Source organism: Pongo abelii, chromosome 3 (genome assembly GCF_028885655.2).
Source record: "Pongo abelii isolate AG06213 chromosome 3, NHGRI_mPonAbe1-v2.0_pri, whole genome shotgun sequence".
Lineage (NCBI taxonomy): Eukaryota > Metazoa > Chordata > Mammalia > Primates > Hominidae > Pongo > Pongo abelii.
This window is the reverse complement of record NC_071988.2, coordinates 62,627,768-62,771,946: the sequence shown is the minus strand read 5'-3', so window position 1 is coordinate 62,771,946 and position 144,179 is coordinate 62,627,768. Positions and strand designations below refer to the sequence as shown.

At 35.8% G+C, this 144,179-nt stretch overlaps 3 long non-coding RNA genes across 3 annotated transcripts; 2 read left to right on the top strand and 1 right to left on the bottom strand.

Moving 5' to 3' along the window:
* The first annotated feature begins 9,754 nt into the window (after positions 1-9,754).
* On the top strand, positions 9,755-45,432 carry LOC134761336 (uncharacterized). Its single transcript, XR_010139865.1, has 2 exons — positions 9,755-21,081; positions 21,444-45,432. It is a non-coding gene; the product is annotated as an uncharacterized LOC134761336 (long non-coding RNA).
* Positions 45,433-72,733: 27,301 nt separating this feature from the next.
* On the top strand, positions 72,734-129,735 carry LOC129058786 (uncharacterized). The gene is made up of 2 exons (XR_008524188.2): positions 72,734-74,044; positions 123,936-129,735. It is a non-coding gene; the product is annotated as an uncharacterized LOC129058786 (long non-coding RNA).
* LOC134761335 (uncharacterized) lies at positions 85,134-88,021 on the bottom strand. Its single transcript, XR_010139864.1, has 2 exons — positions 87,608-88,021; positions 85,134-87,099 (listed from the first exon to the last, which is right to left on the bottom strand). It is a non-coding gene; the product is annotated as an uncharacterized LOC134761335 (long non-coding RNA).
* Positions 129,736-144,179: the final 14,444 nt, after the last annotated feature.

Genomic DNA, 144,179 nt, shown 5'->3' with positions numbered 1-144,179 from the left:
TATTATTGAAAAACTCTTATGACAATTGTCTTTTTTGAAACATTTAGGCACATTCTAAAATAGGTTTTAAAAGTTATCCAAGTTTGATGCTCTTGATTATTAAAAGCTAAACATTTCAAGTCAGTCTATCAATTAGTATTTTTGACTGAATAATTGAAATCTTTTTCAGTAATGTTTAAATTGTACTATGGCTTTTCCAGATTTTATATGTATCTAAATCTATATCTATCTGTATGTCTTCAATTAAAATCCCCACTTTATTATGTCACAAAAATGAATTAATGTTGGAAATATTTGTGAATACATAAAAATTTTATGTGAGATAGATACAGCATAAAACAAAAGTTAGCAGGTTATAATATACAAAAATAAAATATTTTCTTTTTGGACCTAGCAGCATCATTTGTGTAATGCATAATGATAAAAGATGCATTAGGTCATGATAGTTCCCAACATGTATTTTAGTTGTATATCAACCCTTCTTTTCCTTGCAGTATCATAGTAATCACTTGTGTGTATTTGCATGTTCAGTTTTACAAAATCAAAACAATATGTACCTAATACCTAATATTTAAAATAATTATAAATTATAGGTTTATTTTGTTACTTTGTTGCAGCAACTTAGCAACTTCCTTGGCTCACATTCCCCCACACCTGTTTTTTTGGTGGTGGTGTTCTTGCTTTTGTTTTGAGATGGAGTTTCACTCTTGTTGCCCAGGCTGGAGTGCAGTGGGATGGTCTTGGCTCACTGCAACCTCTGCCTCCTGTGTTCAGGTGATTCTCCTGCCTCAGTCTCCCAAGTAGCTGGGATTACAGGCACCCACCACCATGCCTGGCTACTTTTGTATTTTTAGTAGAGATGGGGTTTCACCATTTTGGTCAGGCTGGTCTCGAACTCCTGACCTCAGGTGACCTGCCCATCTTGGCATCCCAAAGTGCTGGGATTACAGGCGTGAGCCACCACGCCTGGCCATATTTCCCCCATTTTTAATCAATCCACTGCTAAGCATCCAATGGACTGTACTCCAAAAAGCTAATTTGTTTTGAAATTGGAATTTGTTTTCTATAGACTCAGCAGTCATAACATTGGGTAAGGTTTCATACTAACTTCATGAACTTACTTAAATCATAATGCAAATGAAATACACTTAAACATTTTTTAATGTAGCAATATACACGGTTGCATACTAGTTATTAATCACTATTCACTAGAAAATAAACTTGGAAATTAATGAACATTTAAGCTATTTTTAAAAAACTTACTATGAATACTTATATCCAGCCAAAACCCCTTGGATTGTTAACTCTGTATACCTTAAAGAAGATCAGAATCAAGTTAGAAGTGGTCAGACACGATGGAGCAAATCTTTCTGTAGAAGAAGAAACAGAAGGTTTGGAAGACAGCGGGATTTAATGCTTGAGCACCTAAGGGCTCTGAAGGCATAAGCCAGGTAGTGAAAGCTCAAATCTGGTCCAAGAGCTGTGTAATGGTACGAAATTAAAAAAGAAGTCCGAAACCACATGTGAGTAACGTGGAAGACATGGAATGAAGCAGGCTTCCCACCTGACGTGCAGGGGGAAGGAATCAGGCACTTTGGAGAATTTCTTCCCAGACGTGAAGCTGGGGAATTTTAATTGATAGTGACAACTGGCTAAACTCAATCAAAGAGAAAGAACTTTGTAGAAGTCTTACTACCAACCAGCGAGTACTTTTTCTCTTCACTTTCTTCAACAGACCCTGCAACCAAACCACAAATCCATAAATCATACAGGTGAATTCCCATAGCTCTAGTATGAATTACTTATACATTAAACATTTTACAGATAAATGACACTAATTGTTGGTCATATAAATATTATAGTGGACCCACGTTAAGCTATTGTGGAAACACAGAAGAAGAGACTCAAATCAAATTGGAGAGAATACGAAAGCCTTTCAGATGACCACAATACTTCAGCTGAAAGTTGAAGAAAATAATTTTGTTAATGGCATTGCAGCTGTTGTGTGCTGAGGTATTAATGAGCCCCTACATTGGCTCAGGTGAGAAATATTATAGGATTGATATATAGCAGAAAGGATGAAGAGGACATAAACTCAAAAGTTATTTAAGAATCTGAAAATGTGTGGTTCAGATAAAAAGGAGTTTAGAATGGTGCTTTGATCTTTTTCTAGTACAACTATATCTTTGTTGTTCCTTTTCAAAGATACAAGGAATACTTGAGGAGGTGTATGTTTGAGGAGAAAGATACTGAATTTTTGTCTGGACACAGCAAATTTGAGTCGGTCATTGCATTAGGGTTCTCCAGACGAACAGAACTAATAGTATAGATGTATATATGAAGGAGAGTCTATTGAATGTTGACTCACAGGATCACAAGGTGAAGTCTCACAATAGGCCTTCTGTAAGCTGAGAGGCAAGAAAGCAATTACAAGTCCCAAAACCTCAAAAGTAGGGAGGCCAACAGTGCGGCCTTCAGTCTGTGGCTGAAGGCCTGAGATTCCCCTGGCAAACCACTGGTGTTTCAGTCCAAGAGTTGAAAAACTTGAGGGGAGACTGATGTTTGAGGGCAGGAAGAATGCAGTATGGGAAGAAAAATAAAGGCTGGAAGAGTCAGCAAGTCAGCTCCTTCCACCTTCTTCTGTCTGCTTTATTTTGGCTATGCTGGTAGCTAATTAGATGGTGCCCACCCGGATGGAGGGTGGGTCTGCCTATTCCAGTCCGCTGACTTAAATCTTAATCTCCTTTGGCAACAGACACACCCAGGAACAACACTTTGCCTTCTTCAATCCAATCATGTTGACACTCAATATTAACCATCACAGTCATGTATTATACATGAAGGAAAATTTAATATAATATTGGAAATGTGTGCTCATACATTCCCTACTCTATAGATAATGTAAGGACTCATTATTAACCATCACAGTCATGTATTATACATGAAGGAAAATTTTATATAATATTGGAAATGTACACTCATACATTCCCTATCCTACAGATAATGTAAGGACAGAGACTCCCGTTATTTTTTCTATATGTTGAAAGAGATCTTCCCAGCCCTGCCCCTGTATGTACCATCCTTAGATTTCTCTACCACAGATTGTAGCCATTCTATTTTTCTCCAGTTGTTCAGTCCAAGAACATGAGGTCTTATTTGACTCTTCTCTCCTGCTCACGTTTACTTGAAAGTCCTGTTAATGCTCCCTAAAATTACATCTAGAGTTCAAACACTTCTCTGTGCATCCACTTTCTCACTCCTCTCAGTTCATTATCATTTCAAACCTGAATTATTGCAATGACCTACCCAATGGTTTACCAGCTTCTAGCTTTTACCCAAGAACTATTTTCAGTGCAGCAGCCAGAATGACCCCTTAAGTAAAAGTCAAATTATATTACTCCTCTGCTCAAAACCCTGAAATGGCTGTCCATTTCACTCAGGATACAAACCAGAGCCTTTAAAATGACTTACACAAAATGCCTACATTACCTCTTCCCTCATAACCTACTATTCTCCCTCCTGCTCACTCAGCTCTAGCCACAGTGGCCTTTTTCCAGGCTTTTGTACATACTGCCATATTTGAACCTCAGGAACTTTGCACTGGCTGTTTTATCTTCCAAATATCCTCCTTAGCAGCACCTTTGCTACTTTCTGCTATCAGTTCAACTATCACTTTCTACTCTCTGTTCAACTCTGTTATGTAAAAATGCAATCCAACTAAGCACTTTTCTCTTCTCCACATTTTCTTTTCCAGATATAATTCTAACTTACCCAATTTATTTGTACATTTTTCCTACTATCTCTGCTATTAGAATGTAAGCCACATATTAGGGATATTTATCTCTTTTTTCCACTGAGATATGTCAAGAATCTAAAGTAGTACCTGACATATAGTAAGAGCTTAATAAATATTTTTACGACTTTAGCAGATAAAATTGAGAAATAAAAAATGTATATATATTGAAGGCATAATGTGATGATTTGATGCAAATATACATTGTGAAATTATTACCACAATCAAGCTAACATATTGGTTATCTCACAGTTACCTTATTTTTTGTGATGAGAACACTTAAGATCTATTCTCTTAGGGAATTTCAAGTATACAGTATAGTACAATTAACGATAGTCACCATGTTGTACATTTGATTCTCAGAAGTTACTCATCTTAAAACATTTCTCCATTTCCCATACCTCTGATCCCCTGACAGCTACCCTTCTTCTGTTGCTGTGATGTGATTTTTTTTTTTAGATTTCACGTATCAGTGAAATCACATAGTATTTGTCTTTCCATGTCTGGTTTATTTTATTTAACATAGTGTCTTCCAGGTTCATCCATGTTGTTGCAAATGGCAAGATTTCCTTATCTTTTATGGTTGAATAATATTTTATTATATATATATCATTGTTTCTTTATCCATTTATTCATGGATAGGTACCTAGTTTGTTTCCATATCTTAGCTACTGTGAATAATGCTGCAATGAATATAGCAATGCAAGTATCACTTTAAGATAAGATATTGATTTCATTTCCTTTGGATATATACCCAAAAGTGTGATTGCTGGATCTAGACTTCCTTTCTTTTTTTTTTTTTTTTTTTTTTTGGAGTCGGGGGGTCTCACTCTGTTACCCAGGCTGAGGCTGGAGTGCAGTGGTGCCATCTCGGCTCACTGCAACCTCTGCCTCCCGGGTTCAAGCAATTCTCATGCCACAGCCTTCCAAGTAGCTGGGATGACAGGTGTGCACCGCCACACCCAGCTAATTTTTGTATTTTTGGTAGAATGGGGTTTCACCATGTTGGCTAGGCTGGTCTCAAACTCCTGACCTCAGGTGATCTGGTTTCCTTGGCCTCCCAAAGTGCTAGGATTACAGGCATTAGCGACCGTGCCAGGCCCAATAGTTCTAGATTTCTGATGAACCTTTGCGGTGTTTTCCATAATGGCTGTACCAACTTACATTCCAACCGAAGGGCACAAGGGTTCCCTTTTCTTCACGTGCTTGCCAACACTTGTTTTTACTCATCTTTTTGATAGTTGATAAATACTTGTTGTATTAAAAATTAAATGTTGAATATCACTAATTTTTTTTACAGGTGCAAGCCACTGCACCTCACCACTAATATTTTTAAATATGGTTTTTGTGGTCATATCTTAACATAGAAAATATGAGAATATTAAGAAAACTAATTTTTAAAAAATTGAAGAAGAATATGATTAGGTTGAGTTAAATATGAATGGCTTTTAGAGCTATGCAAACAATTAAAACTAACTGACAAGAGAGAATTTGTAAAGAGATTAAGAGTGATTCATAAGTGCTGGATATGGTGGCTCACACCTGTAATCCCGGCACTTTGGGAGGCCGAGGCATGCGGATCACGAGGTCAGGAGTTCTGGACCAGCCTGGCCAACATAGTGAAACCCTGTTTCTACTAAAACTACAAAAAATTAGCCAGACATGGTGTTGGCTGCGTGTAATCCCAGCTACTCAGGAGGCTCAGGGAGGAGAATCTCATGAACCTGGGGGGCGGAGGTTGCAATGAGCCAAGATTGCACCATTGCACACCAGCCTAGGCAACAGAGCGAGACTCTGTCTAAAAATAAATAAATAAATAAATAAATAAGAGTTATTCATATGTGTGGATATTCACTTAGCAAAGGAACAGCTTTCTGGATTTTTTGTGTGTTTGTTTTTTCATTATATTCTGCTATACTGAGTAGAGTTTTCCATTAAAATTTTTCCTGATTATTATCAATGGACAAACACCAATCCTTCTTAGCTTTAAATAACCTCTCTAGGCAAACAAGAACTAAGTAGAAAAAAATATATTTGAGACAAAAGAATATTTTATAGTATAGTTAGGTAATTATTGCGTTTGGTAGTTTTTGCAAATTTAATTGTATCTCTTTGAGCCTATTTCTTTGATATTAGTTATTTAGAGGTGCTGACAGAGGGAAGCACCAAAATGAATCACATATGCCAAGTATACATACAAGCAGGTTAAAAAAAACAGCAAAATATTTTAAATAGCTAAACAATTTTCTATTTGTCATATTTTAAATCTAACTTAATTATAATCACTATAGGTTCAAGGTTTGTTTTAATCAACTCAAGTAATATTTTCTGGAAAGCTATGAGCAAGTGTTTTATGAATTCTCACTCTTTGGTATAAAAAACACAAATTGGCCTGTTGCGTTTTTCATCACGCATCAACACCAGTTTGGGAATTTTCTTTGGCCAAAATTTCTATTAACATGTAAAAGAAAAGATGTGTTTTCTTAAATGCTCTGGAAATAGTATTATAAAACATATATAATGTGTAAATTTAATAAACTTTTAAAAATGTTGAAATAAACATCATATATTTTTAAATGATGTATTGATATCTTAAATAGTGCTATAGAGGTAACAAAATTTAAATTAATTAAAATTATATTCACCTTGAATACGGAATCTATTTCATGTCATTAATTCAGCTAAAAATTAGAAACTAAATAAATCATATTATTGAAATTTAAAACATTGTAAAAATTTCAAAAAATGACAAATTTGCTTTGTCCCTTTATTTCTTCTACAAATTCTTAAAAAATGCTCTTAGTATTTTTTTTTTTTTTTGCTTATGATTTAAAATATGATATTTACTTTGGAAGTTTCTTCTTTTTTTGTTACCAGCTCATGTTATTTCTTGGGTTTTCTTTTTCACCTACCATCCTTGTATTTCTTACAATTTGCTTCTGAAAATATCTATTTCTTCTTTTTAACTAAATAGCTCAAGGCTGGGGTAGTTTGCTTCCCAGGAAACATCTGGCAATATTTGGAGAAATGTTTTGTTGTGACAGCTCCGGGGAGAGAGAGGCTGCTGGCATCTAGTGGGTGGAGGCCAGGGATACTGCTAAATATCCTGCTGTGTACATGACCGCCCCCACAGCACAGAATTTTCCAGCCCAGTGTATCGATCGTACCAAGGTTGAGAAATTCTTATTGAAACATACACTGCACAGCCACCTTAGTGGTCCAGATTTCTCTACGTTCCAAAAATTTTATTGAATTTATTCTCCTTTTTGACCACAAAATTTCTGATTTTTCTCTCCTCTTTCTTGTTTTCATATTTCTCAGATAAACGATTCTGACTACAATTTGATTGAGGGGCATTGCCTTTGGAACCATTCAGTTACCATCACACTAGATCTTCAATAATTAATTAAGTTCTGATCATTATGTCTTTTCATTTCTGTATGGATAACTGGAGGAATCTTGTAATTAATCAGCAATCCTGTGCAGTACAGTGTTAACACTTGCTAGAAATGAGTGGGCTCTTTCAGAATTCTCAATTTAAGAACTCTTCCTTAGTGTTTTCCAATGCATTTTCTTTGGAGTACAGACATGCAAGATATTCTGCAGGGGAAGATCATGGTCTGATAGATCTGGAAAATGCTGACTCTTTGGTCCAAAGAAGCTCTATGGTATCAGGACCAATGAACCTGAGAGGTCCCGAAGTACTACAGCCTGCTTAGTCTGGTTTTCTCCAGCTGTGTGTTTTTTTCTAATAAAATTGTTTTGTTTCATTTTAATCCCTTAAAATTCCTATTAATATCAGGAAATATTGATATAATCCTATCTGCTTTCACAAGATTCTAAATGTTCCAGTCTCCTCACCAGAGCAAGTAGAAGTACATTTGCTCAAAGGATTTAAAAAAAACTGGCATTTTTAGTGAATTAAGTGCAGATAACTTTGTATTTAGTTTTAATTTTGTTCAGTTACCTTAAACCTTTTTTATCTTATTATACATTTTTAGAGTAAATTTATGTTTTTATCTAATCTCATATTAAGGATTGAATAATACACTTTTTGAAGTTTATAATAGTGTACATATTATATGTATCTTGTTTTAATTTTCTCCAGGTGTTTTTAATAATTGAATTTTCCAATTTGTTTGCTATAAACATTGACCATTTAGAAAATAAACTGATGTAACACTATCTGCTTCCTCAAATAATCCCCCCCCCCACCACACACACACTCTCTCTTATATCTTGGTTGTATAGTTTATAGCACAATAAATATACATGCATATTTTAGGGTATAAGGTTAATTTCAAATCTGTGATGCTATATGCCATATGTTTTCTGACCTCTTTGACAAATTTAATTGCCCTTTAAAGTTTCTATCACTTCTGCAATTTTATAACTTATTTTTTGTAATAGTTGGTATATTTATCTTCTTTACAGAACAATAATTTCCATGAGAACTGGGACTCTAAAAATTGCTCAGTACTGCATGGTATATCATATAGAGATCCTGACAGAATGCTGTACACACAAATATACTCAGCATGTGTTAGCTGAAAACAGATGATGAGATTCCTAACTTGTAGTAGCATGTAATCTATATGTGGATAAAAGCATGCTCAAGCAGTAGCTATTACCAATGCACAGCTCTGAATGACTAAATATCTCAATCAAGAATATCCACAATAAATCCAGGAGCTGTGGCTCAAGCTGAAATCTCAATGCTTGGGGAAGCTGAGGTGGGAGGATCATTTGAAGCTAGGAGTTCAAGACCAGCCTGGGCAACAGTGATACCCTATCTCTACAAAAAATAAAAATAATAACCAGAGATGGTTGTGCACATCTGTAGTCCCAGCTATTCAGGAAGCTGAAGCAGGAGGATTGTGTTGATCCCAGGGGAGGAGGCAGTGAGCTGTAATCCTGCCATTGCACTCTAGCCTGGGTGACAGACTAAGATGCTGTCTCAAAAACAAAAACAAAACAAAACAAAACAAAAACAAAAACAAAAACCACAACAACAGAATACCCAGAATAAGAAATGTAAAATTCTCCATGAACTCCACTTTTTTGGGCTTAGTAACTTCACTCTTACCACCTAAATTCAATTCATTTAAAACTAAAGGCCAGGAGCAGTGGCCATGCCCGGCTAATTTTTGTAGTTTTAGTAGAAACAGGGTTTCGCCATATTGGCCAGAGTGGTCTTGAACTCCTGATCTCAAGTGATCCGCCCACCTCGGCCTCCCAAAATGTTGGGATTACCAGCGTGAGGCAACGCACACAGCCTATAGTTTGAAATGAATTTTGCTGATTCTACTATAGGCTGGGCGCAGTGGCTCACGCCTGTAATCCCAGCACTTTGGGAGGCTGAGGCTAGCGGATCACCTGAGGTCAGGAGTTCAAGACCAGCCTGGCCAATATGGCGAAACCCCGTCTCTACTAAAAGTACAAAAATTAGCTGGGCATGGTGGTGGGCAGCTGAAATCCCAGCTACTCGGGAGGCTGAGGCAGGGAGAATCTCCTTAACCGGGGAGGCGGAGGTTGCAGTGAGCCGAGATCACCCACTGCACTCCAGCCCAGGCGACAGAGCGAGACTTGTCTCAAACAAACAAAAACTATAAAGCATCCAGAGGAGGAAATAATCAATAAATTACATATTTTCTGGACAAATAATACAATACTTCATAGATGCCCCCAATTTTCCCATTCATTACTAAAATTTCATCATAAGGTTGTAAATCTAGGATTACATGGAGCACAAGTTTCACAGATGTTGTTTGACTCATTCATTCATTCCTTACTCATTTAACATGAATTTATTGTATTTTAGGCACCAAGCTATGAGGTGAAACCAGCTGTTATAGGAAGGAAAGTAACCAGATTGTTAAGGAAGAAATGGGTTAGTTATGAAACCAGCTGTTAGAGGAAGGAAAGTAACCAGATTGTTAAGGAAGAAATGGGTTAGTAAAACATATGTAACTAACCCATTTCTTCCTTAACAATCTGGTTACTTTCCTTCCTCTAACAGTTGGTTTCACCTCATAGCTTGGTGCCTAAAATACAATAAATTCATGTTGAATGAGTAAGGAATGAATGAATGAGTCAAACAACATCTGTGAAACTTGTGCTCCATGTAATCCTGGATTTACAACCTTATGATGAAATTTTAGTAATGAATGGGGAAAAAAAAAAAAAAGGAAATGGGTAGGTGATCTGGTCAGTAGCAATAATGGTAATGGGTCCCCAGAGGCAGAGTCACCTTGGGGAATATAAGATGCATTTTTATTTGAATCGATAAGGAGGCTGATATTGTGAATCATTAAAAAATAAATTTGAAAAATGTAAAGTAGTGACAGAAGCACATGGTCACCAGGCAAGAAGGCTAAGAGGCAGTTTTGAAGCCACTGCAAGGTATTCTTTGAGGAAGTGAAGGATGAAAGCTCCGTGTTTAGGTTTCTGGTTCTAATACATCCTTTAACAAGGCCATATTGTAAGAGAATGGTTAAGGTGGGGCTGTTCAGTTGGAGTGAAATTGACCGTTAATGATCCATCTCAGTATGATGGGCAAAGATGTATTACATGAACCTGGTATCAGAAGAGTGTAATCTTTGTAGCTCTCACCTATGATTACATGGTTGCCATTAATTTTAGATTCTACATAGAATCTTAATGATTGTGAATGACTGAAAACCATTAAGAAAACTTTAGAGACTTTCTGGATAAAACGCAATGACTGAGTGAGTTATTATTTGATTTATATAAATAAATATATTCTTAGTCTTTATGTGCTTTTTGTTTTTCATATGCACACCCTTTAGTTCTAAGTTTGGATTTTCCTCTGTAATATTACAATTGCTATTTCTTTGTCTGTCTCTCTCTTCCCTCCTCACTCCATTCTTTCCAATATCCCTGTCTGTTTTTCTTTCTTCCTCTCTTCTTTTTCTATTGTTGCATCACTGGCCATAACCCTATTGCAGTTGTGAAATATTTAGTGGCCTTGGCTTATGTCCCTAGTGGGAGCTATGGAAAGTACAGAAAAATGAAAAGAGACTCACATTATTCTAGTGCTATCTCTTACTTTCCACGTCTACAGTTATTGCTACCCTTGGGGAAATTTACATGCACTGTAAATGGAAATATATACTTTAGAAAGACATTTAAACTTCTTCTTTTACATGTCAGAATAAACAAAAGTACTAGTAAAGAAATTATTTCTGCACTAAATAATGAATTGAGCCTCATAATGCCCTGTAGGTATGGCATATTGAGGGACAAAAATTATAAGTCTGATTTCAAACTTCTAAGTGTTGAAGACTCATGTTTGATAATTTGATAATTGGGGGAAAAACAGAGCAAATAATTCCCTTTTTGTCTATGGATCATATTGCCTCTCAGTTCCTCTAGAAAAATACAAGTTAATTAAACTTAGGGACTGGAGGCATAACGGATGGTAAAAGGAAGAAAAATAATTTAGCTTTCAGAAGATCAAGAGTACTAAGGGAAGTGATTTTGGCTCTCATTTTTTATTGAAATAAAAATTGACAGAGAATTTGGACATCCTTTGGAAAGCCAGGCAAAGGAAATTCAGTTTATCCTAAACAGGATAAAAATCATAATATCCAATTGCCTGAGAATCAGAAATTCTCCACGAAGCTGAATTCTGCTTCAGTTCATCTCTGACTCATTTTGTCATTCAAATATGTGGGATACCTACTATGCACCAAGCATTGTTTTAGCTGCCGGAGATTCAATAGAAATGATACAGATAAGTTCCTGGCCTCCGTGAAACTGACATTCTGATGTGACTGCTTTATTATTAGATAATGTGTAAGCAAATTTGCCATTGTGTGTTCTAAATTAAGTAAATTGGATTTTAAAAATTTAGAAAGACTATCTTTTGGTATTCTTATAACTTACTATTTAAAATAATACACCAATTGAAAGAAGGTTTTGTGCCTCTAGCTATAGCCACAAGTGACTTCATGCCTTCAGAAGGGGTCAGGGAAGACAAGCAGCCAGGAGGCAGTAGGGACAGAATAGTTGCTTTGAATAGAGACAGGTTTAGTCCAGTTTTGCCTGAGAGGGTTAGAGATCCATTCTGCGCTCTGTCCTTGCCATGGATTCTGTTGTCTTTCACTCCAGCCCCTTCTGCTCAACATGCATCGTTCTTTGTTTCCACTCTGCAGTCCTTTCATGCTGCTTACTCAGGGGTTGTAAATTTTGAATGACTCTAATGTCTACAGCATTTCCTGAATTGTACATCTGGACAGTATTGAAGGGCAGCGGGGCCTCCCTAAGAGCCTGTTTTGCTTGACTAAGTTCTTCTGCTGTATTGATTTAGTATAAGAAATTCTGGGATAATGTTTAATTTCTTCATGGTTCTTAAAAATTTCAGGCATCAACAAAGGCTCTGTATTCCAGGCAAGAGATACAATACGAAGAAAAAAAAAAAAACAGACTATTGTCAGCTTGTTCAAACACACACATCTCTACAGGTTGACATTTTCTTAGGATTGGTTCCCATAATGTGATGTATTTTCTTCTTTGGGTGTTCGACTCATTTGCTCTTACAACTGAAAAAACAACAGTAAAAGCCAAATTGAACCAGTCCAGCTGTCATACTATTACTTTTAAAGAATGCCTCAAATTCTTAGTGTTTACTTCTAGTTTAGTTGGTACTGGATTTCTCTTCACATGTCAAGCTATGAAAAAACAAGCTGACAAATCAAAAGGTTGACTTCCCAATGTCTTCTGATAAAAATAATGTTTGAACTATTCTATCTGTAACACAAGAATATGTATTTATATGTAAGAAATCCTTTGGCTCTTCCCTCTTTTGTTATTTGCAATATTGGGTGCATTCTCATGATTTTTCTTTGCTATTCATTTTATTTATTTTTACTTTCCTATATAGAGAGTTCTTATTGTTTCTGTTGTTTCATAAATTTTAGAAGCCTCCAATTTTAGAACTAAAAGAACCATATTGTAAAGATTTCACGATCACCAAGTTTAATCCTTCCTCTTACCTATGAGAATGCCTTTAGGTTGCTTGTATTTTATTTTATTTCATAAACTACTGGAACGTATTCTTTTTTTTATTTTTATTTTTTATTTTTTTGAGACGGAGTCTCATTCTGTCACCCAGGCTAGAGTGCAGTGGCGCGATCTCGGCTCACTGCAAGCTCCACCTCCTGGGTTCTCACCATTCTCCTGCCTCAGCCTCCTGAGTAGCTGGGACTACAGGCACCTGCCACCATGCCCGGCTAATTTTTGGTATTTTTAGTAGAGATGGAGTTTCACCGTGTTAGCCAGGATGCTTTTGATCTCCTGACCTCGTGATCCGCCTGCCTTGGCCTCCCAAAGTGCTGGGATTACAGGCGTGAGCTACTGCGCACGGCCTGGAACATATTCTTTATGTGCTTGTATTTCTTTTCTGTTAGTATTTAGATCTATACTTTATTTGCAGCTAATGTAAATTTTGATACATCAAATTTATCGAACATGCTACAAAGAGTAAATTATGTCGTAGTTTGCTATTTTCTCATTTAGGTATTACTCCATACAATACAGAAAATAAGCTTTGGGCATGTTTGATTAGTAATTTAAGAATCCTTTCTATCTATACAAGTAGTGACCTACGCATCCTCCATTTGGCCTCCAGTGTGCAATTCTGTGTGATTAACATTTTAAAATTTCCTATATTTTTAATGCTAACTTTTGTAATCTTCAGGTGTCAGACGTTTAGATGAAAACAGTACATCTGCTAAATTATTGCTCAAAATATTACATATATTATGCAAAATTGAATGGTTCACCTACAGATAGAATGAAGAGAAACAAAGATGCAAAATTATTCTTTCAGTTCTGTTCTTATAATCATACAGTTGGGTCTGCTTGTTACTAAGGTTAGATCAAAGGCCTGAGATAATTTAGCTAGTTTCCTATCTAGATAAACCTAGGCTTGGTCTAAAGCCACCTAGCAGCTCTGTCACTTCCTATGATTTAGGGCTGCTGTTATCTCCCAAATACTGGTTGTAAATTAATGAATGAATCCAGAAGTTAAAGATAACTGAGACTTTTACAACATGCAGATTTTCCTGACTGAAATAAACCAGGTCATGTGTCGCTCATTTAAATTTTAAATTGGTTTAATTAATCTGCTCCTCTGTGATCACCTAGTGAACGTAAGCTCTTTTGGGGAAACAGAAGTTTTGAGAGAGAAAGAGATGAGGGGTTAGTAAGAAAGGGATGGTTTTGGAGGGGACAATGAAAGCTATGATCAGATGAAAGTGTTGCAGATGGGATCATGGCCGTTCTGGACAGGGTATCGCCGTGGAAGACTTAGTAACTTGGGACATAGGGTAAATAAAAATAGAACCGTAAGGAATACTTGGGGAGGGGGCGTAATTGACCCTAAAATAATTGTGGAAAGCCAAGACTATCTGATATTTTTTGATATCAAAGAAATATAACCTAGAAAGTCAGAAAAAAACTTCAGCATTTAGTTCACTAAAAGAAATAATGATCCGAACTAATTGATGTGCCTGCCTTAAACACAGTTTTCTATGAATTTTAGGCTCATGTACCCTTATAGGAAAAACATGATCACACACACACAAATAGCATGTTTTTCGAGAATTATTAAATATTGGGAACCTGAAGGTATCCTAGAGATCCTAAGATCCAAACTCTTCATTTAGTAAGTGAGGTAAACAAGTCCCAGAAGATTAAGTGAATTGGCCAGGTCATAGAGCCCATCTTCATGCAGGATTTTATAGTCTGAAGTGATATTTCAAAATTGAGGGATAAATGCTTCAGACCTTTAAAAATTTAATTATCATAGAATATAGATTAATGACTAAAATGAAAAGAAAAAGTTTCAAGAAGATAATCTCTATTATTTTGGTATAAATGTTGATGAAGAAGAGATGAAAAATGTTTTTATGGCAACAGCTTGTTGGATACATTGCCCAATTTTCTTTAAAACAATATGAAATGATTTTTAGTAGGAAAGTGTCAGTGCTGTATGTGTGTGTATATGTTACACTTTCTCCGCCACTTCCAAGCCATTCACAGATAAACAGGATTTCACTCAAACATTGTAACAGCAGTTGCCAAAGCACTAAACTCTGTATGTTTTTGGATGTCTTGGCACAAAGAATAAGTAACAGGAGAAACACCCTCAGGGAAAGTTTAGAGACTCTGTGTAGCTTTTTCACTTCAATAATTACAACAGTGTTAATTCACAGCCTCTTTGACTAGACACTTAGGATTTAAGTAGCCTAGCAATTCTGCCTTCAGCTACTAGTGAGTTCTTTTGCATATTTATCAGATGTTCCTGCCTTTCTTTTTATTTCATTTTTTTCTTTCCTTTTCCTTTCTTTTTCCTTCTTCCTTTCTTTATCCTTCATTTTTCTTTCTTTTCCATGGCTGCATAGTATTCCATGGTGTATATGTGCCACATTTTCTTAATCCAGTCTATCATTGTTGGACATTTGGGTTGCTTCCAAGTCTTTGCCATTGTGAATAGTGCTGCAATAAACATACATGTGCCTGTGTCTTTATAGCAGCATGATTTATAGTCCTTTGGGTATATACCCAGTAATGGGATGGCTGGGTCAAATGGAATTTCTAGTTCTAGATCCCTGAGGAATCGCCACACTGACTTCCACAATGGTTGAACTAGTTTACAGTCCCACCAACAGTGTAAAAGTGTTCCTATTTCTCCACATCCTCTCCAGCACCTGTTGTTTCCTGACTTTTTAATGATTGCCATTCTAACTGGTGTGAGATGGTATCTCATTGTGGTTTTGATTTGCATTTCCTTCCTTTTAATTTATTTTTTAAAGTTGTTAAACTTTAAGATAAAATCAATGGGGCATATATCCATTCTCTATCAAAATAGATCTGCCTTATAAATATGTTTCATTTAAAAGTCAATAAATTTTTAAATTCCCAGTATTAATGTGTGATTATTTTATTTGCATTATCTCTTTTTTTAACCTAGTATATTGAAATGTATGTATTCAACACACAGCTGCTGAGGAGCTCTCTCCCACCTTCATTCTTCCTCAATCAACAGCCCTCTCTATACTAGGCACTGTTGTAGGAAGTAATGATTGTTGTAGCCTCCATTTATTCTTCACACCAAATACTAAATTATTTAGGTTCGATTTGCCGTAATGTAATATTCACCACAGGTCTTTGAAGTTGTATATCATTGTCCTCACTTTATGTTTAAACAAAATTTTAAAAAATGTTCAAAGAAGTTAATATCACCAAGGTCACTAACCACTAAGTAAGTTTGCTGTGGTTCAAAACCAGTTCATGTGAAGTTCAGAGTCAGGTGTATGTGCTGTGCCTTGTAGACTGTTTGAACACAAAAGCAGGAGGAGGGATATCATATGCTACTGGTTTTCTTCCTTCTACTCTGCCTACTATCTTATTTCTTGGCTCCACTTTTCCCAGGGCATAGTCTGTAAATTTCTGAGAACCATTTTGCCCTTCTGTTATGAGTAGAAACTCTTTCATGACTTTAACGTTGCATTTGAATGCATATGCTTCTGCAAAATATACCATCATCAAGTTACTTTAAGCACTTTGGGGGAACAACATGATGACTATACCCAACTTTGCCAACACACCCATGATATGCATGATTCACTTTCATTATTTTAGCATAAATGATGCCAAAATAAATAGAATAAGGAGGTTAGGATTTAGGAGAGTTGGGTGTTTCAGCTCTGCCACTAAACATCTCTGATATTTGGGACTAATATCTTAATATTTATTGGCTTTAGCTTTCTTATCAGTAACAGAAAAAAAGTTCTAGATGCGTTTAGGGTAACATGCCATGATAAATTCTTATTATTATTTCTAATAAGAGTAGCACAAGGCTTAGCATATGGTAACATTTGCAAATCTTAAGTGTCTAAATCAATGCGGTTTTATATATCCTTCCATAACCGTGCCACTTGATAATACATTTTTTTCTCATGCCATCCAAGAACTTTTTTTTTCTAAAAATAGGACTAGGATAGTAACTGCAGAATAACTAAAGACTTCACTTTTTTACTGCTCAGATGAACATTCAAAATAAATATTATATTGAATTTTGTTGTAGTTTTATGCTTACTTGGCAACACAAGCCTGGCCTTGTTTCTGGAACTCAAGGTTTTTGACCGTGAATAGAAGTTAAATTTTATAATCAGAGCATTTTCTAAGTCTTGTCCCACAAAAAAATAAAATATAATAAAATGGAAACTGTTCAAGCCCTAGAGAGAATTTGCTGGTCAAGCACATGCTTACACAAGTAGAGTGCATGGCACTCTTGATATTGTTTATTTTTCAGGAGCTGATTTAATATCCTGCCTTATGTTGATGTGCAGGCTCATTGGTCCTGTAGGTTAGCTTAGAGCTTATACTCCCATTCTTATTATTTCTGGAATATATTTTAATGTCCAGAATAATAATGTTGAAAATTATTCCAATAATCAAAACAGCTGCAATACAGAGTCTCCAGTGCTCAGAGAAATAATGTAGAAACAATACTTTATTTAATAAAAAAGAAAAAGAAAATTTTAAATCTGAAATATTTAGTATCTTCTTCCCTGAAAGCAAACTGGAGAGGAAATATGAATGAGAATAACTGTGTACTTGTGTGAGAAAAAGATTCTAGAGACAAGAGAATCTTTTTGTTTGTTTGATTTTGCCTAGATAGGATACCTCATTAGTCCAATAATCTTTCCTCTAATGTTTAACAACATTCCCACAGTAACCCTCCTGAAAAAGGCTATGCAATTGGGAGGCTCAAAAATTTGCAGGAGACATGTACATATTATCTGTGCATATTTTCATTCTTAGGAAAATAGCAGGTCTACATATAGGCAAGCAGAGAACCATTTCCTTCCTTTCTGGTTCATCACACTTCCCCAAGAATACACAGAATATGTTCTTCCAAAGCAGCAAAAGGGAACCTCTCATGAGTTGTTTTTTTCACAGCTTGTTACAACTGCGTGTCTATGCATCTTTTCTTATCCATTTCCATCGCTCGAGTTTGGATCTCTGCACAGGATTCTGACAAGCTTTTTCTCCTTCTGGCACAGCAGATTAATCCTTTACTAACACAACTTTTATCCTTTAAATTATTGATTTGAAAATATCCTTCCCAAGTCTAACTTCATTCTCTTTGACTTCATAGGCACTCACGTCTGATCCAGTCTCACACATCGAACTTCCTCACTGTTCCCTTGCTAACTCATGTCTCACTTACTCTGGTACCTCTCTTGTAAGATCACATTTAACCACTTCCTAATATGCTGTATCTGTACTCCAATTTTCTATCTAGGTCCTGCTCATCTTTCTGTGTCCTATTAAATACCACCTTTTAATGAGAGCTTCTCTTGTCATTGTTCTTATTTCTTGTTCCTTTATTTTATACATTACCATTTAATTCTATTAAAAATTCCTTTTAGCTAACAACTACAGTCACAGTTATCCTATAAATGTTCTCTTCTTGGAATGGTATTTTTGGACGTTCCATGTTTTGCAAAAGGCTTCTGTTTTCAAGATTTAAACTTGATTCTGCTTTATTTTATAAATGTATGCCATGTCCAGTGCCTCCGTTATTACCTCCCACCAGAGGATGCCCGGCCTTTCAGAACCCTGCTTGCATCTCACAATACAAGAAGGAGAAACCAGAACAATTGGTGTCTGGGATTCTAGCAGGACACATCTCCCATTTGGTCCCATCAGCCATGGGATCCATTAGCTGCAGTTAACCCTTCATTGGCCCCAAACTCTCTTCTCTGAATACTGATGAGAAGATACCTGGAACTTTCATGGCCTTCCAACATTTTCCCCCTGGTTTTACTCAAGCCTTTGGTAATGAGTTTGTGGCTTGCTCTCTTAATGAACCCTATGGTATATAGAAAACTGGTACCCTCAGTAAAAGGCCATCCAACTGTGACTAAAGGGCTCAGAAACAAGAGGCTGAGTCAGCCAGCGCTGCTGCAGATCTGCTGTCAGCACCATCGGGAGAATTTATCACCACACTAATAATAATAATAATAATAATAATAATAATAATAATAAATGTGTCACTGCAATTCCTACTAGAAACTCAACTGCCATCAGAGTGCACAAAGTCCCAAATTTATATAAGGAACAGCTGGGTCACTTCCATGACACTCAAGCTTGGGCTGGAGTCGTGACATTTTGTCTAAGCCAACTCAGAACCCTTTATAATACTCCTCCCACCTATAATTTTCTGTTTTAGGCTCTCTGAAATATCCTCCCTTTCTGTTACCTTTACCTGACCATTACCTCGAGGAATCTCTTGAGGCTCACACTTGGAATATTTTTTACTGCAGCTTGTAGTCCACAGTAGCTGGCTCTTTACTTTGGGCACAGCTATTGATCTCTGCCCAGAAGTATGGACTTGATCTTGGGACTTCCCCCTGGGTCTCTTGTGAAGACCACCTATTTTGTTTTCCCTTTCTTCCATATGCCCATGCTCAACTCCCAAGATCCCAGATGCAGAAAAGCTCCAGCTTTGCCCTGAACCAACTACTCAATATGCTCAAAGGCAAAAATCATGGACTATAAGTTTGAGGAACTTAGGTGCTGTACTGAACTTTGCAACTCATTTAGTATCTAACAGAATGAGGTTACTTGTTAAGTATTATTTTATTAATCAATTGATAAAATGTCTTGAAGATAAACCAACAATAATCCAAATAGGACTACAAAAATGAAACATGAGACTTTCAGAATAACTGAAATGGCAGACAGTCTATGAGATAATGTGGAATATAATTGACACTAAATAGACTCCAAACAACAAAAGATTGTGTAATCCTAAACACTGAAGCCTACTGTAAGAAATTATAATACTGTATGATGCTAATATGGAGAATTACAGTAGGGATTAATTAAATGATAAGAGCTAAGAGAAGAAACATTAGTTAATAGAATATATTTTAATTTTTGTTTTTGTGTTCTGCTCTATTCTCTTGGTCTCAGGCTCAGCTAAATACCATACGTAGAAGGATTACCAACCTCTTCCTGAAAGCTTGAATTACAGTTCCCCAGGTGGATATTGGTACTTCATGAAGGATGATTGGAGTTGCTGAATATTTTACAAAGGAAATGTGTGTAGCTCAAAGGATAATCTAGTTATCTTGATGAATTTATCCTTTGTAGTTGAAAGAAGTTTTGAAACATTAGACTTCAAAGAAAAGCAGGAAAGTGATTGAGCATTTATGTAAATACTCCCTAATTGCAAAAAAAGTGGTTCTTAGAAATTTCTAAATTGAGTGAGATAAACATCAAAAGTACTACATTATTTTCTATTTTGCAAATGTCACTATTTCTCTTTCCCTCCATATTCAGAGATGGTTTTTCTGTATCATTTCTGCTAAAAGTTAAAGAAATAAAAACTAACATCCCATATTCCAAAAATCATGCTCAAACATGGGAGATATTTTGAATTCAGAACACAGGTTGTCCAAAAATGAATATTATGTCCAGTGGTCAGTTTCCCAGGCCAATCCATAAACATTCTATAAACCCTAGACTATAGCTTAAATCTAGTCTAAATATAACACATTTGTATTAAAATATGTAGAGTAAGCTATCCTGTAAAGATTGTAAAAAAGAAGATTAAAAAACATAATTGAAAAAAATATTACTTTTTAGTGTGATGGCTGGGAGGAAAGTATGTTTAATTAAAGCAAGGAACAGCAAACCGAACTGCAGACTAAATCAGGCCACCCACCTATTGGTTTATATTTTTTCCATGGCTCTTTCATCCTACCATGGCAAAGTTGAGTAACTTCGATAGAGACCATGTAACTCTCAAAGCCAAAAGTATTTACGGGTTGGAACTTCCCAGGAAAAAAAGAAACACACAAATGCTGGCTCTGAATTGGAAGAGGAACAGGAGCTAGATGGAACTCTTTGTAAATTTTAATGTTGACTTCCGTACTGTGAGCTCCTCCAAGGGAGCAGTGCTATGGCTCGGGCATCCTCTCTCCAGAGATGAGACTCGTGCCTGGCATGTAGTAAGTGCTTTGATACAGTTCTAGTAAATTTCAAGGGCTTGATAAAGCAATTCCTCTAGTTTTTTCTCATTTCATTTCAGTTCAAAAATTACACATATAATTAAATATTATTTTCAGGGAGTGAACTTTTTATTATTATTATTATTATTATTATTATTTTTGTAGAACACACTGAGCTTCTTTCTGTGGGCTAATGTAGGCTTCAGTTTTCTAAACCGTGCATGGGTATTTGGTGTAAGTACTTGGAATTAAAATAAATATTCTGTCTGGAGTATGTACTCAGATATAAATTTTTAAGATAAAACTCAGTAATTATCTTATTCAGCAATCTTTCCATCAGGCATTTTTATTTATATAATGTATCAGACCAAGAGAGATGTGTTAAAATTGTTTCTCTCAACTTGTGTGGCAATTGCTGACAATTATTGCATAATAGATGTGTCAGCGCATATAGCCAGATTTTTGTTAAGGATTGTAATCACTATCAGTAAAACACACCCTCTCAATCCCATATAATAAAATGTGCGCTGAATTCTACTCTGCATATTATTGATATTGCATTCATATTTGCCTATTTCCATTTTCTTTTTATGCAGTGGTGTTTACTGAATGCCCCCAGTAAAGAAGAGGGAATTGTGGCTCATTTTTATCTTACCTTTACCTTCATTCCCCCAAACAGCAGCAACAAAACCAACAGAAGGAAAAATGATTTTGTTTTTCTGTCTTCGTTCATACTGTACATATCTTTCTTTCTGTACACTTTCCCTGAAGAATTATATGCTTTAAATTTGATTTGATGTATGCTTATTAAATTATGCATGTTACTTGATAAATAACTTTTATCATAGTTATTGAAGTCTACATTCAATAGGTATGAATCATAAACTATTCAATTGAATCTGTGCTTTCTTCCAGTTTCATATCATAGTTAAAAAGAACTTAATCTCTTTTATAGTGTCTTGCAGATGTGCATTTCCTTGGTGTGTTATGTATTTCAAATGGACTTTCTGTTGCCTTTATATATGAATGACAATTTGGGTATGAAATCCTTGGTCACATTCTTTTTTCTGCCCAAATGCTGTAATCTTCTGGTATCTAATATTACAAAAGACAAATCTGAAATAACTTGATTTATTTTTGTATTGTGGATGGCATGTCCCTTCTACCTGGAAGTTTATGGCATCCCTTATTTTTGGAACCAATAATCCCTTCACAGAATGTTTTCATGTGGTTCATTTTCATTAATTTTATGCTATTTACAGTTTAAGAATGCATAATGCATTCAAACAACTTACCTCTATTCCAGAACCTAGTTAATATTAAAGCTAGGGCCTGAAATCAGTCTCTTATATCTCGTTTCTATCCTTTTTCTTCCTAGTTACTCCACTAGCCCTGCATCTTAAAACACTCATTGCAGTGTAATTGTATTTATTCTTGCAGAAAAAGTCTTAGTTTAGTCTCAAACTTAGAAATAATTTTTTTAAGTCTAGTCAGGTCACTAGTATTGTTGAAGGAAGCCCATGAATGGCTTTTTCCTAAGGGAAGAGTGATTCTGAGAGCAGGTAATTGTCACTCAGAATATCATCCCACCCAACTCTAGTAAATGTGAGTAGAGCATGAAAGAACCCTCAAGCGTTAGCACCCTTGCTTCAGACATCTTCTGCTCTAACAGGAGTTGGGTCACAGCAGAGATGTTACATGTGGGAGGTAGACCACACTGTTGGCAGGCCTGGTGGCTGCTTTTGGCAATGGCAGAAGCAAAGGAAGCTCACCCACTGAGAGCCGAAGAAGAGGAAATGGCATGGGCCACAAAGTAGCCAAGGATATTCTACTCCATAGCACATACTATGTGGAAAAATTCTGCAGAATCCACAAAACTATACGTTATCACAAAATCAAATCCCATAAATATTGTCTTGTGATTCTTTGTGACCCTGTGACTTTTCTCTTTCCAAATTTGATATGACCTGGCTTAAGTAAAATATATTCTTTTCTTTTTACCCTCTCCCTTTTTCTTACCTTCTCCCATTCATATACTCTCTCTCCTCCCCCTCCTTCCCTCCCTTTCTTCCTCTCCTATTCTTTTCTCTGAAAACTTATGAAGGGCCATCTTTGTGATAAGAACTTCAACCAACAACACGGAACTCTCTCTTATTCAGATTCAGGTTTACTATGGCCACATTTTCTGCCTTCCTATGACAAATCATGGATTATTATGAAGCATGAAACCCTTCAGTCTGAAAAGTATAATAACAAATGTGAGGTAGTTTTTCCACAACCCATTAATATGTTTCTATTGCTAACCCGCCTGTTCCAATGCTCTTGTGCATTTCTTATTGCTACTGTGAGCAGAACAGTTCCTCTGAGATTTGGATAGTTTTAAAACTCACAATTCTATGCCTTTCTCTATAATCGTAATATTTTAGAGTATGTATTAGGCTATGGATAAATTAAAACATATCACAATAGAATATGTAATGAAGACCTTAGGTGAGTTTATCACAAATGACAAAAGTATCCCTGAAGAAAAAAAAATCCATATCGAAACAGGATAAGAACAACAACAAAAAATTCCATAAGGAATCTGATGAACATTTGAGTGACTGATACTGAATTCAGCCCATTCTTCTTGATATGAGTGAGATTTGAAACAGTACAGTGAGCTTTCCCAGTATAGCATTTTTGGAATTTGAATTACCATACATACCACTAACATAGAACTCAAAGTATATTAAGGCTGCAAGAGAGCTTAGCAGTCATTTAATACCTTACTTTTCAGATGGAGAAACTGATGCAGATAAAAGGCAGTTGCACGCCCTAAGCATTTAGCTAGTTAGAGGCAGAACCTGAACTAAAGCCAAATGTAAAGTCTCTTAATGTCAAGTTTTCTTCACTTTATCGAGTTTCCTTCTGTGTCCTGCAACACATGGCTTAGACAGGTTAATGTGTTCTAGAAAATGTTAGATATACCTTGGACTCATCTGATTCTAGGATATTATGTCAAAGTAATATGTCATTTCGGGTGATTCTCTTAATATGAGACATAAAATTATTCTCAGCATGAAAGTTGAAATGGTTTAAAAATTTTGCAATCAGCATACCCACCACCAACCAAATAATAAAGTTCATTTATTTTGCATCTTATATAATGAATAGACCAGAGCACACCAAACCACTGAGTTATTGAACTTGCATCTGGCAGAAATCAATTTGACATCCCAATTTGGCTATTTCTAGGCCATATGAGTAATGTCATAACTGTGTTACATCAGTGGTTTTTCAAATGTTGCTGTACATTATAACCACCCAGGTGAAATTAAATCAGAATCTTTGGAGGGAGGGCCTGAGCTTCTGTTTGTGATAAACTAATTAGAGAGTTTTACTAGTAATGATGTGTTATAGTAATTATGAATTTTATTACACAAAAGCTACTTTTAATCACAATACTCAGAAACACAAATTGATAATAAATCTATTTGTAATCATAAAGTAAAAATCAAAGAACGAGAAATGCTTCAATTTTAGACATTTTCTAATTCTCTCAGGTAATGAAATTCGGACTTTGTTCTTTGATCCATAGTCTCTCAATCTGTAAAATAGAGTAACATTTCTTGTCTCACAAAACAATTATGAAAATTATGTTGGCCACATGATAATATGCCTTACATTGTGTACATAGTTAATGCTCAATTAATATTATCCTTGATGACAATGGTGATGATGATGTTGATTAATAATACTTAATAATACTTCAGCTTCAAGAAATTAAATAGGTTTTCGGTCCTATACCCGTTCAAGGTTGCATGAGGATTCCAGCTTGCAACATAGACATCTTAGTTTAAATTGTTACTACCACTTATAGATTATTTAGTGGAAAGCTAAAAGTATTAATAGTTTAAGACTAATGAGGCATCTTAGAGAAACATAGAAGGTGAAACAAAGTCCATACATATGCACAAAGCAGTTTAAAATTAAACAGATTTAAGAATTTAGACATTGTCAAAGAGAAAGTTAAAGAGTAGATTTTCTGGTTTGACCTTTTAGCAAGAAAGTAAATGAGAAGAGAAGAGATAGGACCATGGAGGTGACATTTTGCAGGTGAGACTGAGTGAGGGCCCTTGAAATTCAACATAAATCATTTGAATTTCAACATTCAGATGTGATTCTTGAACACTTGTGCTCATTTAATGTAATCATTTGAAGCCTTATCACACTTCAATTGAAAGTAATTTACAGCTGTTTATATTGACAGTTTATCATGTAGAACACTCTTTTAACAATATGAAATACTGTCCGATCACTCTGGTTGCCATATCTAATGTTTCTTTTGCACATGATCCCATAAATTACTTTAATGGAGCAGTAATTTTCTCACATAAGTTTGTGATTTTGTGGCTAATCTTCTGAGAACATATGTTCACAGACACTAAAGACAGCACTCTGACTTATAGTGTCAGGTAATAATAGAGATATACTTCAAAGAAGTGATTTCCTTACTGACCCTTGGTAAGAATCCAGGAAAATGATGCAAACCTCATGCGTTCATTTGTTAATTAGGAGACTGAACATTCATTTCTGCTGCCTTTTATATGTGCAGGAAGGCTGCTGGTTCTGGTCATTCTGCAAACCAAGGAGATAAGCAGTGACCTGCAGCGGTGCTCTTTCCCTGTTCTGGGCTTTATTCTTCTATGCAGGAACCAATATCAGCACTGTCATTGAGTTGTACTTCATCAATTTAGAAAGACTGTTGAAGTACGATAAAGGATGCACAAAGCTGTTTTATTTCAGTAGACCCTTTTTATCAGTGTCTGTGATAATTGTAGCAATAGCATGGCTCTACCACATCAACAAACCATCTGTGGGCCCTTTATCACCATTGCTCCGGCCCTTTCCAGAAAAATGTGCCACATCCCAGTGGTACCAAAACCCTTCGGCAGGAGATATCATGGCTTCAAAATAAGAGTGTCCACCTTCGCCTTACAAACAGGATTGATGTATTCAGATTTGGTAAAGAAACACATAAGAGGCATTCTCAAAACTTTTATAAATGATAATGGAAAGTAAAGCAGAATTGTTACATTCCTCATGAAGTTCAAGAGGTATACATGAATACCAAAGTGACAAAATCCTCTTGCTCACAGCACCAATAGTGAAAGTGACCATTTAATACATGTTTTTTTTAATGAAAAGAAGAAGACAGATCCCTTCTCTCTCTTTCTAAACAGACATCTAGTCATTAAGAACATGAAAAATGTCATTTATGTTTTCCTTAAAAAGCATTTTCTAAAATTTAGTGGTCCAAGAAGTAAATGTCCAGTGTAGCAACAAATTACAACACAGCAAAATTTGACTTTAATCACATGAATCTATCACTCACAGTTGCAGAAGTTTGGCTAAGTTCATTTTGTAGGTATTATGTGTATATAGTATTCTTTCTGGTCACCAATTATCGGGGGAACCACCCCCAATAATTCAATGTAGGTTATTTTCAGATATCGGGGGAACCACCCCTGATAATTCAACGTAGGTTCTTTTCTATTTTCCCTGAGTGTTGGCCGGTCTGAGTAATAAAGGGAAAGAGTACAAAACAGATAAATTTTAAAGCTGGGTGTCCAGGGGGGACATCACATGTCCGCAGGTTCTGTGATGCCCCCTGAGCCGCAAAACCAGCAAGATTTTATTAGTGATTTTTAAAGGGGAGGCAGTGTACGAATAGGGTGTGGGTCACAGAGATCACATGCTTCACAAGGCAATAAAATATCACAAGGCAAATGGGGGCAGAGTGAGATCAGAGGACCGCGGTGAAATTAAAATTGCTAATGAAGTTTTGGGCACATATTGTCATTGATAACACCTTATCAGGAGATAGGGTTTGAGAGCAGACAACTGGTCTGACTAAAATTTGCTAGGCAGGAATGTCCTCATCCTAATAGGCCTGAGAGTGCTACGGGAGACCAGGGCTTATTTCATCCCTTATTTTCAACCATATAAGACAGACACTCCCAGAGCGGCCATTTTAGAGACCAACCCCTGGGAATGCGTTCTCTTTCTCAGGGCTGTTCCTTGCTGAGAAAAAGAATTCAGCGATATTTCTCCTATTCACTTTTGTAAGAAGAGAAGTATGGCTCTGTTCTGCCTGGCTCTCAGGCAGTCAGACCTAATGGTTATCTCCCTTTTTCCCTGAACATCGCTGTTATCCTGTTCTTTTTTCAAGGTGCCCAGATTTCATATTGTTTAAACACACATGCTTTATGACAATTTGTGCAGTTAACGCAATCATCACAGGGTCTTGAGGCGACATACAACCTCAGCTTATGAAGATGACAGGATTAAGAGATTAAAGTAAAGACAGGTATAGGAAATCACAAGAGTATTGATTGGGGAAGTGATAAATGTCCATGAAATCTTCACGGTTTATGTTCAGAGACTGCAGTAAGACAGGTGTAAGAAATTAATTTGGGGAACTAATAAATGTCCATGAAATCTTCACAATTTATGTTCTTCTGCCATGGCTTCAGCGGGTGCCTCCATTCGTGGCCCCTGTCTTCCCACAACAACCAATAACTTTATTTAGTACATTTAAAATATAGATTTTTCTCTTGACTTTAGTGTTCAAAGCAGCCTGTAAATACTTGTAACATGGAATTTTTAGCCTGCCCCCCAAAAAGCATTCTAGTTTCTTTTCACAACATACTGCTAAATCAGAAACCCTAAGGTATTAGTCTGTTCTCATGCTGCTAATAAAGATGTACCCGAGATTGGGTAATTTATAAAGTAAAGAAGTTTAATGAACTCACAGTTCAGCATGGATAGGGAGGCCTCATAATCCTGGTGGAAGGCAAAGGAGAAGCAAAGTCACATCTTACATGGTGGCAGGCAAGAGAGCATGTGCAGAGGAATCCTCTAACACCATCATATCTCATGCGACATATTCACTATCATGAGAACATCATGGGAGAGACCCACCCCCATGATTCAGTTACCTCACACTGGATCCCTCCCATGACATGGGAATTATGGGAGCTACAATTCAAGGTGGGTGGGAACACAGCCAAACCATATCATTCTGCCCTCTGAAATCTCATGTCCTCACATTTCAAAACCAATCATGCCTTCCCAACAGTCTTGCAAAGCCTTAACATATTTCAGCATTAACTCAGAAATCCATAGTCCAAAGTCTCAACTGAGAAAGGGCAAGTCCCTTCTGCCTATGAACCTGTAAAAGTGAAAACAAATTAGTTACTTCCTAGATACAATGGAGGCACAGGCATAGGGTAAATACACCTGTTCCAAATGGGAGAAATTGGCCAAAATGAAAGGGCTACATGCCCCAGGTGAAGCAAATCCAAAATCCAGAGAGGCAGTCAAATCTTAAAGCTCCAAAATGATCTCCTTTGACTCCATGTCTCACATCCAGGACATGCTGATGCAAGAGATGGATTCCCATGGTCTTGGTCAGCTCCACCCCTGTGGCTTTGCAAGGGTACAGCCTCTCTCCCAGCTGCTTTCATGGGCTGGCACTGAGTGTCTGCAGCTTTTCCAGGCACATGGTGTAAGCTGTCAGTGGTTCTAACATTCTGGGTTCTGGAGGATGGTGGCTCTCTTCTCATAGTTCCACTAGGCAGTGCCCCATGGGACTCTGTGTGGGGGCTCCAACCCCCCACATTTCTCTTCTGCACTGCCCTAGCAGAGGTTTCCCATGAGGGCCCCTCCCCTGCAGCAAACTTCCACCTGGACATGCAGGAGTTTCCATATGGCCTCTGAAATCCAGGTGGAGGTCCCAAACCTCAATTCTTGACTTCTGTGCATTCACACGTTCGATGCCACGTGGAGGCTGCCAAGACTTGGGGCTTGCACCCTCTGCAGCCACAGCCCAAGTGATACCTTAGCCTTTTTCTGCCATGGCTGGAGCAGCTGGGGCACAGGGCACCAAGTCCCTAGGCTACAGAGCAGAAGGGCCCTGGGCCCTGCCCACAAAACCATTTTTACTTCCTAGGCCGCTGTGCCTGTGATGGGAGGGGCTGCCATGAAGGTCTCCGAGATTCCCTAAAGACATTTTCCTTATTGTCTTGCTGATTAACTTTTGGCTCCTTGTTACTTATGCAAATTTCGGCAGGCAACTTATATTTCTCCTCAGAAAATGGGTTTTCCTTTTCTATTGCCATGTCAGCCTGCAAATTTTCCAAACGTTCATGTTCTGCTTCCTCTTAATCACTTTGCCACCTTAGAAATTTCTTCCAACGGATACCCTACATCATCTCTCTCAAGTTTGAAGTTTCACAAATCTCTAGGGCAGGGGCAAAATGCTGCCAGTCTATTTGCTAAAACATAACAAGAGTCACCTTTATGCCAGTTCCCAAGAAGTTCCTCATCTCCATCTGAGACCACCTCAACCTGGAATTCATTGTCCATATCACTATCCGCATTTTGGTCACAGCCATTCAACGAGTCTCTAGGAAGTTCCACACTTTCTCACATTTTTCCTGTCTGCTTCTGAGCCCTCCAAACTGTTCCAAGCTCTGCCTGTTACTGAATTCCAAAGTCACTTCCACATTTTCGGGTATCATTACAGCAGCACTCCTCTCTACTGTTACCAATTTACTGTATTAGTCTGTTCTCACATTGCTAATAAAGACATACCTGAGACTAGGTAATTTATAAAGGAAAGATGTTTAATGGACTCACAGTTCAGCACGGCTGGGGAAGCCTCACAATCATGGTGGAAGGCAAAGGAGAAGCAAAGTCATGTCTTACATGGTTGCAGGCAAGAGAGCGTTTGCAGGGAAATTTCCCTTTATAAAGCCATCGTATCTTGTGAGACTTAGTCACTATCATGAAAATAGCATGGGAAAGACCCGTCCCCATGAGTCAATTACCTCCCACCAGGTCCCTGTCAGGACACTTGGGAATTATGGGAGCTACAATTCAAGATGATATTTGGGTGGGAACACAGCCAAACCATATCACCAACTCTATCTAATCTTAAACAAGAAAATTGTAAAATATAGGCTAATCTTTGCTTTTTATCCATACACTAATGAGCTTTATTTATGTGGAAATAATAACAAAGTTACTTTATGCTGCTAAAACTAATTTATTTGAAGTTCATGGTATTTTATCCTTTAATGATTCTAAAATATGCTTGCAACCACAATATGCTGTCTTTTCTGAGACAATGTTTTCTATATATAAGAAGTAGCAAAATGTAGTAAGAAAATGACAGAACTGGGTCTGGAGACCTGAATTCTAGTCCTAAATATACTGCTGGTCACTTCTCCAATCTGGGGTTTCCATTTGTAAAATTATATTCCACATACATTGAAAAATTTAAGTATTAATCTGTGAATGTTTGTTTCTGAGCCTCACTTTGTCACTTTAAAACAAAATTATGTAATTATTTTACAATAAAGAATATGGGAGAATTAATTCTCCAGCTTTCTCATTTTATTCTTTCTTGTCTAAAACAAATGCTGCAAGTATTTCCAAGTGTCTTCAGCCTTGGAAAGATAAAACTTCCTTTGCTTGCTGCAGTATTTATGTATACAATTGATTCATGAAACAAGAGATGCATTTTTAAGAATGGCTTGATTTTCTTTGGAAAAAACGGTTTGCACTAAAAACATTAAATCAGGTGCAGTTTATGTGCCAACGAACCAAGGAACAGCAGACAGTAAATAAAGTTGAGAATACTGCACATTCAAACAGAAAGAAAATGAGAAGAGGAAACTGCACCAGTATTGAACTAACATGGAGGGCATAAACTAAACAGTGACTGACACAGTTTAAAATTGCTTTCATTCTTTCTCAACACTTTTCACTCAGTGGCTTCTTTACAGCTTTCAATGAGCCTGCTCCCTCTGCTTCCAATTGCTCTTTCTTACTGCCAATGATATTTAAAAGATACACTAAATTGTAGATTCAGAAATGTTTGGAAAAGACTCTGTTAATAGTTTTGCTATTCAGATGACTTTAAAATTTTGAAAGGTGCAAACTGCTAAACTAAGAACAACATTGGTGTCAGGATTCTTGGAGACCATGACAGTCAATCCCAGGGTGACCAGCCAGCCCAGCAGATACTGAGGTACTGACTGCACTCCTGCCAGTGGAAGACCATCCAGGCACAACCTCCTGGAGCCTTGGCCCTTTGCCTACAACACAGGCCTCATAATGATGTCAGCATTTGAAAAAGATTTGTATTTACCACATCATTTATCATTATATTTGAACTTTTTAACATGTACTCTGGAAACATGTAAGTCAAACTCCCTTCATGACCATTTCCATCATGGTGGTGTGAATCTCATGCCTATTATAAAGAGATCCCTCATCCATGGCAGTCCACTGCTCCTGCACCTCTAGACTGGAATTGACTTGCCATGTGAGTTGTCTTGGTCTCTTTGTTTTTACAAAGTTTGACTTCTGCTTCCCCAACCTTTAGAATGCTGTAATAACAAGAAGTTTGCATATGAATATGGAATGCTTACACACCATTACATTTGAGTTTACAGTGAGTAATGTGGTATATTAACCAACAGTGCTTAACCTTAAAAGACATTTGACAGAGAATCACCCACACTTTTCAATCAAATTAAAATGAACAGTTAGAAATAACACTTCCATGGAATTACCTTACTTATTTTAGGAGCAAAATGGAATGAAATGAATTAGAGACTCTTACACAGGTATTAGTTTATGTTTATCATAACAGCAAATGGAGCCATTGGCATATGTATACCGATAACTACAATGAGAGGTAGAAAGAAATGAGCACCAGCCAAGCACATGGGAGCTGTGAGTGGAGGATTAGTTGCAGTTCAGAAGATCCCAAAATGTTCTTTTGATGGTCATCATTTAAGGTAAGCCCAAGACTATAGGGAAAAATTATATACAGAGAGTCAGAGGGAAAGGAGGGAGGGAGGGAGAGAGAGAGAGAGAGAGAGAAAGGGAGGGGGAGAGAGAGAGAGAGAGAGAAAGAGAGAGAGAGAGAAAGAGAGAGAGAGAAAGAGAAAGAGAGAATTGTGGAACCTAGAGATAATTACAGGATAGCTGCTTCTAGAGAAACCAGAAGAGAAGACATGGCATGTATAGAAAACTATAAATAGTTCAGCAGTCTAGATAATACTAATATATTTTATGTACTGTCACATATAAGTATATATTCACATAGAAACATATGCATAGAAAGACATACACCAAGAGTTAACAGGAGGCTTTTGTATTGTCACACTACTATTGGAAATTTCCCAGTTTCTTTACTTTGTGCCCTCCTAGTACTCTAGGAGGCTTCATTTTATTTCCACTAATGACAGTTTATCTTCAAGTTAGTGTGAAAGCTGCAGGCTATTATCATTGAAACACTGGGTAATATTTTTGTACAAATTTTTTTCCCCAGTGAATTTCATTTATTTCCTCATAACCTCTCTCTTTTGAGATGGTCTCTATTCAGTGTAGGAAAATTTCTCCACTGGAAAAAAAAAATGGAAAGATCTGCAATATTATACAGGTTGAAAAGTTTTTCCACTTTCATTTTTCCTAGTGTATGATAGCATAAACTAGCATTTTTTTACATTGTAAAGGCAAGACTGACGTAAAAACCAGAAAAGAATTAGTGTACATAAGCTCATTGTTATTATTCCTCATAGCAAATAATATCACAAAAGACAAAACAAAGGAATTATTTGTAGGAACTTACTAAAGATTGTCTGTTTGCACAAGTTTAAAATTTGCTAAGTGTTCTCATCAAATAAATTTATACAGCTTACTATGAAGATTGATAGGTATTTAAACTGACCTTAGAAATCAGGTATATAATTTCTGACTTTTTGGTTTTGTAATTAAGACGTGACAGTGTGACTGAAATTTAAATTCAAGAAATTAGACCAGCAGCTATACCTTTAAAAGTACCTCTAGATTTTTGTTCCATGATACTATTTTAAAATGTACTCAAAGCTTGCAGGTTTAGTTACAGGATCACTAATTTGTTTCCAGATACAAGAGACTTAAAATTTAAGTATAACTTTAAGCCAATATTTAATCATTCAATTGTTCTTCAAAATATGAATCTTCTTTATATTTTTAAGGAAAAATGACTTATCTAGTCTAACAGTATGCTGACTTCATTTCTTTTTTCCAGCATTAAATTACATATAAACCAGTTTTTCAAGCTTTAAAAATATGGCTCAAATTAAAAGCTGGTTTCTTGAGGTTTTCAGGTGTATTAGCCCATTTTCACACTGCTATAAAAATACTATCTGAGACTGGGTAATTTATAAATTAAGAGGTTTAATTGACTCACAGTTCTGCATGGCTGGGTAGGTCGCAAGAAACTTACGATCATGATGGAAGGGGAGGGGGAGAAAGGCATGTCTTACATGGCAGCAGGAGGGAGAGAAGAGGCGGAGCTCCAGGCACTTATCAAACAACCAGATCTCATGAGAACTCACTCACTATCATGAGAACAGCATGGGGGAAATCACCCCCGTGATCCAATCACCTCCCACCAAGTCCCTCCCTACACATGTGGGGATGACAATTGGATTATAACTTGAGATGAGATTTGGGTGGGCACACAGCCAAATCATATCATCAACTATCACTAATATTCCTGCTTACAATTCAGAAATATACCCCACTTTGGTACAATTTGGAAATATAAGGAAAGTGATATATTCTCTGAGTACTTTTCCCTAAAATGTCAATTATAAAGTGAAGATTCAGAAAATGTGTTGATTTTTCCAAAGTTGTGTCAAATAGATATATGACTGGAACGATTAACTCAAAAGTGAATGACTTATTCATTATATTGAAAACAGAAAGCCCAAGTCCCAAAATAATACATAGATTCTAATTTCTATGTATCCCCTAGGATTTGTGCCTCCCATTTGTTTAATTGGGTGTTGCTAGTGAAATGGCAGTCTTATTAGCTTTAACATATTTAAATTTATGTTCCTGACTCATGTACCTTGTTTTCAAACCAGTTCAACCATCTACGTTATGATATCATCTTACATCTTCTATCTTAAATGTTATACAAAGTGTCTAAGATCTCAACTTGTCTTCATCCTAAGAAAAATTCCTGCAATGTTGTCAAATTTCAAATCCTTTTTCTTATATTCTAGGTTTCAGTTTTTACAGTGCCAATAAGAAGAAAAATGACCCTGGCATAGAACATTTTTTTTTTGTTTGTTTTATCATTGGTGCTATACGTGAATTCCAAGGTAGTATTTTGATGAGGAACATGTTTAGTGATAATAATTTCATTGATTTCTTGGCATTTTTATTAGTATATATTGAAGTTCCAGAACCATCTATTCTTTCAAGAATTATCTTAATATATCAACATATACTACCATTCCCTAATCTCTTCTCTGTATTCATTTAGTCAACACAACCAAATACATAATCTTCTTTGTATCTATGTTTGTCGATTTTTTCTAAGACCCCTTTGTTTTCCACTGTCTCCTTCTCCAAATAATGATGGTTGTAACTGTAAGTTCTTATTCATATCCACCTAATCATCAAGTATTTCTGTTAATTCTCCCTTTAAAACATGCCTAAAAAGTATTCCATCTCTGTTACTTGTTGGGGACACAATAACCTCTCAGAGATAGAATCCAGCAAATGGAGCAGATGTCATTTTTGTCTTGAAATATCAATCTAAATTTTAGTGGAGAAATAGCAGATAGAATTGTTTACTTGAAATCAATATAATGCACTAATCCAAGATGCCAGGGACTAAGAACTTGAGACAGATCAACAGGCTGAATCATAGGAATGGGCCTGTAGGGATGGGTAGAACAGAAGATTGCACAGGGCAGGACAGAGGAACAAATGAGATAGGAGGGAATAAGAAGGAAAGATAGAGATCAAGGTGGAAGTACCTACTATAACATACAGAGAATGAAAAATAAGATCAGTTACCACAGGAGTTAAATAATTAAGGTTGTAATTTTATCACTGCACTTGACTGGAAGGAAAATATCCTGTTTTGTCCCTTCTTACTTGTGTACAAGTGTTTCAGCTGTAATAATTTACTGTGGCCATAAAAATAAATGTTCTATTTGAAAACACTTTACCCCCACCTTTTAAAGGGTGTCGACTTCACTCAGTGCTATAGGTCAATAGAGAAATTAGAGAGGGTAGAAGGAAAAAATTGAAGATGTGAAAGGTGATGTAGAATCAATGTGACAATGTAATTCATTTACATTTTAATAAAAATTCACACAACTTCTCATTGCTTTTCTTTTCTTAAAGATCGTGAGCTGAAATTTTAGTATTTCTGTTTCTATGCTTGAAAAAACAGTCTTTCTCCCTTGCCCTTACCATAAGCAGTGGCTAGCTAAAATAAACTAATCCAAACAGTTTCAGTTCTTTGCTCAAAAAATCCCATTCAATGAAGTCTGAAAATTAGTTCTAAGGATATCTCAATTTATGAGTGACAACTTCTGGTAGTGTGAAGAAATAGAATCTGTCTAAAATATTCACATGATAACTGTTTTCTTTTTCCAAGACTAGAGCCATTATAAGCTGAAATATAGGTAGAGCCAGGTGCTTCACAACAATGTTTCAGTGATGGACCACTTCCACATACACAAGGATGGTCTCATAAAATTATAATACTGGCCTGGTGTGGTGGCTCGTGCCTGTAATCCCAGCACTTTTAGAGGCTGAGGTGGGCGGATCACGATGTCAAGAGATCGAAACCATCCTGGCCCACATGGTGAAACCCCATCTCTACTAAAAATACAAAAATTAGCTGGGCATGGTGGTGTGTGCCTGTAGTCCCAGCTGCTCGGGAGGCTGAGGCAGGAGAATCACTTGAACCCGGAAGGCAGAGGTTGCAGTGAGCTGAGATTGTGCCACTGCACTCCAGCCTGGTGACAGAGCAAGACTCTGTCTAAAAAATATGTGTATATATATATATACACTGTATATATATATATATATATACACACACACTGTGTTTTTACTATGCTTTTGTTTCTATGTTTTTAGATACACTAATGCTTACTATTGTGTTACAATTGTCTACAGTATCCAGGAGAGTAACATGTACCAGTGTATAGCCTAGGAGAAATAGGACATGCCATATAGCCTAGGTGTCTAGTAGATTATGCCATCTAGGATTGCGTAAATGCACTCTGTGATATTTATATCATGAAATCCCCTGGAGGACACATTTCTTAAAATGCAGCCCATCTTTAAGTAACACATGACTCTGTGTTCCATCTTCTAACCCTTCTGCTTCTGGAAAAGCACAGACTTCGTTCCTCTACTAAATAATACTGAGTATGGCCTCTGAATAGAACCAAAAGAGATGTTGCATGGTAAAAAGGAATTAATGAAAAGTTTTTTGTTTGTTTGTTTGTTTGTTTGTAGCCTGGATAATTTGGGTTAAGATAATGTTTCAACAGGAACAGACCCTGAATTACTGAATCCAAAAGGGATGTCTTGGGTTGTTTCTCACGAGTGGTCATCAGATTTGTATTTCTGCAAAATGAGATTTTCCATATTTTTGTTAGACTTCAGCCAAAACTTTTGCTGTGTAGAAAGGGGAATGCAATTTTTCTCATGGTATCAATGAGTGAGAACATACAAATATATAAAACATTAGTGTTAATGAAAAGAAAAAAAAAGCTAAAAAGTGTAAAAGTGAAGCACCCTGTTAACATTTATCTGAACTTTCTCGGGGAGAAGCCTGATGTCATAGACCACAATCAGCAAGGACTGTGCTTAATGGGAACTTTGAGTAATTATATGAAACAGGACAAAATATCTTAAAATACTTTTAAGTATCCTAAAAAAGAAGAAATATCACATTAAAATAACTCATCCCTTCAGAGATGGTTATTGGCAGCTCCTAATTGCCAATCCCTCTGCTGGATGTTCAAGATACACTAATGCAATATAGACAATAGCCTGAGCCTTACCTTCCACAAGTTTACTGTTTGTTGGATTTTCCAGCATATTTAAATGTGGAAAATGATAATGCAAAAGAAGAGGATCAATATATCCTGAAAGAAGAAAAAATTCCAAATGAAACAGAACTTTTTTAAAATGTCACACGAGTGTGTGTGTGTGTGTGAGAATCAGAAAAATATTTATTAAGGAAGGACTGAAAACTGACATATTACTTCAATTAAATTGTGTTTAGAATCATACATAATATTTCTTTAGTTAATACTTTGTAAAATATACTTAAATATACTCTTGAATTTAACTGGTCACAAATCACTTTGTCAACTTCATAATATGCCAAGTTAGAGAAACACACAATAAAATAACATCTTTGGACAGTCAATCTTCTTTAGAGCAATTGTAGTAAGGTTAGTGATACAGCAACAACACAAAACAACAAAAAAACAAATCAAATAGACAAAAAAAAGTCACTTTTGCTTTCACATTTTCCACATAGTAGGGCCTTAGGGATGACAATCCTGATGGTGGTGAGTGACATTCTCATTTGTATATAAAACATATTGTCTTCATTTAGACTGCATCCTTATCTGTGCTTGTCTGGAGAAGCTGCTAATGGAGATTATTAGGGGCTCACATCACATCATGCCACCTTTTGAATTGCCACAGTTGAGCTGCCATAGGCAAATTGGTATATTTTCATGCCACATAGTTACATGAAAATACACCAGTAACAGTGTAGAAGAGTTTTTTACTGGTCACTATTCATAACCTACATTATCTGATTTCAGCCAAGATATTTTTTTAACTGATGGCTAAATGTTATTGAAAATTAAATCTCCTCTCAAGGATAAAACTAGATCAGTCGTCTCTTGAGTGAATTTCTCAGATTTAGTTGTAGAAAATATCATATGTATCTAATTTGAATGTTAGAAAACTTAATGCCTGTGTATAAAGAGCCATTAAAAAGAAAATCTCACTTTGACTCAGCCATTCCACTTCTGGCAATCCAAACTATATAGAAACGTATGGCCCCAAAATTTATTGTTGTATGTTTAAGACAATTTAAATAGCCAAAATATTTAATAATGGTGAACAACTGCAGATTATAAAATGTCTACTAGATGAAATGCTACTAGATATACTGTTATGTAACTATTAAAATTGCATTCATAAAATATTTATAATAATATACAAATGAAATCTGTCATGGTTAATACTATTATCATATAAAACTGCATAAAAATAATGAGTTCAACTATGATTACAGAAAATGTACATTATAGGGGCAGAAATAATTACATCAAAATATTGACAACAGTTGTCTTTGGTAGTGGGAATTTGAATCCATTATCTTTTCCTATTTTTTTGTATTTCATACAATAAGCATATTTTGATGTGTAAATACATAAACATCTTAGCTATTTTGTAAATTCTGTTCTCTGATACACTTTAGAGCTATAAGCCTTTGGTTAGTTTCTGCAAAAGTTTTTTGTTCTATGTTGCTTTGTTTTCATCTCTGTAAAAGAACAAACTTTTCTCTATGCTCTTACATCACAACAATCAACACAGAAGGTTTTTGTAACCAAGTGAGCTTGGGTTTTCCCACACACATCAAGCAAGCAATCAATTCTGCAGCAGACACAGGTTGAGTGTCCTCTAATTCAGTTCAATTCTAACACTATCCATCTGGAGTTAGCATCAGATCCCAGGGTAAGGACTCAGTTTGCAAGAATGCCCCCTCCCACCACTTCAGAAGTCAACTGCAAGCCCTGGGTTGGTCTGCCTGTGTTTCTGATGGACGAGCTACAAATCATTCCTACAAACCCTTCCTTTGGGTTCAGTTAATTTATTAGAGCTGCTCACAGAACTCAGGGAAACACTTATGCTTACTTGTTTATCACAAAGGAAGTTACAATGGATATTGGTGAACACCAGATGAAGAGATTGGCAGGGAAGGGGACAAGTGTGGCAGTGTACAGCTTCCATGACCTCTCCAGGACCCTCCAGAAGCCCTCAAGTGTTCGAATATCTGGAAGCTCTTTGAACACTTCTTTTTTGGGTTCTTACAGAGTTTTCATTACAAAGGCATGATTGACTAAATCATTGGCCATTGCTGATCACCTTAACCTTCATCCTCTTTCTCCTCCCCTGGGGGTGGGTTGGGGCAGAAAGTCCCAACCCTCTAATCCTGCCTTGGTTTTTCTGGTTAATAGCCCCATCCTGAAGCTACCTAGGGACTGCCAGCCCTCAGTCTACTAGTCAACTCATTAGCATACAGAATTTATTACTTTGAAGATTCCAAGGATTTTAGGAATCATATGCCAAAAACTGGGGATGAAGAACAAATATATATGTGTGTGTATATATATGTATATATATATAATATCACACACCAAATTCTGAAATTGAAAATAACCAACACTGCTTATGAAAGCATAATTGTGATTTTTTGGGGGAATCCTTTAATTCATAAATTATACACTGTACTTTTACTATGTATATGACTTTTCAATTATTTAATAAATTATTGATGGCATTATAGCATTAGTTTTAATATATTCATGTTGACTTGCTATCAACTCAAGGACTTCCTTTCAGCTAAATAAAATATATCCATGGGGAAAATTCTTGTAAAACTTTGTTTTATGCACTATTTTATTTACATCTCAGAGATCTAAATTATCTATTCTAAGATTAGTTGGGCCAACAATATCTTAAGAAAAGAAATGACAGACTCTAAATTGGAAATTAAATTTCAGTCCACTAATTAGTGAATAGATCTTTTAATACTGTCTCTAAGTGATCAAAATGTTCTGTGCTTCTGCTGACTTCTAGCACTGAAACTTGTTCTTAAAACCTGTAATCAGAGGAAAGCGTATAATGGGAATTGTAATAGGTATACCTTTTTTTTTTTTAGCTATTCTCTGATATGCACTGATATGGATGCTTTGCATATGTCACAGTTATGAGTAAATATACATTATATCTCTTCCAAAGTAGATATTTACATGCCTAGTTTACAAACAGAAACAACAGTAGAAAGGTTATAAAATTGCCCAAATTCCAAAACCCAGAAAATTGACAGATTATCTTTGTATGAAGTCTCTCTCATGCCAGTCCTTTGTTGTTGGTGGTTTAATATGGTCGTGGATCATATAGTAAAAACTTTTCAAATGTTTCAACCATAGAGTTAAAACATCTTAGATATTTAAACTACATTTATAATTTATATTAAGAATATCAGCTCATAATTGTGTCATCCCCCAGTGTTTTTACAACTGATTATTGTATATAACTAATGGCCCCACCCTTCAGCAAAATGTCTTTAATATTTTAATATTCCTATTTTTACCATGTAATGGGACAGGCAATATAAGGAGTGCCATATTTTCAAATCGAAGCCAGGCATGGGAACATTACATAAAATGCATAAAATCTACTTTCCTAAAAGAAAACGAACTCTGCAAGAGATAAAATAAAGAAATATACTGAGGCATTGACAGTAATTTGCCTTCACAGTGTCCTCCATAACTGGAGACTTAAGAAATATGATTGAAGATATATGTCAATAAGTTGTAGGCAAGTAAGCAAGTGTTTTAATTAACTTCCTGTGATTTTCTGTCTAAATATGAAGACATCTAGAATCCCTTTCTCTATTCCAAGAACATATTTAGTATTGTTCACTGACAGCATAAGTTTCTCCCTACCATCACATTTATTATTGTTTAATTAAACAGAGACAAGTCAAGTGGCTGAGAAAGAAACCAAGTAAATGAATCCCCATCAGTCTTTACATAATTAATGATATTCTCTGTAGACTGCACAATTTATTAAATTGCTGAGCAGAACCACTTCAGATAAACATATTTATGTATTCTGAGTCAAAGACTATTCTAGAAACTGTAGAACACTGGAAACTAAAATAAGTCAGTGGATTTTTTAAAAAATGTATAAGTATGACAAAATTTAGGTGAATAAAAACTATTAATAGTGCCACATTACTTCTTTTTTCATTTTCAGAACCCTTAATATAGAGCTATAGCAATTTTGAAAGTAAAATCACTTAAGAAAAATAATATGAAAAATTAAGGTATTGGAAATAAAGTATATAATAAAAAAGTACTGATTTCTAGGGAAAAATAAATAATTCCCCACACTCAGACCATATACTTTTCTCCCTATGGAGTAAATTACAAGTGAAATTTTACATTTGAATGAATCCAGCCATAGGATATATATTGTAATTATTAAAAGTCTAACATAACAACTTGAATGTTTCAAGAGACTTTATATTTTATATTTAAGATGAGTGAAAATATGTTTCAGGAATATGTTTTTTGTTCCTTAGGATTAAGTTTTGTATACAGAGTGATAGACAGAAGTTTTATTCTTTCTGTCTCTGGGAGAGCACAGCAGTAATGATTCTCTATGAGGCTACCAACATAGCAAAATTAACCAGGAAAAAGTAGGCTCCTATGCAGAGCCTATTAATGAAGAAGGTAATGACCCCTAAGCATTTTATTTGTGCTTGGTTTAGGCAGAATTCTGTTTTATCATATTTTACACATTATTAACAATACTGTTTTTCAAGGACATATCACAGATTAAAATCACTGACCCAGATGACAAAAATTATAACATAAGTTTGTATTGTGAATGTCAATCATAGCTGTTAAAACTAATGTATGCTGTTAGAGTGTGTTGAACCATTCCAGCAAAATTTTTAGTGGGAAAATCCATTAAATAATTGAGGAGAAATTGTAATAATTAATCATTGGCCTTGAATAAATTGCTAGAAGAAAACAACATACTATGTTGTGCTTAATGAAACCTATATGTGAGATTATTTTCAATTTCTGAAATGTATCATTTCAAATATAATGAGAATTCTTTCATTCCTGATTCACAGATAATATCAAAGCTGTCTTGGATGCTGTTAGGACAGAGTATTTCTGGGATACTATTAATCAAACTGAAGAAAGTAAAAATAGGTTTATAAAGTAGTCTAGACCCAAAAGGGAGGATAGACATTAATTTCTTGTCTGATATATTGGATACATTAATATACAATGCATCGTTAGTACTTGACCTTAAGTGTCAAGAATATAATGCACCATTTCTCTTTTTATAAGCAGTACTTTAAAGAGGTGTTTCTGGTCAACATTATTTTGTAATGCAAGGTTAAAATGATGAAATGCATAAAAACATGAAATACACAACTTATTAAAATGCAACTCACCAGTCCATGTTCAGGTGTTTCTTTAATGCCAGACCTCAACAACACTTTCAGATAAAAATTAATCATCAACATGATGCTGTATGGTAACGGCATGAATTTTATTTCCATTTAAATGGTTACATTTCTCTCAAATCACTAAATTAATGGTACCTTTAAGTCTACAATCAAAATACATATTTAGATTTTTGTTTATTTTATGCTGTTTTTGCAGCAATTTTTATTCATAGAGTATGTGGGTCCTTAACTAACACCAAGTATTCACTGGTAATGATCTCAAGGTAAGAGCTCTCAAAAAACAACATTGGCCTCAAATATTCACCCAAAACCTAGCTGTATGATTGCTGCTTGACCAAGTGCCTTTGACAAAATCTATCTAAAAAAAATCAGACCTTACCTCCCTTTTCCAGTGGAGGCTTTTAAGGTATTCATAGCTTTCATTCTAATTTATTGTGACCCCATATATCTACAAGTGTAATTGGACTTTTAAGGTTTTTAGACCAATCCACCACTAGTAGCATAGTAGAATGTATCACGCGGTACCGTGAAAAATAATGGGAACTGAAATAAGAAAGACATTAATTTAAATCCTATATAAATCAATTACTCTCTTGGAGACTTGGTTTTCTTAAATGGGGATTAAAATGCTTTCCATTCAAAAGGTACTGAGTTTAAAATAAGCATCATACAAATAATATCTTGGTGTATGGTAGGTTTCCATAAATTTTATCTAGCTTCCTTCAAATAACATTATACAAATAACATACTACACTCCTACTAGATTTCCATCAGTTTTAGTTGAATCCTTTCAATCTCCTTCTTTTCATTTATCAATCATAACAACGTGTCAGACAACAGAAATTTTTTTTAGTTACAAAATGCTTTCTTCAAACAGAACAGGACCGTGGTTTTTTTTTTTTTAACTCATTCATGGAACAAACATTTTTTGAGGCATGGTTATTAGCAAAAACATTCTAAATAAAGAAAGAGTAGAGGATGGATAAATGAACCTGCTGTTGGTTTCTCCCTTTGTTCTAAATAATAGATGTAGAGATATTTTAATAATAGCGATTAGATGAAAGTCTGCATCATATAGTTTAAATTACTTTAAAATCTCTGATGGAACTTAAAACAAGAGAACAAGTGACAGGAACTTGAGAGTTAGAAAAATATTTTTTAAACTTCAGGCAGAAATAAAGCCCAGAATTTTAGTATATTTCCTGCCAGATTATTTTATATCCTAGAGATACCATTAAGAAATGAAATAGAAACAAAAAGCTGTTGTAATGTAGAAACAGTTACCACAATTCAGTAAATACATAAGTAGGACTTAATTTTTTTAGTTCCTAAAGTATGTTCTTATTCATACTATATATGACTTTAGCAGACTTATTTACTTATTTATTTACTTCGAAGGAGGGAGTGGTGGTGTTTGGGTATATAAATAAATGTTAGCTGATGACAAAGCAACTCTTTTAATTTATGAATAAAAACTGCTAGGCATTAAAAGTTATTTCCTGAATTATCTGTTTCCCAAGGTTTAAATCTTTAACTTAATATCAATATGTAAGTTTTCATCCTGTGGAAAAAAAATTACTAAGTGTAACAGAATTTCTATATTTCACTCTCTTCTGCCAAGAAAAATTTCTTTTAAAAGACTAATTATTTATAGTTGAAGTAAGACTGATTAGTGTTGCTTGTTCCAATGACTAATTAATGAGGAAATGGCATGTCCTTACCCTTTGATTTCTTGCTGATTAATAAATCAATAAAGTATTGCTGGAAGGAAAAAAAAAGCACAGAAACACACTCATATAATGAGATAATGATTGCCCTTTTTCACTTTCTGAAAACTCGTAGTCTGAAAAAAAAAAAGTCCACATCATAAATGAAATTAGCTGGGCCCATTGCCAGACTTTTGAAGGAGGACTAGAATTCATGGCTCTTGAAGATGAAATTATTTATTCACTCCTGGAACATGAAACACCGGGACAGAGTTGGGACACAGCCATTATGGTCGCAGCTTGTCATTGCCCTTGCTGCTGTGGGTTTCATTTCTCAATATACAGGAATTTCAAACTTCAGGTTTGTTATTATAGGTCAGTTCTTGAGATGGGCCTCAATCTAGTCCACATCTTCATGACACATCCAAGATAAAAATAACTGCTAAGATTTTTGGTGTTTCCCAGTCTGAGTTTCTAAAGACATCACAGAGTAATAAAAAAAAAGTAACCTATATAATGTAGGCAGGCATTAGCCACCTTTGAGCCTTTTATGCTGTGTAGATATAACAGCTCCAAAGTGAGGAATTAGGGGCTTCATTGTGAACCCCTAAAACTTGAGCTCCTTTGATGCCTCTTTCTGTAGGTGATGGCTATCACCATGTAAATACCTGGAAATGAGCCATATGAGGTGCAGAGCTAATCTTAAAATCCAAGTAGAAAAGACTTCAGCCTTCCCTTGGCCCTTGAGAAGTCAGTCAGAACCGGTTTGAGAGATAGGTAGGCTACCTCACTTACGACCCTACGAGTAGGCTGTCTCCCTAGCCACAGGATTCTCTGGGTCTCTTATGGGCACTGCATGCAAAACTTCCTTCACCTTGGATCTCTTCTTAACTTCAGCCTCCTGAATCATCCTGTTCTTATGCAACATCAGCTATCACTTTGAACTCAACTAGTCAATTGCCTGAAGCATAAGAGTCCTAAGGTGTCAAGGCCGGTTGAGGCCTCGCCCAGCTTTGTGATTTTAAGGCTGCACTTTTATAGATGCCGCTGAAATATTCTTTAGATTTCATGAAATTTTGAGTTCACAAGACTAATATTTATACGTTAAAGAAGAATGCTTATGGATGATCTGGCTTTATTGCTGCAGACAGAATAAATTAGAAATTTTTTACAAAAGTCAAATGTGAAAGTATAGTATCTACGATTTTTGTGCTAGTACTTAAAATAAAGGAAACGTTTGAAATAAAGGGAAATTTATCCAAAATATAATTATATAATCAATTGATTAATTCAAACTGATTTTAGTAAAACTTCCATCTATAGAACAGCTTTCTTTTAATGAATAAAATCATTAGTGAAGGCATATTGTAAACATAAATATATGGACAGAATAATCCAGAAAATACAGAATTCGGATGCGTTGCGTGAGTTGTCGAGGTGAAGAATAAACCATCTTGGACAACAGGTTGAGCATTTCAACAAGAAGAGAACTTACTGTACAGGGCCTGGCTGGTGTGTGCTCCTCTAGATGCCTGAAGGTTCTGTGTCAAATATATCATTCCCACCTCCTCCTTTCTCCCCCAGATTAAATCTGTTAGTGTTTTGAAATACCCAAACTTTTCATCTTTTTAATAGACATTTTGTGTAAGTCTGGACAAAAAGGCATTGCTAGATTATGATGAATACATGTACTCTGGAGTTACAATATCTGAATTCAAAAGCTGCCCTGAAATTTGCTCATTCTGCAGCCTTTGATTGGTTACCTAAATTCTTTAAACCTCAGTGCTACCATATGTGAAGTGAAGATGATTGTCTTCCTATTAAGACTATGTGGGACTTGAGTGATGTAGTACACAAAAGCATGTAATACATAGGATGATTTGGAAGAGAAGAGATACTAAAATGGCGTATTTTAATTTTTCTCTGAGATATCTTCCCCGCCAAGAGTGAACCCTTAAAATAGAGGATATTTTCTCTTGTTTTCTATTTAGGTTTCAGGAAGAGAATAACCTCATATACTGTCCCCCAGACCTACTGGCTACAGTAGCTGCAAAACAATAAAACACAATAAATGTGAATGTGGTTAGCAGGGAAGAGTTCCTGAGAAGGTATCAGAGAATGGCCCATGACACTTATGTAAGGTGAAGGAGCTGAGAATCCCTGTATGTCCTTGGAAATGCAGTGGCAGAGGGGAGGGGCGTGCTCATATGTTGAATGCAGATCTGACAGGGAACCTGCACAAAGGATTTCCAAGGAAGTGGGAGACTAACTCTGAAAGCCATTCAGTCTCAAACCGAATGAAGCCATGACTAAACCAACAGGGTTGTGTGATTAGCCGAAACCCCAGGTGAGGTCAAGGTTTCAAAGGGAAATACCCTCACTTACAAGCTAATGCTTCTTGGAAGCACTGTTGAGGACTAGAAAATGAACCAGAGTTTCCACTGTCATATTTCCACAGCAAACACTAGCAGAAAAAACAGGGAACAGCCTGAATCGACCATACCTCCATTGACAGCTGCCAGCACCCATTGGTGGATGAGATCAGCTGTTCTCTCATCTGGTTCAGCCTGAGGTCACAGGCCCCTCTCTCTGATTCTCTCTGTGACTAGATCACAGGTGCCCTTTGAAGTTCTTATTAAAGAGGGAGAAGGGGTAAATCTGAGAATATTAAACGAAAAGAGACTTTACCTAGTGCTTATTACCTGATTTGATTTAAGCGTCTCCACTTGCTATCTATAGGAGTGGAGGAGGAGATTGCAGGTGAGATTAAATCATTTAAGGAAAATCTGAGTATACTTTTTTTGTTGTTCTTGTTTGTTTGTTTAAGATGGAGTCTTTCTCTGTTGCCCAGGCTGGAGTGCAGTGGTGCAATCTTGGCTCACTGTAACCTCTGCCTCCTGGGTTCAAGTGATTCTCCTGCCTCAGACTCCTGAGCAGCTGGGACTACAGGCATGCACCACCATGCCCAGCTAATTTTTATATTTTTAGTAGAGACGGTGTTTCACAATGTTGACCAGGCTGGTTTCGAACTCCTGGCCTCAAGGGATCTGCCTGCCTTAGCCTCCCAAGGTGCTGGAATTACAGGTGTGAGCCATTGTGCCTGGCCTGAGTATACTGTTAATATAGTTTTCCACAACTGTTACCAGGCTATACCTATATAATAAATCAAATAATCCTATAAATATCTTATCATAAAAATATAGCTATTATCCCCACTAACCATTGCAAGACTGACGGAATTCTAATGTTTGCCAGAGTACTTTGGTCTAATGGCAAGGGGGCCAAGTTCTCTGTTGCACTGTGAATGGGTTGTGGGGTAAGACAGACAAGACTGCTTCATTTTTTTTTTTTTTTCATGGTCACATGTGTCTAACCCTGGATGGTCATCTCATTTCCACACACTTTTGTTTTAAGGTAAGAAGCCTAAATAATTGAGAACCAATCAACTACCCTGAGATAAGATTTTGCCTCAGTGGTGGAACACAACACCTGAAAGGAAAGTGGAATTGAATGTTGATTTTGGAGAAAAGAAAGAAGAATGCAAGCAAATTTTTATGTGTTGACTTAGATAGAGGCCTTGCAAACATAAACATATTTAACCAGTAAACAACTCTAGGGCCCTTTGCACCAAACAATGCAAAATAAAAATGCATTAATTTCATTCCAAAAGCTGCATCCATGCACTTCATGTAAGTTGCTTAAAGATTAGCAAATCAGTTACTGTGCATAAAGTTGACCTTCATTTCAGACTGAAAAAAATATAGTTTTAAGTTAGGATGATGATAATTTTCCTCCGGCAATTTTGAAAGAGGTGTAATTTTGTAGCTAAAGTCGAAATCTTGAAAGAAAAGTCTACCTTTCAAATATGAATTCTTAATCATTACCTTGATGTAAAATCAATTACCATTACCAAGCAAAAATTAGTAAGTGCTCACTTTTTTGTGAAGGTGACATTAGTCTTTTAATGCTGTATTTTTAATGTTTTCCTTTTTGCTTTATAATGGGCCCATTTAGATGTCTTTTTGTTTTCCTTAGTCCACATTTTATTAACAGTTTTGTGATTTGGATCCTGTCCTGATGGGTTTGTAATAATTTTTACAGAATTTTTAAGGAGATATTACCCTAAAACATTAGAGTGCCATAAAGGTTCTTGACCACAAACTAGCAGAAATGTGAATAGCTATATTGGAATAGCTTGGCCACTTCAGAATTAGTGAGTCAAACATGAATAAATACTATAAATTAGAGACAACAAACCTAGAATTTATATATTATTTATTCAACATTAACAGTATTATTAGTAAATATTCTAAAATTACAGTAATGCTATTAAGGAAAGAATTTTCAAGAAGATTATATATACATATATAGTAGAAAATTATATGTATATAACTGTTAAACTGTAGAGTATATAAAGACAAATTCTATATTTTTAAGTTTATTAATTAAGTATATTAAAATTACTCATCACAGAATGACTAGGAATAATAATAATTCATCAATAGATAGATACGGCTTTTCTGGTCTGTAGAAAATGCTATCTGAAATGCTAAAATCTTATACTGAAATTTTATATTTTGTCATGCTATAATGCTCATTCAAGGATATTAAGATTCTGATAAGAAGTATTTTCTAAAAGCAAAATAATATTTTTAAAAATCCAAGATATATAGTTTAATATACAGAACTTCTTAAAAATACATCCAGATTGCAGAGTATATTCAACTAATAGTGTGTGAAACACACAATCACTGGGGGTCAGTTTTCGAATTTAAAGTGAGGTGGTTTGACCTGAAGTACATTATTTTGAAGCCCCTACTATGATTCTGTGAACTATTTGACTTACTAAATAGATGTGGATGGAAGACGTAGCATTCACCAATGGTCCAGGGGGTGCTAAAAACAACAGAACCCTTGCTAGATTGACCTAATTGGGAGTCTGGTGTGTCCCTGTTTTAAGATGGTGAGTTATCTAACAGGCACAGAACATTCAGCCCAGGTATGTACCCTACCTTTAATCATCTGGACATATAATGATTTTGAGCATTAGATTCCCAAAGTCATGAATCCTGTTGAAAGAGCACCAGTGAAATTCCAAATTGACCAGAGTATTTTGTCATAATATTATCAGGTTATTTTATGAGTAATTACATTTTATTATAGCAATTAAGACATCTAATTTTGCCATGTATGGAACAACTAAATTTGAGTTTGAATGATGAAAAGGTTTCAACTTCATCAGGGTGATGAAAAGGTAAATAGAATGGTCATGAAGTAGAATGAATTACAGTTAGAAAATACTGATCACTCCAGCATGTCTAGGGCGTGGGGCCCTTATAGACACAAACAAAATGCTCTTCATAGGTGATCCTTGGTTTCTGTTCAGTACATTGTGTTCTTCCAGGTGACTAAAATGGATTATTTGATGATGCCTGCTAATATCTCCCCCTTACTGGAGTTAACCTGAGCATGAGATGCTGTGATTGCCAGGGCTGTCTTGTGCTTAACAATGTTCTTCATTGATTCAGTCTGAAAATCTAAAGTGCTCTCAACAGTGTAGCCCCTTATGCCATTGGACGGCTACTGTAGAAGTGCCCTTGGAAAACACTGAATTTTTTCAACGACTGAGGAGTAGTTGATTAATTTTTAACGTACTTGCTTCTATAAATCTAAGTTGCCATTTCCAGATTAATTTAATTTCAGCAGAGTTGTTTATGTGCATATAAAGGTATAATTTTTAAAAAGTGAAATTTCAATATATGTCCAATTCTGTTGGCAAACCTCAAAATTTAAAAGAAGCTTTCTTTATATTTTTAAATTATGCTTCTATGGTAGCCATAAATCTCAGTGCACTTTTCTGAGTCGAAGCCTTGGCTATTGATCAACCTTTGGTCTTCCGCAGCTGAGTTAAATATCATGGAAACATTAGTGTTGAAAACTAAATAGATGAAATTGTAAAACCTATTTCACTTAACTCAGTGACAATAGTATTTGTCATTTATTTACATGACGACAGTGAAAATCAATCAAATGTCAGATTCCTTTTAACTACTTTAACAGAATATGTGACATTGTTGTATGTTGGGCAACTCAAGAAGTAATTTATTCAAATCCTAATGCTGGAAATTAAATAATATGACTAGAATGACTATTCTGATTAGTGGAAGACTTTTCATCAGAAAGTTGTGAGTTAAAAGATTTTAAGTAACCCAATGGGAACTAGATTCAAATATCTCAGTCCCCAAGGCATGTTCTCTAATTCAGATATAAATATTAGCAATAAGGATGAGTACCTCATAATCTTTGTGTTTCCGTCTGTAGAAATAGCTTAATGCCACCTGTCAACCCATGTCTGAATAAACTAAATTTTTTAAATAAGATGCCATCATTGTTTTTCCATGGAATTCAGAGGATTCGGTTACTGAGGTCCATGGCATTAAGTTTTCTACCTAACAGCCTAAACTCTATATTGATTTTTCATATAGATTACATTTCCTTTTTAAATTTGCATTGACTCTTTAGGCTTCGGTTTCCTCATCTGAAAAGTTGGTAAAATAATAGTGCTAGGAAGAGGCTTCACTGTGAAGTCAACAAAGATTACACCTCAAGGATACATTTGCAAGTGCCTACACAATATATGTGCATTGCTATATGTTGTAAAATTTTTGAATAAAATATTAATGCATTTATTTTCTTAAAGAAGGATTGTCATATTCTTTAAAACTCAGGCCCCACAATACCCAGATCTACTTTTATACAAAATCCCTAAGGATGTGATAAGGACTAAATAAGATCATGTAAATGCTCTTTTTTTGCAAAGTATGTGCTTAAATATAAACTGTTGTCATTATGAAAGTCATTCAGTGTAGGGTTCTATACAGTTCAGGAGTCAAAATACTCACTTGATACAGTGACTGTCATTGTGTTTACCATTCAACATTGTTTACATTTACATACCTGACTTTGTTATTTCCAGAAGGGAAAATCCACATTCACCTTGTTTGCCTTTCAACCCCAGACACTAGGATGGTGCATGGCACACTGAAGATACTCAATAAATATTTATTTTATTAATGAATATGAAATATGGCTTAGCAGTACAGTATAATATTCAAATTGTGAAATAAAGTACACTGAGCATCAACACTGTTATTTAAAAGATTCTGTTGATCCTAAATTTTACAATGAGTCATTAAATGTATTGCTCAGCTTTCATAATCTTCAATCTATAATGGTTTATTTTTTAAAAAGGCTTTAATTTCCTTGGATTGTTGTAAAGTTCAGAGTTATTCCTTTAAGAAACAGGCTATATTGCATTGCAACAATAACCCCAGACAAATAACATTATTAGAAATAATATAATTAAATATTCATATAAGATAATTGACTTATCTGCTTTACTCAAATGGATTTTAATGATAATACTGGACTAACCCTATGTGACAGCATCTGCTGCTTTTATGCACTGTCCCCTTACCTCCCTTGGCCCCCTGCTTTGCCAGTCCTTCCGAACATACCCTGGAACATTTGGCTTAAAGTTTCAGAAAATCTGGCAGTTTGATAGTGTCAACTCATCACATTTCAGTTAAGCAGACATCAAATCAAATGATGCATGTTACAGATACATAAATATTACATACGTGGAAAGCAAATTTTTAGCTATAAATGCATAGAATCTTCTGGTTTGTAAACCTGAACTACATTTTAAAATTTTGACAGTAAGAGGAAACTGATGTGAAACTAATACATAACTCTCAAATAATCCAATGGCCAACTTACCTGGAAGCTACTCATACAAAATAATATTTGCATTAGAAATGTTCTTTCCTTAAAGTTACTATCTTAACAAATGTACAATCATAATCATAAATCTACTAAAGGTAAACATCATTTCTTATAAGAAGGATACATTGAGCTGCATACACATCTTACTGTCTTCAAATTCCTTCAAAAATATAATTAACCCATGCACCTTATCAGAGTTAGCTCAAGGTAATTCGAAACCATCATAAGCTAAAAATCGTTACACAATTGAACCTCATCACTAGATAAGTGATTCTGACAAAACTGCCACTTTATGGAATTGATCAGAAATGCCATTCCAAGAAAGGGAATTCACCTTATGAAAAATATATATATTTTTATATCTATATTATCTTATATGAATTATATATATATATATATTTTTTACTTGCCTTTGGAAAGAACTTTGTAAAATTTGTTAAACTTCCTGTATGGAATGAAGTACCATATTATACATTTCTACTCTTGTTAAATAACTGGGGGAAATGTGTTATATCTAGGCTTCACTTTGTAAATATTTGTTGAACTTATTGAATTCACACAAGGAAGGCCAGAGGGGTTTGTGCGAGCTGTTCTCTGCCGTCAGCTGATATCGCATTTGCTTTGATAAAGAATATTTTGCCTTACCATTTGGGTAATGCCTGCCTTAGGTTGAATTCTTCTTAAAGCAGATTCTTAGATGAAGATTCATACAAGTGGTTTATTTGTGAATTGAAAGAAATACCATGGGGTTATGAGGAAATGAGACAGGGAAGGGAGACCAGTTGCTAAAGTCAAAACAGGTGCCTCTAAGCTAGCTGCCATGGGAAGGGAATGTAGGTGAGCATCCATATGTCAATGCCATTAGTCATTGGATATTTTTGATGAGGACTGCTCCATGATAGTTAATTTCGTGGCTTTTGCAGACTGTCATGAAGGTGGCAAACGAGTCTTCAGGAATAGGAGAGCACCCTCAGGAAAAGAAGCCAAGAAGCCAGGGGTTGACTTTCTCTTGGAAGTTAGGCAGTGGTTGATGAGGTGATCAAGGTGGGAGATATGAGTGCAGAACAATCAGCATCTGCCAGAATGACAACCATTTTTCACATCTTCCTTAATATTTTAAAAAACAGATATATTCTAAGACTTTTCTTATAATGACTAGAGAGGGTTTTAAAAAATGGTTTTATATTTGATGGAATCCTTGTTGGTGCTGCAGTTAGAGTTACTTCAAAACCCTGCCTCAGCACACCCCGTTCCTTTTTCTTTGCAGTCCCTGATGCCAATGTTTCAGAAGCAACTGCCGATCAGCAGAATTCATCTGTTTCTCCTATAGGGCTAATCCCTGACCAACCTGGAAGCCAAGCCAGGCTCTAACCTGGCAGACTCACTCTTCTCCTGCTCCTCTTTTACATAATCCCATGCTTATTGATTCTCTAGAAAATCTGTTTTCCTTTTGCTCAAAGCAGAGTACAAAGCAAGAAACTGCCTCCCACTCTGGAGAAAACACATGAAATCACAAGCTATCCAGTGACTGTCATTCCATAAAATAGCAGTTCTATTAAAGTGCATTATGTAAAAATGGGATTTGTACTAGAGTTGTTTTATAGGAGGTTGGTTTATATCATCACCTGTTTCACTGAAAATCTGGTCGGTGATGAGTCATCCATAAAACTGGCAGAATAAAACTTCAGGGGTGGCTGTTGTAAAGTTCTTCTAAGGCTCATAAAATGGGGTTATGTGCTGCCACAGTTTTGATATTGCTCAAACATTTTATCAAAAGGACGTGAATATCATCAGTGCTACATTTTAATTTGATTTTTAGGAACTATCATTTTTAACTTTCCTTCCATGATCCCTGATCTTTTATTTGAAAGTATGGGAACACTTGACCCATTGTTTCTCTTCACATTGGATCAGAGAATACAAAAGTTAAACTCTCACACACTACTATAGATAAGAGAGAGTTTAAATGTTAGTATAGAATAAGAACCTTAACACTTCCATGATTATATAAAAATAAAAGCTAGCGTTTGCTGAACATATGTACTGTTTCAAACATTACATTGACTTATGACTCCACTGTTTACGTTCATTGCATCACATACTCTTTACGACAATCCTGTGAAATAGTTGCTCTTTTCTTAACTTTTATTTCAGGATCAGGGTACACATGCAGGTTTGTTATATAGGTAAGTTGCATGTCACAGGGGTTTGGTATACAGATCATTTCGTCACCTAGGTAATAAACATAGTACCCAATGGGTCGCTTATTATTATCCACACTTATTATTACTTAGAAGAAACCTAAGGCTCAGGGAAATTAAATAACTATTTAAGGTAAGAGTCAGGAATCAAACCCTAGTTTCACTATACAAAAGTATGCTTTAAAAAACTCTACTGTGTTATGAAATAATATATGCCCATGTGAAAGAAATATATAGACAAAATTAATCTAGGATGGAAAATATCACAGTGGTGGTTGCCTGTGGGTGGGGGGATTGAGATTGACTTGGAGGGAGCATGAGAGAACTTTCCAGGGTAATTGAAGCCTTCTGTCTTAACCAGCACATAGTTATATATAGATTGTAAGAGTATACGCATTTGTCAAAACATATTCGGTGGTAACACTCAAGATCAATGTAATGTTGTTCCCATCTTAACTTATGGATACTAGGCTTAATACATGGGTGATGACATAATCTGTAAATAAACCTCTATGATACGAGTTTACCTATGTAACACACCTGCACGTATATCCCTGAACTTAAAATAAATGTTTTTTAAAAAGTTCAATGTATGGAGCAAAGGCAAATTATACAGGCACACCTTCCCAGGTGTGCTATCCTCCCACCTCCGTTTTTTTTTTTTTTTAAATTCATTATTATTATGCTTTAGGTTTTAGGGTACATGTGCGCAATGTGCAGGTTAGTTACATATGTATACATGTGCCATGCTGGTGCACTGCACCCACTAACTCGTCATCTAGCATTAGGTATATCTCCCAATGCCATCCCTCCCCCCTCCCCCCACCCCACAACAGTCCCCAGAGTGTGATGATCCCCTTCCTGCGTCCATGTGTTCTCATTGTTCAATTCCCACCTATGAGTGAGAATATGTGGTGTTTGGTTTTTTGTTCTTGCGATAGTTTACTGAGAATGATGATTTCCAATTTCATCCATGTCCCTACAAAGGACATGAACTCCTCATTTTTTATGGCTGCATAGTATTCCATGGTGTATATGAAAAAGAGATTAAAATTGTACTAGTATAGAAAGCACCTGGTATTGTAGTTTGTCCTATAGAGATAATAAATATATAGTACAACTTAATGAATTGTATTATACACTAGAATATTTTCACATTTGAACTAGTAGTGTGATTATTATGTAATTAATGTGGTTAATGAAATATTAATGATACAGTATAAAATATATAATATCTGATTAATACTAATATAATTCTGTTACACAAAAACTTTTAAAATGTTATAAATGAAAAAAAATCAGTTATAAGCATTTGAGAAGATTTTGCCTGGGATTTGGAATTATTGGAAACGTAGTAGATCTATCTTCTTGCAGACCTAGAGTAGAAACACTTTGGAACTGAAAAGAGAACAAGAGATAAAATTTTGTTGCACTGCTTTCTGTTTACCTTCCTCCTGGCCCTTCAAATATTTTATCCCACCCAGTCGGAGGCCTATGCCCAAAGTTTGATTATACATTGTTATTAGATAATGTTTTTGCCTATCATCACTGAGAAGTACTTCCAGAGTCTTCTTCCCTTGCATAATACCACAGGTTGGTCCTTAATTCATATGAGAATGAATCTGCATGAGTCGAATCACTCCATTTCTGCATGGAACCTGCGTCCTCTACCCACAACCATGAGCAACTTTAGGATATTGTCACTTTTGTAACTTTTTTCTTTCCCACATCCTCACAATATCCTCCCTTTGTGTCCTTCCCAATAATGCTTACACATGATTCAATAACTGCAACAATTTATACTGAGACCAGAAGGATCTACATATCCCCTGCTTCAGATCCTTGTCTTACCCCAATCTGGTATATATTCAAATTATTGATAACCTTCTAGACCTGGAATCTGAAGCTGTAGACCTGAAGATTAGCCTTATGTATTTCTTTTCCCAATATTTATAATCAATCAGATAAAGAGTCCAATATTTTCTGGGTAAAATCCTAGGTAAAATATCAAATAAAGTTCATTGAAAGTACTCATTATATAGCAGATTACTGAATGACTAAAAAACCTAATAGAGAATTATGTTGTGAGAGCACTTTTAACATAAATTTATTTTATAATGGCAAATTTCATTAGAATTCAGAAAATGTAATGTCTATTCAGGGCTGTATATTTCTTAACATATTAAAGACAAACTGTATTTTGCTAGGTGAACAAGTATTTTTCTTAAGTCAATACAAAGGATTTGAAAATTAAATTTTCATTGCATTCAAGGAAAAGACAATAACGTTCCTATAATTTATGTATCCTCAGTGCCTAGCATGGTAGCAGCACATCACTAATTCACAGCAAGTGTTTATGAAAGGAAGGAGAAAGGACAAAAGAGAAAAGGAAGGAAGAAGGTTTGTTACAGCATGTCAAGAAGGTGGAAATAGCACTTGGATTCAAGACTCTGGTTTTTGACTTCCCTTTGAAATACCCATTTTAAAAAAATGCTTAAGTTACCTAGAAGTGGTAATTACTAAGTCATTCATTCTAGCAAGAAACATCTGAGCTGCTACTATGTGCAGACACCTCTGGGGATACAACACGGGTGAAACACAAGCTACTGCCCTCCAAATATCCACAGGCTGGCAAGAGAAAGGATACTTTGTACATTTCTGTAAACTGCTATCAAGAACATAGTAATGTCCTGTAGCCCAATGATGGAAGGATGCTGGAAAATGGCAAGAGAGCAAATAAATTTGGAGAATAATTGCTTGAGCAAAATTTGAATATTTAAGAGAAAATCGATGGTCAGATATGTTAAAAAGATGGAATTCCTGGTAGAGGGGATGGCAAATGAAAGGATTGGGGCATGAAACTGTGGTAAAATTTCCCTAAACATTCAGTTAGTTTGGTATGACTAAAGCATAGTTTGTGCGTGTGTGTGTGTGCACATGTATGTAGGTATATGTGCATGTGTATGCATACATAGATGTATAGAACATAGGGTAGGGGTGGGAGAAGGTAAATTTTTTTTTTTTTTTTTTTTTTTGAGACGGAGTCTCGATCTGTCGCCCGGGATGGAGTGCAGTGGTGCGATCTCGGCTCACTGCAAGCTCCGCCTCCTAGGTTCATGCCATTCTTCTGCTTCAGCCTCCCAAGTAGCTGGGACTACAGGCCCCCGCCACCACGCCTGGCTAACTTTTTTGTATTTTTTTTAGTAGAGACGGGGTTTCACCATGTTAGCCAGGATGGTCTCGATCTCCTGACCTCCTGATCTGCCCACCTTGGCCTTCCAAAGTGATGGGATTACAGGCGTGAGCCACCACGCCCGGCCAGGAAAAGGTAAATTTTTTAAGATGACAGTGAGGACACTTGGTCAAGATGAAACAATAGTAAGATCAGGGACTATATATGATGCCTATACGTGCCAGGCACTGTTGTAATCATTTTATACACACTAATTTATTCAATGAACACAAAGACACAAACCCACACACCTTTGAGCTATATCCCATTGTGATCATCCTGAGGTACACAGAAAGTGCTTTGTTCTTGTCACAGAGCTAGGAAGAAGCAGAGGCAAGAGTTGAAACTAGCCAGTCTGTAGAGACCCATATATTTCATGCCAAGATGTTTGGACAAGAGAGGAACTGAAACATGCTAATAATGTGATTAATATCCCTAGATTCTGACTAAGTTTGTGGAAGTTATTTATAAGGAGGAAAGCTGGAGAACCAAGGCAACAGGTCTTCTTGGGGCCAGATGCAGTAGCTCAAGATAGCAGAAAGAGGTCAATGAAGAGACTTTGATCGAGAACACTGAGACCTGGTCACTAGCTTCAGTAAGAGTGGACGTGGGGAGGACTCGCTGTCACCCTTCTGTCTAGTTTAGGTGAATGAGTGAGAATGAGAAGTTTGATTTCCTTAGTGAACTTCCGCAGGAAGTGTCTGGCACACGGCTGGAATGCATAGGATACAGCTCTGACAATCTTGACTCTAGACAAACATGGAGTTACTATCTTCTTAACTGGAATAGGTAGAAATATAGGACAAATACCACTGTCAAGCTTCCCACTTTTCACTTTTATTTGTTATTATAATGTAGCTATGGAAGATATGCAAAGAAGGAAAATAAAGTAACCTCCACACCAAAGTATTCTTATTAATAAAAAATAAACGCCTAGCTCTTATCCTAAAGAGGTTATTACCAAGTGGTGAGAAATAGTTATAAAGTATAATAAGTACATATAAGCCTTAAATTTCCAAACAGATTTGCATAATTTAGCATAGCTTGTGGGTAATGATGATGATAAAATCACTAAACATCTGCTAAGCATTTAAACAACATTTTCCTTCCATTAGCGTCAGTCGCTGGAAAATAACATACTTTGGCTCCAATTGTCCTGTTAAAAATATAGTTTGGAGCCAGCAGAATTTTATTCATGCTTTTATTTGGAGTCTCCACTTTTTTCTGTAAATGTATTTATAGCCAAAAGCTTTCACCAGTTAGGAAATGCAGCAGATGCCAATAAGTACATTCATTATTTTGATTATGGCAATGTCAGACTTTCAGAAAACTTCCCCCCATCTCTATCTGTAGCACAACGTCACATAGCGAGAGACCATGGGCTGGTCAGGAAATAAACAGCTTTGTGGCAGGAGTTAAATGAAAATACTGCTTATTACTCTTATAAGATGTTATAATTGACAGTTTTATTGTAATACAACAGCGATTATGACATGTTGTCCCAAACCCTAATTTTGTTGTTGTGTAGCAAGTAACATTTTTATCAAGGAACACAGTGGTTAAAAAAACAAAACAAAACAAAAACAAAAACAAAAAAACAACTAAGATTTGGTGCCGGGCACGATGGCTTACGCCTGTAGTCCCAGCACTTCGGGAGGCTGAGGCAGGTGGATCATGAAGTCAGGAGATTGAGACCACAGGAGATTGAGACCATCCTGGCTAACACGGCAAAACCCCGTCTGTACAAAAAATACAAAAAAAAAAAAAAATAGTAATAATAAAAGTAGCCAGGCTTGGTGGTGGGCGCCTGTAGTCCCAGCTACTTGGGAGGCCGAGGCAGGAGAATGGTGTGAACCCAGGAGGCGGAGCTTGCAGTAAGCTGAGATCGTGCCACTGCACTCCAGCCTGGGTGACAGAGTGAGACTCCATCTCAAAAACAAACAAACAAACAACAACAACAACAAAAATGAAGATTTGGATAATTCATGTGTCTTTTGTTTTGATCTCAGAATTTCCTTATTAACAGACGTGAAATAATTTACCAAGTTTTTCTTCGAATTGTCTAGGCCTGTATAAAATAACAGAAATGCCCTTTGCAGTGAAAGCACTTTGTATTAGGGATTGATCACCCAATTACATTCTGGATGAGAAGAAAAAAAAAAAATCCTATCGGTGTTTTTACGTGATTACATTTAGGGAGAAAAAGTATGGAAAGCTAAGAATCTTTTGTGGGGAGACAAAAAGAAAGAGCTTTTAAGGGGCACTTTGAAAACAGAGAATTACTTTAGATAGCTAGCAATGCTGTTTAAAAGTTACATCATGGCTTTAAGCAAAATCAATAGCAGTGAAACAAACTGAACAAGCAGATAAAAATATAACTCGAAATACTGATGAGTAGTAGTTTTTGAAAGTGAATTCATCCAATAAACTATATCAAATAAAGGCAAATAAAGATAATCTAAGTTTCATTCACAAAGTACGTAGAGAAAAATGCGTGAAAATATATCACATCCAGGAAGAATTTTTTAAACTGACAGGTGACGTTATTTTACTATATATAAATTCTTTAAGGTGGCAAATATCCTGTGAAATGACCACCCTTACAGGAGACAGTCAACTTGATTCTAATTAATAAACAAAGTTTTAACGGAAATCCTAGAAAACGTAGATTCATGAGACTCAGCATTCAACTTGGAAACCCGCGGAAACTGTGTATCTAAGCCACTCTAACCAAATAGAAGAAAACCTTCTGCATATTATGTGCCAGGGAGATGTCAGGCATTAGCAGTGCACAGACAGTCATGGTTCAGGCTTTGACGCTGATGACAACTGGTGGAAAGTGTGTTATCTACCCTGTTACTGTACTAACCTATCCTCTATCCTCATCACACAGTATGAGAACTACAGTAGCTTGTCTTCTGCCTAAAATCTCCCACCACTTCCACAATAATTTAATCTGCCAGCTCACTGTTATGCTGGTATTTTTAAGAAATAATTTCATATAATTAGTCTCTTTCTGGATGAAACACTGCTAAGGTGTTTGTTACTAACCTGAATTCAGTCCTCTTCAGCTCTTTCACTCTTTGTAATCCAATTTCATTCTTTGCAGCCAGTATTCATTTCTGCTTGTTCTGAAATCTATCCCATCACTTAGGATTTGGAAACTAGCAGAAATGAAGATTGGCTACAAAGAATGTAACTAGATTTTTAAACAGATTTAGCTCTAACCCCATTTCTTAGAACAATTCCCGACTTGAAACAGGAAATGTCTAGATGGTTTCACTCTCCCATTCCTCATAGCACTCAGATTCTGCCTTGGCCCTACTGAGATTACTAGTCTTACCTAACATACAACTTCCTTCCACATCTACCAGGTTGAGGAATGAAGCAAATTATGTGTAATAGGAGAAATACTTTTAGAGGAAGCTTGAGTATTGGTGTATTGGGATAATTTATATGGTATGGTAAAGTTAGAGGGTAGATGATGGCACTTCATTACATCTGCAAAATTTTTAAAAAATTATCCTAGGTCTAGGCATGGTGGCTTACACCTCTAATCCCAGCACTTTGGGAGGCTGAGGTGGGAGGATCCATTGAGCCCAGCAGTTCAAGACCAGCCTGGGCAATATAGTGAGACCCCATGTCTACAAAAAATACAAAAATTGACCAGGCATGGTGGTGCACACTTGTAGACCCAGGTACTCTGGAGGCTGAGGTGGAAAGGATTGCTTGAGCACAGGAGGTTGAGACTGCAGTGAGTCAAGATCATGTCACTGCACTCCAGCCTGGGAGACAGAGTGAGAACTTGAGACTTTGCATCAGAAACAAAACAAAACAAATAAACAAACAAACACGTTCTGGAAGCAGTATGAATGGTAGGTTGAGAGATGAGGGTAAATTCAATTGAGAAAGGGATGCAAATGAGAACATAATTATTAGTAATCTAAATGAGAAATGGTGAGGGGAAATTTTTAATTAAGATACAGTAAAATATGGTGAGATCATGAATTTTTTTATATTGTATTTCATTTTTAAAAATCGTAACCTCATGTACACTTCATTACTTTAAGAAATGTTACTTTTGAAAGAAAATATAGTCATATCCATTGACTCTCAAATGTTCTTATGAGTTATTTATACTAAATGAATGAAAAAGGCAGGGAATACAACTATGTATAAAATATGAGCCCAATTTTTAAGAGACACTTATGTATAGGTAAGCATAGAGAGACCGATGTGTTAAGAGACAGAAAGAGAGGAAAGATGAGAGAATAGAAAAAAACTTTAGGAGCTGGGTGTGGTGGCTCATGCCTGTATTCCCAGCTCTTTGGGAGGCCAAGGTGGGTAGATCACCTGAGGTCAGGACTTCGAGACCAGCCTGAACAATACAGTAAAATCCTGTCTCTACTAAAAATACAAAATTATCTGGGTGTGGTGGCATGCATCTGTAGTCCCAGCTGCTGGGGAGGCTGAGACAGCAGAATGGCTTGAACGCAGGAGGTGGAGGTTGCAGTGAGCCGAGATTGTGCCACTGCACTCCAGCCTGGGCAACAGAGTGAGACTCTGTCTCAAACCAAAAAAAAAAAAAAAAAAAAAAGAAAAAGAAAAAGAAAAAAAAACTTTAAGGAGATATGCATAAATGTTTCATTGGTTGACTCTAGTTATTGACACTATAACTGATTTGCGTCTTCTTTCTTGCACTTTCCTAATTTAGAAAATTCAATTAATAAATATTAAATATTTCTTTTTAAATAAAGAGAACATTGAGTGTATTTAAAAGTATGTCAATTGGTGAGTAATGAAAGAAAGTGTCAATAAAAATAACCAGAAGAGTGAAGAAAACAGGTGCTAGAAATATCAAAAAGGACAAACTGACAAAAGATTTTGATTGGTGGTTCAGGGATAATAGAGAGAGGGAGAAGGCAGGCATCCATGATAATTTACATTTTCAGCTGCATGTTATTCATGGCTGTTGATGGAATCAGCAGTGCAGAAGGCTCAGCATAAATAAATAGGAGGTGAGAATTGTTGCAAGTGAAGGAGAGGTTGGTTGTGGGAGCATTCGGTCTCAAAGCAGAGGAGTATTTTAACATGACATACTTTCAAATTGCCTACCCATGGTAACAGTTAAAAGCAACTTCACTGTATTTGGTTTTGTTATTATTATTATTAACTTCCACTTCCTACAAAGCATGCACTCCATCTTTGCACCTGAAAGGAGTTGTTTCCAGCACTGTCCTCTACCTTGGTTCATGACTGGGAGAAAAGAGCTGAAATTCTACAGGATTCATTTTGAGAGAGATAATTCAAAGTGCTATAGCATTATAGCTGCAAATATCCAAGAGATATTTGGGGATAAGTGTGTGACAGTGAGGAGAAATAGAGTTTGAAGATAATAGTTTAAATATTTGTTTAGTAGTAAACACTTTCATTAGTGGCCTAAACACCTTGTTTAGTAGTGAACACTTTCACTAGTTGCCTAAATGAGACTCTCAACAGCATAACTTTCTAGCTGCATAATTTCAGCAAGTTCCTTAATCTCACTGGACCTCAGTCTTCTCATATGTTACATAAAGATGATAACAGTATAAATTCTGTAGAGTTGTAGTAAAAGTTAAATGAATGAATAGATGACAACAGCTTAGAACATGGCTTTAGCAGATTGTAAATACTATGTAAATATTGGATGATATTTTATTTTCAGTATATATATGTATTCTTTTTACAGAGAAAGCTCTTCATGCATTAATAGTAATCTTGCTAAAAATCCAAATCTATTCAGAATGAGTACTACAGAATTTCTTTTGTTATAGAAATATTACCAACATAACTCATCTCTTAGATAAATGTGATTCACATTTCATCTCTTTATGCAATTTCCTTATTGTTTTATCATTTTCCTTTTGCTCTATTCTATAAATAATGAATACAGCATTTTAATGATTCTTGTAAATAGAGACCACATTTTTTTAACCATTGAGCATAAGGAAAAATTTTATTCATAATATTTTATTTCTTTCATTGTACTTGAGATTAATAGCACAATTTCTCATCCACAAAGTTTATTATAGGCTGTAAAAATGAACATGATCTCTCTTCTGATTTGCTGAGAAAAGAAGTTTAATCTTATGTAATTATCTTTCGAATCACACATGCATCAGTACAATCAAGCTCTCTATTAGATCACTGAACCGTTTCACATGATTTTACAGATTAATATTCATATAAAACTATATATCTCCCCTCGGTAGATTTTCTTAAAGAAAAACAAAAAAGGGTAGCAAATTGGAACCTTGGACACGGAAGAACTGCTTAAAAAATATTCAATGAATTGCCATCGGGTCATTTTTTCCCCTTATAAATAAAAAGTTGGGGCATAAAAACAGAAATATCATTATAGAAGAACTGGAATGTCAGAAAACACTCAGAACATTCTATTTCAGTGGTATACAAACCTGTTTGTCCTTTTAAGCCATGAAACTTTTTCTTTAAACAAAATTTCCTCAAAGGTCTAATTCTTAAAATAGATAAACTACTGTGAAGGGCAGATCCTGCGAGGAGACCCCACGACCCAACTCCCAAAGCCTTTCTTTGTAATCTCTCTGCTCCAGGTAGTGGTTTGAATAAGGATGGCCTAATCTAAACATTGCCTTTTAGAGAGACCTTGAGAAGCAGTGATGTAGCCTTGGTTACAAGGGTAATCCAGTAAAATGTATCCATGAGTTCCCGTGTACTGACAGAGAATGCATTGTTACATTAAATTTTTTTTATATCATCCCAAATATGGAAACTTCAGTTGCCAAAACTGCTACTGCTACACAATGTATTCATCTTTTGGTAGTAAACTTCTCTGCTCCAGTTTATTTTTCAGCCTATGAAGTTTTTTGTTTTTTTTTTTCTTATTAAAAAAATCTCAATTTAGAAATAAAAATGAGACAAGCACAGTCAAAATTTAAATTAGCTTGGTTTCAGTTCCTATTATTAAAGAGATTTTTTAAAAATCCTACTTTTGAACATCTTTGCTGCCATCCTTCATTTCTCTCATAAGGGGAATATAATTCAGCAGAGTCAATCATGACTGTTTTGAATATGATTTACTAAATTCACAAGCAAAAAGCGTCTCTGATAGTCAACACAAATATATAAACAAGCATTGAGTAAATGGCAAGAAGGATAAAAGGCATTTTTCCAAATGAAGACTTCCTTTGAAAAGAAGAAATTCAATGAACCTTCCTTAAAACATACGAAACATTCTATTGAATTTTGATCTAATAAAAAATTGTATTAAATTTGCTATATTAGAACTGTTACACACTTCAAATCAAAAAGGAAAAAAAAATGCCCTAACTATAGGTAGGGACATTGTAGGACTAATGGAAGTGAGTATATAAATCCATTTGGCACCAGAGATTTTTTTCTAATGTGGAAGTGTCAAAAGAATTCTGCTCCACTTCAGAGCAGTGCCTGGCAGGAACAGGAAAGCATAAATGTCACTGAACAACCTTAGAGACAAGCACTTCCTTCACTGAAGAGAAACCTGATATCTTTCTAGAAATTCTAGTATGCTGATACAAAATGCTAGACACTATCTAATTTCATTCCTCCATATTAATCAGCACCTTAATGTATGTTGCAGTTCATAGACAGTAAATATACTTTAATATTTTCCTTCTTTGCATGGGTAAAGAATAAAGAACGCAAGTCAATAGAAAAGAAAAATTTTAAAACAATTGTAGTAATTGGCTATAACTGGTGAGTATAGCTCGGCTTTGGAGTGATGTGGCCCTATCTTTGAATGCTAGCTCCACTCTTTGTTATCTATAGAAATAGACAGGTCATAGAAAGCATTTCCCATCCGGCAACGTACTTGTGAAGATTAATTAAAAGTTAATCTATTGGCCGGGCACGGTGGCTCATGCCTGTAATCCCAACACTTTGGGAGGCCGAGGCAGGTGGACCACTTGAGTCAGGAGTTTGAGACCAGCCTGGCCAACATGGTGAAACCCTGTCTCTACTAACAATACGAAAAATAGCCAACCATGGTGGCAGGTGCCTGTAATCCCAGCTATTTGGGAGGCTGAGGCATGAGAATTGCTTGAACTCCGGAGGCAGAGGTTGCAGTGAGCTGAGATCGTGCCACTGCACTCCAACCTGGGCAACAGAGTGAGACTTTGTCTCAAAATAAATAAATAAATAAATAAATAGTTAATATATTTAATATAGTTTGAAGAACCTAGAATAATACCTGGAACCTTATAAGCATTCATTAATTGGCAGCTAGTGAGTCCTTTAAGCTGTATGATTGCAGGAAATATACATTCATTAGGATTATCTCAAGTAATGGGGAAATGTTTTTGGAAAATAGATATGGATCAAGTAAGCTGGGAGTTCTGACCCTGCAACATGGAAATAGGGCACACCCAGGTCCCAGTTCAGAAACAAGATAAAGCTATAGTGGTACTCTTGGCCACATCTCCTTAGTAAGACACAGGAGTGAATGAACCTGTTTTCCTTCAGTATTGTGAATAGCTCTACTCTACTTCTGCATCAATCAGTCCTGTTCGCAGCAACTAGTCACTTCCTCCTTTGTTTAATGCTCATCATCTTTAAACATCGACCTGCTTATAGTATCCACTTACTCCCATGTCTGCTGACTTATAGAAAAGCAAGGTACAGGTATGTGAATGTAGAATGAGCACAAAATATAATTAAAGCATAATCAGCAGAAACTCTGTGCTTTTGTGTAGTAATTCTTCTACCAGTGAATGATTCTTTCTTTGTATCCTATTTTGACCCGTCAAGACAAATTTTATTGGTCTAATTAATAACTAAGATCCCTTTTGAGCAAAGCTCTTCTGTGAGACTACATGCAGACCAGTCTATAATTGCTCTGATGAAGTGCATCTGGGAATAGGGTGAGGATTGGTGTCTCGTGGCACCTATCGCAGCCATTTATCCTGGAAGAATTCCCTGGAAAGGAACTGCACATGTGGCACACACTTTTAGACTTAGCATTTCTATACTTTTCTTGTCCATTTGTGCAGAATGGTGGAGAGATAATTCAGAAAGAGGGCTAGTTTAAAGCTAGAATAAACCATGCAAACACATTTTTTTTTCTAATTTTTGCAACTTTTCTCCAATATCCTGAAGGTTAAACAGAGGTTATTCTGTTGTGTTTTCTATACCCATGCTAAGGTTCAAGAAACTATAAAAGAGGCTGGCTGACTATCTCTCAAAAGGCTTCCTAGGAGAGGTTTTTCATGGCCCTGGGTCTGGACTTCACCTACAAGGATTTAAATCTGAGTTGATTAACAAGATGATATCCTTCATGGAAAAACTCACAGGGGCAAAGCTCAAAATAAGCTTATTATGTATATAAAAAAGACAGTTTATCAATTTAGAAAAGATACCCTGAATGCCTATATGTATATGTGTGTTTGTGTAATTTTATATATTAAATAATATATAATATAATAATATTTTTAATTGAAAGATAAATTGTATGTATTTATCAGCCTATATTTTTCATGACATAGGTTTTCCTCTGGAAAAGGTAAGTAGAAATCTAAACTAAAAGCTGTATATTGCTCAATGAATTTGAAATTGAGAAATGTGTGTAGTTCAAATGTTTTGTCTAGCTACCTATAGGGATACACTTGGCCTAAAAAAATCTTTGAGCCAGAGATTCTCCTCATTTGGAGTGAGACTAGGTATCCCCCATATTAGCCTATAAGAATCTATTGTTTTTTTGGTTTCTGCTGTGGAACACTTCTCCTGTTGAGACATTCTGTATTCTTTATATTAGTACATCAAATCAAGGTATAGACTTGTTTGAAAACTATTCTATCTCTCTAATAACCATATATATTTATTAATTTATTCATTCAAAAACTTACTTATTCTGCACTTATTATGTGCCTGACACTCTAGGCACATAATAAGTGACAAAAACAATGTCAAGGACATTGACATTTGACATTGACAAAAACAGTGTCAAAGACATTGGGGGATACAAGAATGAATATGGAAAGCAATGTTTTTTTCTTACTTGGCTCTTAGGCTCTAGTTAAGGCAGAGAGACAAAAACCCATTTAATTATTCCGTCTCTCACTCTATTGCATAATACTTAGAATGTAATCCGTTTAGGGATTATATGTTATAGAACTTAATCTACATGTTAGAGTATACAATCCCAATTGATCCTGCAAACATTTCTAGAAAAAATCCTATCAAATGAGTAATAAAGTGTTCTAAGCACTAACATAGAAATGTATTCAGTTGAAAAAGAAAAATCCAAAAAATTTTTTTATTATAGTTTACTTGAGAATAGAACTTAAGATAGGAACATTTATCATAGATTTGACTCCTCCATAAAGGATTGATCAAAGAGCTTAATTCTCAGAAGGTAACTTAATTTACCTTATGATGAGGTCAACATGACTATTGACCTCATAAGCAACTTGAATTTTCATAGTGTAATTGGCCAGTGGTTTTTCAAGTCTAAAGGACAGCCTTTGCATGCTAAAACATGATGAAGCCATGACTCACTACTGAAGACAAGCCTTTTCAGAATATACTCTGTGACTCTTTAGTCTCTTTGAACTGAAAACTCGCATCTTAATTTATACAGAGTATTCTGAAATATCAAATGTATACCTATACTGGAAACTTTACCAGGTAGCACTGCTACATACAGTTTTTACATAAGAAACTGAGCATTTTAGCATATGACTTGGGAAGTCAATTGTCCTGCTTGATTTCCTATTTGGCATGTCTGTGATAATATTGAAATTGCTTAATGATTTTATTTATTCCTTGGAGAGGTGGATCTGTACACAATAAGCATTTGCAAACAACTGGGACAAAGTATGGACCTTTGTCAGCATAGTGTGTTTATAGGTCTAGGAAAGTGGGAACAGACAGTTGAGAAGGAAGAGGCAAAGGCATGTTATTTTACTGAGACACAATGAAATGGCTGTACATAGAAAATACATCTTAATATATCAGAGATAAAAGCTATAAAAGAGGCAGGAAGAACAAAAGGTAAAAATTCAGATAGTTTCACTTATTCTTCCTTTCTACATCCTTTTTTTTTTTTTTTTAATTGGGACTCTTAGAATGGTGGGTTTTGGGGGAGGGTAGAGGGAAGGACTTTCCTGAGGTCCTTTATTTTCTGCTTGAGTGCCTGAAAATAGATGCAAGACAGAGAATGTCTCCACTGACTCTCACGGTGGCTGTTTATTCAGAGTGCAGCCTTCATCTGGCTCTCCTGGAAGCTGGCTGTGAGACAAGGAATCCAGGCCAAGTTCTTTATTTGGCAGGGAAGTGGAGATGTAGATAGAAAAGAAAAGGCAACTGATAACACATTATCAAGTCAGTTACCAGTACAGGTAGCTGTAGCTTAATCTCATTGGGAAACTGAGAACCCTTAGAAAAGTTTCCCATCAGCATCATCTTCTCTGGGGCATAAGGGATCTGGGGTTCTTATACCCCTTTCCCCCAAGTGGTCATGATCTCTCTTGTACTTCCAGCCTGTGGTGTTTTCAGGTGCACAGGCAGTGGCTGCGTGAGAAAACTCTCAGCCCGTTGGAAGTCAGGAGTGCACCACAATGAAAAGGGCTATGGGGGCAGATATGGATAGAGCATGACAGTTCTGCTGTAAGTGGCCCAAGTTGAAGGGAGCCGTTCTCCCTTCTGCCTTTTTGCCTTCTTATAAAAACCAAATTAGCAAAGACATTGATACATAGACTTTTCTTATAACCAATTATGGACTTATATTAATTACCCATCAATATTCTCTGATCCATAGTACATATGAAAATGTGTGTGTGTGTGTGTGTGTGTGTGTGTATTTGTAAAATGCCATTATTCCCGGTATTCTCTATTAGCCTAAGCTTAAAATTCAGTCCTTGTACTGTTACTTTTTACTGTATATCTGTGACAAAATAATACTGCCATATGATGGGTGCCTAACACCACCCACTGCTTTTAAATTATATTCTCATTTTTTGTTATTCAGCGATGGTTCAATTATTTCACCAAGAATTAAATAGAAGTAAGAGTCAAAATGATCAGGATATTTTCTCTAATACCACTGTGTACTATTAAAAAATAATTAAGATTTCTTTATTCATATCAATTATGAGTTGCTGCACTGAATGATGTAATATTCATTCATGTTAACAGTGGAAAATGTGAGTGGGAACAGCTTTCATATGGAAGGCTTTTCTTGTACTTTAAAAATAAATAAATAATTAAATAAATAAGAGTTCTAATTTATGGGAAAATTGTCTTATATGAATTGATTTTCTAAGCCTTTATTTTACCAGCCTGAAAGAGGAATGCTACATAGTCATATTTTAATGGCTTTGTTTTTTCTTTTAGAAAAAGTATCAACATGACAACATCTGAGGCTAGGTTGTGCTGCATACTAATAAAAACCTGAGAAATATGTTTGACTTCTGATGTAAAGGTTTTCTTTTTAATGTAGACTTAATAACAATTTCATACTTAACCGATGAGAGCAGCAAATTAATCAAACGAATCAAACATTTTCTTCTTCAGGGAACTGGGGAAGCTTCTGATCCCTTGATATTATGATATCTATATACCAAATTCCACACTAATGATCCCCAAGAGAGATGGCTTTATCAATAAGATTGTAAGTTATTAATTAACTAATTAGTCTCCTGGAAATTCTACTGTGTGATTTTCTGTTTTTACCTCACAGGAAGGAGTTCTGAGTTACCTTGCTTCTTCGGAGGGTTAGATTTTTCTTGTTTCAGGGTTGAACAATTAGGTGTAGGCAAGAGCTCAAGATAGCATTTGAGGGGCTTCGTTTCTGTATTTTAGACTATTAAGCTAACTTGTGTAAAGGGAAAGTGCTAAAGTTGATATTTAGAGAAAAACACGGGGGGAGCTAAAACAAGACAGAGAAAGACAATTTGATGCCCTTAGGATGGGGTGATGACAACAGGTTTGTTTCAACATAGCAGCCATCCACATAGCTGCACCAGAAGCAGGGCCTTGGCAGGGAAGCTCTGTGGCCTTGTGTGACTTTAACCCTGGGAACCCAGCAAAGATTTCTGTAAGCAGAGTTGATACAAAAGGGAATGTTCTCAAAGTAGCCACCAATTTAAATGAATAAGTAGCACCTCAGTAGAAGACCACTGGCCAGTGTTCTGTCCAGATTCACACACGGAGGCAAAGGTAGCCATACAAAGTGACGAATACTGAGTTTCTTGCTAATTTCATTGAATGGGTAGCTTGAAACAATTACTTTGATTTAGAAAAAATAATGAGATCTGACATACTTTGCATTGTGTCTTCAGTTTTTCTGATCAATCCGTAAGTTACATGATCTTCACATACAAACTAAGACCATTCACATAAAAGAGAGAAAAGGAGTAATTATTCTTGCTTTCTTAGCAAGTGTCTGGAGTAGCATTTTCCGGTGCATGCACTAGGGACAATCAGGGCCATAAATTTCTGATATGAAATACATTTAAGAAATACCAATATGAGGGCAATGGAAATTTCTTTGGTAATCTGCAAAACATATTAACATATTAAAGGTTCTGAAGTAACCCATTGTTACTAGTTTAACTTCTTTAACCCAGAATTGCCCAAACTTACTTGAGCATAAAAGTGTTTTAACACTTCTGAGAAATATCCTTTCAGATACCAAATGGCTAGATAAAAATAGATAGTTGTTCTACATTGTAATAGCATCTATTACAGTTTCAAATCTAAATATCTGTCTTTGATATATGAACAGATGCTTCTCAAAAGAAGACATTTATGTGGCCAACAAACATGAAAAAAAGCTTATCATCACTGGTCCTAAGAGAAATGCAAATCAAAACCACAAGGTACCACTCACTTCAGTTAGAATGACGATCATTAGAAAGTCAGGAAACAAGAGATGCTGGAGAGGATGTATAGAAATAGGAGTGCTTTTATACTATTAGTGGGGGTGTAAATTAGTTCAACCATTGTGGAAGACATGTGACAATTCCTTAAGGATCTAGAACCAGAAATACCATTTGACTCAGCAATCCCATTACTTAGAAGGATTATAAATCCCATAGAAGGATTATAAATCATTCTACTATAAAGACATGCACACGTATGTTTATTGCAGCACTATTCACAATAGCAAAGACTTGGAACCAACACAAATGCCCATCAATGATAGACTGGATAAAGAAAATGTGGCACATATACACCATGTAATACTGTACAACCGTATAAAAGGATGAGTTCATGTCTTTTGCAGGATGAAGCTGGAAACCATCATTCTCAGCAAACTAACACAGGAACAGAAAACCAAACACCGCATGTTCTCAGTCATAAGTGGGAATTGAACAATAAGAACACATGGACACAAGGAGGGGAACATCAGACACTGGGACCTGTCAGTGGGTGGGGGTCCAGGGGATGGATAGCATTAGGAGAAATACCTAATATAGATGACGGGTTGATGGGTGCAGCACACCACCATGGCATGTGCATACGTATGTAACAAACCTGCACGTTCTGCACATGGATCCCAGAACTCAATATATAATTTAAAAAATTACAAATAGAAATCAAGTTATTCTGTCAAACTATACTTCCTCCTCACTATGTGATACCTTGCTAGTTAAGAAGTATTATTTCCTAAGCCCATATATATATTTAATCTTTGCCTTCTACAGACAGAATAAAACGGGTTTTTTTCCTGTTTTTTTAATATATATTTTTTCTTTCAGAGATGGGGGTGTCTCACTATGTTGCCCAGATTATTCTCCATCTCCTGGGCTCAAACAGTCCTCTCACCACAGCCTCCCAACTGCTGAGGTTACAGGCATAAGCCACCATGCCTGGCTGACAAGAAGTTTTTATCAAGTGCCTACTCTGTGCTAGACAACGTACTATGTATACATTTTTCTCACCCTATCATTTATCAAAGGAGGTTATTGAAATAGTGTCTTTTGCAATACAATATTGTAACAATTATTATTTAATTCATTTTCCTTTGCTTATGCAAGTTATAGTAGAACTACTTTATACTGTCAAATCATACTGAGGATCTAATAAACTAAACATTCCTGCTATTCTTAACGTAACTGCTATTCTTAATGTAACTTCACTGTTCTTTATAGCATAATCAATTCTTTTTGTTTGTTTGTTTTTTTGAGATGGAGTTTTGCTCTTGCTGCCCAGGCAATGGTGCAATCTCGGCTCACCACAACCTCCACCTCCCGGGTCCAAGCAATTCTCCTGCCTCAGCCTCCCAAGTAGCTGGGATTACAGGCATGTGCCATTACACCTGGCTAATTTTGTACTTTTAGTAGAGATGGGTTTTCTCCATGTTGGTCAGGCTGGTCTCGAACTCCTGACCTCAGGTGATCCACTCACCTCGGCCTCCCGAAGTTTTGGGATTACAGGCGTGAGCCACCTCACCCAGCCAGCATAATCAGTTCTTTTAATCAAATACAGAGATTCATACTTACAGGTAAAACAATTTGTATCTTCCCTTGCCTATTTTTTTTTTGAGATTGCTTAAATTACTAATTTTTAAAAGTCACATTAACCATGGTTTCTAACATTTAATCATTTAATGTTTTGATTAGCATGCCATTTCTAAGTTCAAGTATTTGATTAAAATGTTACAGTAGATAGAACATAATCTAAGCACTTTTTTCTTCAACATACTACCAGAAAAATCTATCTGTGCTAACTCTGGCCATTACTGCTAGTGAAAATTTTGTCATCTATAATATTATTATTACAAAATCATGTTCTGAGTGCTAATTTTATTCTGAGAAATATACTGGTGTTAGTTTTAAAAAATCTTTTAAACAACTCATTAAGTAGAAACTATTATACACACTTTGCATATGAGGTAAACAAAGTTTAGAAAGCAGAGTTAATTTTCATAATGGCACAGAACGGTTAAATTGCAAAGCCAGAAATCAAACTCACATGTGTCTAAATGGAGAGTCCCACTGTTTAGCTCTAGGCTACAAATATTTCTATGGTTTTCCTTGGAATCAACATCAAACTTGTTAGTCTGTAGTTTCTGAAATCTACTATGATTTACATCAGAATACCATGGCCACGAATCAATTTATTGACATTTCACAAAGTTTATTAACAATGAAACTTTGATTCTGACTATAGAAATCCTCTGGAATCTAGGATGTGATTCATCTGCTTACAGCAATTTGAACATACTGAAAGTAGCTACATTATTTTTACTCTATCTTGGCTTATCTAGGGTTTCAAAAATTTCTTAATATTATAAATCTTAATGATAGGCATTTTTACAGTTAAAAATGACTATAAAAAAGAGAGATTGAGACATTGAAAAGTTCTGCTTTTTCTCCATCATCTGTTAATATAAAAATATTACCCACATCCAAGAAATATTATACATTTCCTTTTTCTGCTTCTTTTTTTTTCCTCGTTAGAATTTTTCTAGCTACCTTCTACTGCTTCTTATTATATACTTGTGAAAGCATCTTCCTTGTCTCTAGTGTTTTCCATCAAGTGTAGCACATCCAGAAATTTATTCTTCTTTATATAATTATATATATTCATGCAACTTTAAAACATTTTTTAATTCTTTTAGAGACAGGGTCTCATTCTGTCACCCAGGCTGGAATGCAACGGCACTATCATAGCAGCTCACTGCAGCCTTGAACTTCTGGGCTCAACCAATCCTCCTGCCTCAGCCTCCCAAGTAGTTACAACTACACGTGTGCACCACCACACCTGGCTAATTTAATTTTTTTTTGTCTTGCTATGCTACTCAGGCTGGTCTCGAGCTTCTGGCCCCTATTGACTCTCTTATCTTTAACTCCTAAAATGTTGAGATTACAGGACTGAGCCACTGCACTTAGCCTCATGCGACTTTTTAATAATCTTTTTCGTACAATTCAATCTTTTTATTATGAGAAGGATATTTATGCATATAGATTAAGACATATTTTAGATACTGCTGTATCAAGTATTAATAGTGATTTTATATTATTTAAAACAGAAGAATGTGCCCTCTGAGCAGACAAAACACAAGAGCTACCCCTTCTTCGGAGCTGATGCTGCTTCTCTTAGGGTGAGTAACTTGCCTAGAGAGCATTATCTGGATGCCTGTCCCAACTCCACCCCTGGCTAGATAGCAGCCTGCACATTCTCATGCTTTCTATAATTTCTATTTTTTCAGAGAGTTGATCTTCTTATGGGCTTACACAGTAGTTCAGACATTTCCTATCATAGAATTTTTCATAACAATTACCTAGATTGTAACTTTATGATGTGAGGGAGTAGTCATATCTTGTTTACCATTGTATACCTGCAAATAAGATACTCTGTGGAACATATATTGTTATTTACAACATGCATTAATATTTTAAATAAGGACCAAAATTAGTACTGAAATATCTGAGAAACTCAAATTACTTATTATGTCCAAATTATTTTCTAACTCAAATTAAAATTCAATTCATGACTTCTTTGATATATATACCAATAAACTATATGATTTATTATATGTTATCATTTATCAAGAAAGAGAGACATTGCCGAAATGGTGGAATAAAAGCAATATGGCTTCACTGTCCCCAACGGAAAACCAACAACAATTATCCAGTGCCAAAATTAACACCAACAATATCCCAGAACTCACAATTTAGTCTGAAGTGAATCCTGGAGCCACAGAGAAGTGAAAACCCATGAGCAGAAGGTAGAAGAAACGGACTTCTCTATTTGCAATGCGTCTCCCACCAACAGTAAGGCACCATGCAGAGAAGTCTCCTGGATTCACAATTTCCATACTGGATGAAGAGAGATTGATGCAGACAGCCCATTTCCCAGTCATTTTTGTCCCTACACAGGAAAACCATTCCTGCCTCAATCTGTGGGAAGACTTGTGAGTGCCTGAGGGAGAGGGCAGCTGGAGACAGACAGTGGAGGTAGGGCTAGTAGCCCCAGGAGATGAAACTCACACAAATAAAATGACAAATCAGAGAGGTGGTTCAGCAGCATTATTCTGCGAGAGGCACACTCCATGGGCCATGTGGACAAGACCCCCTAGCCAGTCTCCCCACACAGCTGGGACATTCCCTTTGGGACCCCACTGCTTTCAGACAGGCAGGCCTTCAAATTTTTGCTAGAGCTGTGATAATACTGTGTTAAGGTGCCACCTAGTGGCAGAAAGAGGGAGTGTCCTAGAGCTAAAGATCAATATGTAAACTGCACAGAATCTTTAAACACACATATGTTAGAGAAACCAAACCAGCCCAACAAGCAAATACTGGGATAAATAACTAATCATTCAATGCAAAGAAATAGACTTACATCCATAAGAAATGACGACAGCAAACTGAAAACCTCTCCAAACGGGCAAAGTAGGGAACCAGTGTCTGATTCCAGCAAGATGGTGATGTGAGCTTTCAGATCAAGAACTCAAAATAAGAGTATTGAGGAAACTCAACAAAATCCAAGATAATGCAAACAAGCAATTTGGAAGTTTATTGGAGATTAACACAATAAAAAGCAAACAGAAATCCTGGAACTAAGAAATACATTGGCTGAAATAACAAATGTATCAGAGGGTCTCTACAACAGAACCAATCAAACAGAAGAAAGATATTGTGAATTCAAAGGCAGAACATTTGAGAATATGTAGTCATAGGAGAAAAAGAAAAATAATAATGAAAAGGAATTAAAAATGTCTACAAAATCTAGAAAGTCACCTTAAAAGAACAAATCTAAGAGTCATTGAACGTAGGGATTTGAAAAGAAAGTGGTAGAAAGTTTATTTAAAAAAAAAAACCAGAAAACTTTAACACATGGAGAAAGACATTAATATCCAAGTACAGGAAGGTCAAAGATTACCAAACAAATTCAGCCCATGTAACACTACCCCAAGACATATAATAATCTAACTCTCAAATATCAGGACAAAAAATATTCATAGGCATCAATGGAAAAGAAGCAAATAACACATAAAGGAGCTCTGACTTGTCTGGCAACAGAATTCTCAGCAGAAACCATACAGGTAAGGAGGGAGTGGATGATACATTCAAACTGCTGAAGAAAAAAATGCTAACTGAGAATAAATTATCCAACAAAGCTATTCTTCAAACATGAAGAAGAAATACTTTTCTAGACAAATGGAAGCTAAGGTAATTCATCACCACCTGATCTGTCTTATAATAAATGCTACAGAGAGTTCTTTAATCGGAAAGAAAAGGATGTTAACATGCAACACAGAAAATCATCTGAAGGCATAAAGCCTACTGGTAAAATTAAGTACACAGACAAATTCTGAATGCTTTATTACTGTAATTGTGGTGTGTAAACCACTCATACCTCCAGTATCAACACAAAATGCAAGTGTATCAAAAATTACTACAATGATTTTTTAAGAGATAGGTGAATATAAAAATACATAAATTGAAATTAAAAAACATCAAAAAGTTGGAGGATGGAGTTAAAGTGTAGAGTTTTTTTAGTTTATTCTTTGCTTTTCATTTAAAAAAAATAATTTCAACTTTTATTTTAGATTCAGAGAATAGAAGTGCAGGTTTGTTACATCTGTATGTTGCATGATGCTGAAGATTGGGGTATAATTAATCCAGTTACCCAGGTAATGAGCATAGTACCCAAGAGTTAATTTTTCATCACTTGTCCTCTTCCCTCTCTTTCCCTATTTGTCCCCAGTCTCTACTTTTGCCATCTTTATGTCCACGTTTACCCAACATTTAGGTCCTACTTATAAGTGAGAACATGTGGTATTTGGTTTTCTGTTCCTGCGTTATTTCACTTAGGATAATGGCCTTCAGTTCCATCCATGTTGCTGCAAGGGACATGATTTTTTCCTATTTTATGGTTGCTTATTATTCAATGCTGTGTATATACCACATTTTCTTTATCCAATCCACCTTTGATGGATCCTAAATTGATTTCATGTCTTTGCTATTGTGAACAGTGCTACAATGAACATATGAGTGCATGTGACTTTTTGGTAGAACGATTCATTTTCCTCTGGATATATACCCAGTAATGGGATTGCTGGGTCAAATGGTAGTTCTCTTTTAAGTGCTTTGAAGAATCTCTAAAATGCTTTCCACAGTGGCTGAAGTAATTTACACTCCCACCAAGAGTTTATAAATGTTCCCTTTTCTCTACAGCCTCGCCAACATCTGTTGTTTTTGATTTCTTAATAATAGCCATTCTGCCTTGCGTGAGGTAATTACTTATTGTGGTTTTGATTTGCATTTCTCTGAAGATTAGTGAAGTTGAACGTATTTTTATGTTTGTTGGTCACTTGTATGTCTTCTTGTTAAAAGTTTCTGTTCATGTTCTTGGCCCACTTTTTAATGAGGTTATTTCTTTTTTCCTTGTTGAATTCTTTAAGTTCTTTATAGATTCTGGATGTTAGATCTTTAATGGATGCATACTTTGTGAATGTTTATCCCATTCTGCATGTTGTCTGTTTATTTTGTTGGTAGTTTCTTTTTCTGTGCAGAATCTCTTTAGTTTAATTAGGTCCCACGTGTCAATTGTTGTTTGTGTTGCAATTGCTTAGTTATAAATTTTTTCCCAAGGCCAATATCCAGAGGTTTACTCATAGGTTTTCTCCTAGGATTCTTATAGTTTGAGGGCTCACATTTAAATCTTTAATCCATCTTGAGTTAATATTTGTATACGGTAAAAGGGAGGGATTCAGTTACAGTTTCCTGCATATAACTAGTCAGCTATCCCAGCACCGTTTATTTAGTAGGCGGTCCTTTCTTCATTGCTTATTTTTATTGACTTCATTGAAAATCATATGGCTGTAAGTGTATGGCTTTATTTCTGGGTTGCCTATTCTGTTGGTCTATGGTCTATTTGTCTGTTTTTGTGCCAGAGTACCATTTTGTTTTAATTATTGTAGACTTATAGTTTGAAGTCAGGCAATGTGACGCCTCTGGCTTTGTTCCTTTTGCTTAGCATTGCTTTGGCTGAATTCAGCCTTTGTTTCTTTTCATTCATTGTGATCAAAGTTAAGTTATTTTCTGTTTAAAATAACTTTTTTATAAATCTGAGATGTTTTTTGTAAGCCTCCTGGTAACTACAAAGGAAAAACACACAATGGATATGCTAAAAAAAAAAAAAAAAAAGGAATTGAAACATACTATAGGAGAAAATCACTTAACCAAAAACAAAGATGTTAAGAAAGAGAAGAAGTACAAAACAACCAAGAAAATAACAAAATGGCAGGAGTAAATGCTTGCCTATTAATGGCATTGAATATAAATGGACTGAACTTTCCAATTAAAAGACAGACTGACTGAATGGATTTTAAGAAAAAGATCCAACTATATGCTGCCTACAAGAAACTCACTTCACTGTAAAGACACACAGAATGAGAGTGAAGGTATGGAGAAAGGTATTTTACACAAATGAAAGTCAAAAAACAGTAGGTGTAGCTATATGTATATCAGATAAAATAGACTTCAAGTCATATTATTATTAACCAGAATGAGATATTTTGTATTTGCCTAGACAGAAACATTTCATCTTCACTATATGACGTACATACTTTATAATCAAAGTTAGAATAGAAAACTGTTTCTTTTTATATGAATGGTCTAAAATGTTGTTTCTTAGAACATTACATTTAAAAAAAAATGAACTAAAGTCACTAATTGCTAATTGATCCCAACCCCTTGTTCAATAATGAGCACATACAAACTGCTATTCTTTAAATTTTTTCTACAAAATTATTTTGAATTATTTCCTCCCATTGGTTTACTTCAATTCTCAGACCCATACCTAAAAATTTTATTCACTTCTTTTTATTAGAATGCATGACTTTTCTTATTTTAAATAGACTTTATTTTTAGAGCAGTTTTAGGTTCACAGCAAAATTGAGCAGAACATAAAGAGGTCTCTCATATGCTCACTCCCCCTACTCTTACATAGCTTTCCCTATTATTGACATCCCCCACGACAGTGGCACATTTGTTACAACCAATGAACCTACATTAACACATCATTATCACCCAAAGTCCATACTTTACGTTAGGGTTCAGTCTTAATGTTGTACATTCTATGGTTTTAGATAAATGTATGATAACATATATCAGTATTTATAGTAGCATACAGTGAAAAATATATGTTCAGGTTAATTAATCAGCACTGTATACCTTTATCAGCTGTTAAATAACAACAACAAGCAATGGCAGGTTTTCAGTCTCCACCTATTGAGAGGTGAAGCCAGCTGGGCTTCTGGGTCGGGTGGGGACTTGGAGAACTTTTCTGTCTAGCTAAAGGATTATAAATGCACCAATGAGCATCCTGTGTTTAGCTAAAGGATTGTAAATGCACCGATCAGCACTCTGTAAAAATGCACCAGTCAGTGCTCTGTGTCTAGCTGAAGGATTGTAAATGCACCAATCAGCCCTCTGTAAAAATGCACCAATCAGCGCTCTGTGTCTAGCTAAAGGATTGTAAATGCACCAATCAACACTCCGTAAAATGGACCAATCAGCTCTCTGTAAAATGGAACAAACAGCGCTCTATAAAATGGACCAATCAGCAGGGTGTGGGCGGGGCCAAATAAGGAAATAAAAGCTGGCCACCAGAGCCAGCAGCAGCAACCCACTCAGGTCCCTTTCCATGCTGTGGAAGCTTTGTTCTTTCACTCTTCACAATAAATCTTGCTGCTGCTCACTCTTTGGGTCTGCACCACCTTTAAGAGCTGTAACACTCCCCACGAAGGTCTGCGGCTTCACTCCTGAAGTCAGTGAGACCAAGAACCCACTGGAAGGAAGAAACTCCATACACATCGGAAGGAACAAACTCCAAAACACCATCTTTAAGAGCTGTAACACTCACCGTGAAGGTCTGCAGCTTCATTCTTGAAGTCAGCAAGACCAAGAACCCACCGGAAGGAATAAATTCCGGACACACTATGATGCTGTGTTTTTATTAAGTTTGCTGTACACTGTATTTTTTCCTTAGGTGAGGAGAAGAACTATCAGCAGCAGTTGGGGAAACAAAAAATGGGTCCTCTATGGAAGAGGAGGCATTCAGCTGGATGGCTTTGGAAAAGTGTTTCCTGTAAAATCATCTGCAATGACTTTTGTCTTAGAAGTCTTTGATTTTAGGCACTGACGTGGTTTCTTGTTCTGTTGTAAATGTATACTGTTCTAGTCCTTCAATAAGCCTGTCACATTTTTATCATATCTAAAGGCACTTTTTCTGCAGTGTTAACAATGTCATCTTCATTGTCACTAATGTCATGATCATTTTAATTCAGAACAATTTTTGGCTATATTTCAATAAATGGACAACTGGAGCCTCATTATCGATGTTAAAATATTTTCAATATTTACTTATTCCAGCTTGCTAACAGACTCTGAAGGTATATTTTTGCATATGTAGGGTCATACTTTTTTCTTTTGACATACAGAATTCTTCAAAATCATCACTTTGTTTATCAGCAACATTGAACATAATTGCAGGCCAGAGATTGTGTCAGGCATACACTACTGTCTTCAGTCACTGTGTTCCAAGTGTTGGCAACAATATATACAGAATCTTTTATGCTAAATTTCTTTGGAAAACTTTCCACAAATACACCTCTGTTCAATGTAGCTATCATTTTATTCAGAAAGTATATATATATTATATATATATAATTACTCCTCATTGATGTAAGAATACCCTGATCACATGGCTAAATTGATGAAGTCACAATTGAGGGAAAGTATTGGCAAAAACTGCAATTACTTTTGCACCAACCTAATACATGCCATAAATATTATATTTGATAAAAATGTCAGCTCGAGAGGGAGCAGAAGAGTTGTTAAGGAGTAACAAAATCTCACAGTTGCCATACAGTTCATTTTATTTGAAGTGAGCATAAACCGCTGGTAGAAAATGTTTGGGCAACCAATCAGAAAAGATGTTTCTGGTGATCCACGCCTTTTTGTTAACATAATAATGACCTGGTATGAAATTCACTCCTTGAAAACAGTAAGAAGGCAAGCTTTTGCGGACCACAGCAAGTTTACATTCATGCATGCCTACTACATTAGCACATCCAAAGACAGTCATTATGCACTTGGCATCCTTAATTCCTGTAAGGGCCATCTTATAAACTGTAATTGATGTCTTTCTGGGGCAATAACTCCAAAATGGTGATGATTTATCAGCACTACAGGCTTATTCTGATGTCAGATTTTCATCAGTGATGATTTTGGCAAACTCATAAATTTCTCCACTGCTTCATGTTTAGCAGATGCTTTATCACCACAAATCTTCAAAAAATTGATGCCATGTCTTTTCTTAAATTTCTACAATCACCCTGTTAAATATTAATAGTTCTCTTCGATTCTCAGGCCATTATGATAGATGATTGTTGCACGATCAGCATACCATCAGCTGGCCTGTGTTCACTGGAGTGCTGACGGACGCACAGTTTCAATACACAATCAAGATCTTCATTTTTATCTTTATGCAGTGTTTTTCTATTTTAATGAATTTCTGTTCATCATTTTCAGCATAGAACTTCAACAGTTTTTCCTTCTGATTCTTCAGGTCATATATGGTGGCCATTCAAATATCAAACTCTTCTGTAAGACATTTTACACTTACAAAACTGTCCAGTTTTCTCCAATAGCTTGACATTTTGTGGTGTAGATAAAAATAAATGCTTCCTTTGTTTTCTTATCACTGTTACCCACTGGGGTATCTGCAGGTCTATTTAACATTTTCAACAATATCTTTACATAACATGATAAGAAAAAAAACATAATGAGTAATGTATGTAGGCTTTGGCCCCATGTGGGGTATTGTGTGGAACATGCCTTTGACATGTTTGGGCCTGAACAAACATGAGTTATTACTCTTTGTGGGTGTCCTTTTGCGTGCTTTCTGTCAGGAAATCTAAGCATGCACACAAAGACATAAGAAGCTAAATAGAGCTGGTAGGGTCCTTTTTCCCTTGGGAATGCCAAGTAAACTCTATGTTGCGTACCAGTGTTTTGACTGCAATCTGTTACATGAGGTCAGGTGTGACTTTTTCCAGTTTTGGTGTCATGTCAGCACTCAAAAAGTTTTGAATTTTGGAGGATTTTAGATTTTGGATTTTTGGATTAAAGATTTTCAACCTGTATCTTCTTTGGTGAGGTGTCTGTTAGGGTCTTTAGCTCACATTTTCATTGAATTGTTTGTTTTGTTGTTGTCGAGCTTTAGGACTTATTTGTATAATTTGGATAACAGTCCTTTGTTAGATATTTTGTTTGTTTTTTTCCAAATATTTACCCCTAGTGTGTGGCTTTTTTCTTCATTTTTTGACAGTATCTTTCACAGAGCAGAAATTTCTAATTTTAATTAAATCCAGCTTATCAATTACTTTTTAATGAATGATGCCTTTGATGATATATCTAGAAATTCATCACCAATTCAAAGTCATCTAGATTTTCTCATATGCTGTCTTTTAGTTTTATAGTTTTGCATTCTACATTTAGGTCTAAGATTCATTTTGAGTTAATTTTTGTCAAATGGAGCATATGTTTTTAAATTCTTTTTTTTTTTTCCTGCATGAAGATGTTCATTTGTTCCAGCATCAATTGTTTAAAAGACTACCTTTGCTCCATTACATTGCTTTTGTTCCTTTGTTAAAGATCAGTTGACTATATTTATTAGGCCTGTTTCTGGGCTCTTTATTCTGTCCTACTTATCTGTTTGTCTACTCTTGCGACAATGCCACACTGTCTTGATTACTGCAGTTTGTAATAAGTTTTGAAGTCAGATAGTGTCAATCGTTCAACTTTTTTCTTCTCTTTCAATATTGTGTTGTCTCTTCTGTCTGGGTATCTTACCTCTCCCTGTAAACATTAGAATCAGTGTGTTTATATGTACAAAATAACTTGCCTGGGTTTTGACTGGGGATGCATGGAATATATTGAGTCTTCCTATCCATAAACATGGAATTCTTTCCATTTATTTGGTTCTACTTCGATTTCTTTCATCAGATTTTATGGTTTTGCTCATACAGATTTTGTATGTGTATATTGTTAGATTTACGTCTTAAGTATTTCATTTTTTGATTGCTAGTGTAAATAGTGTTCTGTTTTTAATTTCAAATTTGACTTGTTCATTGCAGCTATATAGGAAAGTGGTTGACTTTTGCATATTAACCTTGTGTCCTACCACTTTGCTATAATTGCTTATTAGTTCCAGAAAGAATTCTGTCAATTCATTTCAACTTTCTACATAGATGATTATGTCATCTGCAAACAAAGACAGTTGTATTTCCTCCTCCATAATACGTACACCTTTTATTTTCTTTTCTTGTCATTGGATTAATAGAACTTCCAATAAGATGTTGAAAAGCAGTGGTACGAGGGTATATTGTTGCTTTCTTCTTGATCTTACTGGGAAAGCTTTAAGTTTCTCAACATTAAGTACTATGTCAGTGGTAGGTTTTTTGTAGATGTCTGTTATCAAGTTGAGGAAGTTTTCCCCCATTCCGAGTTTACTGAGAGTTTTTATCATTAAATGGGGTTGGATTTTTTCAAATGCTTTTTCTGCATCTATTGATTTGTTCATCTGATTTTCTTTATATTTAGGTTACTAATATGATGGATTAATTGATTTTCACATGTTAAATCCTCCTTTCATCAGTGAGATAAATCCTCCTTTGTTATGATGCATAATTCTTTTTATACATTGTTGGACTCAGTTTGCTAATATTTTTGTTGAGGATTTGTGAATTTATGTTTATAAAATATATTGGTTTTTAGTTTGCTTGTATTTATTGTCTTTGTCTGTTTTGTGTATTAGGGTAATGCTGGCCTCATATAATGAGTTAAAAACTATTTCTTTTGCCTCTGTCTTCTGAAAGAGATTGTAAATAACTGATAAACTGTCTTCCTTAAATGCTTGGTAGATTTCACCAGTGAATCCATCTGGGCCTTGTGTTCTCTTTGGGAATGTTACTAATTATTGATTCAATTCTTCAATAAAAATAGTCCCACTCAGACAGTGTATTTCTTCTTGTGTGACCTTTAATAAATTGTGACTTTCCAGGAGTTGGCCCATTACATGTAGGTTATCAGATTTGTGGGCATAGAGTTGTTAACAAATTTTTTTTTATGTCCATGGTATTTGTATTGCTATTTCATTTTTATTTTTGATATTAGTGGATTTGTGTCTTTTCTCTTATTTTCTTAGTTAGCCTGGCTATGGGCTTATACTTTTTTCATTTTCTCTATTGATTTTCTGTTATTAATTTCATTTGTTTCTTCTCTCTCTCTCTCTTTTTAAGAAACAAGGTCTTGCTATATTGCCCATGCTAGACTCTACTCTTAGCTAAAGGGATCTTCCCACTTCAGCCTCCTGAGTAGGTGAGACTACAACTGCATTCCACTACAGCTGGCTTTCTTATTTTTATTATTTCTTTTATTCTGCTTACTTTGGATTTAATTTGCTCTGCTTTTCAGTTCTTAAGGAGGAACCTTAGATTATTGATTTTAGAATTTCCTCTTTTCTAATATATGCAATTTTATATATTTCCTTCTAAGCACTGCTTTTTCTGCATCCAACACATTTTGACGGTTTTGTATTTTTATTTTCATTTAGTTCAAAATATTTTTAAATTTATCTTAAGACATTTTACTCCATGTGTTTTTTATTAGTGTGTGTGTAATCTTCAAATATTTTGGGCTTTCTCAGCTATCTTTCCGTTATTGGTTTCTAGTTTAATTACATTGTCACCTGAGAGCAGACATTGACTGAGTTTTATTTTATTCTAATTTGTTAAGGTGTGTTTTCTCATCCAGGAAGTGGTCTGTCTTGATGAAGATTCCATGTTAGCTTGAGATGTGAAATCTGCTATTATTGGAAGAAACAGTCTATAGATGTCCATGATATCCAGTTATCCAGTTAATTTATAGTGTTGCTGAATTCAACTGCACCCTTACTAATTTTCTGCGTGTTGAATCTGTCAATTTCTGATAGAGGGTTATTGAAGTCTAAAACTATAATAGTATAATAGTAGATTCATCTATTTCTTCTTGCTGTTCTGTCAGTTTTTGCTTCTTGTATTTTGATGTTCTGCTATTAGAAACATACACATTAGATACTGTTATGTACTCTTGGTGTTTCTTTAATTTTCTATAGTTGAAATTATGTGCCTAGATGTGTTGTTTCGTTTTCTTTGTTTTTTTTTTTTTTTTTTTTTTGGCATTATGCTGCTTGATGTTCTCTGAGCTTCCTGAATCTGTGGTTTAGTGTTCAACATTAAAGGAAACGCTGTAATTATTGCTTCAAAGATTTCTTTTTCTTTCTTCTTCTTCTGGTTTTCTCATTAAATACAGTTTACTTTTGTGATTGTCCCACAGTTCTTGGATAATCTATTCTTTTGTTGTTGTTTTTCAGTTTTGGAGATTTCCATGGAGATATTTTCAAACTCAGCAATTTCTTTTTCCTGAACCATATCAACTAATAAGCCTATCAAGAGGCATTCTTCATTTCTGTTACAGAATTTTAAATCTCCAGTGTTTCTTTTTGGTTCTTTAGGAATTTCCATCTCTCTGCTTACATTTCCCATATGTTATTTTATGCTGTCCATTTTTATTATTAGAGCCCTTAGCATATTTTTTATGTCATAAGTTTATTTATGAGCACATCTGGTATGCCACATGAATTTGAGTTTGATCCATTTTTCAAAGAAAGTACATCTCTTAAAATGTTCTTCCTATCTAAGAATGAACTAAAACATCTTTGTTTCTTAAGTAGTTGGTGTCTTACTATAAAGAAAGGTGTAGCAAATTCAGATCCAAAGTAAATTATCATAATTAATAAATACCACTTGCTTTCACAATCTCTGCATCATTAGAGCCATTATGAGGAAGAACCAGCAAAAAATTTGCCTCTAGCATATTAATTAGAGTTGCTTTAAATTCTTAGTCTAATTCCCACACCCTTGCCATATCTGAGTCTGGTTCTGATTTTGCTCTATTTGTTCAAACAGTGTTTTTTCCTGTTAGTATGCCTTGTAATTTATTCTTGATAGCCAGGTATGATATACTGTGTAAAAGGAGCTTCTGTAAATGGGATTTTTGTGAAGTAGCAGTTAGGTGTAGGGAGAGGGGAAGCATTCTATATCCTACAATTGGGTCTTAGTCTTTTAATAAGCCTGGACCTCTGGACTGTGAATTTCACATGTGCTTTTCTGCCCCCTTTTAAGTGAGACAGAATAGCTAAAATGGGCTGTGGTTGAGTATCTCTCTTCTCCACATTGGAGCCTAGAGTAAACAGGAGTTGTATATTTACCTTTCTTCATGTAGATTAGGCTCTGGTAAAACTCCAGCAGGTTAGGATCTGTTTAAATATTTTTTTCTTAGTGAAGACCTTGTTAAGAAGAAAAGAATGTCTAGCATATTTCAAAATGGTTATTTTGCCCTTTCTCTGTAAGAAGAATGAAATAATTTTTTCTGATATTTGCCATGAATACAAAGTCAAGCTTCTGGAGATTACACTCACCAAATGTGGGGACATCCTTATGACTGCCTCAGGCTTGAGCACACTGAGCCTCTAGCAATTCGTTGATTACATTTCAGGTTTCCTAACCTGGTACTGATTTCTGTGGTGATTTCTGCACATGGGTTTCTGCTGCAGTTAAGTTGTGATTCTCTGCATTTGCTTGAGGGTAGCTCTAATTTTGAGGGCAGTGTTTTGCGCTATGATCTCACTTCTCTTATGGATCTAAGAAGAGTTTTTGATTTTTAACTGTTCAGCTTTTTACTTCTTATTAGGATGGAGTGGGAACTTCTAAGCTCTTTACATGCTGGACTACAAATTGGAAGTTTCTATATTTTCTATTGAAGTTAATATGTGTGTTAATTTATATACAAACTATGGGTAAGGTCACAAGTACTATCATTAGCACTTATTCCTATTATTCCCTATTAACAATCATGTGCATTAGGCTGTTCATGCACTACTGTAAAGAACTACCTGAGACTGGGTAATTTATAAGAAAAGAGGTTTAATTGGCTCATGGTTCTGCAGGCTATACAGGAAGCATAGCAGCATCTGCTTGTGGGGAGGCCTCAGGATACTTCCAGTCATGAAAGAAGGCAAAGGCGGAACATTGCATGGTGAAACCTGGAATAAGAGAGAGAGACTTGGGGAGATGAGAGCTGCCACACACTTTTAAATCACCAGGTCTCGCAAGAACTCCCTATCATGAAGACAGCACTAAGCCGTGGGGGATCCGTCCTCATGATCCAAATACCTCCCACCAGGCCCTAATGCCACCACTGGGGATTGCAGTTCAACATGAGATCTGGGCAGAGATAAATACCCAAAGCGTTATCATTGTGTAGCATCAGAATCTCTTTTATTTCACTTGAAATACCTGATTTCTTCTAAAATATTTAATTTGAGTAATTTATCTATATTTCTTCGTCCTTTATAATTTATCTTAATATGGTTTATCAGTTGATTATTTCTCCCACCTCATTATTTTCTGTCCCTTTTTTTTTTTTCTTTTCTTTTCTTTTTTTTTTTTTTTTTGAGACGGAGTTTTGCTGTTGTTGCCCAGGCTGGAGTGCAATGGTACGGTCTCAGCTCATGGCAACCTCCACCTCCTAGGTTCAAGTGATTCTCCTACCTCAGCCTCCTCAGCTGGGATTACAGGCACCTGCCACCATGCCCAGCTAATTTTGTATTTTTAGTAGAGACAGAGTTTCTCCATGTTGGTCAGGCTGGTCTCGAACTCCTGTCCTCAGGTGATCCACCTTCCTTGGCCTCCCAAAGTGCTGGGATTACAGGTGAGAGCCACCGCACCTGGGCTAAAATAAATAGATATTTGGAAATCCTGTTTTGGTCATTTGTGATTACAACTTACCCCATATGCTAAGAAAAACAAAAGGACTATAACATAGGGATAATTACATTCTATCTGTAAACAGAGAATGTAAAATATAATGCGTATATTTACTGCAGATCACACATCTAAAGATGAGGAAGCAGAGAAACCTTCTGCCACGTTTTATATAGAGTAAGTTTTTCTACTATTAAAATTTATTGTCCTACTATCTTTAACATAACAAATATTCAATTCCTCTTTCCTATTTCTGCTCCCCAGATCTATACCTTCCAATAAAAATAAGAGAGCCAAGCACTTGTCATGCATAATATACAGCATTGTTTTGCACAGAATTATAAAAATCTCAGAGAAAGGCTTTAGATCAGCAGAATCTATTAAAAGTCTAAAGTTAAATGGGTTGGCTGTCTCCCCCACGTTGCACGTATTCTTTCCAGGTAAAGCTCATGCCATTCGTCGTGTCATATGCACAAGTCAAAACTCCATATTCCTGATCTGGGAAGTACCACATACTACAACATTTAGTGATACTTGAATTACTAGAATAAATGAGTGAATGACTGTGTGAATATTAGTTAGCAAAAGGTCCCATGTACTTCCTTGTCTTTGTTAGTATCTTTATTAGTAGATGAAACATCAAATTCTGTTGCTTCTAATTTTCTCAATTCACTCTTCATTAGATATGATTTGTAATTGTTTACAAATCATAGTTTTCCTTCCTTTTTCTTTCTTCTCTGTTAATTTTTCTTTCTCTCACATATTATTTTCATTGATATTGTCTCTTTCCCTTGGCAGTTTTTTCTTTCTGGTTTTATTCTTGCATTATTTCTCATATTCTTTCTTGACACAATTTTAGCCTTTTAGCCTTTTAAAAGCCTCAGCACATAGAGAGATATTCTTGGGGCCCTTTAACCTTATCCTTTAGCAGAGAGACTAGCTTTCATTTATAGCGTACATAATTGGTGACTACCTCAGGCAAAAGACAAACTTAGCTTATACCCTGCAGGTTCCTGAAATAGTTCCCTTGGTGTCCATACTTCTTCAGGTTAAACTCAAGTACTTTGTGACTCTTTCTGGAATCTCCTTCTGCTCTGTCAAACCACACTGACAGCTGGTTGTGCCCATTTGCTGGGGACTCATGATCTCTAGGGTACTGCTGCCTTTAAGATGCGCTGACCGCTATAATCTCCTGATGTAAATCTCTAATAATATGTTCACTCCTACTATTTATCAATAATATGTGCCCAACAGATGTCAAGCCTGACCCCTTCTACAAAGCCTGTATTATTTAGTTTACATCTTTAAAAGCATTGCTGCAAAACATTCCATTAAACAACTCTCATCTCTTTTGCAATGCGTATATGCACAAAGCTTCAAGGTGATTTTTGTGTGTGTTTGTGCATATTAGAATTTGTTACCATGTAATTGAGCACATTGGAACATACATGCCTATCAAAATAAGAAGGAATTTAAGGCAGCTTGCTATTTATTTGAAGAAAGGAAAATTGGAAATAACTATATGCTGTCGCCACCCCGTTAGTAACTTATAAATTACTATTATCTCTATTTAACCATATGAAGGATAAAATCTAGAGGCATAGAAGGTAAATGAAGAACTCAGAAATAATCCTAAATGAGAAATAAAATTGATATATTCAATTTGAAATTCTAGCTTGCTAGTGATACTTCTAATTCTTAAACAGTATAGTGATTCTTTCTTGCGCACACACATCAACTGATTGTTTAATGATGATAGTTTAGAAACTGGCTAAAATATATTATTATAGAATATTTGAAAATTGATAACTTTTTTATTACAAAACTATAATTTTATTTTAAAAATCACTGTTTTTATACTATAAATTGTGAAAAACTAAAACAAAGTATAGCAACTTTCAAGGAAAGATGTCCATATAACCTCTATGTCTTCATAATTCAATGCCACATATCATGGGGTCAAAGCACATTCCAAAGGATAAAACCACACCTTTAAAGTTTTCTATATCAAATGCATGAGAAAGAAAATCATTCCTTCTGCCATAAAATTTCAACTTAGTTATTCACAGTATAGCATCTTCAAAGAACCTGGAAAAGAAATTTTGGTGAATAATTTATAAGTCAAAAATAAAGCCAAGGGAGCAATCCAATATATATATATATATAAATGTTATCACAGAGCACATAGAACTCAGACAACATATCAAAGTGTAAAGAAAAGCAAACAAAACCAACAAAGTTTACATTTACATGAGAAGTAAAGATTGCCTTTAAGAAAATAGGTAAGTCATAAATATACCAAAATGATGATACTGTGAAGAACTATAATAGGTTTAAATGTTTTGAAAGATATATGTGTAATTTTTTAAAAACATAACTAAACATGTCTATGAACATTTAATTCTTAATATTTTCACATAGAACAATTTGTGCTGCTGAAACAGAAAAAAATAACAAAGAGAACCAATTTTCTTCTTCAAAATGATAAATCAAAGCCAACAGAATTTTTTTTCTTTTTCATTCCAACATTCTTGAGCCTTCTATGGTTCATATATTTCAATCACTTATTTACTCTCAACACCAAACCCATAGTTATTTTTGTTTGTTTCTCATTATGCTTTTATATACAAGGCATCAATATTAAGATCAGCCTTCATCAGAACAAACATGGATAGTGGTTGCTATAGATTTGAGGATTCTGGACATGCTATAGCAATATGTAGACTCAAGTGTTCCATAATCACTTACACAATAAAATGGGGAAAATACATTGACTTAAATTTATTGCTCAAGATACTTACTAGTATCTTTAATACTAGCATATACTAGTCTATAAGATTAGTTAATATAAGGAAACTGTGGTAAAATAGACTTTTATTCAGATGCAAAAGGATTTTAATCCTGGTTGTGCCATTTATAAGTTATATGATTTTGGAAAGCTATGCGTTACGTGGAATCTCAGTGTTCACATCTAGTAAAGGGATATAAAATGTATACTTGTTGTGATGGTTAATGTTATGTGTCAACTTGGCTAGGCTATGGTGTCCAGAGTTTGCTCAAATGCCAGTCTAGATGTCACTGTTAAAATATATTTTAGAGTCGTTAACATGTAAATCAGTAGATTTTGAGTGAAGATTATCCCTCATAGTGTGAGTGGGCCTCACACAATCAGTTGAACAAAGCCTGAGATTTTCCAAAATGGAAGGAATTCTACCTCCTGACTGTCTTCAGATTCAAAACTACAACACTGACTCCTGCTGAGATTTCCAGCCTCCTCTCCTGCCCCAGAGATTTCAGACTTGCCAGTCTCCACAGTTGCGTAGGCCAGTTCCTTAAAAATCTCTCTCTCTCTGTGTGTGTGTGTGTGTGTGTGTGTGTGTGTGTGTGTGTGTGTGTGTGTGTGTGTGTGTGTGTGTGTGTGTGTGTGTGTGTGTGTGTGTGTGTGTGTGTGTGTGTGTGTGTGTGTGTGCATTTACATCCATCCATCCTATTGGCTCTGTTTCTCTGGGGAACCCTAATACAATTTTACTATCTGTTGTTGAAGATTCAAGTAAAAAAATATGCATCAGATGGCATTCTGGTCTTCAATTTGTTACTTTATCTGTGGAGACGGCCCCTGTATATGGAGAATCAACAAAATAAATTTGTCTCCCTCCCAGTCTCACTAGCAAGCACAGCTGCACCACTCACCTGAGTCCATCTGCTTATTTCCTATGGGAATTAAGATGTCTAGTTCAGCAGAGCACAAGGGTATGCAGACAGGAGGCAAAAATTTAGCTATTGGATCACTAGGAGTAATGGAGGCTGATGCAACTCCCATTTTCACCCTTTGATTCCTGGACCTGTGAATCCTAGCTATATTAGACATTAATTTAGAGCATATATGGCTTCCTGGAGAACCTTGCTGCAGCCTTACAAGCATTGTCACCTAGCTGGCACTGTAACTGAGTCTTCTAATGGCCCCTCCACCTTTTTTTTAAGCCAGCTGTTTCAGGATGGTAAACAATAAGACTAGTCAATTTCAGAAGCATGGCCTCTCTGTTGCACTTCATTTCATGTGAAGTGAGTTCTTTGATCAGAAGCAATGTTGTCTGGAATACTATGATATGATGATAGATAATGCCCATTCTTCAATACCACAGATGATAGCCTTGGTAGAAGCATTGAGTATAGATAGAGTTGTCAAATCTATATCCAAAGTGTCTATTTCAGTAAGAACAAAATGCTGCCGCTTCTGTGATGGAAACAGTTCAATGTAATCAACAGGCCACCAGGTGCTAGCTGATCAATCCTGGGAATGTTGCCATATTGGAGGCTCAGTGTTCTTCTCTGCTGCTGGTAGAGTGGACACTCAGCAGTGGCTGTAGTCAGGTCAACCTTGGTGAATAGACGTCCACATTGCTGAGCCCATGCATAACCTCAGTTCCTGCCACCATGACTACTTTGTTCATGACCCCATTAGGTAATAACCAGGGTGTCTAGGGATGGAGGCTGAGTGGCATCAAGAAATCGCATCATCCTATCCACTTGAGTATTAAAATCTTCCTCTGCTGAGGTCACTGTTTAGTGAGCATGCTTATGGGGCACAAATATTTTCATGCATTTTGTGCATTCAGAGAACTCTAGCCATATACCTATTTCCCAGGCTTCTTTGTCATCATTTTACCAGTCATGTTCCTTCCAAGTCCCAGACCTTACAGCCCACAGCCTATGAATCATTATATAATTGCATATCTGGCCATTTCTCCTTCCAAGTAAAATGAATAACCAGGCACACCTCTCAAATTTCTGCCTAAGAGAGAAATTCTCTTCACCATTGTCTTTCAGTGACTTCCCAGAAAGAGGCTGTTGTGCTGTGACTGTTCACTTTTGAATAGTACCCACATATTGCATAGTGTATTTGGTTGATTCTTATAATTCAAGTACTCTCTTCACAGATAAACTAACAAAATGAAGATCAATACAGCACATATTTGTTTTGGATCTTCAACCACAGATAATAAAATTGTATTAGAGTTCTCCAGAGAAATAGAACCAACAACGGGGTGTATGTGTGCATTTATGTACCCACACATGCACACAAATTTGCAGAGAGAGAGAGAGAGTTTAAGGAATTACCAGACTGTGGGAGCTGGAGGGTCTGAAATCCATGAGGCAGATTTGTAGACTGGAAATTTCAGCAGGATCCAGTGTTCAGTATTGAGCTTAAAGGCTGTCGGGAGGCAGAATTCCTTCCTCTTCGGTAAACCTCAGTCTTTATTCTTAAGGTCTTCAAATGATTGGAAACAGCCCATGTGCATTGTGAAGGATCATTTGCTCTACACAAACCCTACTGATTTAAATGACAGTCTTTATTCAAGACTGTCTACTACTGATTTAAATATTAATGACATCTTTTACAAAGAAATACTTTCATAGCAATATCTGCATTGATGCTTGGTCAAACCACTGGGTATCATTGCCTAGCCAAGCAACACATAAAATTAACAATCACACTTGTCTGCTTTAAAAGATGATCATTAAGCCCAAATTAAATAACAAAAGTTTAGTCAGACACTTAGCACAGTCTCGTACCCAGCGGCCTTTTTACTACTGCTGTATAATACTACCAGTACTAACAACATTACAACTAAAACCGCTCCTCATACTACCCCTATTGCTATTACTGGTACAAATGCAGGCATATTTGCATACTCTCCTACTTGTTTTCTAAGGTTTACTGAAACATAATTATTTGTTAGCCAAGTAGCTCCCACACCAATCCATTCAAATTCCTTAAATCTTGATCAACTCAGTTGCATGTTACACTAAACAATCTCCTTTCATCTACCACCTAAGGTGTTGGTATCACTAGTTTTCCCAGAGAATTTGCTTATTACTCTCTTGTGTATCATCGAGTCACATATTCTATGGAAAGAAGCACAGGAGTCTTGGAAGTTAATAATCTTACATTCAAAATTCTAGAGATAGCTACATAAATCTTCAGCAAACTACTTTTTTCCAGACCTCCATTTCTGCTTTGTAAATTGCAGACAATATGATCAATATGATCTATGTCCAAATTTTACTGTGTATACTTTTGAAGCTCAATTTATTAGCTTACATAGACTCAAATTTGTATTTATTCATGTTTTGACTAGTCTTACACTCCATATTGGAGACAAGCATTTTTTTTTCTTTTGAGATGGAGTTTCACTCTGTAGCCCAGACTGGAGTACAGTGGCTGGATCTTAGCTCACTGCAGCCTCCAGCTCCCGGGTTCAAGTGATTCTCCTGCCTCAGCCTCCAGAGTAGCTGAGATTACAAGCACCTGCCAGCATACTCAGCTAAATTTTGTATTTTTAGTAGAGACAGCATTTCACCATGTTAGCCAGGCTGATCTCGAACTCCTGACCTCAAGTGATCCACCTGCACAGGCTGCCCAAAGTGCTGGGATTACAGGCATGAGCCACCGTGCCCAGCTGAGACAAGTATCTTGTGAGTAGCATTCACCTATGTGTATTTCATTCCTTTCTCCCCTACCTTCATGACTTGCACACTATAATAAAGTACCAAACTATGTAACAATTATTTAAATTAATACATGTCTTTATTTCACATAATACATTCTAAAATAAACGATTAACGCCTGTCATCCTTCCGAGATTCATGGTGGAGAATGCAGTAGATGGAACAATAGTCCACTGGGAATGCAATAGAGGAATGGAGATGGGCCCTGTCCATGAAGCAAGCAAAAAGATTCTGAGGACAGAAACTGATGGTAACTGGAGAAGAGGGTACCCAAAGTGAAATCTTGAAATTATTCATTTTGACCTGCAACACTGCTCAACCTTATTTTGAGCCTAATTGTCCCACAGTTTTATTTAGTAATACATTAGTTTTTAAAATAAAATGTCCTGTAGCAACAGAGCCTGAGGCACATTTTAACTGCTAATACAGTTTTGGAAAATGCAGTTTCAGGACCCAGAATAAGGATGCATGAAAGAATCCAGGGAAGAGGGATAACAGATATGAGGGAGCACCCCACTGTGTTTCAGAGAAGCACACAAATGTTGCAGTTTTACATCATCTCTAAGGACACACCTTCAGGGTTTACTCCTCATCCCACCATTTAGGATAGGGAAAAATATTAGTTGTGAAATAAAACTGAAAATAATTATTCTACCTATAATTAGTACATCTTTACTTATAATATACTTGTCTATTCAATAAAGGAAGATATTTTTATATATTTGTAACTATTTCAATGAATAGCTTTAACATGATTAAATTAATACACAAGTTTGGGGTTTCTTAAAATAATCTTTAAACCAAATTTTAACCCAACAAATAGAAAGTAGATTCCCCCTAAACTTCTTTTTGAATTTGATTAAAAATCAGTCCTCCTAGACGTTTCTTTTATCCCTAAGCTGCCCCTCTAACAAGTAAGCAGGTCAAAATTATAGACAATTACTCCTTTAAAAAATTATGTCCTGGCCCAGCATTTTCTTATTAAACTCAATACAGTTACCGAAGCTTTTGTAAACAACCTGTGTTTCTTATTTATTTAACAAATATTTGCTTATTCATTTAACAAATGTTTACTGAGTACCTACTATGTGCCAAAAACTCTATCAACACTTAATATACAGAAGTCAATAAGGTTGATCAGTCTCTATTTTCTGAAACTTATGTTCTACTAGAGAAAAGCAGCAATAATAACAAAATTAATAAATAAAACTGGACATTTTCTCATTTCCCTAAATGTTGTGAAGAAAACAAAAAGGTTAATTCATAAGATAGAAATGTAGAAGGACGGGGAGAAATTTGGCACTACAGAATATAGGCTGTTTAAAGAAGAAATACTTCTCTCAGAAGCAACATTTGAAAGGTGTCCTGAAGGATGAGACGAAATCTCCAGGTCTGAGAAGCAGCAAGGTAGACAGAGTACAGTAAGCAGAAAGGTTCTGAGGATGAACAGAAGTCAGCACTGAAGGGATAGCAGGAGAAACCAGTGGAGGAATAAGGTGAAGTTGGAAACACAGGCTGAAGCCCAAGACCATAGAGGAACACGGTCGGTGCTAGATCTGCTCCTGCAGGCTCCTGCTAGCTCGGGACAGCCAACTGGGCACGCCCCTTTTTAACTCCATGTTCAGTGAGGTCACATTGATTGCTTGAAATTAAGCACGAAGGGCATATTTACACTGTGAGATTTACCAAAGCTACAAATCACTAACCCCACCCCACATCCCAACACACACACACACACCCCAGGTTTCCCAATGTATCACTAGACAAATAGAAAAAGCAGGCTACCAGTCCCTACCTTGCCAGTAACAGTTTTAAGTATAAATGAACACTGTCCAAAACAAAGGCCTGCACGCTTATTTCAGGCTGAATATTTTAGAATTAGGGAATCTGTTTCTTCCACTTCCCTTGCTTGAGGATCATCATGAAGTTTTTGTGTGTTTATATCTGCTCCTCTGAGAGTCTGTGTTGGGCAAATAAGTGTCACTGTGCTCCCCTCGAACAGGGATAGGACCATGGCAATCATACGGCTATGACATAGGTAGAGAAAAGATTTTCAGATGCAAGATACGAGTCAACCAGTCACGGCTGAATGTGGGCAGAATAAATCACCCCTGCTTTCTCCTCAGAAAGATACAAGAATAGGTCATCCAGAGAAATTTAAAAAAAAGGAGCCACCAAGTAGATATCATATTATTGTTCCACTCAAATTTACCATGTCTAAAAAACTTCCAAGAATGCACTATTTCAGTTAGTTTGTTAATATTTATTTCTGAGGGGATACATACTATATTACAGTGAATATGAACTTTGGAATATCACTAATTTATGTTGCAGTACAAACTATGTTGTTAACTAGTTGAGTGCTTTGGCACTTTACAAAACATCTTTTTACCTTGGTTTCAGCATCTGAGATAAATTTGTATCTACCTCATAGACTTTATCAAGCACTCAAAGCAATTTCATATGTAACAAATATTAAGAACATTCTGTGGCACAAGGTAGGATAGGCTGGTATAAAAAGTCTTGACTTCACAATTTGGCAGACTTTGATTGGAATTCTGTCCTTGCCAGCAGCTTAAGACTTCAAAATTTCAGTGAACCTCAGTTTTTTCTAATGATAAATGGGGATAATAATATCTTGCAGTATTTTTGTGACGATTAGAAAGATGTAATTCTATGTTTTGCATATTGTGTACGTAGTTGGCAAACAATAAATAATGGACTTGAATTTCATTAGGGCTATCATTCAAAATGCATATGGAAATACATTTTTGAGCAAAATCAGATATCAAATATACCAGATCAATGTTAAAACAAACAAATAAAAAGCTGGCAATAATTTTAGATACTAGGATTTTGAAGCATTTCTTTAACACGTTTGTTTTCTGTACCATTCAAATTTAGGTTTATAAACTCTTGGCGGAACTTGAATATTAAGGAAAGAATGGCATATTTCCAGATGAAGGTCTTTACTAAAGACGGGGCTCATAAATTCCTCCTCAGTGTAAGCTATCCCTTCTGCTTCCATGTCAATTTATTTATTTTTTTTGAGGTAAAATAATTTTTTTTTCCAAAGGAAATTTAAGGAATTTTATTATTTCCTAGAAAAGCTAAAGTGAACCTGTGGAATTTTAAGGGGGCATACCTATAACAATATTAGACAGCTTTATAGGTTGGCCATAAAAATCTGGAAACACAGCAAATATACCTAATAAAAGGTTTGTCCATGTCAATTTATTATGATGATGTTTAAAACTGTACATGTCCTGAGACTGGATCGCCTGAAGGAATGGAACTCCTGAAAATCTGGGGAGAAGATTTGATTGACTTCCCTCAAAAATTTCTAAAACCTTCCCTTTGGAGACCACTTCCATAGAAAATAAACTCCTTCAAAAAATTTGCCAAAGCTCATTTTAGCAGCATTCGGAAAATATGTTTGTCCTAATTAATCAAGTCTATTTTTAAAAGGTGATAAGCAGCAGGGCTGTTTTGTATTTACTTATTAAATAAATAGTTTGAGTTTTTCTTCTTTGAGCCTCTTTGTGTCCTTTCTCTCTGCCAGAAAATTGTCAAGGTTTTTTCCACAGGGGTTCATTTGTGGCCCTGAAAGTTATAGTTATTGCACATCATGAAATGTGTCTACTCAATTTATAATTAACACGTTATATGGCCATGTAATTTATGTATTTCCTACTCTGAACTGAAGAGAGTTCTCAGCTTAGTGTTTGCATCACTGTTTTCCTTTGTTGATGTCTTTAGGCTGAGCTATCTAAAACCTTTTCCCAGCTGCATCCAGGACCTTTAGATGGTTTGCTCTCTACTGGGACCAGCTGAAAGAATTGCTTTGTTGCATGAGAAACATTGATGATGCCACAAGCTCCTTTCTTTAGATAGACCCTGGCTGGTGCTCTAGCTGCTTTAACATCACCTTTGCACAGCCCACAGACTGATGAGCCACTAGCTGCTCACTGATCTAATAAAGACCCTAATATAACTGCTATGAAAGGTCACAGCTCTTTTCCACACAGGCAAGAAATCCGATTGCACTGCGTAAACAGCTATTCCACTAGATGCCTGGCAAGATTTTGTAATCCTTGCTCCTTCAAGAATAAATGTTTCTATGTGAGCTTTACATGAGAACAAGAGACCTGAGCCAAAGTAACTAAAGTGGATTTCCTTGCATTTCCGATATGCCTTTGCAGGCTTCCTGCCCTCAGGATAGCCACAATGTATCCCTTCACTGGATGTTTACCTCCTAGCCAGTCCCCATCGTCTCGGCCCATGAAGTCTTCACATTCCTCTTCCCTATCAACACTTCTTTAAACTGTGTCCACAGATGATCCGTTAATCTACTTTCAACTGGGTTGTTATGAGTTGACAAAAGTTTAGTATGTCATCCTTACCAGAGGCTCTTTGTTGTTTTCAAAAGGGAGCTTTAATATCACAAGGAATGACATCAGATGGCTTTTTCCTCAACTGCTGCACTATAATGACCTAACATCAATTACATTAACGCAACCACTGATTTATTTTCTTTATTCCACAGTAGGCTGGTGAGTTCCTGGTGTAGGTATGATGTTCTATTTGACTTTGTATCTTTAGTACTCAGAGCAGTGCCTGACACACACCAAATGCTTAAGGTTTGTGTCAGGCAATGGATGAATGGTTAAGCGATGCTCAGGAAGTGTAGGCCAACAGGATGAAATTATACATATGGGACATAAAACCTTATCAGAACAATTCGCATTCTTTTAATTTGCAGCCATCTAAGAGAGGCTAGCTCAGGCCTCTAACATCTGAAACAAACAAAACATAGACTCCTGGACATTGTTGGAACAGAGTCTGGAGACAGTTAACATACATGTGTGTTCTGCAGGCAAACTGGAAACGTGCAAATATCATTCCCTTAAATGAGAAAGAAAAGGAAATCAGCAAACCGGAACAAACCCTTTCTTCTCTCAAAGTCACAAGGAGAGAAGTGTTGTACAGAGGAGATGAGAGTGTCATTTTGCTTTAAATCTGTGCCAAACTGACATAGTAAGAATAATAGCACTCTAGGAGTTTTGTCATTGATATACACTATCTGTAAAAAATGAATCCATGCATTATATTTAGAAATTTGTTCATTAATTTTTCCCCTTTAAAAGTAATGTATGCTTGTTTTTGAATCAGTGGATTTCTAAATGAAGTACAGATGTTAAAAGAATAAAAAATCTTAAATAGCTACATTGTCTCTCACATGGTATCTATAAACATAATTTATAATTAAGATTTATTTGTCCTCTAAGAATGGCTTTTAAATGTCATTTGAAAAAAAAATCAAGAGTGCTATCTGCAAAATAAAACAATGCCATCTATTTCACAATTTCAGATACTATTTTTCTTACTCTATGGCCTTTAATACCATGCCAGTATATGGGGAACAAGGGTATGTGTGAATGTGTATTATTACTACTCTAGGATACTGTAGCTTCTGTGTTTTGTTCATATTTTATCTAAAGGCAAATCACAACAAAGTGCAAATAAAAAAATGTTACCTTCATTCTATAAATATTCATCAAGATATGTTTTGGACAAGTGTTAAAATTGGGAAGTGGTAAGAATTCATAGAATACATAGAAAAGTTAATTTTCTCTCTCATTTTAGATGAAAGAGGGAGAAAGAAAAGAGAATTTTTTTCTAGCACTATAAGCTATGCTGAACTAATAGCAAGAACTAGTGAACTGATAGCAAGAAGTAGAATAAAATTGAAAACACAGAAATAAAATGTTCATTAAACTGGTATCCATTTTTGAAGAGCTACTATGTAGCATATATCAACCATGTGAAAGCGACTACTGTACGGTTTCTGGGAATATGTGGTGGGAGTCATTTATTCACTAAGTCAGGACTTATTTTTGGATTTGTAAAAGATCTTTACGATGGATAATAACACGGTGGCAGCCCTGCAAGAGAAGACTAAATGAATGATGAAATCTAAACTGTGCTGAATGACTGCAAATGGATCAAAATGGCATTCAAAATAATACCTCAATTTTTTATCAGGACTGTGACTGTACTTCCAACCTTTCGGATATGCATTCTTTATGGTACAAAATTACGCTACATAAAATTAGTAAAATCTGTTGTCATAGAAAAGAAAAATATTATAGAAAAGTAAAAGTAATGAAATGAACTGCTGTAAAAAGAGAACCACAGAGAAAACGGCAGCTCAATAATGTGTATTCAAAAAATGTGCTAGTAAATGGAACCAAAACTCTCCCCACCTCATATTCTATTATTTATTTATACTTTAAAAGCCTCAATGGATCAGAGCTAAGTTTTATCATTTCATTTTCTAAAGATAAGACACTTGTTTTTATTCTTCTCTCAATGATTCTACCTATAAATAACTGGCTTATTAAAACATACATAGAATAAATATCCTGAGAAACTTCACTGGGAAAAATAAGACTATAGAGAAATTTAATTTAATTATAGATCAAAATTATTGTGAAATTTGTGTCAATATAAATCCTATGAAATGGAAGTATTTACTCCATACCATTTTGATATCTCTACAAAATAAAAGCCAGAAAATCTTTTGCCAATGCATTAAATGCTATTGGAACTTGGTGATAAGCTTTCACACTTCAGCAACATTGATTTAATCTTTTTTTTTTTTTTTTTTTTTTTTAATAAAACTATGGGATTTATTATTATTATTTTTTATTTTTTTATTTTTTTTCTTTTATTATTATTATTATTATCATTATTATACTTTAGGTTTTATGGTACATGTGCGCAATGTGCAGGTAAGTTACATATGTATACATGTGCCATGCTGGTGCGCTGCACCCACCAACTTCTCATCTAGCATTAGGTATATCTCCCAATGCTATCCCTCCCCCCTCCCCCCACCCCACAACAGTCCCCGAAGTGTGATGTTCCCCTTCCTGTGTCCATGTGTTCTCATTGTTCAGTTCCCACCTATGAGTGAGAATATGCGGTGTTTGGTTTTTTGTTCTTGTGATAGTTTACTGAGAATGATGATTTCCAGTTTCATCCATGTCCCTACAAAGGACGTGAACTCATCATTTTTTATGGCTGCATAGTATTCCATGGTGTATATGTGCCACATTTTCTTAATCCAGTCTATCATTGTTGGACATTTGGGTTGGTTCCAAGTCTTTGCTATTGTGAATAATGCGGCAATAAACATACGTGTGCATGTGTCTTTATAGCAGCATGATTTATAGTCCTTTGGGTATATACCCAGTAATGGGATGGCTGGGTCGAATGGAATTTCTAGTTCTAGATCCCTGAGGAATCGCCACACTGACTTCCACAATGGTTGAACTAGTTTACAGTCCCACCAACAGTGTAAAAGTGTTCCTATTTCTCCACATCCTCTCCAGCACCTGTTGTTTCCTGACTTTTTAATGATTGCCATTCTAACTGGTGTGAGATGGTATCTCATTGTGGTTTCGATTTGCATTTCTCTGATGGCCAGTGATGGTGAGCATTTTTTCATGTGTTTTTTGGCTGCATAAATGTCTTCTTTTGAGAAGTGTCTGTTCATGTCCTTCGCCCACTTTTTGATGGGGTTGTTTGTTTTTTTCTTGTAAATTTGTTGGAGTTCATTGTAGATTCTGGATATTAGCCCTTTGTCAGATGAGTAGGTTGCGAAAATGTTCTCCCAATTTGTAGGTTGCCTGTTCACTCTGATGGTAGTTTCCTTTGCTGTGCAGAAGCTCTTTAGTTTAATTAGATCCCATTTGTCAATTTTGGCTTTTGTTGCCATTGCTTTTGGTGTTTTAGACATGAAGTCCTTGCCCATGCCTATGTCCTGAATGGTAATGCCTAGGTTTTCTTCTAGGGTTTTTATGGTTTTAGGTCTAACATTTAAGTCTTTAATCCATCTTGAATTGATTTTTGTATAAGGTGTAAGGAAGGGATCCAGTTTCAGCTTTCTACATATGGCTAGCCAGTTTTCCCAGCACCATTTATTAAATAGGGAATCCTTTCCCCATTTCTTGTTTTTGTCAGGTTTGTCAAAGATCAGATACTTGTAGATATGTGGCATTATTTCTGACGGCTCTGTTCTGTTCCATTGATCTATATCTCTGTTTTGGTACCAGTACCATGCTGTTTTGGTTACTGTAGCCTTGTAGTATAGTTTGAAGTCAGGTAGTGTGATGCCTCCAGCTTTGTTCTTTTGGCTTAGGATTGACTTGGCGATGCGGGCTCTTTTTTGGTTCCATATGAACTTTAAAGTAGTTTTTCAGCAACATTGATTTAATCTTGAAAATTGTACCGAAAAAGTAAGAGGTGTTGAATGTATGATATACAAGGAAGTTAGCAAAGAAATCTAAGGAACACCCGGAAAACAAAAGGATATTTTGTGTCTCTCTCCCAACTCTAACATTAGCCCTAACTCTGAGACAATGAGGTTTCTGAAGCCTACCGTATATATAATGGCTTCAGGAGTAGCTTTCACTACAACTTAATTAAGCTTGAGTGAGGCTATGAGATCAATGTTCCCTTGGTAGTGGCATGAGCAATAGATAATTCCTATCATGGTCAGTTTCACTGCTGTATCTTCAAACAGACTCTAAGAGTATTTTGAGGTTAGAATGACATTTACTTTGCAAGTTCACTTTTTCTTTCTTTTTTTTTTTTTTACAGCTACTCTCAGCTTGTAAAGAAAGCGAAGGCTAACATTGAATTTCCAAGGTTTCAGAATGCCCTGTGTCAGAACTCTTCTGGCATGAAATATTATGCATTATTCATAATGCCCAAACCCTTCAAAATTCAACAAGCATGATTTAATTTCAGGCCAGTAGATAAAATTAGTATGACATTTTTGGCATTGTTATTCATTTCAATAATAAAAGAAACACAATTAATTATACAAATATTGTCAGAAAAATCCATTTAAGTAATATATTTAAGAAATCCAAGCATATATGCTTAAACTGTCATTTGTGAAAAGCAATTAAAAATCTTTGTGTGTTTGTGATCTAGTAATACTTAATTCTACAAACTTTTTTCTTTTTTATGTATTTAATAATCTGACTAGAAACTTATTTGGTCAGAGTTAGAGTGGATGAACTGACATTTCAGAATCCAATCTCTTATGCTGTACCTTAAGGTTCAAAACCTTTGATCAATTATACAATAGCAGCCTCGAAGATCAAAGAATCCTTAATTGCTAGTGAGCAAATGTGGGGAAGCTGAATAACGCTGGACCTAGGCATTCATAACATGAAGTTACAGGAGAAGGAGAATAATGATGGAATAATGGTGGAATATATTTATTTTTCCTTTTTTTGTGTGTGTACAAAATAATGATGGTGTGAACTGATATAATTCTACCAAAGGTTATCAGGTTCAAATTTTAAATCAAACATAATTGTAATTCTCCTTGTCTTTAAAATTATTTTAGAGCAAAAAATCAATGTGCCATAATGTCAGGATTTTTTTTTAATTAAAATGTTATCCATTAAATTCCCTCTTGGAGAAGTTCTGCATTAATCTAAAAATGCACCCACTATAGGCCACCAGATGGCCCATGCTCAGTGATATCAAGTTAATAAGTAAAATGTATTTAAGAAGAAATATTTCCATAACTCAATAAATCAAAGTTTAAAAGCAACAGAGTAGTTAGGCTGTGAAATACATTAGTCACACATGGACTATATTTTGTGAGTATTTTCAAATATGTTAGTTGCAGAGGTACAGGAAAATAAACTCGTTTTTCAAAGATAAACTATGTAGGTAAAATTGTTTTGTGTATCATGAAGAATAGGCTTGAAGTGTGCCTTTGCAGCCAATTTTCTTAATTAATATAGACAAACAGATTACAGGTATTTCTTGCTTATTAAAAATTCTCTTTATAAGCTGCTAAATTTAGAAGAATAGGTTTATAATAAATTCACTCTAGGAAGCATTTGTTGAATTTAGAAAATTTGAGAACATGCTAACGTCTGGTACATACAGCTTATGTGTCTAATCCTCTTTCTATAAATTATTACTTGTATTTGTTTCTTGAGAACAGTTTTAACAAGTCTGTGATTAATATTGGTCAGCTAGTTCCATTGACCTCTTCTGCCTTTTACTCTATTAAATCAAATTTCTTATTGCCTAAATATCTCCAGAATGTGTCCAAGTATATGCATTGCATGTTAAGAGTCTATTTATTGCATTCAAAAGTGGCAATGCTGTCAAGTAGTACCAGAAAATATTTTTGAGAGTTTACCCTATAGTGGGAATCTTTATGGGATTTTGTTTGCATTGTCTGTACTGCAGAGGAATTTCTACAGCCTTTGGTGAACTTTACAAGGTTTTTAGGCAGTGAGGAAAATATGTATAAGTAGAAGTCCAGCAATGCAAATGAGAAGAAAGAACTTGGGAAATTTTCTAATACTGCAGAATTATTGTGTCCATCTTTTAATAAGTAGAAAGTAGTACAAATAAATTAATTTTTCATTAATCTATACAGACTATTCTATTCCACAGTGGGCGATGTCACCTTACACAAGAAAGATTCAGGAACTGCATTTTCATTTCACTTACGTGGTATACTGGCTTATGTGATTGAACTTGGTTTGCAGGAAGTTTGCTAAATTCATTTTCTCCTGAGCTCTTGCTGCACACAAACTAGATTATATTCACTCAAGGAGGATAGAATATGTGGAAGAGAAAGTCTGTCCATCAACAAACCATGGATATTACATATAGTATTTCTCATACATACTTAAAATATAAGGTTGGCATTACTATATTTTTCAGCAATTAAATGGTCCTAGGCCCCAGAAATATGTTTTTCAGTGATGATCCGCCTAGTACACCTTACAACTTGGTCTCTGGAGAGTATATTAGCTGACCTTCCCAGCCAAAGGAGAAGTTATTCTGTCTTTCTAAAACTGTTATCAAGATTTTACTCATCTCTCTTTAAACACTTTCTGTATTTTTGGAGTGGGTGCAGAGTTTCTAGCAAAACTGCTTAAAACCGGTATTCACAATTTTTATCCCACTTATTTTTATAAAGATATAAAACAATTTCCTATACATTAATCTATGGATCTATTTCTATCTATGCATTTATCTATGATCTATTCGTACTAATATATAAAACTATATATATACACACAATTATAAGCTACATATATAACTATGCATGTAACTATAAAACGATATAATATCATATCAATAATGAAATCAGACTTGAGTTGAGATCTGATTGAGTGGTAGTTCATTAAGCATAGAAGAAAAAATATTCCAGACAGAACTAGAATAATGTGTAAATTTCCATGGTAGGAGCAAAGCAATTTTGAGACACTGAGTATAGGTCGTGTGGCTTCAGCATACAATCCAAGGATGTGTGTGGTCTAACAGCATACTTCGGGTTTAAGGGCAGATCGTCATATGACATTTTTGCTCTGTGAAGTATTCCGGTTTTTATTCTATGAGCAACAGCAAAGCTTTAAGATGTTACAAAAGATTCCATCACAATAAGATTTACTTTTCAAAATATCTACTCACCCTATTAAAGGTAGAGAAAAAAATTAGGGTGGTGGTTCATGAATATTAAGATAACTGAAGCTTAGACTTGAGAAGTAAAAATAGATATAAAAAGATGTAGACAATGTTAGGCTATATATAGGAAAAATATGGCTAGAACTTGTTAATGGATTGGATACGAAAGGATAAGGGTAGAGAGGCATCACAGTGACATTGGATTTCTGGCTGACATAGATTTCATATGTTGGGTTTTTGGATGGGACGACTTACAATTTAGAAACAAAAAAGGTTTATTTGATGAGAAGTTTAAGGATCAGGAGTTCCATTTGAGTTTTGTAAGTGTCAAGCAGGCAAGTGCAACAGGGCGAAGAGTTTTTTCCAGGAGACATGAATATGGAGCCATTCATATTTGGGTGATAACTACAGTTATGAGAATGTGTGTAGAGATACAAAATCACACAAGGAAAGGGGACCTGATTCAGAGGCGCCAGCAACTCTAAAATTCAGTGGCTGGTTAGTGGATGAGGAGCCTACAAAAATGTCTAAGTAGGAGGAAAATCAGGACATGGTGGTCTTATAAGAAGCAAAGAATGAAATGATTTTTAAAATCAGAGAGTGAATTAACACAACGCTATGGCAGAGTGAAAAAAGATAAAGTCTGAAAAAATTTCCTCTGAATTTAGAAAGACTAATACTATGAATGACCTTGATAGAGTTATGTTAATAGAATAAAAAGTACTGGAGCCATGTTTGAGGGCATCTGATTGAGAGAACAAGGTGAGGATGTGAAGCCATGCTCTGAAGGGAAGGGAATGTATAGGGTGAAATTATCCTACCTATGTACCCAGTTGCACATTCCAACACAAGACTACTTTTAGAAACAACAAAAATAGGCTGGGCGCGGTGGCTCACACCTGTAATCCCAGCACTTTGGGAGGCCGAGGCGGGCAGATCATGAGGTCAGGAGATTGAGACCATCCTGGCCAAGATGGTGAAACCCCGTCTCTACTAAAATACAAAAAAATTAGCCAGGCATGGTGGTGGATGCCTGTAATCCCAGCTACTCAGGAGGTTGAGGCAGGAGAATCTCTTGAACCTGGGAGGCGGAGGTTGCAGTGAGCCAAGATCGTGCCACTGCACTCCAGCCTGGTGACAGAGCAAGATTCTGTCTGAAATAAATACTTAAATAAATAAATAAATAAATAAATAAATAACAAAAATCTTCTTTAGAGTTATTTTTCATTATCTATTTTATTTTTATCCCACATCTCACTGCCAAATCACTTTAAATAATATTCTACCTCTTTCTCAAATTCCTTTGTCAAGTTACTACAACACAGCTTCAACTCTCACTGTCCTCACAAATGTTCCCACTTTCTATTATAATCTGTAGTTATAATGTCGTTCCCAAAGGCCACTTTGATTTCTTCTCCTATCTGATTTCTCAAAAGTTGTCTGAAACTATTAAACTCACGAATTTCTCAATATTTTTACCCTCCCTTATTTTCCTGACCCCACTCTAGTAGATCTCCTTTCCAAATTTTTTCTTTCATATTCTAGCCATTCTTTTGATGTGGTTCCAATTGTATTAGTCTGATAGGACTACTAAAGTTCTGCATGAATGGCTGGGCAAAGAATAACCCCATGCATGAGCAAATGAAAGAGCAGAAAGCTAATCAATTGGAGTACACGCAGGTATTTTGAGACCTGAAGCTTACAAAACTCAGAGGTCTTTAAGTAAAACAACTCAAACTATACATGAAAAAAGTAACTGTGAAGAGGAATAAAATTTCTAATGAAGTTCTAATTTTTTAGAATGAGGAAAGAAATCAAAACAAATAAAAAAATTTCACACAACTGTCAAATTCCACAAACACCACATCTAGAGTAATGCAATTCTGTAACACCTTTTTCCTATTATTTTTCACTGCATATTTTTCTACCAGCTCTTTCATATGACAATATCATAAAATATTTTTGATAGGGAAAAACAAAAATAATGTAGTTTCTCTTTAGTATTGTTCATAAAAATTTATTTTTGGTTTTCGTTAGTTTACTTAAATCTTCAGAACATGTTTTAGATTTTTTTTATTTTTGTCAAATTAGAGAAAATAAATTTTCATATATATATATACACACATTAAGATTTCAGGATATTTCAAGTTTTTTTGTGCAGAGTCAAACCTTTACTACTGTTTGAATTTGCAATCTTCATTGATCAGTCTGTCAAAAAGGGAGTGTAACACGCTGAGTTTACATTGCTTTGTGTGGTAGGAATCATCCTCCATTTTTGTTAGGACTTAATGAGAATGAATTATCTGCTGACAACCTTATACATCTGATGATTGGAACAGTTTTCCATAAACTAGCTTTGAGCTCAACAGGTTTCAAATCTTGCTTCTCATTTACCCTAGATACTCTTGTTTCTATCAGTCACAGTTTGGACACTTAGTTTCCTAGATTACATGACGAAATTTGTTTCTTACTTTACTAAAGTTGTTCACCAGTACATTGTGGTGATTTGTCACAATATTTACATTCTTTGTGTGAAAGAATATCTGGGATAGCCATTTACATCTTTGTAATTTTCAACTTTAGTTATTCAATGTGTCTCAATTCGATAGAGTTTACTTTTTTCTTAAGAGCTGAGTTCTAAAATAAGTGACATAATTTAAATTTCCCTTTGTGGAAATACTAATGACTTTAAATGTAACATTCTCTATGAACACATGTACTAACCTAGGTTAGAAATACCATATCATATTAGATAATTGATATTCTTCATTCATTCACTCATTGAACTAACAACTATTCATTGAGGAACTTGTGTTAGTCTCTACTCCATTGCTGGGAATAAAGTAATAGCACATGCAAACGTACCCACACGCACACACACACGCACACAACGCTTCTAAGGTGTTGAAGAATTTGGGGGAGATGGCATTAAGAAAACAATGATCTAGGTAAATATGAAATTCAGTTTTTAATAAATGCCATGAAAGAAAGTATAAGTTTTGCCTGTCAACACAAGAGGTTAAGACAAATATCTTTTCACACAAAAAAATTGATTAAAATGTAATTCACATGCAACATAATTCATTTTTTGATTTTTTTTAAATTGAAATATACTTTATGAACTGTAAATTTCACCTTTTTAAAATGGACAGTTTAGTGGTTTTCAGCATATTTACAACCATCATTTCCATCTAATTCTAGAATATTTTATTATCCCAAAAAGAACCCCCTACTCATTAGCAGTCATTTCCTATATGCCTCTGCCCTCAAGCCTCTGACAACCACTAATATACTTCCTGTCTCTATGGATCTGCCTATACTGGATATTTTATAGAAATGGAATCATACAATATGTGACTTTTTGTGTCTGCTTTCTTTCACTTAGCCTCATATTTTTAAGGTCCATCCATGTATCAGTATCAAGATTTGTGTCCCTTTTTATGATGAATTAATATATTATTGTATGGATAAACTGCTTTTTAAAATTAACTTTTTGTGGTAAAATACAACATAACATGTATCCTTTTAACCAGTTTCTGAGAGTACAATACAGCACAGTTGAGTCGATGTATAATGTTGTACAGGAGATCTCTAGAACTTCTTCATCTTGCTTAACTGAAACGTTGTGGCCATTGATTAGTAACTCCCCATTTCCAACCCTGCCCTCATCTCTTGGCAACCACCAACCACCATTCATTTTTTTGATATCATCTATAAGTAGAATTAGGCCATATTTTCTTTTGTGAATGGCTATTTCAGTTAACATACATGAACTAAAAAGCTTCCGCACAGCAAAGGAAACAAGCAACAGAGTAAAAAGGCAACCTAGAAAATGGAAGAAAATATTTGCAAGCAATATATCTGACAAAGATTTCATCTAATATATATATATATATATATATACACACACATTAAAGCACTGCTACAACTCAGCAAAAATACTAATAACTCAACTAAAAAAATGGGTTAAGAACTTGAACAGTTATTTCTCCAAAGATTACCTAAAATAACCAACAAGTATATGAAAACTTGTTCAATAACACCAATTATCTGGGAAATTTAAATCAAAACAAGAATGAGAAAAAAAATAGATGTTGCCAAGAATGTGTAGAAATCAGAACTCTTGTATACTATTGATGGGAATGCAAAATGTTGCAATCACATGGAAAACTGTATGAAGCTTCCTCAAAAAATTAAATATAGATGTACTATATGATCCAGCAATTCCACTTCTGGGTATTTATCCAAAAGATTTAAAATCAAAATTTCAGGAAGACATTTCCACTCCGGTATTCACTGCAGCAATATTCACAGCTGCCAAAATTTGGTAACACCCTAAATACCCATCAGTAAATGAATGGATATAAATGAAATATATCCATACAATGAAATACTATTCAGCCTTTTAAAAGAAGGATATACTTCAATGTGCGACAACATAGAAGAACCTTGAGGACTTTATCATGTTACGAAATGTCCATTTACTACCACCCATAAGGTGAATATAATATGTAGAGAAAGAGAATACACACACACACACACACACACACACACACACACACACACACACGTGTATGGAGAGAAAGAGTAGAAATTTTTTCTCATCTAACTTTGAGCATTTTTTTCCAGAATTTATTGTACTCAGGAATAAGACAAGAGTGAAATTGAATGGCAGACTGCAGAATTTTGCTACCTGAAGTTTTTTTTTTTTGAGACAAAGTCCTACTCTCTTGCCCAAGTTGGAGTGCAGTGGTGCGATCTCTGCTCACACAATCTCCACCTCCCAGGTTCAAGTGATTCTCCTGCCTCAGCCTCCCGAGTAGCTGGGACTACAGGCACAAGTCACCATGCCCGGCTAACTTTTGTATTTTTAGTAGAGATAGGGTTTCCTATGTTGGCCAGGCTGGTCTTGAACTTCTGACCTCGTGATCCTCCTGCTTTGGCCTCCCAAAGTGCTGGGATTACAGGCATGAGTCACCTGGCCTGGCCTTAACATTTGTATCTCAAATACCTTTAAAAAGGGGTTTTCATTTCTCAAATCCTACCAACAATGTGCTGAGGACCAATGAAATAAGGTTTATCCAAGTTGAAAGAGTTTCCACTAATTTAAAATATGATAAATGAAGAATAGGCAAGTTAAAGATTGAATAACTGAGAAAGAGGACAAAAGAAAAAGATAAAAAAGGAGAGAAAGGAGAAGAAACCTGTGTGGACTGCAGATCAGAAATTCTCTCCTGACCTTATGGCTGGGATTGGCATACCATACCACATTTCTTGGGATAAAACCACCTCCCAGGCAATTCTGAGCCAGTTCCCTAGGTCTGAGTACATATACTGTGCCCTCTACTGATTCAGGACGCCAGATTCCCTGTGCTGTACCACTTGGTCATATTCCTACCCATACTCTATGCTGTTTTATTGCCACTGACTCGACTCTAGCTCTCTTTTTCACTGACTGTTATCCTCTGGCCTGTGTTCTGTTTTCTTAGAAAATTCTACCCCTTTCTTCTATCCCTTTCGTGATGAAAATTAGATCATATTCATATTCTGTAACTCCCAAAAAAGCAAACAGAAGCACCATTTCCTTTTTTTCCCCAGATAAGATGAGAAAATGGTTAAATATGGGATATCTTTTAAAAAATAATAAAATCTGAGCTTATTCATTTATTTACTGGTAGTGCCTTATTGTTACATCAGTAACTGCAACAACATGATTTTATAGCTAATGAAATTTGATGCCAACCCTTTAGCTTGATGCCTCTGGCCATATTTGTATACCATACAATTTTATTCACTAACATAGTGATTGCTTTTTAAATTTTATTTTATTAGTTCTGAGAAAGGCTTATAAATATTAAAAAAATTCCTTTCATTAAGATGACCCATATTTAAAATAAAAACAGCTTTTGTTAAGTTTTAAGGTCATAATCTATTTATTCTATCTATCTCTATTAAGATAAGCATTGTCTACTTTTTCCTTGATCAATTTTTTCTTTAATTTTTGGTAAGACACTACCTGAGCTCTATCCTCTTAAGAGATCTAAAGTGCACAAAAGTGTATTTTAACCTATGGACATAAGACTTTACATGAGATCTCTGGAACTAATTCATCTTGAACAATTACAATTTTATAGATGTTGAGTAGTGACTCACTGTTTTCCTCTCCTCCCAGCTCCTAGTAATCACCATTGCATTCTTTGAATCTAGAAGTCCGACAATTTTAGATACCTCATATGAGTAGAATTATGCAGTATTTGTCCTTCTGTGACTGGCTTATTTCACTCATAATAAGATCCTTTTCAAAATATCTCCCTGCAGGAAACCATCTACTTTACCTGTACAAGAACAGGGAAAACTTTAAACAATTAAACTTTCTTGAAGTAGGGAAGGCATGCCTGTCTAGTTTAACCCAGAACAGTCCTGTGACCACAGCAGATTTTATTTTTACACCCGCAAAGTGATTTAAGCACCAAATCTCAATCCTACATGACTCCTAATCTTCAGATGATGGAAACCACTTGCTTAGGAATGCCAGCCAGAATGTGATATTCAAGGACCTTCTCTGGCTGTTGCAATTTACAGCCGTTTTCACTACCATTTAAAGTTGTATGCAAATCTTAGCTCTACGAACGTTGACATCAGTTAGTCAAGCAGACAGCAGAAAAGCTACAAAGAAAGGTTTAAGGCTAATTTTGAAATAGTTCTGTGACATTGGCTCATGAATAAAATGTAAATCAAATTATATGGTGAGCACATACAGATTTAAAAGCAAGATACCAGAGAGTTCAGGAAGAAAAATACCTTGTAAGACTCGAGAAAACAAAATGTAATGCAATTTGCATCACTGGAAAAAGACAGTGGGATAACTCATGTTGCCTCTATCAGAGAAACCTGGTGAGCTATTTAAATTGCACATGACTGCACCCCATTACAGAACTTCAAAAACAAAATCTCTGGGGGCTGGCCTTAAGATAACTTTTTTAGGGAGGCCGAGACGGGCGGATCATGAGGTCAGGAGATCAAGACCATCCTGGCTAACATGGTGAAACCCCGTCTCTACTAAAAATACAAAAAAAAAAATTAGCCAGGCGTGGTGGCGGGCGCCTGTAGTCCCAGCTACTCAGGAGGCTGAGGCAGGAGAATGGCATGAGCCTAGGAGGCAGAGCTTGCAGTGAGCCGAGGTCGCGCCACTGCACTCTAGGCTGGGGACAGAGCAAGACTCAGTCTCCAAAAAAAAAAAAAAAAAAAAAAAAAGATAACTTTTTCAAAAAATTATCTAGGTAAAATTTATGTAACTTAAACTTTGGAGAGCCTTTTGAAAGTCCATGATATTCTTTTATTTCTAACTATTTTCAGGAAACTTCTAGAGAAAAGGTCTGTGAAATTGTGCAATTTGGGGAACATGAGTCATGTCAAAGCATTGTATGATTTTGAGGATATTTGTTTAAAATACTGACTGTGGCCTGAAAACTAGAATGTCATGCACATGTAAACAAAACAGTGATAAGAGTTGCCTTACAGTAAATCATAGTAGGAAAGAATGAATTCAATAAATTTTAAAATAAGATGGGGAAATATTCAATATCTTGAGTTAGTGATACTAAAAATAGTTTATCTCTCAGACTATTAAAGCTGCAGTGGGAGAATATAGAAAAGACACACAGTAAATTTTGGAAGCTCCAAAAATGTTCTTTCTGTAAAATAAGGATAACAGGATGTTATTGAAGACATTTAAATAGATGCCAGAATTGTTTATCATGAAAAAATATGGGTAACCCATGTACGACAATGTCATTACAGTATGCCAATACCCCTGGGATGTTAGCCAAAATGGAGGTAATTTTCTGAAAACAGCTCAGTCCTGAACTTAATCCAAAAGGCATCTATTCATAACAAAGTGCTCCCTTCATGATGGGAAAAGGCTATGCCAGATAGAGGAGTTTTGTTGATACGTTTTCATTATAAAAATAAACAGCACATATCACGAAAGAAATTCATTCATTTGAAACAAATTGTAAACATAGCTACACAAAATTATTTAGAATATCTGTAATTACAGAAATCATGTTTGTTTGTTTTAATAAGGGGAATTTTTTAAATAACAGAGAAATAAAATAATAAAACAAGGAAGAGCCTGAGACACCGACTTCTCCTGAATTTACGGGTGAGCTTAGTTAAAATTCAATCCAGCTTCTCTGCTTTCATAATCCTATGGCAATGTTATAACCTGAATACTGGGCCCAACAAGAAAACGAGATTGATTATTCATATCCAGTTTAAATCTTTCTAGTCCTGAGAGAAATCATTGTGAAGAACAAAAATCGCAGAGAGTGGGAAGGAAATAACCAGGTCATGAATTTTTACTTTGGTGAATTTCATTTGGCAGCAACGTTGAACATGAATTAATATTAGTGGTCTGTTTCAAAGAATTGAAGACTTAGTCCATACTACTAGAACACTAAAGCATTTAAACATTCACTGATGATATTATACTATTAATCCATTCATCCAAGATATTAATGAATGCCTTCTAAGGTCCACAGACTATATTAGGTAATAAAGATAGAGTGGAACATGTAGTCTAGGGAAAGAGTCAATTATAGAACAGTATGACAAGATATATCCTTATGTATATATGTAATATTGCATGTGTGTAGGTTTGTATGTGTGCTTTTATATACAACTATGTGTTTTTACATGTAATTCATTATAAATATATGTATGCATATATATTTCATATATATGCATTTTTCCTCCTCCATCTCATACAAAACCTACTTCTTTTTTTTTTTTTACAATTTTTAATTTTTTTTATTATTATTATTATACTTTATGTTTTATGGTACATGTGCGCAATGTGCAGGTAAGTTACATATGTATACATGTGCCATGCTGGTGCGCTGCACCCACCAACTCGTCATCTAGCATTAGGTGTATCTCCCAATGCTATCCCTCCCCCTCCCCCCACCCCGCAACAGTCCCCGAAGTGTGATGTTCCCCTTCCTGTGTCCATGTGTTCTCATTGTTCAATTCTTTCCTCAGGGATCTAGAACTAGAAATTCCATTCGACCCAGCCATCCCATTACTGGGTATATACCCAAAGGACTATAAATCATGCTGCTATAAAGACACATACAAAACCTACTTCTAAAAGGTGGAGATTAAGAAGTATAGAATACAATAAAAATGAATCTGAGCACAGGTTGTTAAGTGAAGGTATTTCACACAATGAGCAAAACATACACAAAGGAGTAAATGTTGAGAGGTTGTCACATGTTCAGGAAGCTGCAAGCAATTTGTTATGATAAAAATGAAGGCTTAGGAGATGAAGTTGGGACATTGGGAAGATATCATTAAACCTATGAAATTTGATGTTTATCTCAGATATTCGTATACATTATGTCTTAGAAAAGTATAATAATCAATATTTAGGATGGGTTTCCAGGTGATTCTAATGAGAAGCTAGATTTCAAAAACACTTGAGACTAAGAAAAACTCAGGCTTAGTCATGATTGAGAGAGAGCAGGCTCTATAATTTTCTAAATGTGACACTGGATCAGTTGGTTGTTCCCCCTGAATCTCATTTTCTTCATTCTGAACATCGAGATCTTCATACTATTTTCCTGGCAGAGTTGATTTAAGAAACTGCTACCATGTTTGAAAAGTAACTGACACTGTGCCTGATGGCAGAGGGCACTTAGTAAATGACAGTGTTATTATTATAATTACTACTCTTACTATTCATTATAATTAAGAGCTGTCCTCCTAGCAGGACAGAAAAGAACAAGTAGCCTTCAGGATAGTAAGTATAAGAGAAGGAAACCCAAGGCTAGAGGAGAAAGTGAAGGAGCCTCTTATTCTTTTATTGGGTAAAGACTTTCTGGAAAAAGTAACACCTAAATTTAATGGAAAGCCAGTTAATTCAGTGGAAGTTGTTCTACCCTTAGGATATTGCTATACACATAACTATCTGCTGGTTGCTATCAAGCAGTCAGAGCTGCATAATTCCATGACTTTAGTTGGATCAAAAAAGAACCTGGCCAGGAATTTAAAAGTAAATCTTGAGGATCTGCAAGGCCATAGAGAACTTTGAAAAGCTCTAACAGAGTTCTGGTGATATAAATGGCTGCAAACATTTGTGAAGCCATTCCTTGGAAAGACCTGAAAAAGGAAAAGGCACCTGTCACTCACCTCTGGGGCACACTGAGATCCTGTACAATCAGTATGTAAAAACGAAGGCTGTCTTGTAAACTGTCTGAAGTTTAAAGTCATGACTTCTTTCATAATCCCCATGGCAAAGTGTGGAAGACATACAGGCAAAACAATTAAGAAAATCTGACTAATCAGTGGCTGATTATACCACATTATAATGATCCAGAAGTTATGCATAGGAAGTCAGGATTCAAAATGAAACCTTAAAAAACAAAACAAAACAAAACAAAAACTAGAAGAAAGTGAAGTGGCCACATGCTGCAGAGAATACAGAATTTACAGGAATAATCCAGACAAGTCACTAAAAAAATAAGTAACAACAACGACAACAAAAAACACAATAATCACAACCACACACCTTGGGATAGACGGAGAATGTGCTACCAGAGTTGTTAGAATACATTATGTCAAATCTTTAGTTTTCAACAACAACAAAATTATAAGAAACACAAAGAAACATGAAAGTATGCCATAGGAAAAAAAAAGTAACTATATGCTTTCTACAAGAGACACGTTTAGTTGAGGACTCATATAAGTTGAAACTAGAAGGATGGAAATGTGAACAATAACCAAAGAAGAGTAAGAGTAGCTGTACTAATATCAGACAAAATAGACTCCAAGCAAAATTATTATTAGAGTCAAAAAGAACATTTTATAGTAATAAAAGAATCAATTCATTAGGAAGATAAAATAGTTATAATCATCTTCTCAAGGGAGCATGAGACATTTCCCAGTATAGACATAGAGAAGGCTCTGACACAGGCCTCAATAAATGTAACATGATAGTCACAATACAAAGCATATACTCTGCCCACAGGTGAGTGAAAGTAGAAAGCAACAAAAAGGAATTTCGGAAATACACAAATATGTGGAAACCAAACAATACACACCTAAACAGCCAATGAGGAAAGAAGAAATCAGAAGAGAAATAGAAAATGCTTTGAGATACATGTAAACAAAAGGAAAATATACCAAACTTATGAAATGTAGCTCAGGCAGTGATTAGAGGGAAATTTATAGCTTTGCAATAAAAAAGAAGAAAGATCTCAAATTGGTAACCTAAGCTTCCATCTAAAGGAGTTAGAAGAAGAAGAGCAAATTAACTTAAAGCAGACAGAAGAAAAGAAATAATGAGGTATTAGGAAGTAAATTAGAAAAATAGAGAAAATCAACAAAAACAAAAGTTGTTTCTTTAAAAGGATTAGAAAAATTGCAAAAACCTTTAGGCTGACCAAGAAAAAAAGAGAGAGGTCTATATTACTAAAATCAGGATGGGAAGAGGGGGCATCATTTATTTTTATTTTTATTTTTATTTTTTGAGACAGGGTCTTGCTCTGTCAGACAGGCTGGCAAGATCACAGCTGACTGCAACCTCTACCTCCCAGGCTCAATAGATCCTCCTACCTCAGCCTCCTGAGTAGCTGTGACTACAAGTGCTAGCCACCACTCATGACTAATTTTTTGTATTTTTGATAGAGAGGGGGCTTCACAATGTTGGCCAGGCTGGTCTTGAACTCCTGAGCTCAAACAATTCACCCACCTTGCCTCCCAGAGAGCTCAGATTATAGGTGTGAACCACCATGCCCAGCCAAGGCAACATCATTATTGACTTTACAGAAATAAAAAGCATCATAAGAGAATACTATGAATAATTGTATGCAAATATATCAGATCAGTTAGAAAAACACAAACCACTGAAACTGACAAAAAATAGAAAATCTAAATAAACATTTAAAAATTAAAAATTAAAAATAAATAATCAAAAAAATCTACCATACAGAAAAGCTGAGGCCCAGATGGCTTCACTGATACATTCTATCAAATAAAGCATTAGTATAATTATTTCCAAACACTACCAAAAATTAGAAGAGAGTAAGCACTTCCCAACTCATACTATGAGGCCATCATTACCTTGATTCTAAAACCAGACAAACACATCACAGGAAATACACAAATGAATATCCCTTTGAGTATATAAACAAAATCTTCAAAAGTATTAGCAGACAATCTCCAGCAACATTTAAAAAGAATTATACACATGACCAAATGGGATTTAGCCGAGAAATAAAAGATTGGTTTATCATATAAAAATCAAACACTATAGGCCGGGCGCGGTGGCTCACGCCTGTAATCCCAGCACTTTGGGAGGCCGAGGTGGGCAGATCACGAGGTCAGGAGATTGAAACCATCTTGGCTAACATGGTGAAACCCCGTCTCCACTAAAAATAGAAAAAATTAGCCGGGCGTGGTGGCGGGCGCCTGTAGTCACAGCTACTCGGGAGGCTGAGGCAGGAGAATGGTGTGAACCTGGAAAGCGGAGCTTGCAGTGAGCGGAGATTGCGCCACTGCACTCCAGCCTGGGCGTCAGAGTGAGACTGCATCTCAGAAACAAAAACAAAAGCAAACAAACACTATAATACATCTTATACTAGTAGAATGAACGACAAAATCCACAGTATCAACTCAAAAAATTGTCATAATTTATTGAATGTTAATAATGTCAGGCACTGCTAGACACTTTCAAAAACCCATGACCACAGTTAAGCCTGCCATATGTCTCAAGTGTCCACGGTTCCCATGAAATTGCCTTTACTGAAAACAGACACAGCTTTGGTTTACATTCTCAAAACTGAGAAGAGCAAGAGTAGATCTCGATCTAGGGAAAGCTAGAACTAGGTTCTCTAAAAATAATAATAATAATCTGCCTCTGATCTTGACCTCTATGTGTTGACTCCGTTGTCTCTATTGAGGGGACCTTATGCATGTAGGGATGGCAGAGAGCATAACCACACACAGCCCAGACTCCAGTCCTGACGGCTTCCATTCTATAAATAAAGTCCTTTATACTTAAGCATTCTAATACAAAAAGACCTGGATAGAAATGAGAAAAGCTAGGAGACACTGTGTAATTCGGAGAAAGTTGCTTATTTTCTTTAACCTCAGCTTACCCATCTCTAAACAGAAAACCGATGAAAAACAAAAGACCACAGGCATGCTTTGCCTATATCATTCGGTTGCCATAAATTTTAGTTTTGAATGTTAATAGATGTTTGTGAAACAATAGATTGATGTTTATGAAAACTTTGTCAGTGTGAAATTCTTCATGTATATTGGGTATCCCTTTGTGAAAAATCATCAAGTAGGGCCAGGCACGGTGGCTCTCTCCTGTAATCCCAGCAGTTTGGGAGGCCGAGGCGGGCGGATCACGAGATCAGGAGCTCCAGACCATCCTGGCTAACATAGTGAAACCCCCTCTCTACTAAATATACGAAAAATTAGCCGGGCATGGTGGCGCCTGTAGTCCCAACTACTCGGGAGGCTGAAGCAGGAGAGTGGCGTGAACCCGGGAGGCGGAGCTTTCAGGGAGCCAAGATCATGCCACTGCACTCCAGCCTAGGCGACAGAGCGAGACTCTGTCCGAAAAAAAAATCATCAGGTAACTAGAAGGAGAGTTGCCATTCATGTCATAATTTGGAAATGTTAGGACTTCTCTCCAGGGAAAATTTACTGAATTAAAATTTTTATTGACCTTTTTGTTTATAAAAATTATAACTTTCCAATATAGAATGAGTGGAAAAATTGAGACAAAATTTAACAAAATTGCTTTGCTTGATGAAATAATAAGAATTTTTAGAGAAGGAAATTTGGCATCTGGGGCTGAAGGAAAATGAGTACAGAGAAAATCCTGAAAGTAGAGTGTATCAACACAGTAGCAGGCTGGATTCTAGGGGGACAGATGGTCATTTGAAATTCTCTATGGTAGGTAAATTCTAATGATCTTAGGAGCAGTGATAGCTGACATTAGAGTTTAAATTTCTTTGTGTCCTGGGCTATAATTATATCCATTAGTCTCAAATATTCAGGAAACATCTGTGAGGCATAACAGCTTTGCATTGTTGGTTCTTTGTTTAATGATTTGGTGAAAGGATTGTGTTCATGTTTTGGGACAGGATAATCATAAGCAATTTGAATATCAAGAATTATTGAAAATAGGATTCCATAATAATTTAAATAATCATTAGGGTTGGAGTTCAGAGCAAGACTTCATAGGTGACTACCAGAAAAAAATGTAAGGATTCCCATCTCCAGAGACTATTTGCAGGAATATTTGACATGATACGTTTATGTGAAAATGGAAACCAAGGAATCAAGGAAGAGATGACACCAAAAGTTTGGATGCATTACGGACTTTCAAATTACATTAACAAAAAATAATTGCATAAGACCAGAACCAAATATTGTCTACAAAATGGAAATTAACACAAAGGTAAGCGTTAAAATTTAAACTAAAATTCAAATGGAGTGGCTTGCTTTTATTGCCATGATGACTAAAATTTTTTAGAAAGTCAGGGAAACTATGAAGCCAATATAAGTTGTTTATTAATATAGAAAATATTTTCAAATTAGTAACGATTTAATCCAACATTTTTATTGACAAAGGCAGGTATCTACTTACTGTGAGTCAATTGCTGCAATTGCATTTATGGTATATGTTATTCAGCCATTTATATCTAAGTTCTCTTTCTTTCTTTCTTTCTTTCTTTTTTCCTTCCTTCCTTCCTTTTTTTCTTTTTTGCACATATGGTAGGCAGATGGCAACAAATTTTACTTTGTGGAAGTTTAAATTGTGGCCATCTTCTGTCATGGCCGTTATTCCTCTGCTACCCTCAGGGGATATGATTTATCAAGATTTGTTGGTAGAAGTGGAGTCCTTCCCTGGGTCCATTCACTCACTGTCACAAGCATATGAATGTTTCCATAGTATTCAGGTCAGCAATAAGGAGATAAGTGAATTGGGGAATAATTAAGATGTGAAAATGAAGGATGAAGGAAATCAAGTGTGATTGAGAATGATTAATTTTGGTGTTTTTTATTTTTTTAAATCTGCAATATCTGCTGGGAAAATGAAGAAACTGGCATTGACATACCAAGTTTGAGTCAGGAGGTTTGTATTCATTTAGTCTTCAGAAAACATATGAGTGATGCCATAAATAGCCCCATTTTAGGGAGAAATCTACTGAGTTTCAGAGAGATTTGGTTCTTTGTGGGAGTTATGTAACAAATTAAAGAAGAATATAGTGTTCAAACTTTTATCTGTGAACCCAGAAAATCTAAGACACGTCTCCGTTAACTTAGAAAGTTCATTTTGCCGAGGTTGAGGATGCGCCTGTGACACAACCTCAGGGAGTCTGATGACACGTACCCAAGTGATCAGGGCACAGTTTGGTTCTATACATTTTAGGGAGACATGAAACATCAATCAGTGTAGGTAAGAAGTACATTGGTTCAGTCTGGAAAGGCAGGAAAACTTGAAGCAAAGGCGGAAAGACTGGAAGCGCGTGGGGAGGAGCTTCCAGGTCACACATAGTTGAGTCACAAAGGGTTGCATTGTTTTGAGTTTCTGATTAGTCTTTCCAAAGGAGGCAATCAGATAGACAACTGTCTCAGTAAGCAGAGGGATAACTTTAAATAGACTGGGAGCCAGGTTTCCTCTAAGCAATTTCCAGCTTGAGTTTTCCTTAGTGATTTTGGGGGCCCAAGATAATTTCCTTTCAATCGAATCTTAAAATCCTTATCAATTCTTAAAGAGCTTAAAATCAGCCCCCAACTCTTGCCCTCCTGAGAAGACAAACATAAGACAGCTATACTGCATGCATTCAATTTAATGTAATGATTGCAAATATATTTTGAAAAAGTAGAAAATAAACCAATGTAATTTGAAAGACACTTTGAGAAGCAAAATTATTTTTGTTGTATTTTATGTGTTATATGAGGGGATAGGCAAAAAGGAATTCTATCTTCTTTTAAAAGAATCAAGCACTCATCTAATGTATATATGTATTTGATTATTGGTGACAAAATACAGCAACATAATTCCAAAAAACATTTAAAATTTGAGAATAGAGCATTCTAAAAGCTAAAATGCATAGACATCTTTTATATGTATTATGTCATTATTTTTATGTATAAGTCATAAACAGAATACTCTCCTTTCCAAAAAATTTAATATAGGGAGAAAAACATGTATTCTTTACTATTATGAGGAATCATCTTTATGTCTACAGTGTTTCTTCCAGGCCATTGTGAAATTTCATTGAGCAATTATTCTGAGACAGACATATTTCCAAGAATATTATATTATTTAACCTTAAATAGTTTTGCCATTGTTTGTACCTTGCCTTGATATGGGGAAAAAGGAGTTTTACTCCATTAGGTACACTTCTAAATGATGTTCCAGAAATACACCAAACAAGCAAATTATTTGCATGGATTGGTCCAGTTGAGAAAATATGGTGCTCCTGCAGCCTCCTTGTCTTCTCTTAGCTCCCACACTGGAAGATGGTGAAAGATCCCAGTGCTGCTTATAGACTCCTCAGAGGAAGTCTTTGCAAATGTAGAGAGCACTTTTCCCAACTCTCTCTAGCATCTAGAAATGTCATGCTTACCTCTGATAATTATGATACAAATGAACCATTAAAGTTTTTTTTGCACTTAAATATACCCCAGACTTTCTCTTGTTGGTTTTATTGATTATTTAATTTAGAAAACCTCAACATAAAATATTTTACCTATGATTCCTGAATTTTATTAACAAAATCAGTAGAAAAATTTTTAAAAAGTATCAAGATTTCCATAGTTCAAATAATTTTTAGGTATTAAGTACCTAATGGCCATTTTTTTTCCAAGTTAGTGCATTTGAGTAATGGGTGTGTGTGCATGTGTGTGTACATATCCATGCACATTCTAATGTCTCTAGCATGAATTTCCGTGTCATACTATTTATAACTGGAACATGGCTGGCATTTAGGAAACCATTGATTTACTTTTGCATGTCAAGTATGGAAATACAGCTTTTCCCTCACATAATGACTAATGAGCCTGTCAGCAGAATGGTGTTTTACAGGATTTTATGTAACAAAGGACTAGTGGCTACTTTTTATTTTGTACTCAGAGCAACGGAAAGCAGCAAACAGAACCAAAATGTCAAGTGTAATCTGTCATGACTCAATTACATGTGACAGGAAACAGAAAAGGAAAGAAATATATTATTAGATAAATCTAAAAGAGCCATTAGAAAATGAAAAGATTTTACTTCTCATATCCATTATTTGTCATCAATAAACAAATATATCTAGTCAATTTCCCTAAACCATAATTATGATACATATAAATACTATAATATTCTCCATCTGCTCGTCTTTGATTGTGGTAAGCAGGTAGAATAGCTTTAAATCTGTCACTAATTCCTTCCAATCAGATAGCAACAGGAAAGATTAGTCAACACTCATTACAGGAAACATCTAAGATGTGTAGCTTCAACGTCATCTTGTCAATAAAATGTGAAGAATCAAAATCATTACAATTTCCTAGAGTCAGTAGTAGCAATTTCAGATAAAAAAAAAATCATCTATGCAGACATCTGAGAAGAAATCGAACGTACAAATCTCAGTGGATATTTTCATGTTGAGTTGTAATCCAAGCATCATAAAATATCCCACTAGGACATGTTGGACTCTAATATTTCCAAAGCTGAAACAGAATCCAATCAAGCAAGAGTGTGCTTATGGAAGGTTTTGACAAGATTTCTTCCAAGGGCAACCCCCAGCATGAAACAGAAGTTTTCTCACAGCAAGGTTCATCTGTGATGCACTTTTAAACATTGAGGCAGTCACTTGTCAAGTACTGCGGAATTGGTGGAGGCTTCTGAGGACTAGATCTGTGTTCTGCAATAGCTACACATGACTAGATCTGTATTCTGCAATAGCCACACATGGCTATTTGAGTGTAATTTTAAATTAACTAAAATGAAATAAAAATATAAAATGTAGTTCCTCAGTCTTACTAACCACTTCAATTTATTTTGCTCTCTAAGGATCCAAAATGGTGAATACCTGAAGGTAAAAACTACACAGAGGCCGGGCGTGGTGGCTCACACCTGTAATCCCAGCACTTTCGGAGGCAGAGACCGGCGGATCATGAGGTCAGCAGATCGAGAACATCTTGGCCAACATGGTGAAACTCCTTCTCTACTAGAAACACAAAAATTAGCTAGGCTTGGTGGTGCATGCCTGTAGAGCCAGCTACTGAGGAGGCTGAGGCAGGAGAATCGCTTGAACCTGGGAGATGGAGGTTGGAGTGAGCCGAGATCATGCCACTGCACTCTAGTCTTGGTGACAGAGTGAGACCCATCTCAAAACAAAAAACAAAAAACAAAAAAAACTACACAGAATGTTGGAATTATTTAATGTAATGTATATTTTTTTATAAATTTTCCTTCTTCTTGATAAAGTATGGTATGAATCTGACCTCAAATATAGATCCTAAACCCTTGTATTCCATTACTTTTTTTTTTTTCTTTTTTGAGACGAAGTCTCGCCCTTGTCCCCAGGCTGGAATGCAGTGGCACGATTTCGGCTCACTGCAACCACGCTTCCCGGGTTCAAGTGATTCTCCTGCCTCACCTTCCTGAGTAGCTAGGATTACAAGCATGCACCACCACACTCAGCCAATTTTTGTATTTTTAGTAGAGACGGGATTTCATCATGTTGGCCAGGCTGGTCTCAAACTCCTAACCTCGGGTGATCTGCTTACCTTGGCCTCCCAAAGTGTTGGGATTACAGGCGTGAGCCACCGTGCCCAGCCTAATTTTACTTATTAATCATCTTATAAGTTAAACTTATTTTCCTCAACTGGCCAGCCCTCTGGCTGGTTCATAGAGCTTCTTTCCTACTTCATTTTTCTTCTCTTACTCCACATTGGTCACTAGTCTTCCTATTCTCTTCAAATACTCAAAGTACATTCTAAGTACTAGCTAATTTCTCTCTTAGTGCCTAGAAATTCTATTTCCACAGAAACACGACTCACACCTTCAAACATTCCAACTTCTGTATAATTATTATTTTCTGATAACTTCGCTGACTTTAGAATCTTAAGATATCCTTGTAGTGCTTTGAATTTTTTCTTCAAAGCTGAAATAATATTATACATTTATGTAATCACCATCATCATCATTATCATCACCATCATATCACTAACACATATTGGGTATTTATTATGTCTCAAAGATGGATTCAAGAACTTTACGTATATTAAAATATCCTTATATAGGCTTATTATGTTATGTCCTTTTTCCACATTGTACAGATAACTAAAACGTGGCTGAGAAAGGATAGATATCTGTCCTTCACTCAACTATAGTGGTGCCTGAGTTTGAATGCTGGCAGTCTGGCAGGTCCATGATACCAGTTACTATTTTTTTTTTAATAGGCTATCTCCACTTTCATGAGAAAAGGATATCTATTTTAAGCAATACTGTTATCTCTGACACCTAGATCACCATTTATCACATAGAATTCACTTAATAAATACTTGCTAAATTAGTGAAAGAACAAAATAATCGATTGATTTTTAAAAATATTATAAATATGAAAATAAAATAATAAAGTTCCCTGGTTTTCAATGTGCCCATATCTCTCTTACTTTTAATTTTTTTTCCTTTTAATTAATAGAAGGACTCCACTGAGATCAAAATGTGAGACAAAGTTCAGTAACTGTCAGTGTTTTATCCAAACTTCCAGCTCTTTGGTCTAGAGAAGTTTCATAACTCCTTTCTGGCAAAAGGTTGTGAGTAAGCTGTATCTGTTGTGCTCTCTAAGGTTAATGTCCATAGAAAGATTCTATCATGCAAAGGCACAAAAAAATTTCACATCAGGAGAACATTACAGAACAGAGAGCTTAGTATCAGGTTTCGAGGCAGATAATTTAAGAATTTATGAGAAAGATAGTGTTTCACTCAGATGGGCTAAGTAACAAATAACCCCAAAGCTTAGTACTTTGAAATGACAGAGTTTATATGTTGCTCTTGCTGTTAGTCCATCAAGGACTCTGGAGGATGCTATGTGTCTGTAATGTTCCTGTTACACTCTTCGTCAAGGGCTCACCTCAGCACTCAGGGACTGCGCCAGTGTTCCTGTTACACTCTTCGTCAAGGGCTCACCTCAGCACTCAGGGACTGCGCCAGGGTGCTGAAGCAGCCCGCATGTCTCACGCTATCAGTTGACATGACAGAGAGAAAACTGAGAGTTCTACAAGGTTTACCACCAACAACTGGAGACATGATCTAGAAGGGACACACAGGACTAACACTCATGAGTTATCCAAAGCTAGTCACTTGGCCCTACACACCCACAAGAGTGCTAGGAGCTGTGATCCTGTAAGTGTCTAGAGGGCAGACCTTCAGAAATATTTCTGAAGTTCACTACTGCCTATCACAGAGAGAAAGAAAATGCAAAGATTGAATATGTAGGCTGGGCATTCTAAGAAAAGTACAAGCCCAGTATTCTACAAGGGAGGTGTAGTTACAGGGGATCCTGGGGAGAAACATTACTAACAAGCCATCAAAAAAGACACCTCTGATATTTGTTTCATTTGGAGAGTTCTGTGTTTACAACCATAAAGAAAAGTTCATGTTCGATAGCATAATTCAATAGACACATTTGATAAAAAGACACCCTCACCGTATCTCTGTTACAGAATCATAAAAGGGGGCTTGAGGTTTCATTTATTCAGATTGAGTGTTGTCATGTGTGTCATAATTTCAGAGATTGTATTCAGTCCATGATTTCCAGTGATGGAAATGTTCTAACTACGATTCCTAGTTTCTTCTGTGTTCCTAACACCTAACCTAAATCACATGGGTTAATTCAATTTCCTCCTGTTCTACAGCCAAAAGAAATGCAGAACTGCTAGTTCCCATAATCACTCTTCATATGCTTTAAGAATAATTCTACCTATAATCCCAGCTACTCGGGAGGCTGAGGCAGGAGAATAGCTTGAACCTGGGAGATGGAGGTTTCAGTGAGCCAAGATCGCGCCACTGCACTCCAGCCTGGGCAACAGAGCAAGACTCCGTCAGAAAAAAAAAAAAAAAAAAGAATAATTCTAAAAAATACCTCCATCTACTCACCCCCATCCTCAGCCAGCAACTAAATCATTTTTTCATACTACATGTTCAAATCTTGTTTACCAGATGATTAGCCATTTTAATATATCTTCTCTGGATTTTTTCCAGGTTCTTTTCATCTTTCAGGAAATATGAATTCTGCACCTGCATTTGAGGCACGATGCCTCAATAATTTCGTGGTGGCAAAAATTCAATAACAGTGTCCTCGTTAATATCACCTCGACTCATAATAGTTCCAGCAATATCTTTTAGCTCTCATGTTTGTATCAGACAGTCTTCTGAATACCAACATCTTTTTTTGCCATGTTTTACATTTTTTTTAAAACCTCTCTTGTTCTTATTATCCTCTACAATTACAGGCTGAAAGAGAATTTTCTGGGTCTAAGGAAACTTCTGTTCTCCCTCCCTTATCACTCTATAAAACCACCATCATTCTTTCCTTACTCTTCCTTGCACAGGATTCGCCATTCAGTTCAACCTTCACTAACATCTCAGTGAGGGTAAAGATAAACTTAGTAAAAGACTGAGATGTCTAAATAAACATGAGGGGCAAAAAAAAAAAAAAAGAACAGAAGTGGCATTCGTTGGTTAAAGCAAATACATGCTAATCTGCTGAGGCAATTTTTGTCCTTGCTTTTTTTTTTTCTTCTGAGATGGAGTCTCAATCTGTCACCCAGGCTGGAGTGCAGTGGTGTGATCTCTGCTCACTGCAACCTCCACTTCCAAGGTTCAAGCAATTCTCCTGCCTCAGCCTCCTGAGTAGCTGGGATTACAGGGGCATGCCACCACACCTGGCTAATTTTTGTATTTTTAGTAGAGACTGGGTTTCACCATGTTGGTCAGGCTGGTCTCAAACTCCTGACCTCGTGATCCACCTGCCCTCAGCCTTCCAAAGTACTGGGATTACAGGCGTGAACCACCGCACCCAGCCCGTCCTTGCTTTTTAATCATTAAACCCTTGCTCTAATTCTGTTTGCATTACTGACTTTTAAAAATTACCAAAGCAATTATATTCTATAATTCCTTCATTTAAGTGTTTTACACATTTTGATCACACTGTTTTAGATTCCTGGAAAAGAAACCCACTCGAACCAGTAACTTTGAAAGAGGCATATTGCAGAATCCAGGCCTCATAAAAATCCAGGCAAAACTCTCCAAGCACAAGGAATTGGCAGTTCCAGGGCACTCTTTCATCCATCTTTCTTTCTTCTCTCCATTGGTGACTCACCCCTCATGCTTATTGCAGTAACTTTTCTATCCTTACAAAGTATATGGGTTTTATGTTGCTGCCATTGCTATTGTGTTTGTTTCTTGGTAACTTATCTTGCAGATTATTTAGAATAACCATCCCAACCTCAAAATTTAAATATCCCAGGCCTATCTCTTAATGTTACTGCAAAAGTTTTGCAACTCTTTTGTCAGATTATGTTGATCAGGCTTATTTTTTTATAAGCCCAGCCACATAGCATACATATTTCCTAATTTGGTATAACACGTGTAGACCTGATGCAATTATCTGTTGCTATTGTGTAGAGAAAAATAGAATATGTGAATCATAAAATGTTCATTTTATGGATTTGCCTTGATAGGTAAATGCAAATAGATCTTAGACAAATAAATTGTATTAACATGCAAGTGTATAAGATGTCTGGTGATATGAAAAGAGAAACAATAAAATATAGACAATGATTGCCTAAACTAATGTTAGTCTTACTTTTATCTTAATCAAGATAATTGTAATTTCCTGGATCTCTGTGTATAAAAACAATAAAACTGGTGAGTGATAAATAATAATTTTATACCTGGAAAGCAAGACATATCTAGGAGGAACTGAGAAGTTTAAAAGTCTTAGCCAGTATTCACACTGGCACATTCATATGACCTGAAAGAAAGTGCTTTGCAGCAGGTAATTCAAAGGCAATGCTACAGATTGTGTATAATCTCCTAGAATTTAGAGTCGCAATAAAAAAATCAGCCTAACTAACCTCAAACTCAACTATCAATTCTGAGTGAAACATTGTCAAACGCCTAGTGACCTAATGTGATTAGTAGTCCTTCTGGACAGCTTGGTTTTAGGGTTTCTGATTAGCACAAAATATCACAAGAGGCAGCTTTCTGTTAGATCCTGAAATATCATTTCTAAAAGCACATTAGACACATTTTTGAATATGTTCATGAGCATGTCGATACTTGATGATATTGCCAAATCACTGAAATTCAAAGTTGAATGATAGACTTCAAGAAATAATCCCTAAATAAATAGTAATTGTATTGTGTTTGTATTATATGAAATGAAAATAGTAACAAAGCCCGGAACTGCTTGTGTATACGTAATTTTTAAAAAATATATGTCCCTCAGCTCCATAATTCTTTCTGACATTAGTATCTTCCTAAGCATTGTTACAGTGCTAGTTACATGAAGAGCACATCTCACTTATGTATACTACAAGTACAATTGCTGTATTGGCAGAGTTTCATCTTAGCCATCAGCTTCATCGAGTCTCAATCATCTTATTAATATACACATTTCAAAGAGGCTTTCTATTTGGAAGTCATTATTGTAAACTATAGGTAGAAAAATCTCATAAAAATCTTTATCTTACTGGATGAAAATTTTTCATTAACTAGTTACTTACAGAACACATAGTTTGTCATTTTCCAAATATCCCAGGCAGCGGGGCTAGACTTATAACAAGAGACAATTATGCAATGTCTTATATTAAAACAAAACAAACAAAAATGCCAGGACAATTGCTAAAGCTAAATTTCAATGTAATCTCTGAAATTAAACTACGATATATAAGCTTTGGTAATATCTTGGACCTGAAATGAGATTATTCAATATTATACAAAATAAACAAATTTCTCTTCAACATATTTAACACATTAAGATATACATTTATTTATATATTTAATACATATATTTGTGTAATTAGTGTGAGAAATTTGAAGAGGTTTTAATAAAATGTTCTGGGTTCAATTACCAGCAGAATAAAATGGAGTATTGAGGTAAACAGTTTTTTTTAATTAAACCTCTATTTAAAGATAATTATAGTTTCAAATGCAGTTGAAAAATGTAGTACTCTTTACCCAATTTTGCTTTGTGGTAACATTCTGCCAAACTTTGACATAGTATCACATCCAGGATATTAGAATTGATAAAAGCAAGATACAAAATATATCCATCACCACAAGGATCTCTCTTTTTGGCCTTTTATGTCCACTCTCACTTCAAACCAGCCCTCATCCCCTCTTCATTCTTGATACCACTAATCTGTTCTCCATCTCTATAGTTTTGTCATTTGGAGAATATTACCTACATAGAATTGTACCATTTGTAACATTTAGGATTCAATTTTTTCACTATAAGTAGCTCTCTGGAGATTTTTAGAGGATGTTGCATGTAGTATTTTTTTATTACTGAGTGTTATTCCCATGGTATATATATGTTAACAGTTTGTTTAACCAATTCACCACCTGAAGGACATACAGCTTGTTTCTAAGTTTGAAGAATGTTGAATAAAGCGAATAAACATTTATGTACACATTTCTGCATGGATGTAAGTATCAATTTCCCTAGGACACTCAATAATATCTTGCAATTGCCATTACTTCAAATGGTAAAAACCACAATTACTTTTGCACCAACCTAATATTATGGTAGTTGTATGTTTATTTTTTAAAACTGTCACACTGTTTCTAGAGTGGCTATACATTTACATTCCCATCAGAAATGTATGAGTGATCCAGTCTCTGTATCTTCACCAGCACTTGATGTTGTCAGTCTTTTTATTTTAATCATTCTGATCTGGGTGTAGTGAAACTTCATTGTGGTTTTAATTTGCATTTTCCTAGTGGCTAAGGAAAATGCTTAACCCATCTTTTCCTAGTGCTGAGTATCTTTTTATGTGTATATGTGCCATCTATATGGCATATTAAATCAGAGACTTTTGTATGGTATGGTGTGTCCAGTAGGAAAATAAATGGGCTAGACAATCAAGGGGGTAAGCAGGAGTGGCGTCACTTACTATTATTCCCAATGACCCACTGAGTGAATTTCAGATCCACACAACTACAATTTTAGGCTCTTCAGGGACAGAATGCCTGGTCCACACAGACACTCTCTCCCTGGAGAACACAATAATGGGCAGGTTGAACAGCCTTTGGCTTTTGCCTGACATCTTGAACGCCAGTTAGTACTCTCAGAAAACCTTTGTACTCTTAACCCCCTCTCGGTGTTTGATTCCCAGAGAATCTATCCTGCAATACTTAACCCATCCACATTTTGTGGCTGTCGAAAGCAGTGGCTTTATCTTGGAGTCTTCTAACTCATTGGTCTTTTAAAACTTTTATTTATATGATATTAAGCACAATTTTTTAATCAAAATCCAATATTCTATAAACAAACAACAGAGGATCTATTCTTGCATATTTGTGTAAATGCCTTCTATGACATACACATGGTGGTAGTTTGATGGTATAAAAAGAGAAATGAGTCTAATATTTTATATTATAGTATTTGAAAGATCATCTTAGTGATGAATGAAACTGCATGTAACAGGCAGTCAGTAAAAATATGTAGAGTGAAAATAAATATTGATAATATAATTTTGACTTACCTTCTCTATAAACATTAAAGACTCAATTATGATTCTGCAGTAACTACTATCTCAACAACGTACAAAATCTGTCACAAAGCCACAATTATGCCATGATCATTTATGCCTTAATGTTGAATTAAAAAAAGTTACTCTAACCATATTAAAACAAAAAAGGATAGTAATATTTCTCTTACTATAATAAGAAAAAAGGTGACTTGTCATAACAAGATGAATATTGTACCAAGGATAATATGTGTGAACTCTTCTAACACATATATAAAATTCACACTTAGTCTATGTAATTATTAAGTGCTATTTGCTCTAATTATTATTGTTTTTCATTCATATTCCTGAATTTCTCTTTAGTGCTTTGTTTACATTTGAATTCTCAAATTAAGTTGTGTTTATAATAAATGTATACCAACCTAATACTATAAAGTTAAAGACTTTGACACATTATATTCCATTATCTGGTTTTGGGAAAAAAAGTTTATATATATATATATGTATATTTCATGTATGTATATATGTATATTATATATATTTATATATGTGTGTGTGTATGTATGTGTGCATTTCTAAAGAAACTATTTGGAAAATCTACATCATATTTGTTTTTCAATTTTAAAAATACTTTACTTTTAAAGGTTGACTTCTTTTGATGATCCTTTATGACAGCCTTTTATTACTCTCCAGAATTTACAGCTTGTCTCACACTGCTCACTAGAAGCTGAACTTTCAGTAATGCCAGTTTGAAATATTTCTTATTTGAAATATTGGTAGTTGTGATCTTTGTTTGTCAAAATACTGTTTTAAAATATGACAGTCATTATATCATCCACATTTCTTAAGTCTGTTGGTGGCTTTGATTTAAAGACTAGATTATTTGTTTGACCAGTGATTTATGAGCAAATTGAATTCAAGTTCATATACACAGAAAGCCTTGTGGCACTAAATAATTATCAAGAGACTTTTCCATTTGATGTATGTACTCAAAATTAGGGGAAGATAATTTTCTGCAACTTAAACGTGGAACTCAAAAATGCCTGTCAAGATAAAATGGAAACTTATCATCCATTTGCTTATATATTTTTAAGAAGAACAAGGCAATTAATTTAGACTTTTTCTCCCTCAAATTACAATGAAGGTCTGATGCAAGACTAAAATGCATCCTAGAATCAGCAACGTTATTACCTTTAGAGACGATATCTTTGAACATAGAGCTTTATGGACATCAAAAATTCTGGGAAAATGTACATTTAAACATATGTCTTTGATTTTAAAAAGTATTATGCAGTAGCTACAAAGTAATATTTCCTAAACGCACAGTATTAAAGTATCATGCTATGGCAGTAGTTTGAGAACTCTATATGTTAATCGATGTCGCCAAGTATGCACATGGCCATGTATCTTGTTTGTCTTTGTTCAAAAAATTTCCATAAAATTGCTCTTATTTCTCATTCTCTAGAATGTGTGTTGAAATATGAATGTACTGTACTTGCACATGTCACTTGATGCATTTGCAAAGTATTATCTCTCAGAGAATTGAGTGAAATATTCTAACACAACAAGATTTGTTGGTATTTTTATTCATTGAGACAAGAAATACAAATCGTCTGAGGAAGACTCATTTTAGCCTTTACTAAATCACTGCCACAGTGTTGAACATCAATGAAAATGGTTTAAGCTGCCTCTCATGTACTGGTTTCCTGTGATGTTCAGCTCCCATCACCTGTGACCTGATAAGATCTCATCGGCAGTCCATAATCTCCGGTTTGGGCAAGACTTTTAATCTATGCAGTGCATAGTGACTTCTCCATCTTCAGGCCTGACATGTTTCACTATGGCACCATGAAAATCAGTTTATTTATGTTGAATGCATGGCATCTGACAGCACTTCCCCACTATATAAGTGCCTAACAGTTTATCAAATGTCAAGTTTGAAGTTATGTCAATAATCCCTGTCTGTGCCTGATGCTTCTGGAACTGTGAATGACCTGATCTTTTAAAATATCATCTTGTATACTGCTATTAAACAGTAGTACTTTTAGCTTTTTACTTTTAAATAAAAATCTATGCCTCTTGACTGCAGCTGCCTATCCTTTGGAAATGGCATTTTCTCAATTACTGTAGTAATTCTCAATATAAAATATACATCTAGATAATACACAAAATTTGTTGGATTAAATATGAGTTTTAATTCTTCACATTTTAAAAAATCCCTCAGACATCTGGTTTAGCAAGATCTAAGGAAAAAAAAACATTTTGCTGTCTATCATTTGCCATCTTTGTGATTGTGCAGAGTTTAAAATTTAGTTTGATTGCATAGGACTTTTTTATCACTCAACTTCTTATTCAAAAAGAAAAAAGAAAAACAAAGAATTAGAGAAGGGACACGTAGCAAAGAACGAAATGAAAGGAAAGACTTATTTATTATTGTCTTTATGTGATATTACTCAAATTGGCTAGATTTGGCTTTGACACAGAGCAATAAAACCGTGATGGTAGTTCAGCACAGCTACAAACACCAGCTTCAATTCCTGAGTGACAATTCTCCAACCCAAAAGGAAAATGGAGAATACAAGAGTGATTCCAGTAGGTTATGCAACATGTCAACTGTAATAGGACATAAGACAGCAATATCTCAGTGATGTTCTGAATGACCCACTTATTCTTCTTAGTACTGATACCTAGCTCTGATCAAATGGTATTTATTATGGATGTTATGATTAGATGGAATTGCTTAAATGGGAACACTCTCACCAGAAATGCATATGAATAGAGAAACCAGCCATGAAATACTTGTTACGTATTTTTACATCATTTATTTGGATTCCAAATACAAGAGTTCCTCTTTGAAGCAGCATTACCTTAAGCCAAAGCAGATTTCTAGAGGGATCTCCTCCCGTTCCAGGAAATTTGGCTTACTGTGGTTGAGAGAGCCCATGGGCCCAAGGTTCTGCTTGTGATAACAGGCAAGGGTAGTTGTGCATTCTGGCTGATGGTAATGATTGAAATGTCACCAAGCGTAAAGTAAAGGCCTTGTACTGCCAAGAAGATCTGATGTAAAGAATGACACCAAAGAGAGTGATGCCTTGGTGTCGTCTGTTACTCAGATTAAGAAATGAAGTGAAGATATCTGTGCCATAAACCAAACTTGTGTAAATATGCACTTCAGCCACAGCGAAAGAAAACCACAGTCCCATGTATTAAGCTTGCTCACTCTGACATAATAGCTCTGGATTGGCTTTGTTGCCTCAGCATTCCTGGCTAGTAGAGAGGTATCTGACTGACCAGGAAAATTGATCCAGGGAGGGCTATACTGTTGCTCCCTTGTCTCTGGAGGCAGCCATGGTCATCCTATGGTGACATGAAGGTTTGGCATGCTATTAGTCTCCCCTTTGTTCTCTTTCACTTTCTCAAGGGCCTATGACTCTTTAAAGTGGTAGACAATGTTCGATTCTAACAGCCAGTTGAGATTTGAGAACAAACGCACGTTCTTTAGTATAATTATGTGTGCTCATATTGCCACTTAGTACCGCAGCGATGTTCACCAGCTCTAGCTGTGCTTAACTCTGAGAGGTTTACCTGCCCATCACTTTCCCTACATACCCTACACACCTCTGTTCCAACCCAGTGACGTTTGTCCAAAAAAGTAGATATATTTCCCTGATTTCTCTGGATGTGTCAACTGGAATAGTCATTTCGCCTTGCCTTTTCTCCAGAGTTTTTTTCTAAAGCAAAATAGTGAAACGGGTAGAACTAACCTGGAGTGAGGGCTGTGGAAACAACTCGACTCACGCCTACCAGTTTTCAACTTAGCCATATACTTGCTTAGTGGACCTATGCCATTCCCGCCGTGGTAGCATATTTCAGACCCCGACGAATTCCAGGTGTGAAATAAGAGAATACTTGTTAGTATACATATCCAAGGATTATTTTCTCATATAAATGTTTTATTTATCTTCTCCCCAGAAACTTCCCTTAAAAGTAGAGGGAGGAATAGTATTAAGTGTTGAAGACAGCATGTATTTTGTTGTAAAGCTTTTCTCTTCTCTGCTTTTTTTTTTTTTCCAATTCTGTTTCTATAGGGATTTTATCATATATTTTTACTCACCTTTTAAAAGAAATGCAATGAATCTCTGTTATTCATGAACAACCTAATAGATGATTTAATCTAACATTTGATACCACTGGATAATGGTCTTTAAGAAACATTCCAGCTTTCTCTACCCAAACTCCGTCTTTCTTGCAGTCGCTTCCAGAAGTCTGAAGAAGCAGTTAAGCTCAGAACATCAGGGAATGGGGCCAATTTGGTATCCTATGCAAATTAAGTTATATCTGTCACACATTTATTTTGTAACGACTTCTCCACTGCACTGCCTTCCCTTTCGATCTGTAATGTACTCTATGCTCTCCTCTACTTTATAACTTGCATTTTCCCCCCAAGCAAAAGCTCATTTCCTACCTTCTCTTTCTATTTAAGATTCTTGAAAGGATCAGGGTATGTTCAGTATCTCCACTTCCCATTTTCACATTTCCTATTCTCTCAACCCAGGGTAACCTGGTTGTCAACTCAACCATATTAATTACATTAAAGTCACTAACATTATCCTAAATTTCTATTTTTTTTAATCTCGCCACCACAAACTACTTTTTAAAATGTACTTAGTGGACATCCATTTTTTTTCTCAATCCTCTTCCCCTGATCTTTCATCCCATGAATTAAATGCTGAAGAGCCCTATTATTACGTTTTTACCTATTTCTCCTTTTTTATGTTATTCTTTGGTCATCTAATTTTCCCTAAAATATGCATTTTTTTTCATTATTTTCCTACCAAATTTGAAAATGAAGAGGACTTTCTGTGCCACAACCCAGGCTTGAAACCTGGGAACCATTCTTGATAATTTTCCCTCTGTTCTTCAAAATTAATCAATCCTATGTTCATATTTATCTTACTTTGTAAATACCACATGTATACTTCTTCTTGAAGCACAATAGGAACTCCTTTAGTACAGAGATTTATTATTTCTCATTCTCTATTCTATTGTTATAGCCTCCTAATTAGTATTCCAAGTTCCTATAGTGTTTTTCCTCAAACCATTGTCTATATAAAAGCTATGTTTTTGTGACCTCAACAGCACTGTAGCAATACTCAAATTGTGCTTAAAAAATATCTTGCATTGCATCAGAATGACCTAAAGTGTATTTTAATAAAGCACACAGTTCGGCCCCAGTTAAAAATCTCTGGAGGGGCATACTGAAAATTTGGATTTTAAAAAATGCACACTACAGATTAATACCTAAGTAATGTTATTACTTTCTCCACTTTAAGGCAATTGTCTTATAGAGTGATACATCCTCCATGATCTGTACACTCTGTTCATTGAACTGTAGAGAAAGTAAAATATTAGAATATTAATTCATATTGATATTTTATATATAAGAATGGCAATATAGGCTGGGCGTGGTGGCTCATGTCTGTAATACCAGCACTTTGGGAGGCCGAAGTGGGTGGATCATGAGATCAGGAGTTCGAGAACAGCCTGACCAACATGGTGAAACCCCATCTTTACTAAAAATACAAAAATTAGCCTAGTGTGGTGGTGCGCACCTGTAATCCCAGCTACTCAGGAGGCTGAGGCAGGAGAATCACTTGAACCTGGGAGGCAGAGGTTGCAGTGAGCTGAGATGGTGCCACTGCACTCCAGCCTGGACAACAGAGTGAGACTCTGTCTCAAAATAAATAAATAAATAAATAAATAATGACAATATAAATATTTATTGATATTTAACCCCATAATCAAAACAAACATCTACACTTGGCTTATTTCAGATGGGCACATATCATAGATAACACTGGTGGTGGCACTCTCACTCTAAATTTCCTTACCAGATTTCAAAAGATCAATAAAGAAGATAAGTGGGCCGGGTGTGGTGGTTCATGCCTGTAATCCCAGCGCTTTGGGAAGCCGAGGAGAGTGGATCACCTGAAGCCAGGAGTTGGAGACTAGCCTGGGCAACATGGTGAAATCCTGTCTCTACTAAAAATACGAAAATTAGCCAGACATGGTGGTGGGCACCTGTAATCCTAGCTATGCAGGAGGCTGAGACAGAAGAATCACTTGAGCCAGGGAGGTGGAGGGAGGTTGTAGTGAGTGAGCCTAGATCATGCCATTGGACTCCAGCCTGGGCAATAAGAGCAAATAAGAGCAAAACTCCATCTCCAAAAAAAAAGATGTATGAATTGCATTTTCAAACTTAGCCCAACTATTTCATCACAAAATAGTCAAATGACCTAATAATCTTGATTACACAAGAATGGCAAATTAAAGATCAATAATGTGAGTGCAATTGGATGTAAATTGTTTTAAAATTAGTTATTTCTCAACATATTATAACATAAAGATAATACCAAGGTAAGAAGACCTGAAAGAAAGCCTGCCAAAACATTAAATATTACAAAAAAAAAACTCTCTTTAAATGTAGATTTAAATATTTTTCATTGTTGGCCAGGCGCGGTGGCTCACGCTTGTAATCCCAGCACTTTGGGAGGTGGAGGCAGGCGGATCACGAGGTCAGGAGATCGAGACCATCCTGGCTAACACAGTGAAACCCCATCTCTACTAAAAATACAAAAAAAGAAAATTAGCCGGGCCCGGTGGCGGGCGCCTGTTAGTCCCAGCTACTCGGGAGGCTGAGGCAGGAGAATGGCGTGACCCCTGGAGACAGAGCTTGCAGTGAGCCGAGATAGCGCCACTGCACTCCAGCCTGGGGACAGAGCGAGACTCCGTCTCAAAAAAAAAAAAATATTTTTCATTGTAAAGGGTGAACATTGTTAAGTGCATACATAGCATTCCTTAAGGTCTAAGTTGATGTTGATATGACGGGATCATGCTGTGCATGCCCATTATAAACCAAATGTCTAAAACACAAAAACATTTTAGAATAAAAAAGGTTTTGTAAAGAAATACATTACATAATAGATTTATCTAATCCCATTTTGTCTTTATATTTTTATTCTAAGTTGTTAATCGCTTTTGAAATAAACACCATCTTCACCTTGTATTAGCAGAGCCATGCCTGCAGTTATTAATAAATAATAGAGTGATACTGGGTGTGTGTGTTCAAAGTTTTATTGATATTAACATGTATTGAAAATATTTGCAGACCATTGCTTTAGTTTTGTGACATTAAAAACCCTCTTAGTTTGATTTCTTAAACTGAACTAACCTCAATTTACTTTTGATGACGAAGTTAACTTATTATAAATACTTTTTGATCCACTTTCTTATAGAGATTGAGTCAGGCATGAGTTCTTTTGAATTTTAATTTAAAAATGTCAACAATATGATCACTTTCTAAATCAAGGTGTTCCATTTTTAATTAACAATATTAAAAAACTTTATTTTTTTCTGGTTACCATAAATTCTCCAATGAGAGGAATAATGTTAAAAACTTTATAAAGGCCTACACCTCCAGTTCATTGAGATTCAGGACAATTCACTCTTTGATTAAGTATAGATAAGCCTGACACCTATACAGAATCACATTAATTATCATCTAGCAGGAGAAGTCACTTTTACTAAACTGAAGTTTGCATGATACCATCAGCCTGTGTTAAATGACATTAAAAGAAACATGTGATTTTGGTGACTCCAGGGATATTTTTGAGAATATTGTCCATTGCTATTCACAGTCTGCTCTGCTAAGGTCCATAGGCAACATTTCTCTCTGGTATCAGTATTAGGAATAGTGGTGTTTGTTTTGAAACACCTTCCTTACACTTCCTTACAGTTTATTTTGAAACAACTTCCTTACACTTCCTTACAGTTTGTTTTGAAACACCACTATTTGTTTCGAAACATCATCAGTTGAATTAACTTCATTCAATTCAAATATACTTTTTATTACATATGGTTCCCAACTTACAATGGTTCTATCTAAACAATTTTTTGACTTTCTGCTGATGTGAAAGTGATACATATTCAGTAGAACCATACATCAAGTTTTCATACAACCATTCTGTTTTTCACCTTTAGAACAGTAGTCAATGAATTACATGAGACACTCAACACTTTATTATAAAATAGGCTTTGTGTTACATGATTTTACCCAACTATATGCGAATATAAGTTTTCTGAGCACTTTTTGAGGTACACTAGGCTAAGCTATGATGGTGAGTAGGTTAGGCCTATTAATTGCATTTTCAATTTCTGATTGATTTATCAACACAACCCTATCTTAAGCTGAGGAGCAACTGAATATAGTTATGACTATAAAAGACAAGATACATAGTTACAATGTCATCCAGAGAAAAACAATAAAATGAAATTAGTAATAACAAATAGTTGTATGTGATGCAAAAAAAAAAGAAGGAACAGAATACAGGAGAAGATTTTTGTTTCTTGTTTTTAGTTGTTGAGGTATGTCTAGTTACAAATGGAGACAGGAAAAGGGTTTCTGAAAGTTGACAATAAGCATACAAATGACCCAAGTTTCCATAGGGGAAAAAAGTTGACAATAAGCAGAGAAACAGAACTAACGATTTTATTTTTTTTAAAAAACCTTAAATTATTAAGAAACATATTTCTGACAGAGAAAATAACATAAGAGAAGGCCCTTCTCTGAAATTAAGATAATTGAAGGGATGTAATTTGTATTTTAAGCATTAAAAGAGAAAGAGAGTAGTTGAATCTAAATTTGAGTAAATTAGCAGAAACTAGAATGCAATGGATTTGTAGTTTTTTCCTCATAGGTAATATTTATTTGCAGTTCAGTGTAAAGCTATTGAAGACTTCTAAGCAGAAACTATCATAATATTTAATTTATTGTTATAGCAATAATATGTTCCATTATAGGGAAAAGAATGAAAGAAAATATATACTTGCCATAGAAAAAACAGTAAACAAGTTATTATAGTAATCAGATATTTATTTCTGCATAAAAAAATCACTACAAACTTATATGATTCAACTATTATTTTGCAGTTTTCATGAGTCCAGTCCTGCTATGTCTTACAGGTGATGTCTGCACAGGGTCTCACAAGTGAAAACTAAAGTGAGAACTGAAAGTAAAATCCTGTGCCCTCCAACAGACCAAATGCAGCCCTTCATGGACAAGGGGATACCAGAGAGAGTTTAAAAACTGAGCTCCCAGCCACGACTAGATGGAAGGTCTACCATACCTTGTTATACCCTCTTCCTTCTGCAGTTGAGGCACAAGTGAGCAGCATTAATGTTAGAATACAGAGCATAAGACTGACAGAACAGACACTTTATGAAAGTAAAATTCCAAATTATGAATAAGAGCTAAAGCCATGCCAGGCAAGGGTTAAGTCACGCACCCATACACTCCAAGAATAAACCATATTCTGACTGCCACAAGGTTTCTCTTTTTCTCTAGCATCTAAACAAGTCCCGGCCCTGAGATAAACTACCTTAAAACAATTGCAGCTCACCCACGGCCAGGCCTGTTGACTAACTGACCACTCCCCTTGGCCCTGCCTGAGTTCCAAATGTCATAACTACAACTTTGATTTAACAAGAGGCTGATTTCAGTAACTTTCTCCTGAGAAGAGACCTCCAGCCACGGAATGATTCTGGCTGAAGAATCATGCATGTTACATACAACCCATGTTCATTTTGGGGTGAACACTTAACATTTAAATGTATTACAGTTTATTTACAGTTCCTTATAGTTCATGAAGCAGGTACACATGTGAAGGCATAGAAGGCACATGGAGGCACTGAATGCTTTCATGGTAATGGGAACTGTAAGGAAACTGTAATACATTTAATGTTAAGTCTCCAGCCCAAAGCGGACATGGCTTGTATGTAACATGCACATTTATTCAGTACACATGTGTTAGGACCCCCTTCACGAATATTCACAGCTCCTCCTATAACCTGTTAAATATGTATACTTGGCCAACCCATTCAGCATAAATCCCTATTCCACCCTCCCTACCTTCCACGTGCCTGCCTTTGCGTTTCAGCCAGAGGCTGTGCTTCCCAGCCTGTCAGAATGGCCCCCTTGGCAGGATGAGGTGGCTCATGCTTGTAATCCCAGCAATTTGGGAGGCTGAGGGGGGTGAATCACCTGAGGTGAGGAGTTTAAGACCAGCCTGGCCAACATGGCAAAACCCCGTCTCTACTAAAAATATAAAAATTAGCTGGGCATGGTGGCAGGCACCTGTAGTCCCAGTTACTCAGGAGGCTGAGGCACGAGAATGGCTTGAACCCCGGAGGCAGAGGTTGCAGTGAGCCAAGATTGCACCACTGCACTCCAGCCTGGCGGGGATAGAGTAAGACTCCATCTCAAAAAAAAAAAAAAAAAAGAATGGCCCCCTTGTAGGCTGTCATCTTTTATAAGGAATAATTCTCTTCTTAAAATTTATGAAGATATCCAAGTTTTTTGTTAACACAGACAGAAATAAAGCTGACAGCCATGGCTGGGGTCTTATCTGAGGCTTGTGTTATTCTCCCAATCTCATATATTTATTAGCATAATCAGTTGCTTTATTTTTGAAGCTGTAGAAGTTAGGGCAGTTTTCTTTTTCAAAGACAACATGAAAGAGAGGCACTGACTTCTAGAACCCCTTTTATGAGCCCAACTGATTTGTCCAAGCCTACCCAAAATAATCATCTTTAGATAAACTCAAAGTAAACTGAAAAGGGCCTTAATTCCATCTGCAAAATCCCTTCACCTTTTCCATATAATAGAACCTAACTTTGGAAATGATATCCCATCATAGTCAACAGTTCGACCCGCATTCAGGAGGAAGTGATTATACAAGGCATGTACACCAGGGAGCTCAACTCTGGGGGAATTCTGAGAATTCTACCTACTACTATCCACCTGCAATTTACTTCTTTCCCACATGCAAACTATGTTTACTCTCTCCCAAGACTCTCAAAAGTTGCATATCATTATAGCAACGGCTCAATTTCCAGAATCTCATCATCTAAATCTACATCTCATCAACTCAAAGTTTAAAATGTCATCATCTAAATGAGATGTGAATGAGTCCCCTAGGAGTAATCATACTGTATCATCTGGATTTATACAGATCCTGGGGCAGGGCATTTCTCTCTCTCTCCCCACCAGCCCCCCATTAAAAAGACAAATTATTGGCTTTTAACACTCCAAACAATGAAGAGAAAGGCAAGGGATAGCAGATGTAGATTGTAGATATTTGTATTAGTCTGTTTGCATTGCTATGAAAGAATACCTGAGGCTCAATAGTTTATAAGGAAAAGAGATTTATTTGGCCCATGGTTCTGCACACTGCATAGGAAGCATGGCTCCAGTATCTGCTTCCGGTGAGGGCTTCAGAAAGCTTCCAATCATGGGGGGAAGGACAGAGTGGGTTGGTATGTCACATCGTGAGAGAGGAAACGAGAGAGGGAGGGGTGACGCCATGCTCTTTTAAACAAGCATCTCTCACACGGACTTATAGGCTGAGAACTCACTCATTACTGTGGGGAGGGCACCACACCATTCATGAGGAGTCTACCCTCATGACCTAAACACCTCTCCCTAGGCCCCACCTTCTACACTGGGGATCACATCTCAACATGAGATATGGAGGGGACAAATATCTGAACTATATCAATATTCCATTTCAGAAGGAGAGTAAATAAAAAGTAAAAAGGAGTCATTGGCCATCATAGTCTGAAACATAGTAGACAAGTGCAGCATTTCCCTTAATTAGGTTTCAAAGCCTAGGAATAACTCTGACTCTTCGCGGAGTTGTGTGGGCTCTTGTTTCTGTCTTCTGAATCATCCTTCCTTTTTCATGGAGGGTAGTATACGTTTGCCACTGAGTAGTTTTAAGAGCCTTCTTCCTGCCAGTAGAATTTCTGAGGGCCCAAAACCTCCTACCATTTTGTACTCTCTCAGTCCATTTCAATCAGGCTGGCAGTGTTTCTGCTGAAATGAATTTTTCAAAATCTTTGTGGGTCTTGTGGGGATTTCATAGAATTTTCCTCCATTAGACAAAAGCCACATTCACAGATCTTTCTTGCGATAATTCTGCCTCTATCTTAGGCTTCTGCTGAAGTGGCTGAAGGGACAATACCCTCAAGCTTTCTAGAGGCCCTCTGGTTTAAGTAAAAAGAAATGTGAGGCATGTTCCCACTGTCTTGAAAAGGTCCTTTCCGTGGCTGACTACTTTGATCTTTTGATCAATCTGAAATTTTAATGAAAGGTTGTAGTCATACATTCAGTCTTTATACTAGTTTTGGCAGACATTTCTGATACTTAACATTTTTGTCATCTGGAGAGGCAGAGAACTTACAAAATTATCTAGCCTGGTTCCTTTTTGTTTAACAGTTCTTCCTTTCATTTATCTCTTTCCTCTCCTATTTTGCTATAAACAGCACGAAGACAGGGGGTACATACTTTAACATTTTACTCAGAAATCTCGCTAGCTGTAGCCAGGTTCTTTCTTTACAAATCCTGCTTTCTGTATAACTGCAGGTCACAATTTCACTAAGCTTTCTGCCACTACTTAACAAGTAACCTCCTTCCTCTGGTTTCCAATAACAA